General features: G+C 45.1%; 12 protein-coding genes across 12 annotated transcripts; 5 read left to right on the forward strand and 7 right to left on the reverse strand.

Moving 5' to 3' along the window:
* Positions 1-2211: 2211 nt before the first annotated feature.
* On the reverse strand, positions 2212-4063 carry LOC128728380 (xaa-Pro aminopeptidase 3). The gene is made up of 4 exons (XM_053822002.1): positions 4051-4063; positions 3583-3827; positions 2460-3510; positions 2212-2387 (listed from the first exon to the last, which is right to left on the reverse strand). The coding sequence occupies exons 1-4, from the start codon at positions 4061-4063 to the stop codon at positions 2212-2214; spliced, it is 1485 nt and encodes a 494-aa protein (XP_053677977.1).
* A 442-nt stretch (positions 4064-4505) lies between these two features.
* On the reverse strand, positions 4506-9366 carry LOC128728381 (uncharacterized). The gene is made up of 2 exons (XM_053822003.1): positions 8353-9366; positions 4506-8250 (listed from the first exon to the last, which is right to left on the reverse strand). Exons 1-2 carry the CDS (start codon positions 9364-9366, stop codon positions 4606-4608), a joined length of 4659 nt encoding a protein of 1552 aa, XP_053677978.1. The 3' UTR covers positions 4506-4605.
* An 18111-nt stretch (positions 9367-27477) lies between these two features.
* On the forward strand, positions 27478-48623 carry LOC128728382 (pituitary homeobox homolog Ptx1). Its single transcript, XM_053822004.1, has 5 exons — positions 27478-27521; positions 29484-30076; positions 38952-39086; positions 39149-39435; positions 48021-48623. The coding sequence occupies exons 1-5, from the start codon at positions 27478-27480 to the stop codon at positions 48621-48623; spliced, it is 1662 nt and encodes a 553-aa protein (XP_053677979.1).
* Positions 48624-55441: 6818 nt separating this feature from the next.
* LOC128728383 (uncharacterized) lies at positions 55442-56848 on the reverse strand. Its single transcript, XM_053822005.1, has 4 exons — positions 56693-56848; positions 56494-56627; positions 56300-56426; positions 55442-56227 (listed from the first exon to the last, which is right to left on the reverse strand). The coding sequence occupies exons 1-4, from the start codon at positions 56846-56848 to the stop codon at positions 55442-55444; spliced, it is 1203 nt and encodes a 400-aa protein (XP_053677980.1).
* A 2267-nt stretch (positions 56849-59115) lies between these two features.
* LOC128728384 (cytochrome P450 4c3-like) lies at positions 59116-62731 on the forward strand. Its single transcript, XM_053822006.1, has 5 exons — positions 59116-59341; positions 60325-60440; positions 61282-61561; positions 61642-61711; positions 61816-62731. Exons 1-5 carry the CDS (start codon positions 59116-59118, stop codon positions 62729-62731), a joined length of 1608 nt encoding a protein of 535 aa, XP_053677981.1.
* Positions 62732-64263: 1532 nt separating this feature from the next.
* Positions 64264-66949, forward strand: LOC128729248 (cytochrome P450 4c3-like). The gene is made up of 5 exons (XM_053822914.1): positions 64264-64516; positions 65305-65420; positions 65508-65787; positions 65858-65927; positions 66007-66949. The coding sequence occupies exons 1-5, from the start codon at positions 64264-64266 to the stop codon at positions 66947-66949; spliced, it is 1662 nt and encodes a 553-aa protein (XP_053678889.1).
* A 3398-nt stretch (positions 66950-70347) lies between these two features.
* Positions 70348-77252, forward strand: LOC128728696 (cytochrome P450 4c3-like). Its single transcript, XM_053822331.1, has 5 exons — positions 70348-70567; positions 73251-73366; positions 75793-76072; positions 76139-76208; positions 76295-77252. The coding sequence occupies exons 1-5, from the start codon at positions 70348-70350 to the stop codon at positions 77250-77252; spliced, it is 1644 nt and encodes a 547-aa protein (XP_053678306.1).
* Positions 77253-77773: 521 nt separating this feature from the next.
* LOC128728626 (cytoplasmic FMR1-interacting protein) lies at positions 77774-83139 on the reverse strand. The gene is made up of 7 exons (XM_053822254.1): positions 82930-83139; positions 82642-82821; positions 80974-82482; positions 79472-80851; positions 79157-79395; positions 78926-79073; positions 77774-78594 (listed from the first exon to the last, which is right to left on the reverse strand). Exons 1-7 carry the CDS (start codon positions 83137-83139, stop codon positions 78397-78399), a joined length of 3864 nt encoding a protein of 1287 aa, XP_053678229.1. The 3' UTR covers positions 77774-78396.
* Positions 83140-90448: 7309 nt separating this feature from the next.
* Positions 90449-103616, forward strand: LOC128729256 (mucin-5AC-like). Its single transcript, XM_053822922.1, has 7 exons — positions 90449-90457; positions 94102-94357; positions 94433-94947; positions 95052-95503; positions 95586-95857; positions 95927-97034; positions 97109-103616. Exons 1-7 carry the CDS (start codon positions 90449-90451, stop codon positions 103614-103616), a joined length of 9120 nt encoding a protein of 3039 aa, XP_053678897.1.
* Positions 103617-112767: 9151 nt separating this feature from the next.
* On the reverse strand, positions 112768-114462 carry LOC128729060 (5'-3' exonuclease PLD3-like). Its single transcript, XM_053822709.1, has 3 exons — positions 113479-114462; positions 113256-113395; positions 112768-113185 (listed from the first exon to the last, which is right to left on the reverse strand). Exons 1-3 carry the CDS (start codon positions 114460-114462, stop codon positions 112768-112770), a joined length of 1542 nt encoding a protein of 513 aa, XP_053678684.1.
* Positions 114463-116386: 1924 nt separating this feature from the next.
* LOC128728386 (DDB1- and CUL4-associated factor 10 homolog) lies at positions 116387-119109 on the reverse strand. The gene is made up of 7 exons (XM_053822007.1): positions 118916-119109; positions 117727-117840; positions 117280-117649; positions 117056-117211; positions 116797-116856; positions 116515-116727; positions 116387-116401 (listed from the first exon to the last, which is right to left on the reverse strand). Exons 1-7 carry the CDS (start codon positions 119107-119109, stop codon positions 116387-116389), a joined length of 1122 nt encoding a protein of 373 aa, XP_053677982.1.
* Positions 119110-120281: 1172 nt separating this feature from the next.
* Positions 120282-121395, reverse strand: LOC128728823 (26S proteasome non-ATPase regulatory subunit 9). The gene is made up of 3 exons (XM_053822471.1): positions 121244-121395; positions 120846-121178; positions 120282-120773 (listed from the first exon to the last, which is right to left on the reverse strand). The coding sequence occupies exons 1-3, from the start codon at positions 121355-121357 to the stop codon at positions 120561-120563; spliced, it is 660 nt and encodes a 219-aa protein (XP_053678446.1). The 5' UTR covers positions 121358-121395; the 3' UTR covers positions 120282-120560.
* Between the last annotated feature and the right edge of the window lie 501 nt (positions 121396-121896).

Here is a 121896-nt window from a genome sequence, read left to right on the forward strand (position 1 = left end):
GACATAATAATGAAAAAATACAATTTAATGAAGAGCTTTACAGTAAAGCGTCAATTAAACATCCAACATACACTGAAACGAAAATAAAAGCATGCACCACACTTGTTTTAGATTTCTTTGAAATTAAAGGACTGCAAAGAAAGTGAAATTAGATGTGTACTTTAATGTGAGAATTATACTTTAAAAACGAGAATACACGTTGTATAACACACGCCGCATGCAAATTCAATCGTTTTTCTTTTAACAGTTTATTAGACTAATAGACACGTTGTACACAACCAACTATATGTTTGATGTATTAAAGTGAGTTTTATATGCTTACTACAGATTATTACATCGAAATTTAAACATTATCCGTATCCAACTATACTTACGTTTATTGATGTAAATATCAAAAAAGTAAATGTTTAAATTTAAAAGAAACTGTTCGAAATTAAATCTGTTCAACTGGTTGATTGTGATATAGTCAATAGTTGATAATTTATTGGTTCTGCAATTAACACTTATGAACGAAAACACTATATTTGAGTCTATTTCACAATAAATACTACTGTAGCAAAGAACTAGCATTTGGTTCAATCATTCTTGATTATTTTATTATTATTATCGAAGTGAAATGAACTAGAAGTTTGAAAAACACGTCCAAGAAAGTCTAAGTAAGGTAATATCCTAAATGTTAACCTAATCAAAACTAGATGTTGTTATCAAAATTTTGATTGATAACGAAATCAGCACTTTTCCTTAAAACACAATATCGGTTACTGATGCCCATGGCAGAACTATGGTGCAACCCAAGCGTAACCTCAACAGTTGTTTGCGCAATGAATTTCCAATGCCAACTACAACGGACAACTAAGGCTCGTAGAGAAAAGGTTCTTGTTTCTTACGCATATGCTTCACGCGCAGCGTTCTTTATGAAAACATTACAAGAGTTTACTAACACATGTTCCACTTTGAATCATGCCGCTGGAACAAGGAAAACCCTTGCCAGTGGTATGTGCATTAGACTTTTTATTATTTTTCTCATTTTGAAAAAAGTTAATGCTTGAGAAACTTACTGATTTAGTTATTTCAAATTCATGGACCATTCAATCCATTGTACAGTTATGTTTTTTTGTTTCTAGGGGCATTCCTTAACTCTGAACCATTTTTAGTTTTTAATGTTACACGTTAAAAGGAATCAAATACTAGAATTAAAATTAAAAATATCTCTTAAGCATGGGAGCGGACAGAGGCTGTGTAATATTTTCCCTAAAAGTTGACGACTAACGTACATAGTGATAGAGCGACAAAAAAGGGAGAATGTTGGATAAAGGTACTCTTTTTTACTTTAGATCGATAAAAAATTATCATGACCCTAATTTTTGCATGGATTTTTTTAGACATACCACTGCGATCTCGTAACAACCTTGAAAGAGGTACGAATTAATGGTCAATAAGATTTTTGTCGAGTAATTGATGTGTTTTTGCTTCACTCTATTTTGTACAACAATGTAGAAGCAATATTTGAAGTTTCATATTGTTTAGGAAATATGAGCTGAAAGAAATAGCAGCTGTTGACGATTGCTGAATATAAAAATAGATGGTAAAACTATCATTTAATATCAATATCATCTAATTGTGTTTCAAAGGTGACGTGGGATTCATATACAAATAGAAAATGTTCAACAGTTCTATTTGAACCAGATTTGTTTCACTTTCACCCCACAACTTCTATTTTAGACGATTTTATAATTTTATAGGAAATTTTATAGATAAGGAATTTCACCAATATGTTAATTAAATTATTGCTTTTATGATGATACCTCTAGTAATGTTCTAACTATTTTAACCCATTGCTTTCCAGCATAGAAGTTACGCAGTCAACAGTTTAAATGGTTTAAAACGTTTTGGATACGATACGGGCAAGCTCTTGAACCGTTGAGTTCCTAGTACTTTTCCTATAATAATTTAAAGAGCTAATCGTATGGAAAGTCTATGTTGCTAAAAGGGAAAGTCTTGTGCGAGACAATTCTGTTTTAGAAGAATGGCGTTTTTAAACTCTTGCGTTTCGATTATTAAGTGGATATAGATAGGTGAGTTCAGTTTGTCGAGTATTTCCTATTGGACCGACAAGCTACAATGTTCGGCATTCTTAATTTATATAGCCAATCAAACTCAAGAAGATTTAAAAACGACAAATATATATTTATTATCAACATCACATAATTATCACCCTTTGGATTTGTTACCAATGGTTTGTGCAAATACAAACGGATCTTTGATGCAGTTCTTAGATAATATTTCAATTTCCTTTCCAGGTTTTATCAGCACATCATCCTCTATTCGTATCCCTAATCCTCTAAATTCTGCCGGAACATCCAGCTTGTCTTTTGCGATATAGATACCTAAAAGAAATAATTACATTACGGTTAAAGCATCGTTCAGAGCATTAGGCTGCTGCACAAATAAAGCATTACCTGGCTCTACCGTGCAAACCATTCCGGACTGCAGTTTTACATTTCTAGCTATTAGAGGGGTGTCATGAACATCCATACCAAGATAGTGAGACACATGGTGTGGACAAAATTTGTAGGCTGCTCTAGAAAGATCGTTACCCGAAAGTGAAGGAGGGATCAGTTTGATTTCTTGTAAATATTTTCCTAGTTTTGAGCACATAGTGTCAAATAGTTGATCTAAAGTTTCTCCACCAGCAAACAATAAGCAGTCTAGCAGCTCCCGCTGCACCTGGTGAATAATTTCATATAACACCAGTTGCGGTTCTCTGAATTTGCCATCCACAGGCCACGTTCTTGTAATATCACTTGTATATCCATGGTACTCGCATCCTGCATCCAGTAGTATCATTTCACCATCATTAACAATCTGATTGTTATTCACATAATGAATTATAGTAGCATTCGAGCCTCCTGCTACCACTGGTGGATAGGCAAGAAAATTTGCTCCATGGACACGTGCGTAATAGTCAACGGTGGCAAATACTTGATGCTCACTAATACCTGAGTGGCTTTCCTCTATTGTCTTATTAATAGCATGTGAGGCGATTTCACAAGTTTTCCTCATTAATGCAGATTCTGTGTCAGATTTAATCACGCGAAGAGCATGAATAAGTTCAAGGGGCGATTTCGTGTGATGTGATACATCTTGTACAATTTTCGAAACATTCCTCAGGTCCGACAAATGTTCATCGTACCATATGACGGCATTTGGTTGTGCAAAACTATACTTCGTGAGATATTCCTTTAACGAGTTGACATCCAGCGCTTCATCCACACCATATATATCTCGAGCGAACTGAACGCCGGTGCGTGGTCCATCCCATAGTTCTGCATTTTTATCTTTCGGGCGAACAAATAGCGTAGTTTTGGTATTATGGCTAGAGTCAATTTCCAAAACAAGTACGCTTTCTGGCTCTTGACATCCGCTCAGGTAAAGGAAATCGGTATTCTGTCGAAACACGTATGGAATTTTGCTGCTCATATATTTTTTGTTGGCTGAAGGGACGATTACCTGTTGGAGGAAATATACTACAAATCCTAACGATTCAACTGTTGAGCGCGTCTAGTATGGATATATACTTACAATATGATTGCTATTTTTATCTGTAAAACTAGCGGAATACTCCTTTAACGAATGAAGAAGATTGATTCGCCTGTTTTGCACTTCCTGTAGCTGGATTCCTTTTAAGACTTCTCCGGGATTAATTAAATGAGGGTGAGTGTGATGAACAGGTTGACCAAATGTGGCTGTTTGATAGGAATGATTGTTGTTGTTGGCCGTGCTGAACAAGGCAGTATTATTATTGTGCAGTTTTTTCCACAAAGTAGCTATAAATTTTAGAAAACATCATTATGCTTTGAGATCTTCATTGAATAGCTAATTCAATGGAATATAACCGGATCTATTACATTTATGAAACAGAACACTACATCGTTTAATTCGGCAAATCTGTACTGTTTTTTGTAACACCAACATGATGAGCACTTGCTTAGGCTTCTAATGGCAATTTTCAATACTCAACGAGTTTGGAGCAAAGGTTATGTCATGTACAATGTTTTGACATTATGCCAGTTTTTTTCATGACATTATGACTTAACTATTCTTTTCCGTTCAATGTGATTGAGAATTTTTTTTCTACAGGCCAACATAGACTAATTTCGCTGTTCAAGCGTTTCGACTAGTCGAAGAAACCCAAATAATTTCATTTCGAATATTATCAGCTACCAATTCTGAAGTAAATGTATCTGTATCAAAATTCTTTTTACACTTTCATCTTATAACCACCAGCCTCTGTTCCGATGTTAGCCATATTTTTATGTTAAACAACGTTCCATGGCCTTATTCATGTTATCTTGAATTACTATTTCTAATAAATTGAACATCAAACTAGTTTTAAAAGATCATTTATTTATTTACAATTTATCATGAGTAACAATTAATTATCCACAATGAATAAATAATCGTATACTAGTATTCATGTATAGACTAAGCTAACACTAGAGCAAGGATCATAAAAGGTCAACATAATCAACCAATGCATAAAAGAATCATAAAAATCTAAATGCTTACAATTTTACGTTAGCTTCAAACGTATTTTTTCCAGGGCTAATCTTTCGACGTTTTTTTATCTTTCTTTTTACGTTTACGTTGCTTCTCATCTGCTTGTGAATTCTGCTTTTTACCTATGCAAACACGACAATACCAGTCTTCGTTATCATCTGGTGGTACTTGAATTCCTACACATACCCAATGGTACCATGCATCACACCCGTCACATCCAATCATTGGCGTACCATCATCTACCCTACCACACGCTGGACAGATCCAAACCGTGTTGCCATCGGCATCAGTCATATGAACCGGCGTGCTGAACGAGTCCGTCGAAGCATGATGATGGTGATGCTCTGATTTAGAAGTTTTCGATTCCTTGCCCGCTTTTTTCGATGTTTCCCCACTTCCAAACGATTTGGAGCTTGCTGCTTCCGCGCTGTCCGTGCTTCGGGGTATCTTATAACCGCGACCAGCAGAGCTTGTTCCCGCTCCGGTACCGGCATCGTCCGTTGCTGCAATGGCGTGAGTGCTGCTTGTAGCACTATTAAACCCATGTGATTTAACCGATTGCTTTACGGTTGGTAAAGATTCATCTGTCTCAAAGGGCTGCCCTTTAGTGTATTCGTTGTTCATAGCTGCCAATGCACTGGTCGTACCATCTTCTTTGTTTAGTTTGCTGCCCGTACCAGAACTGGTCTTCAATTTTGGAGGGCGTGTAACGAGCGCTGAAATACGTGCAAGTTCCGGCGAACCATCTCGTTTAGAGGCATGGGACGGCAAAGTCACATATTGATCAGAATGCGGCTTTTCGGGTGTTTCAGAGCGTGGTGATTGAGTCGCATTCGAACCGCTTAGTTTAAGCATCAGCTTTGGAACAGTGTCACCCATCATCTGACCATCCCTTGGCCCTGATTGTTCAATACTCGGTACATTACCACCACCCGCAGTCGCAACGAATCGGTCGCGATCTTTACGTTTCTCCTTTTTAATTTTATCCTTCCGTTTTTCCTTCTTCTCCTTACGCTCCTTGCGCAGCTGCTCCATCAGTGCTTCTTCGGCGCCTATCATACCCATCGTCATCACACCGGGCGAAGTGGCTGTACCTGCGGTCAATTCCTTCAGCTGTTCGCGGTCACGATCCTTGCTCTTGTTCTTTTCTTTTTTGTCTTTCTTCTTTTTTATTTTGCCATCTTTCAGCTTCCGGTCCTTCTTGTGTTCCTTCAACTTACGCTTGCCATCTTTGCTCTTTCCACCGGTCGTTGCCGTCGATTGACTGCCATCAGATTCATCAATGTCGATGAACGTCATGTTGTTACGCTGCGGTGGACTGGCTCCCGGTAAAACACTAGCTGCCGGTAGAATGACCACCTGATCTTCTTTGAAGGGTTCACGCAGATTTTCTGTTTTTCCATCTTTCATACTACTGGACACACTTGTCGATGATTGCAAATTAGCGCCACTGCTGGCTGTCGTATCCTTTTTCGTTGTCGGACTTTGGATTGTTGTAGAGATATCCTTGTTGGTGTCGGGTGGAGTAGTTTTAACGGATAAATTAAGCAGTTCATTCGTGCTGGACAGTGCTAAATTGTCGGAAACATTTTGAAACAGTGAAGGTGGCACTAACGGTGCAACGTTACAGGTAGATTTTTGTAAATCTAGCGGTGTTTGAGCAAGTTTAGTTTCCGGATCTAGTGGCTCATCAAGATAATCTGCTTGGTTAAAAGAGGATCCTGCCATGGGATGACGGTTCAGAAGGGGGCGGGGCATGCGCAATAGGTTGTTAATCTGATTGATTCCGGCTAAGCTGAATGGGTTAGAGCCAAGTGGAAATCCTGGACGTACTGGCTGACCAGGGTACGTTGGCGGTAATCGGGGAAAAAGTGGATTGTCAGGAATCAAACCAGGCCCAGATGGCAACGGAAATAATCCGAATGGTATAGGATTACGAAGACCGGTGACGGCTTGTAGTGACTGATTGAGGTATTTGGCGTATGCCGAATTGGTGTCAAATGTTCCTATCATTCGTGGGCTCATCGGGTTTGGAAAAAGTGCAAACGGATTCTTTCCAACTACATCTGGTTCCTCTGTGCTTTGCGTTACGTCTGACTGTTTTTTACGTTTTGCTTCCCCTTTTGGCTTCTGTTTAGGACGTTTCTGCTTTTTATTAGCTGCGACGAAAGGACCTGCATCAATATGTTCAGTTTCTGGAATTTTACTTTGCATTGCACTATCGCTAAACGTAGCCATAGGAGATTCGGGAAACAAATTTTCATTGCCATTTCCTTTATTTGGCATGGCTAAACGTCCCGATTCGCCCATCCATGCTGAGGATGTAGTAGTATTCGAGGGGACATTAACGTGAGACTGCGATGGGAATTCCCTTAATGAAGGTTCTCCAGATCTGCCTTCGTTTCCGAAAGTACCGCCAGCTATAGAGTGATCTAGCAATCCCATTACTTTTGTACCAGTCGACAAACCTGGATTGTTCATGGCTTGTTTACGTTGCTTTTTAGTCATAGGTATCCCAGAGTTTATTCCAGTCGTGCCCATATGAGGCGAGGACATATGCGGAGGCGACTTATCATCGTCAATGACTATAACGTCCCGATCATGTGCTGTTTGCGAAAATAACGTATCGGACTTCGTACCTTTAGGGTCAAACGACTTCTTTCCCGAAGTTGCCTTTTGATGGAATTCTGGTGATTTCATAACGGGAGAAGCAGTTATTTCTAAACTTGGATGCATCATTTGCAATAAATTTAATTGAGCAGCTTGTTCCGCCATCTGGCTATTGCACGGATTCGGCGCAGCACTATCCGAATGTTTTTGTACAGAAGCAATTGGTGATTTTTTAAGCGGCAACGATAATGTTGTGGTTGATGAAACACCAGTATTTGTTGCCATTCCAAACACATTTTCCATATTTGAGCCTCCAGGTGCCGAATGCATTAAGCTTGAGCTGTCGGCTAGTGTCGAGCCAACGGCCGATGTTCCAAGCCCAAGAGGTCCAATTAAAGGCGGTGGTATCCCCGATGTGTTGGGAAATTGCGGAGGCTGATTGATAGATTTTTTTGATGATTTTTGGCTACGTTTTGATTTGGGAGCCAGTGCAGTTGGAGTAGCCTGTTTATCACCCAGCATCGCTTCTTCCTCTGGTTTAATTAGCTGCTGAATCAATGACTTACGTTTTTTCAATGCCTTTTCCTTGATAACCTTTATCTTAGCAGGCTTTACAACCTTCCCAGAACTGCCACCAGCAGGAACACCTAGAATAGAGCTGGTAGTAGCAAATTTCGCTGCTTCGTTTAATTCTATTTTTGAACCTGTGTCTTTGCCGAATGTATTAGTTTGCTCAGGATGGTGTGGAGTCCCCAAACTTCCCTGGAAAGCGACCTTAGTGGGCGCTGTTGGTTCTTTTGTATCCTTCGTATCGAGTTTTAGGTCACTGTCCATAGTTGATTTTGGCCCGATCAGTTTGCCAATTGCAGCATTCTTTTCAGACTTGCGTGAGGTTGTCGATGTCGTGTTCTTTTCGGACTTCTTCTTTTCACGGTTGATTGGTTTCTTTTTGATTTTTTTCGTCGATTTCTCACCACCAGCTTTTCCGATGCCACCTGCTACTAGATCGTGCGTAGCATTCCCCATTCCAGCGCCAGAAAAGCCGGATAATGCATTGGAGCATTCGATTGCACTTGTTTTCTGGGAAAAATAGGTATTAGCAGAAGATATCAATATAGCGAATAACAATCTGGTAGAATTGGTAGTGACAGATGCTGTATTCAGCAGCGAAGCCGTAGTCACCTGCGTAGTAGCCGCGTGTAGTGGAGTTTGCATGGAAGGTAAACTTGAAACGTGCGGTGATGATTGTTGCGTTGGACGATCTTCCGGGATGATAGGTATACGTGATTCAGGTAACTTTCCTTCGCGAGCTGGTGAAATAAAACCGGATGTAGTCATTATAACGCTGCTTATTTCACGCGTCGGTCGACCCTCTTCAGCTGATATCGCCACAACTTTGTTGGACATTGATGATGTGTCGCTGGTCCCATCAACATCTGGCGGAGGTTTGTCCTTGGTGACAGATTCGGGTCGCTGCTTACTGCTCGTTCGATTTACTTGGTCCTTAACTTCGATAGTTTGCATCGGAATTTCAACTTCATCATTGACCACTGTGTCCACCACAATAGAACTGTCGTCAACTATCGTTGCTGCTCCTATATCATCGACAGCCATTATCATCGTAGTACATTCTGGTTTTTGTTTCCCATCAGAAGTTACGTTACTGATGGCCGCTCCAGTTACACTCAGTATACTCTTCGCGTGTGTAGCTAACCCTCGCGCCTCGGAGTACAGTACTATCTTGTCTTCATCATTACTGGTGCCGTTTCGTTCCTCGCCATCTTCCTCATTTTCAAAGAATATTGGTGGCATGTGTTCCGGTATATGAACGGGACGCATCAACACTTCTCTGCTGCCTGGCTTTAGAAAGTTAAGGTTGGATTCTTTTGGCAGTGGAAATCGAGGAACTTCCAATGGTAATTGAATTGGATCAACAAACTGTATATATTCCATTAGCTCCTGCAAGTTTATACCAATGTCTTTGTAAGCCAAAGCCAAATCATCAAGGTTGGCCTCGGTGCGATTATATAGTTCACTATATCGATGCATACTGCGAGTTATTTCTCGCAAGAAGTGTTGTGTAACGTCAACTAGCAAATCCATGGTTGATGTATGAGCCGAATGCCAACCGATTGTTTGGCAAATTTGTGCCACCGCCACTTTCAGCACGCTTTGTGCATACACTTGAGACGACATTGTCTGTAAGAGAAGAATACAACTGGATTAATTTAAGCTTCATCTATTATATACTTCCCTTTTGTACTATTTGTATATACTTTCTTTGTATGCAGATGTACACCTGGCTATTAAACACGATATAAAATACTTCGCATGTCACATACGGTCACCACTAATTATGTTTGACTTGCCACTCAACAAAATGAATGTTTGAGACATTCATTTCTGCGATATATTTGAATCATAAGCCACTATTGTCAATGATTGCAACTTGATATTTCGGATATATCACGAGTTGTACCGTTTTATTTCAGTTAACCTGATACTAAGTGTTCATTTGTTGGGTGATGCTTTCAATTTTTTTCCATTTCTACGCAAAGCGTTTAAAGCTCCGCATTGTAGATTTTGTGTTTGACAGGTATAATGTCGAGTTATAACGAAAAATATATCTTCGCTATGCATTTAATCAGTCGTAATGATTTCAAATACAAATTGTACACTACAGTAATGTACATTGGGACAAGGGTAGTAATGAGACTTTTAAGTGGAGCGATGAATTTGATCAGTATGAAAAAATTTGCATAAATGTACCTTTTGCTTTAAAATATACCAAATAATATATTTTTATATATTGTTATATGCATGTAGTAATATGAATTACATATTATATATGTTCATCATATTCAACTGACAAAAAGGATTATTTCAGGCTTTTTTATATTTTGTATGTTTCTTATTTGTATATGGGATATTTAAGCAAACGTATTTTATGTGTGTCTAATTAACAGGACGTTATTCTTTCTTTATAGATGCATTCCCATAGTGCGAATAGCTAGCCGCCATGTTTCAGAAGAATTTGACAGTTGGAATAGCATAACGCTCTAAGCATTTGAAGGCAAAAAGGATGCATATATCACTACATGATTGATCTTTGCCAATTTTACAAACTCATCCAATATGAGTCATCCATTCGACTCTATTTAAATCGTGTCCATTCAATTCGAACAGCCTGAATTAAAACTTTCTCGTTGACGTTAAGATAAAATGTGAAGCATATTTTTCGTGATGAAATATTTCATAGGACGCTACATGTTTTGTAACGGGTCCCACTTTGATCTCACAATTGCTTCCGTTGAATATCACTATAGTAGCAACAATCACACCGTGGGATTTAATTCGTTGCTTGGGAGTCGTTAGTTAATGCTTTGTTGGCATTTAACCATATCAACCAAGGACTTCATCACAGCAAATAAGAATCGAATGCGTTTTTTGTAATGAAAACAAATATGATGGATTATAATCATTGCCGGTGGTAGGGGGTGGGCTGGGGGGGGAAGAGAAGGGCTCGATGACCGAAGCGTTAACGCGCGCCACAAGCACACGATAGTATCGGGTTCGAATCTCAACTGAGCCTTCATCGTACGCATCACTGACTTTCAGCTACGTGAAATTCGAAGTCGTAGAAAAACCTTAGCTTAGCTAAGTAAGATAGGCCTTTACCGTACACCGGTTGTCTCGAGACATTTAAAAAGAAGAAGATTATCATCAACATTGAGTTTGGATGCGAATATTTATTAGTTCGTACATCGATTACTGATTGCCGAAACAACTAACAAGTAGATATGATATAACATCTGTTAAGAAGACTGTATACCAAGAATTGTTAATTTTATCTGCAGAGTATTTCGGTACAACATGAAAAACAGAAAGCTTGACTGAAATAGAGAAAACATGTTTATTTGCAATTTATTTTGCCAGAAAAATATGAAAAATCATAAAAAAAATAAAAATCCCAACAAAACACAGTACACACCTATATTCAGTTATTGAAAAATAAAAAGGTTATTTATGCCATTGCCTGAGCAATATCTGATTGTTGTAAAAAAGATTATTTTTTATTGCTTCTTAACATTTACTGTTCCTTTCTATAAGCATCTGCTTTATATCTACATAAGATAGTATTATGGTATTTTTACACTATTGGGTTATTAAACACACGATGGCATAAGTTTCCAATCTCGACTGAGCGTAGGCAGGACTGATTAACCAGCCACGTAATAATTTCAAGTCGTAAAAAATCTTAACAAAGCAGACCGAACATCGATTGTTGAGTCATTTAAGAAGAAGAAAAGGAATAAGAATATTTTCATTATTTGTTTGAACATGTGTAAAAGCTCTGTAGCCTTCTATAGCATGATGGAAAATGGGAAACCCGTTCATTTTGATATCATTTTCTTGTTGCCTACTTATAACAATTGGTTATATCGTACACAGTTCACTTCAAATTAGTCACCATAATGTAAACGTATTGTATTTATTATTATGCGTTCTATAGTCTCTATGCTAAGAACTGCAAGTTGCACTTGTAATTTTCAACAGTAATTATTTTAATTGAATATTCGCATTGGCTAAAAGCATGATTGTTAGAATGATGAGTGGGTCTGTTTATCTGGTGTTGATATCTTTCAGGATATATGAGGTAATTATTGCATGGGATCTTTAAAAACATTGTATTGATGCCACGTGAATACTAAAAACAAACACTTAATTGTAATTGAAATTAATTTGCAGTTTAATTAGGCTATACTAGCTGAGTATATTTGATTTAAGCTTTAAATGAAATCACTATATCTTCTATTGTATGAAACTGTTTCACAGTTCGTGTATTAAGATCCAGATGCTTACAGATTTAAGTTATGAGGCAAGTTTTGCAATATGATTACAATCAATTTCACTTTACTCACATGACTTTGCACTCACCTAGACATCATGTCTATGAAGAGCATACCAGGCACAAAAATCGAACGAATATACACCGACGGGAGGAGATAAAATAGCGAAAAAAAAATGAAACAAATGGAATGAGAAGCATATATTTATAACGGTCGTTTATGCTGCAACCGTGGCCAGTATTAATGTCACGACACGCAGCTTCGCTGATGGTCGTAATGTTTGCAGCTCGATTGACCCTAGCGCGCTCAAACAAAAGGTTGAACTGCGCCCGCCTGGGCCTGTGTGTGTACCTGTTGTATGTGCGCCGGGCAGTCGTTAGCCTGCGGCATTTTTCCGCTATGTTCAACATTAATTTATTTGCAGTCGATGACAATTATTTAAATTGTTTTGGTTTCGTATGCGGCCCGCATCTGGGTGCATCGGGGTGGGAAAACCCTTTTTTTGTTTGCTGCTCCCACCAAAATTAATGGGCAAGCTTGGAAATGTTTATCCGTTCATCCGAAGTTATACACCAGGTGGCAACATAACCTAGCCGGAGTTGGACAGGATGGAAGAGAAAAATAAAATCACACACACACACACACCCACACACACACACACACACACTACCAGTGCCAACCACATAACGCAGCCGATGCTGAATCAGATGGGAAATCAGCCAACAGCATTTTTCATTCACCCACCCATCTCTTCGGGCCCTTTTATTTTAACTCGACGACCTGGTCAAAATATTGCTGCAGAAGTAAACAGATATCAAACCCTTTTGCGCAACGATTGCAGCTCTTTGGGCAATATGATATCCCATATTGACAGCCGGGCACATATGTTTAAGGTAAATAATATGCTTCCGCGATTAAAACGCCGAATGCTGAAGCCCTTGATCCGTTTGATTGCCTCCTGTTTGGTGTATGACACCAGCTCAAAGCCAAAATAGCATTACAGCGTTGCTTCGAATTGCTTCCGACCGCTACGGACATCCTGGAGGTCCTTAAAAAAGATCGCCCTGTTGCGGAGGCAATTATATGTTACCTTCCGAGAGTAAAAGCTCTACCACCACCCTCCCTCCTTCTTCTCCTCCTCCTCCTGCTCCTCCTCCTCCTCTTACTCCATCTGCAAGTGTCCACACCCACACACCGGCGGGGATTGAAATCAAGCCGTTTGGGTCCAGGACTGGTCCGTAACGCGATTTGTACCGGCATCAAGATTCCATTAGGAACCAGACGTGTCGCACGGTGCAAATTAGAGTTTCCCTCTGCACCGTGCACCGAGCAGCCCTCGGGAAAGGAGAAAGGACCGGACAGAGGCACCGTAGGATCTTATTGTCTCACGATTTGATCACGTACTGTTTGCGCGAGTCACGTGTTCATCATCCGACGGCACCCCATCATTGCACGAGGAGTACTTCTAGCAGCCGCAGGACGACGCTGGTGTTGTAGCGTCAACACTCGCTGCTGCCATCGCCGTTACAAAACGAAGGGCGGTGGGTGGGTGGCCAGGACACGGACCCGACGAGGCACGGCCCACGCGGAAGCTGGCGGTTCGACGTTCGTGCTGCAACACGTGCGGGCCATGCGCGCTGCAACCGGCTGCGGCTTGCGATACGTTAACCATTTTTAAATTGATTTTCCACATTTCGCCTCCCGGAAGGTGCTGAAGGTGGCGTGATCGTTTGATGTGGCGGAAAATGACATACATATTGCATTGGCGTTGTGCGAAGGGAAAATTAGCTGCGAGGTCCTTCCAGCGTGCGGCCCTTTTTTGCACCCCTCGTAGTAGCCGCTCGTAAGTTATCCCATTTCACGCCGTTTTTCCCTTTATTTGGCGCGTTTAATCGGCACCCGTGCTGGGCAGTCAAGGTAAGGGGGGGGTTGCGGAGCTTTTCTGTTGGATATCCTGTTGCTATTTTCGTCAACAATTTGACTATCGGTGTGGGAAAGACTGACCTTACCTTTCTGGGGGCCAGCTTACAAAAGCTCGGATTCCTCTGCAGCTCGATTTTCTGAGGCATCCTGCGTAGATAATAACACTATCGCAATGAAACGCTCGCGCTGGTTAATCGATAGTACAAACAAAAATGCATGCCATTTAGCGGAAATAGCAGGAAAGGAAACAATGCGCCATTGCCCAATTGCATCCGGCTGCGAGGGGAAAACTCGCCGAGAAAAGTGTCGGGCGCGGGCCCAAAATTGGGGTGGCCTCGGCCGGAGGAGGGGGGGGGGAGACGGGAGAGCAACAATATTTTCATAATATTTAGCAATTCCCTCGAGCAGGCTTTCAAAGGCCCGAATGCGCCATCCCTCGCGCACGTTCCACCCAATATGCCAACTGTCAAATTTAGCAACCCGGGACCAGAAGTGAAAGATAAACACCTTTGACAGCGATGCCTTTGCCCGAGCACGCACACGCACCCGCATCCGCATCCTCATCGCGATTGATTCGTCCCTTCGCCGCGAAGGGTCACGTGCATGTCTATAATGTTATTCGAAATAATTTTTCACACGAACGCCTCCGATCCGGCATCCGGAGCACCGGGTTTGATAATTGCCTTTTCCGCGGTCCTGCGTAGAGCTGGAAAAAGGGCGCCGCGCGGGTGGCACGCGGCACGCGGCAGGATTTTCACCGCCACCGTCTTCAGGCGTACGGTGTTTGCTAGGAGCCGCGTGGAGGGCAGAAACAAAGGGGCGCCTGCTGCTGGAAACGCGTTGGTGCGTTATTTATTTTGCTGAATTATGGAACCATTTTGCCCGCCTGTCTGTTGGGCATTTTCCCGGCGGCTCGATACGTGCTTTTGGATGGAAAACTCCTCACGCGCGTCTAAAACGGACCGGCCGGGAGCGATATTAATTTTTCAATTTAAGCAACTCCGGTAACTGATTTAAATGAGAACAACGAACAATCGGCCCAAAAAGGATGCGGCTTCTTCATTAGCGAGGTCAAATACAGCAGGGGCAAATAAAGCGACGGCTTACCACGCGGCACGTCCCTCTCTCGCTCTCGAGCACATGTTCCGCATACTTCAATCCGTGTAAACATTCGGAAGTAATCTTGTGTCCATTTCCCCCCGCCTATCCTGCCACCCTGCACACCCTGTAAGCATAATACCTGCATGCAGCAGGCGGCACGTGCAGCACTATCGGAGTGGAAGATTCAAATTAGCTGAAATTGAAAAAGTAAACATCGCACCGATTGCCGCCGCTGGGGAAGGGTGGAAGGAACGGGGCCGGGGGCTGGGCTGGGGGCTGGGCCGGTACATTTTCATCGATGACCAGCTCGGGATGACAGAAGATACCGGCGAAGTTGATGGATGAGCTCGCAAGGGCTGGGTCATGTTAAACGGGCGCTGGCGGTGTGTGTGTGTGTGAGAGTGGGTGGATGGTTGGGCCGATTTTCCTGGCTGATTGAAGCTCGTGGTGTTGGAAGGGCAGGTAGAACGGGTGCCATCAGATTGGACGACACGTGCCCTTAAATGATGAGCGAAAAAAAAGCAGCAATTCCACATGCAATTTTTTTGCAAACAAAACATACGCAAGGTCGATGTTGGTTTGTTGGAATTTTCTTCGCAGGATTCATCCTATTGTTTTAACGCATACGAAAGTAATCATCAGCAATTGGGCATATGAAAGTGTGTGTTTTCTCGGGATGAAGATTTGCCGTTGCATGTGAATTGAATAATTGTGAAAAGATGTGAAATAGCGTCCAAGCTACCGGTTGAAAAGGCACATTCGTTTGAAACCCTACGACTCCCAGGATGCATTAATTAGGTTTCTCAAAACAATCGGAAATCGGAAAGAACGCTTATGTTTGCTTCAGCAACTACTGGATTTTTCCTTCAAATTACTTTAAGTGAAATAATAGACACCCAATAGACACCAATAATAGGTCCAGGCTGGAGGTATCGCATTTCAAGCGAGACATCCGCTTCCTCTTTGTTACATTCCGCACACCCATCCAGGACTCGGTGGCTTGGATGCATTAAATCTTGCGGACATTAAACGGCCGAGGACCGGGACGCGATGAGACGGCAAACGGAACACGCACTGGTAAGTTGGCAATATTTATGAGGACGTATCATAGGCGTGACTGACAGAGCGTCTCCTTTTTTTTGTCTCTCTGTTTGTTCGCGCTTCGAACCGATCGCCGGGCAAAGGGCTCACCCAAATACAACAAACATTTGGGCTGGGCAAACACCAGTGCCAACGGCACGCAAAAGATTTATGGAAAGCCCGCGTCTCGTGCTGCGGCGGCTGTCGATGGGCCCTTCGTCCTTGCGATGCGTGGTCGGTTTAGCCCGCGGTAGGCAATTGCGCACGTCCGGTAGGGCTGCGGCACCGCAACAACAATGGATCGGGACAATGGAGGGACAGAGTGTGGCCCTTCGGAGGCTCGGCCCCTCGGCGTCATCCGGCGGGCCACACGACAAAAGGTCGGATTTTGGAGGGCGACAAAAACCCACCGCACGGCTAAAGTTGATCGGATGAACAAATGGTGCACGGTTTCCGCTTTTTCGCTGCGCGAGGTGACAGGCATGTGGAGGGGTGGGAGAGGGACGGAAAAATAATTTATCATGAACTATGATAAACAAACAAATAGACTGGTGTACGGACAAAGGGATGCCCGCGCGTAAGTGTGGTGAGAAATGCGAGAAGAATGGCAAGGAGATAAAGAAGGAAAAAAAACTGCACTGTCATTGCTAAATTACTGTCAAATCAAAATCGAAATCACATATGCGAGCAATGTGACCGCCCGAAACAGAGGGCCGGTGGAAACCGTCAATGATTGCTACTAAAGTGCAAATGGGGTGTGTATGAATCGCTCCATAAAATATCACAATGCCATGCACAGCTATATGTAGCAATAATACGCCCAGCCAAACGTACGCCTGAAGGACCATCTGAACCGCTGAATCTAGGAATTTAATCCGAAAATGGTTGGGACCGTTACGAAAATTCATCCATTTAAAACACGTCCATTACCTGCAGGTTGATTTACGTGTACACCAAATATGAATAAAATTGCGGTCTTATCGCAACCACTGCCAACTGCGAGCAAACCGTTCATGTTTTATTCGTAAATCATCCTAATCCCGCAAAGTATTTAAACAGCCAAAGGACATTCGCAGTTGCAGTAACATGGATGCTTACTAGCATGCTGAAAGCCTCTGAGCAGCACGATTTCCCGAGCAATATCAATTGCAACCGTCCTTATCGCGCCTACTACGCCAAGATTTACCTTTATGCTCCATGTCACTGTATTATTCTTTCCCGCTGGTCGCTTTCCACGGCCACCGTTCGTTTTGCGCCACTGTCGACGGTAGGTCAAGTTGCTTTATCGAGCTGATGCGACCAGCTAATGCTCATCCTGAGTCGGCCCTACTTTTCTCCTGCAGGGTGGCTGCCTTCTCTTCCTGCACCGTTACGTTCGATCAAGCAGGCGAATCATTTCACAGGAAGAGGACATTGGGCCCGCTGTTTCAACGGGACGCGCTTGGGTGCGATTTGAAAGTAAATTAATACAAATTTCTACCGGCGAGCTGAGAGCTTATGCCGACGGAGGAGGCAAATTAAAACAACATTTGGTACATAAAACAACCGAGAAGTCACCGGAAACATGCCGTGAAAAGCGCGCAAACTTAGCACGCCACTGCAGTTAAATTACTTGACTAAAGAAGGTCCAACGAAATCTTGCCAAATCGGAGAGTTTTCCCTTTTTCCCTCGGTTCGGTATTTTCAAGATCCATCGCCAGCATTTCGGCCGATCAAAATTGTGTTCCATTCTTACAGCTCCGTTACTCTGTTACTGTATCAAGTTAAGGTAGTCTGAGTTCATGGAAGAGCTATAATTTGATATGCACCCCTACACGCCGAGCATGGCTCCACTCGGCAATACATATGCAGTTACTGTGAATTGAAGGAAGATCTATATATATCATGGTAGCGCCGATTATGCTCAGTCGAGTTATCAGAGCTCGAAGAAGCGTCGGGCGGAGCTACGTTCGTAAATACGGCCGGATCGAAACGGGGAAAACCGTTTAGCTCCGCCTTTTTCGCCGTTTTCCCGATTCCTGGCCAGTGCGGCCAGACTCACTGCCGTTTGTTTTTCCTCCAGTTCTCCATTTCTGTGCTTTATTTGTTATTTTCATTTAATTTTCCCTTTTCATTGCTGCCGCTTTCATCGCCAAATTATCCTGCAAGCTGGCCGGCGTCCTTTTGGCCCGTTTTTCTCGAATTCGGGCGCAGGTTTCGGCCGTAGTTTGAAGTTATCCCGAACCTGCCGTCAAAGTAGCGCTGCTTATTTACGGTCTGTTTGATGGGGAGACACGTGACGGCGCTCTGGCGGGAAGCAGTAATGCGTTGAAAATCATAAAAATTCAACTAAGTGTACATATTCTCGCAAGATGGATAGAAAACACTTCGATGGTTCATTTTATTAGATCTCCATGGCCCAGCCCGGGCCTTGTGGCTTTCTCTTCCACACTCACGGCACGTGGGCCACCCAAGGCAGAGGGTTTCCTCGTTCGAAGAAAATGTGCGCCTCCTCGTCATGGCCCAAGAACCTCCCAGAAACGCTGCCGGTGGGTTTAGTGGAACGACTTACTCCACTGCTCGCACCGAAATCGCGGAGGATGAACAAGTCAAAAATCTCACCCAGTACATTATTTATCACTCTTGCTCGCCGCCAAAGCCACATGTGCCGGGAAAAGGTGTCCTAATTTACTACGGTGACGCGGAAGGCGATTGAGGGTTTGACAATTTCAATATTTAGCCTTTCCGGGAAAGTTTTACGAGGGCTCCGATACAGGCCACCGAAGGTAATCAATTTGTCATACGTCAGCACGCTTCGTTGGGACCATATCTCGACTCGAGAGGATTTTTAAAGATCTCCGAGCGCCGCATTATTTCAATAACGCTTTTAAAGGTCAATATCAAAGGAACGATCAATTTGGTTGGATTTGATTAGATTCCTTGCAAGGAATAATGGCTGGATTACTTGGAGGTATACCAATCTATTCGGCCAGTTGAACACAAATAATTTTTAAAGTAGTGAAAGTTATTAACTGAGGTTCCTAAAACATGATACACGATCATTTATTATAGGTAGTGTTAATTTGATGTTTAATTTGATATACTAGCATTTGTTTGTAATATTTCTAACCTAACATTCCGAAATAAATATATATCGAGGAATTTTGTTGAGAGAAAGTAATAAACTTTGTTGATAGTTTTGATACATGCTTTAACCTTAGTTTTACTAAAATGTCATGAAATTATACTTATTCCTTCTCAAAGCTGTTGCCATTTATAATGCAAAACAAAGCTAGCATAATTTATAATTATATAAAGCCCTATACCCACAGTTGCACCAATTGATGGATATCAAAACCGAAGACATTGAGCAGGACACGAGATCCTTTCATAAAATTCGCACCGTCAACCAGTAAATTACGAGAAACAGATAGTATACATGTATGTTTATATTGCTAAGTGGAACGCGTCATCCGCGAGCATTGTTTGACCTGCCAATTTCGCGATGGCTTTAGAATCACAGGTAGTGTTCGCTCGCCATGGGAGGAGACCCCCGGATTCAGGAGCATACCTCGACCGCTGGGTGGCATCACGGATTCCGCCGTAAACCGTGTCCTGGAAGGTAGTGCGTGAGACCGACTCTATAAGGCATACGCCCTACCAGCGGCTAACGTAACAAATGTATCGAACACCGCAGCAAAGGAGACTGCATCTCGTGCGGACACACAAGGACGACGAAAAAAAAAAGAACACACATCCGCACGCACCCGCACACACACACACCTACATATATTAAAAATAACTAACCTGCGCGATGGGGTGTTTCGTTAGCTGGCAAAATCCACTGCAAGCGTCGCTACCACGTGGGCTTAGAAGTTTACTCCGGTGCCACGTGCGGCGCGCTGCGACATATCGCACACGCTAATGTTCTAAGCAGCGCACTTCTTTTTCCCGTCTGGCGGGAAATCCGTGCTCCACCTTCCCTCCTTGGTTTCTACGCGCCCGAGCGCCAAAACAACCGGTCCCGATAAAGGGCCAGCCAACCCACCATGGCCCACCGAGGCAGTCCTCGCGCCAGTGAGTCCTCGTGAAAAGGAAATGCACACCCTTCGCGCGGTAGGGGCGTTATTGTTCAGCGTACTAACGGACCAATTGGAGCCTTTGGTTAGCTTGCTAGGTACCCGCGTTTGATAGCACACACGTGCTCGCACGCGTACTGGCGCATGGCGGCTACTCCGGCTGGGTCGTGCGTGAAAGAGTGAGCGAGTCGGCATAAACACCGCACGGATCGGTACGCTCGTTTCCGTCACAAAAGCGGTACAACGGAACAATCGGTCGCGTCATTGTTTCGCTCCCGCTTGCACCGTAGCAGCGTGGCTACCAGAGCGAGAGTACACACGCCCCGAGTGAGCGAAAGCGAGCACGCTGTCGCACGCCGTTGGTCCGCCTGAGCGAGCTCGCCTGTTCCCAGCAGAGGGAGCCACTGTTATCGGTTTCGGCACTGACAGTGCGGCTGTGCTCGGTGGCCTATGGCCCGTACATGCACTGCATAATTCGTCGTGTTCGGTTTGGTCTCGTCGCTCCCTGATCGATCGTTACGCTTCATACGTGTTGACGTTCGCTTGCTAGTCGCTGCCAGCCGTGGATAGTAAACGTGAATCTGCCTGCGTCAAGTCAGCGCCTGTGCTAAGCCGTTTCGCTGCCTGTGCTTTGACGTGCGTGCGTGCGTGCGTGTGAGTGCGTTTGTGGTGCAGAATAGTATTAGCGGGAATTAGTGGTCCCGTGCGATGCCGTGCGCGTGCGACTGAGGACGGCTTAGGCTCGAATTAAGCGCTAAGCTCGGGGCTAACGCGCCTGAGTAAACAAACAAAGCGGTCCCGGCCTGGTTAGACAGTTCGGTTCTTTCGAATCCTTCGGTCCTGTTCTGTGTGGCCACGCGGCATCACAACCAAAACCCTGCGAGCCTCAACGCGACGCGAACAACGATCAATGTGTACCCGTGGAGGCTGCACTTGACTGCAATCGTAAGGATTACAACGCGATCGGTAAATCTCCTTCATGGTGCCGACTCATCCTTGCTCGCATCACACTCAAACTATCTCCTTTTCTCTCTCTCTCCCTCTCTCTCTCTCACACACACACGTAAGGACGCAAATCCGTGCCAGAAGCAGCCGATCTCCAGCTAGTCCGAGAGCCTGAGTGCAGAAACAGTACATTGCGCGAACAGTACATTGCCGGCTAGTTTGTGAACAGTTCCACGTGGTGTTGGCACGTGCAGTGTGCGGTATTGGCGTGGTGTAGTGTGAAGCCGTGTGCCGAACGCAGTGAGCCCTTTGAGCCTGTGTGACCTTCTTGTGCGAAGCCCTGGAATACTACGGAAAGCTAGCGAGTCAGGCGGTAGATCGGTACCGAAGCGAAGTCAGAAGCCACCGGTTGGTTGGTTTGTGAGAGGTTTAGGCTAAGCACCAGGCTCGCTACCCCCGCAAAAACACGCTCTAGCGCGAAGGGTCTCAGTTTTTGGGCAGCAAAACGCGCGGTACATAAAAGGTGAGCTCATACTTTCTACCAATCAATCCAATATCCGAATCAACTCCGGCGGTTTTTCCATCCGGCAAGCCGCATGTAGATGAGTGCTTATTGGCAGACCTCTTCAATCAACTGGCGTTCAGCGGCAAGCACTGAAATCGTCCAGGTAACAGCGGGATTATGGATTACTTACCATTTTACACCCATCCGTGGCAAGGGGGATGGCAGGGCCTGAGAGGGTTTGGGGTGGGAGAGGAGGAGGGGGGGGAGAGGATGGGGTGCACTGGAGTGGAGGAATAGCTGATAAAGTGCGCTTAGAAGCCATCACGTGAGAAGGATGCGCGTGATGGCAGTACAAGCTTGGCGATTTTCTTCGTCGTGGAAAATAAGGACACGACTGCTCGCGTACGTCCTTCGAAAGCTTGCCATGCATTTTTGCGGAAAAAGATACTAGTCGGTGAGGCAAATGTACTCCAAAAGCCAAGTTCAAAGGCAAATGTACTCAAACGAGATTATGCAAACAACAATGTATAGCATTCGAATTCGATCCTTCGAATTGAATCCTTGAAGGTCGTTTAAACGAGAAGAATTTGATTTTATATTTGTCTCGTCCACGTACTATCTTTACTATGTGTCGTAGAAAACACTAACCTGCTGGAAATTGAGACCTTTGCCTCATAGACACCTTCCGCCATTTATGTCTTTGACTTACATCCAGATCCTTACCCATTTAGCAAGGATCAATGGTTTAATCACACAAACAGTGATTTGCACCACTTCGCATATCAAATCAAATCCTCTAAAAAACTCACATCAAAAGTAGAGTAGGCTTCACAAAAAGATGATGGCTCATCCCACAACGATATCAAAACGTTGTGCATTGACCGCGATGGATAGCAAATTAGCGGACTTGCGGGTGCAAAACACCTCCCCCAAAAGGGTGATGCAGGTCAAACGCACTCTACGCGCTAATCTGAGCAGCCAGATATCGTTATCTCCCAGGCCGTTGGACCGCCACACTGTGTGCAGACTGGCGCCTGCCCGGTCAGTGTACCCAGGCACAACTCCCCAGAGTGCATCCTCCCAGCCGGTGGCCCGAACTGCATGTTCGAACATGCGGGCATGCGAGAAAACACAAATAGTGTACAGATCTCAGGGGTAATGTTTGATAACACAACGTGAATCAATATTTGCCCGGTCCTCTCCCACCGGGGAATGATGGAGCGACGAACCGGCGGTGGCGACGAGCCTTAGGGCTGGGGCTGACAAATAAATTAACGGGTAAAATGTGTCCCTCCACCTAGTGCGCTTCGGGAATCGAGTTGTAAAGATAACAACAACAAAAAAAACCCTCTCAGCCAGCTACCGGTTTTGTGACATCGCTAGTTTTTGGGGTCTGTCAAACTCAACGAGCCGCGAGTTCCGCGTTTGATTTGTTTGTTGATGGTAACAAACCCCCTATTATGGGGTGTTTGGAGTCAGCTTCTGGAATACGCCTTTTTAAATGTCAAACGTGTCTCAATATCGATCGCTGGATGTTCTGGACGCTCTAGAGCGATTGGTTGGAGTTGGAATAGAGACGAGCGCAAAAAGGGATGACGTTGATGTACGGAATGCATTTTTAACACGTAATTCCTTACTCCATCTAACTCACCGGGCGCATTTTCCAACCCTCTGGCGCACCAAATCTGGCGCACGGCTCCGTATCATGCCCGTTTAGCCTCCCGTCGGCGGTCGGTTGACTTTGTCTAGCTAAGCACGCTACACAAACGAATCTTGGGCCTCCGATAGCGGGAAGCGCCCGATAAGATAAGCCCTTCCGAGCGCTGCCTTGGCGGAGTTGCGTTTGTTATTTTACCTGATGTCGTGCCTTTTTTATTTTATTTTACTTTATTTTATTTTATTTTATTTCGCTACCGATCCGATCGATGGTGCCAGCTGCTGGAAGGGAAGATGGGCGTGTGAAAAAGGGACAGTTACCATCGGCTGTGTCATGATCCGTTACAACGCTGTAATGCAACCCGCTTTTTGGCTCGCTTTGTAACGTTGATCGTTGCATCGAGTGAGTTTGAGAGATCTGTTGAGGCTCGTTTGGCTGCATACAGCTCCCCAAAAGTCGTTCTTGGGTGTCTCGAAGGGCTCCACTTCAGTGACTCCACTATCAGGGCCGGATGGCTCAAGTTCCATATTATCACTAGCTCAAGTGGCGGCCTGGTCGGTGATGACATCGGTCGAACAACTTGTTCGATCACTTCCGAACAACGGCGGTGTTGTCTGGTGGCAACGGGCGCGTTTTGTCGCGATGCAACTGATGGTGGGCCCTTCGTGGCCCTTCGTGACCACCTTGATCCCGTGGTTCTGCCGTGCAAGGTGAACACTTCATCGATAGGTGGATCGAACCATCGTAACAACAGTTTATCTGGTGTCAGTTTGTTTCGATGATATTTCGATTCCGTAACGTTCGAACAGCTTCACGGTGTTTTGAGAGTGGATGCTTAAGAATTCATGAAAATTTAATTTGTGCCAAAGTCTCAGTGCGGTGTGTTGTGACCGACGGAAGAAGACGTTTTTTCTGTGCTGAGATCTGTAAAATTGTTTTATCGAGTGCACCCTTTTGAAGATGATACCGCGAAGCTGTGGTTGACATCCTTTAAGGTGAATGATGTGAATTTGATGACGATTAGTTTTGAAAGCACTGCCACGATACGAAGATACTGGATCATGTTTCATATCTACAACATCACTCTTGGGTTTCATGTTTCTACTGAATTATCTTACAATTGTTGCTAACGTTGTGTACACTCTCCGTCTTGAACAGATATTTGAGGTCGTAGGTCTCATTGAATTACGATGAAATGTTATTCTGATACTGATAAATAATTTCAAATACTTTCGTGAGTTTTCAGCGATTGATTGTTTCGTGAATTCAGCGATTGATTGCCCTTATGTCGCTTATTAATACGATTGTTTTACGTTTAAAAATAATGTTTTCAAACGTGCTTAAAGGTTCAAGAAGCCGTCGATCTGATAGGAACAAAGCTGAACATAACAACAAATATAAATTCACAAAAAGCAACTATTACTGTAAGTTGATATATTTTTAGGCGTCTTTATGAAGCATGCGTTGGGTATTTTTTCAAAAATATTTTCAAGCATTGCAGGTATATGAATAATTTCGTGTGACAATGCCAAGCACACACAGCGGCATTTCTTTACTGCAACAGGAATTGTGGCAAGAATATTAATTCAGCTTGAAAAGACATAAAATTCCACGGACTCACTTCATTATACGCCATGAGCGCCACATTGACGAAACCATAAGATTGAGACCCTTGTGCGGCTCCACTTCAATTCTGTCATTCAATTAGCGTAAAAAAAAGCGAGACGAAAAAAGACGAATTTCAAATTACGCAGCTCGTCGGTTTGCGTGGACTAAAAACTACGCCTCCGTAACCTCGCCACGTAATGATGGTATGCCACAAAATTTCAACAAGATTTACACTTTTCTGTAGCAATAATCCATCCTATAACTTGGAGCGACTTGGAGCGACTTGGAGCCTACAACGCCATGGGCGCACGGATTCCTACGCCCAAGCCGACAAGAAGGTTGATTTAGTATATTTTATTTCATTACCATGGCGATGCCCTTGTAAAAAAAGAAGCGTAATTGCCCGAAATGGCCCAACAAACTTTTCCACTACTGCCAAGGCTCGAACCGGCCGAAATGGGCCGCTCGGATGATGGAACAGCGTCCTTGGAACTGTCGACATACATCTAACGGCGTGGAGCACTGGCCTATAACTCAGGAGATGCAGGAGAAGAAAAAGAGTACATCACACCAACCGGCAGTAGGCTCGTTCAACATTTTATCGTTTTTACCGCTTCTTTCCATACTAAATGAGCCATTCGTGATGGTACGACCCGGCACTCCTTGGGGCCTGGGACTCGAGTGCAGACCTCGCATGGCCGCGACGGGCCGGAAAGTGGGGAGAAAACTGAGCGGGAAATATATACGTATACGTTCACGTATATATATGGGCTTCCCTGCTGGAAGATGGCGGGTCTGGTCGGCCAAAACCGATGCCAAAATTTGCTGGCAGGACTAGCAGCTCAACTTTACTCCTCCATATGTCATCCATAAATACCCCTCCGTAACACATGCACATCCTTTAAGACAGTGTACGGTGGGAAGGAGGAAAATAAAAACAGATCATAACCATAAACTATATCCTATCAACTTTATAAGCCATATTTTTGACTCGTTTTCCCTGCTACGTGAGGCCGCACGGCCACAGTGGGGTTGAACGCCGCTCGAAGGAAGAATGCTTCGACCCCTTGCTGGTCATTGGCTGCTTCTGGAAGGCGCGTGTGTTGCTGCCTTTTTTTTTGTTCTTCTTCTCCTGGTTATCTTTCTTCTTTTGTTCAGCGCAAGACGGCGGCTTATGGCCGCTCGGGACGCAAGCCAGGACACCTTCTGGATGGGGGTGTTGCAATAACTTTCTCCCTCGAGCGCCGCCGGCTAGTACACGGCCATATTGTTGTGATTGTACTACCCTTCGGTACTTCTGCGCGCGTGGGCTTCCGTATTTCTATTTCTGGGCAATTTCGAGCTCGAGAAGATGATCTAATGCTCGACATTTATGCTTCCCTTTATGGGTGAGTTTTGAAAGCATGAATTGGGGTTGAAGCGGCAGTGAAGCTCGAAATGGCTACCGCTGGGGGCAGAAATGGTTGATGGTTGAGCTGAGACGTTGTTGCCATTGGTTGTGTAGTTTTTGAAAACTCCACTCGCTCAAGGAAGCATCTGCATCGCATGTTTATCGTGTAATGCGTTCCAGAAGCCTATTTTTCTCGCCGCAATGTGTTGGATCGATGGCGTAGAGTTAACCGAAACGTTAAGAAGCAAGATCCGGATGAGTTGATGAGCCAGTACTATCGTGAGACGAGTGTCTAGCAGTTGTTCGCTCCCCAAAACGCATGATTCGGTATCTACAAACGCTCCAACGAATGTCAAAAACACGCTAGTGGATAAATCTCCTCCGGGTGCTCTCGGCGAATGGCGAACGGTCGAGAGACAAACAAAAAAGCAACCGACAAAGAACCGGAAAAAAAGAAAGGAAACTAAACCGATCAATGGTAATAGAATTTATGTACTGAAGCAAGCCGCCCCAAGTGCTGCAGATGAAGGCGCAGATGAACCCGCCGGTTGGACGGGGCATGATTATCTGCCCCAATCATCAAAAGCGAGCATCTCCACCGTCCCAGCGCTTCGGGAACTATTATTTTTCCAGTGAATTTTCAAATGTATATTGTTAAATCACCTTCCGTTTCCGCCGGTTCCGGCGTACTCCTGCGACTGCTAGGCTCACCCGGGCGTAGTAATCCATTTCATGTCCCACTCCTGCCATCTCAGGGCTCGCTCGTTACACTCCTCGGTCGTGTCCTTGCTGGCGTTGTTCGACCGCAAGAAAAAAAAAAAGAAAAGAAATAAGAAAAGCGAAGGCGATTGCGATAAAACCCGCCCGCTGTACGAGAGCCGGGGAGGGTGGCAGTTTTTCCACCCTTGCTCGGGGGCACCCGGCACGAAAGCATAATGCACATCCAATTATCTTTTTGTTCAATCAACTGGGCTCAGTGCGGGAGTCCTCCAAAACCGTCTTTGCGGGGGCGAACGACGAACGACGAACGGCAAACGGAAGATATCGTGTCGTGATTGTGCCGACCCTTCCGTCCGTGTTTTCGTCCTGAATCGGGCGCGATGCGCACGCACACGCAAACGTGCAGTGTTTAGATAAATAAGATAAAGGCAGGCAGTTCTCCTTCAGTTGCAGTTGCTTTTATTGCGCCCATGCTCGAACGGCTCGAACGGCTAGAACGGCTCGAATGGTTCAGGTAAGGACGGAGAGCCGCAGCTGCCCGTGGGCAGGTTGATATATTTGTTTAGAAAATAGTTCGCCACTAACTGCGCTTCTATGCAGCGTGATGGCGGGCTGCGACCGGCAGCGAGACGACGAACCCCCGGGAAGGGCTGCCCTTCGCTGCCCTTATCGTCAGCGGCCAGGGCCCCATTCGTCCGCTATTTATAGCTCCTATATACAACGAGCAAGATCATTTACTCGCCCTCCAACGGGCGGACCACTCGGCGGGCCCTTCTCGGGCGCAATGTTCTGGAAGATTTCCCAACGCCCTGTTTTCCCTCTGGGCGTGCTTTTTGCAATGAAAATTTAACATCCCCCCCCACACTCGGGGTGGCGTTCCCGCAAGCGCAATAGGGGAAACGGAACCGCACTCGGGGCGGCAGAGAAGGCACGGGGAGGGGAGAGGAGGGGGGGATGGAGCGGGGAACGACGTGTGACTGGCATTTGACATTTCGGGGGAAAATCCTCATTCACTTCAAACAGAATCCAGACCGAACTGAACGCCGACGCCCCAGCAGACGGCCGCCATTTCTTGCCGTTTCGTTTCCGGGGTGAGACAGAGGGAGGTAGGTGGAAGGATGGAAGGGAGCCGTCGCACTTCTCGCGATAGCTCCTGCCGGGCATTCAGCCCTTCAGGTTTTCGTACCGACCGAAGGGCCGATGCCGAGGGATGCGCTGTCAATGGAATTAAGATTGTTGGTTGATATTTTTCGAATTCCATCCAAAAGACGCAGCGCGCCCGACCGTGCGCCCTTCCCCACAGCACACTCCCCCCGTCCCAAACGCCCTTTAAGGGCTGGGACGGGCTCATTGGGTATGCCCACCGCGGACGCGCCCTAACCCATTGGTTTGATTACATTCACCCGGAGCGGCCCTTTTGCTGCGGCGCGATAACGTCGAGCGCATGGAAAGCGCCCCGAAGGGCCTACGAAAGGGGCTGCCGAAGGGTGGTTGGGGTTTGCAAATTAATGCCGTCCGTGCGCCACACCGTGAGCCACTTGCCGCTAGCGGCTTCCATCACCCGGATGGTTAAACTTTTGGCCGAATTGAGTTATTTTTTAATTAAGTTTAATCCTGCCCGCTTGGGATGGGATCCTGCCCGGCCGGGGAGCCGGGAACAGGGGCTTGCCGGGAAGAAGTTTTAAAACGTCCCCGATCGCAACAGCTGGGGGTACGAAGGAGACGGGGGAGAGGCACTGGAGGCCGGACGAAGTACGCAAACGCGAATCCGGGGAGCTGCTGGCGTCGCTGTCAAGGACATCGTTCGGTTGACAAAATGGTGATTTTTGGCGCTCGGTCGAGATAAAGCGTGGGCCCCGGGCTGGGGCGCATGCGCACCGTGGGTGGGGAGGTTCGGGAGGAAGGACACGCGAGAGAAAGTGAAAGTGCACGCCATTTTTATTCCCTTTTTTTCACCTCTTCGCTCGCGACCAAGACGTGTACAGTTGGAGCGATTTTGAGGAGTGATTTTGTTGGAGCTGGTGTTTGAGGAGTTTGCTACGTCATTAGATGACGTCTTCTTGCCGATTCACTTATCGCTATGCTTGATACACTTCCGAGCTGAAGTTGAAGTGATCACGATCTCTAAGGGAGGCTTTTGAAGTCATCGTTCGGCCCTAGCTCCTAGGATCCTTTGAGGTTCTGCAATCAATTTCTGCTGCATCTCGAACACCCATCGGATGCCCTCCTTTTTTGTGGAACCTTCCAAATGTCAACCCCAACTCACGGGAAGCTCTGCACGCACCGTTTACTAATCCTAATCGGGTTCTTCCGTTTGTTTTCTCATCCTTCTCACAGGTGACAGCTGCGTCCGGCCCGGAACCAAACGAGCGCGGAACCGAACGCGGAAAACTCGGCCGCGGCCACCCGCAGGCACCACCCACCGGCGCTCACGCCACGCGAGCCCGCTTTGCGGCCCTTCCCTTTGTGACCCCAGTACCCAGAAATCCGTCAAGACGATTTATCTCCGGCCGTACAAGGACATCTTCCCGGGCGGTGGCCATAACCAGCTGTCCTCGCTCTACCCGCAACCCTTGATGGAGCGCAGTGGCGGCGGGGGTGGTGGGTCGGGCGGGGGAGGTGGCGGTGGTGGCGGGGGTGGTGGGGGAGGTGGGTCCGGTGGGCCCACACCCGCCAGTCTGGACGCGATGAACGACTCGTCCGGGCTCTGCTTGCAGGACCTCGTGGGCGTGAATGGTTCAAGTTCAGCCAGTGGAGGCGGTGGCGGTAGTGGTGGTAGCGGGGCAGGAGAGCCAGGATCGAACAGTTCGCTGGCGGATCACCTGCATGGGGCCACCGCCCACCACGGGACCCACTCGCACCACAGCCTCCATGATGGGCTGGTCAGTGGCGGTGTTAGCGTTTCGTCTGCCATCACCAGCCTGATGTCCCCGGGTGGGATCAATACTGGAGGGCTTGGACACCTGCATCATGGCGCTCCTGACCTGTCCGCGCATCACCATCACCATCACCACCACCACCAGCACCATCACTCGTCGGCGCTGCATGAACCGCTGGAGAAGCTGAAGCGTAAGTACCGAACGGGCTCTAAAAGGGCTATAGAAGGGCTGTTTTTTTTTCTTTCGGTGGTTTCCGAGGTACCACAGAGGGTGACGAAATCAACGGCATGTCCGATGACAAGTGTTGGCCATTGTTCGTCCCGCGACCCCGATAACGTCGCTATCGCACCCTACACCCCGACGACGAGAACGACGACGAGGACGGGGACGAGCAGCATGATTGTGATGTAATCGTTATCGTGCTATCGGTACAATTAAACAAATTAGATCCGAACGAAAACATAATAGCATAATAGCGCACCATTAGCGGGACGCAACCCTCGCGCGTAAGGGTCGCCCTGTTCGGGAGGGTGCCGTGGAAAAGGGTCCGTCGGGAAAGCGCGCATCCTTTCGTGAAATGCGAGACCGGGTTTGAAATGGAAACCGAGCTGCTGGATGCGAGCAGAAATGCAAAACTCATGGGAAGCGAGCCACTGGATCGAGTGGTATAAACACACCGATCGATGTACTACACCACGTGATGATGTAAAAAAGCCCGCTATTTTTTAAACACGCAACGTGACACGATTTACATCAGACACGAGTAGATGGGTGTAAGTTTAGATGCGCTGCGTGTTGCGTGTGTGTGTGTGTGTGTGTGTGTGTTTGGAGCACACATACCTTCTCGAAGCGCTCGTGCCCAAATCGAAGTGACGCGCCTTTCCGGCCGTGGTTTTGGCTGCCTTGTCGTGGCCGCTTTTCCTGCGCTTCCCATTCATCTTTTTTTAATCTTTCCCCATTTGTTCCTTCGCTAGTTTATCCTCAACCTCAAATAAAACCTCTCGATTATTCTCTGGCTCAAAATAATAACAGCGCGGGCCCCGGGGTTCGGGCTCTCGGCGGAGGGTGATCAATTAGCCGTGAAGAGTTTCCACGCTTTTCCCGCCTCCCGCACGCTTCCGCCCCACAAAGGGAAGGTGGATACGCGCCACCGGAATGTCACGGTGGAAGCGACACCGACACCTCGGAGGACCTCGAGCGTTTATCGCTCGCCTCGGGAAGGAACGCATCATAATGACAAATTACCACCGCAGATTGAGCGTGACGGGACGGCAAAGGGACGGCGAAGGGACGCACGATGAGCACGGGGTTTTCCCCGTAGACAAATGACGCTCGTGCGAGGGCCACGCAGCAGCTGGGCCATGCAAATTCGCTCTCCCATGGCAGCATCCCCCAGAACGGCCCTCTCAGCCCTTCACGGCGGCATGTAAAGCGTTTACACATTTTGCCAATAATGATAAGCGTGAATAATGCACCCGATGGAGGCCCTTGTGTGCGGTTGTGGCCGAGGACGGGGGATGAGGGGGGGGGGGACGGGAGGGGCGGCAGATGATAAGCGAAATACGACGAATGGTGAAGAGCGGAAAGGAGTGGGAGGGGGAACAGGGAAGCTCGAGGTTCGAGCCATTAATTTATTTCAATTATCCCAGTCGCTGTTTATTTGCTCAGTTGATTCGCCCGGAGCGTCGGTTGGCGTACTTGCTTTAAATTTTCACTGGAGGAAAATTCGATTCCCATTTTCGTGGAAATCCGGGCTCCCATCACGAGCTGTGGAGCCATTATCGCCAACCTTAAGGCCGACTTGAAACACGGATCGAGCGAACCTTCGGACAAACGTTCGAGAGAGAGAGAGAGCCGGAAAGAAATGCGGAAAATCCCTCGACCTACGCGCTAAAGGGAACGATAGAGCGCGCAGAAGATGAGGAAAAACAAAGAAAAAAAAACGCGCGCCCGGAATGGCGGTGAAAGAAGCATAAAATACGACGCCGTACGAGCCCAGAACGAGCCGGCTGCAGCTAGTAAAACACAGCACCGAATTGACTGGTTGGGAAAATAATCTACGCTATAAAATTTCCCCCAATGACCCTCAGTTTGGGCCGATGCCGCGGGAGGAATGTTCCGGTTTTCCACACGTTCGACGCCACGCTCGGTTGAGGGCCGGAAAAACGCACCGCGTGAGTGAGTGAGACAAGTGAGAAAAATGCTACCGAAGGTACAAAAGCAGTGCGAGGTGGAGAAAAATCTGGCCGAGAAAAGCGCGCCCGGTCGGTGAGGCGAAAAACCACGCACAATAAAAACACAACACAACAAGAAAAGACAACACCGGCTAATCCCCAGCCCTATCGGTACCGGTGCGGTGCATTTTTGAGGGTAGCAAGCAAATGTGCCTCGTCAACGCACATCGGTTGCAGTTGCCGATGGCTGCGGACTGCAGACCCCGCAGTGCCAGCTGGTGAAGTTATAATTCTTCGAACTGTCAGCCTCCACGACGGTTGGGAAGGCGATAAAAAAAAGGGCGAGAAGAAAACGCACCGCTTCCAGGACGACGCACCGTAGCGTCAGATAACGTGAGGCTGTTCGGTTCGAAAGCGTTGGAAAGAGTGGTCCAATTTTCCCAATATTGCGTTCGATTTTTCAAACTCAAACCGTTTTGCCAGAAAGCCAAAAGACGACGATGCTCACGCTGGTGTTGGTGTATCAAGCGCTGAAGCAGCATCACCGTACCTTGGCACACACTCGAGGCTGAGGTTAATCCCTCGGTTAGCTAATTGTTTCGTGGCACACCAAAGCCGCGGGGATGCAAAATGGGTGCAAAAACGAAAGCAAAAAAAGCCAAACAAAATGGGAAGCCAAGCCCGTGGTCGGGAAAATCCCTGCCAGCGTGTGCAACTCGTGGGCAACTCGAGGTTCGTTCGAAGCTCAGGAAGCAAATTGGGACCATCGATGGTGATGTTCCTGTTTTTGCAAATTGCGTAGAAACCGGTGCCGTCATCTTTCCCGCCGAGTAGTTGCGCCTCTGACAGACACGGATCTCTCGCGCACTTTGGGGATTCCTTTTTTTTTTTCGCCCCATCACACCCCAAAAATGGTGGAAACCCCGTTGACACGGGATTGCGAGACATTGCGACAAGTCGTTCAGTGCGCAGCTTGGCGTCCCATCAACATCGTGTTTTTGATGGCGCGCTTGTTGCGTTGTAGACAAACATGTTAAACGCTTCACGAACGCGAACACCACGTCCTTCCCGGGGCTTGTGGCTAATTCCCTGGGGGTCAGAATGGGTCGTTGGAGGGCCTCGTTTTGACTTCTGCCCTTTGGCTGCGTTTGTGGTAGCAGTTTTTCAGCTCACAGAAGCTACGTTTCGCCACGGCCGGGTAAGGATCGATCGGTGATAACTAGCTGTCCTGCTGGCTGTTTGTCTCGAGTAACGCCTGGAATGGGAACATCTGTGAACAAGCGAAAAACGACACGCTATCGGAGATCGCTTGTTGAATTTAAAGACAGCATCCCCCAATGGGGCTCATTTTTGAGATGAAGTCGAAATTCTGAAACAAGTCCATTGGCTCATCAGTGTGATGGGATGGTCATTTCCAGTTCGGGTCACTTCACACCAATCTAGGGCGGAAAACGTGACGAATACCTCCCAAATGACCCAAGTGAAGCTCTTCGCCGTAAGAGAAGTCAGTCCCTTTGGGAAGGAAACGTACGTGTGGAGCACATTTTCATAACTACAGCATAAACATACGTCTTATGGGGTGTCGTAGCTGCCTCCAAAACGGTGCGACGCGGAAAATCAATACGCCTTCGAACGCCGATGATCAAGGTCATCAACGGCATCATGGCGAAATCATGAACCCTTATCATCTCCGTCATCTCCGTTATCCAGTGGTTTCCGTTGGTCGGTGGTTGGTTCTTTTTTGTGTGGGTGTGTGGGTGAGTGTGTCCCTTTGCTCGAGCAGCTCGCTTTATCGATCCTGGGCTCCATTCGTCCCTGCACGTACCGTAAGGATCTCGCCCCATCCATTCAGCTGCCCTGCTGTTTTATTATCTCCTCCGTCTGGTCCTTCGGACCCAACCGATCGGCACCGATTCTGGAATCCGGCTCGCAACCCCGACCGATGACGAACGTGTCGTTCGCTGGGACGTGTCAAGGGCCACGGGGAGTGAATGTAATGAAAGGAGCTTTAGATGATGTTAAAATTGAGATTTATGAAGACACATTACGCCGCTCGGAGGGAGAGACCCGAGGCTTGCTGCATCCTTAATATCGGCGATGGAGCAACCCCACGCTCCGGGAACGTGAACCCTTGCCGTCGGTCCTTCGACCGGAAACGTTCAAAAGAACGTCCGGATGCTGGCCCAAAATGGCCACGCTTCGATGGTAGTGACGGAAAATAAAATACAAAAAAAACCACGCAACAACACACCCGGGGTGTGATTTGAATACACACTTTTCCGAGGGCGCGTGGTTTTTTCGGGGGTGTTTTTCTTGCTTGCTTTTTTTGTCTCCTTCCTTCTGTTGTTTTTGCTGCACTCTTGCCTCCCACGCTTTCCCGGGGGTTTATCGGGCGTATCGGACGTCTTTTGCCGTTGTGCCGTTTTCTCCGGACGCGCGTGCTTTTCCGCCGTTCTTGCCACAGGAAGCTGGGATTTCATGGGAGACTGCACATCCAAACGGTGCTCCGGATGACGGTTTGGTGAGGATGCAACTACGGGGCCAGCCGGGGCCAGCCAGGGCCAACGGAAAAGCGAACCGTCAGGTGGAAGCCGCTCTGTCTCGGGGTCCTATTTCAGGCCAACCTCTAGAACATCAGCAGCCTAGGTCCTGGTCCCGCTATTAACGGTATGATTTGTCGTTCGCCAACGAAGCCACTCGACTCTCGGTGTGGTTTTGCAGCTCGCGGAGAAGGTCCTTGGTGATTTACAGGCGGCTCGAACGCTTCGTAGCCCTTTATCCGGGCTGGTTAGTACACCCAACCAAAAAGGGATAAAGCCCTTCTCGCGAAGCTAACGCAAAAACACGCTCTAAACGCGATGGTTTTGATTACCATTACCTTCTGGTGTGCGGCCACACACGCACACACACACACACGCTCGCCCGCAAGTCAAACAAACAATGCGCCCTTTTTCCCTTTTTCCCTTAAGTCGGGCTGCTGTGGAGGATGCGCGCGAGGCAACCACATAAATTCATTTGACCATTAAATTGGTCCCATATGGCTTATTGTTTTCTATTTTTCCGATAGCACCGGCGTGTGCGCGCGAAGGGACGAAAAACCCCCGCCCGGAAAAACCCGGCCGGTGACAAAATCGCATAATCATTATCTGGCGATTTTCTTGCCACCGGGCGCCCCCTGTTTTTGTGGGTTTCCTCACCCGACTCGGTTCATCCCTTATTTGCGCTTTTCTCCCTCCACCCCCCTCCCCCACCCCCCTTGGGAAGGGGTGCGCCACCCCTAGGCGCGACGGGAGAAAAACCTCAGCTTCGTTTTGCTATAAAATTATCATTTTCCCGACCGGCTGGCCCGTTTCAGCCCCTTACGAGGCCACACAAAACAACCTGTCCCTGCTGTCCCAGGGATGCCGCGCAAAACAAACGAGAAACAAAATCGAAATCAAGCCACCGAAGGTGATGGAGGAAAAGAAGCAACAACAACAAAAAAAAGCGCAACTGTGCAAGTTAATAAATGCGCACCGGCACACACACAAACACACACACACACACACACACACACACACACACCGGTTTCGCTAACGGCGAACGAATGCGGCCCTTTCGGGGCCCTTTTTTCGCGTCCCTGCCGAGTGATTGATCGTTAATCGGGCACATCCTGTCCGAAACGCGGCATTCCCCGGGAAATCTCCGGCCCCCAGCAAAGACAAATGTTTTCGGGCACTCGAGTGTGAAATCAAAGTGAGATAACTTAGGATGCATTACGCACATGTTCCGGTCGGGCCCGGGTCGCATATTTAAAATTAAAAGGGGGAAAAATGTGCCCCGATCGGGGAGAGATAAGATTGAAACAGATGAGCCAGATTAGTTCTCGTCTGGCTGCTCTTTTTTTCTTCTCTCTCTCTCTCTCTCTCTCTCTCTCTCTCTCTCTCCTGTTTTGCTTTCTTTTGTTTCACCCCTGCCTTGGTGCTGGGCGCGGGCTTAGGGCGCACGTTTTATTGCCCGATTCCGGCAATTTGTCTGCGGGTGCATATTTATTAGGTCATCATTGCGGACCTTATCAAGCGGGCAAAGGAAACAACAACCGCGAAGGGTGATCCCGCTGGTGTCCTTTTTTCCTCCGTCTTTTTTGTCCGTCTCGCCATCCGCAGATCGCCAACCGGAGACGTGATTATCGGAATCCAAACAGACCTCGTCCCGCGGGCTGTCGCCAACGCGCGTCCGTAATGCTCGCCCCTTGTTTGCGCGGTGTAATGCAATTTAGATCACTCGAGGGCGTCAACGTCGTAAGTGCACGGCCGAGGGCCATAAATTCCGGCCAGCCCTTCGCGGTGAAGTCGCAACTATTGTGCGAAACTAGCGCAGTCTGGCGTTGTGCTAATCGCGCAGGTTTCCACGTGACGCGGCCCGGTAACAGGGCCGATCTCGGATAGCGCGCTGACGGAGCGCACCACCGGAGCCAGGGAGCCATAAACGGCGTGCATCGACGCAAATATTGTGCCCCGAGGTGGTGCCCTTTTTCTCCTTTTTTTTTCTTTTTTCTTTTTTATTTTTCGCTAGCACCCGATGGCCAACCGAAGGGCACACTGTACACTGTTGCCACGGCAGGTCGGAAAACGCGAGATAAGTGAGGCCCTGTTTGATGTTTGATTAACTATGCGCTCTGGTGTTTGCGGCGTGGGATGGTGCGATGTTCTAAAACAGGGCCCATTCTTCCCTTCTGACGGGTTTTGCTTCGAGCGGGCGAAAATCCGGCCCTCGGCCTGTGGCGGCTTTTCCGCGCGGCTATTTTTAAACCTTTCCATGCCTCCCATCAGCGCGGCGAACGCAAGTCAGACGCAGGCACTGGTTAATCCTGGTTAATCCTGCTCTTCCTAAGCGCGGCATTAGTGCGCGCTGTTTCGACTGTCGAAACGGGACGTGGTTTTATGTTTTCCCGCGCGGTTTCCTTCTTTTGCCGGCCCTGTTCGGTTCGCGGGCAGGCGGAGGCGCTCCGCAGGCCGGATTCATAAATCCCCGGGAGCTATTTCCTGAACAATAAATTTGTCTCGAATCGGTGTCATGCATGCATCGCATTAACCTCCGGGAAAAAGGTCGAAACCTGCATGCAGCCCGAGCGATATTGATAAATGGCGCGGGGAAAACGGTTGGGGGGGCCAAACGGGGGTGGGCAGTGGTAGCGGGTAGCGGGGCCGTTGTACATATTTGAGCAACTTATTTATTTATACATCTATATCGGGGTGGGGAGCTGCACACGTGTGTGCGGTTTATTTTCGCCTCGGGAAAATCTGCATGCACCCGTTCCTTACGTTCCTTGGGAAAAACTGGCGCACTCTGGTGGGGCGGGCTTTTTATTATTTTTTTTTTCGCGTTTGAGAACGCGAAAGCGCGATTCCTTCAACCACACGCGGCCAGGAAAATGGGCCTGGCCTAAGGCGCGTGTGTGTGCGTGTGTGTGTGTGTGTGTGAGGCTTCGGGTTTGCTGGTGCTGTTCCTGTCTCCCACGCGGCGCCATTTTTGGTCGTTCTCGTTCCGGCCCAGCAGAAGGGGATGCGCGCGCGCACGAACTCGACGTGAATCATCCCCCCGGGGCGGGGATGCACCGACACACACGCACGCACACGACCAAGGATTGTTTCGTATCCATACCTGCGCTGATGCACATCTATACGTATATTGTTGGGCCGTTTCGGGTCGGAAAATGAAGGAAAACTCACTCTCAAAGGATCTTATAGGTACGGGAAAAGCTCGCCCTCGTGCCGTCGGATGTTGATGCGTGCGTGATTTTGTTTTTTTTTTTCGATTTTCCTGCACTTTTCCCCCTTCGAAAGACGGCACGTTTTACAAATTACATCCACTAACCAGCGCACCGGTGCATTCCACCATTCCGAGAACAAGCATTCCGAGCAAGTGTTAAATGACGGCTAATTTTCCTCCGATCCGTCACGCCGGCGGCCAACCAGACCCAAAGTAGCGTGCGAGCCCTTCAGGGCCGTATCATGTTTCGAAACCCGCCGGTCTCCGGTCCGTTCCGGCGTATCGTCTTCGGGTAGCGCGTCCGGAGGCACTTTTCCGAGTTGAACGTCAAGTTGCTGCGTCTGGCTTTCGTTTCCCTGTGGCTCGGATGCTTCGTCCAACCGGCCAGGAACTGGGAGTAATCCGAGCGGAACCGGGCATCTTCACGGCAGCGTGCGCTTTCCGGCGTTTGGTTTTTCGCCTTGGTTTCAGACTCGGACGCAACCAACGCCACTTGCTGTGAGCCGTTCGCGTGTGAGTCGTCCGATACTTCTGCCAAGCGGATCCTCAAAACCGTGCCGGTGAAGTTCTTCCACGCCAAACGGCAAGCCAATCACTGGCAGCAGCTCGGTAAAGGAAATGGGGAAAAAAATGCACACATTTCTCGGCAATTAATCTCCCGTCTGTCGTCCTCACAGACGACTCGTGTATGTGTGTGAGGGCTCATAAATAGGTGCTAACAAAAACCAACTGGCTCGAGGAAACTCGCGTCCATATGCGCAGCAGCGCACTGCGGAGCACATAAGTTATGTGCGACCTCGGAACCCGATACAACTATCGATAAATTATATTGATATTTTAACACCCCTTTTCCTGTTGCTCGGTAGACGACCCCGTCGAGGACTTGATCGGGGTTGCTATGGAATTGGTCGTGAGGGTGAACTCTGATTATCTCTTGCCATTGCATGGAATTGCAGTGGTTGGTTTCTGATGAGTTTTTGGGTTTTTTGTTGCGCTCAATCTGAGGTTGTTTTCCACACGAACATGACCGAATTTAGCGGGTAACAATAAATACAATGAAGACCTCCAAATTCTGGAGATGTACACTAGATGATGCTACAAGTCCACGTCATCTCATTCCACATTTCTTTCTCTCCTTAGTGTGGGCCGAGACAGGCGACTTCCGGGAAAACAGTCACGGTGTAATGACGTCCGTTAGCAGTATTGACCACACGCAGATGGGCTTCCAGGCGTCCTCGCCTCGCAACCGGAGCTCTCGGGATCGAAAAAATGACGGTAAGTAAAGAGAACCGCACTCGGGTAACGGTCTTCACCACTAACACCTGCCACTCCAACAGTGTCCCGATGCATCAACGAAACTTCGGTAAAGACCGAGAACCTCAGCAGTGGTATGTCGCATGAGGACGGTACCGGTACGGGAGCGCCTGGCACCACAATCCAGCAGGATGGCACCGACGGTACCAAGAACGATAAGAAAAACAAACGCCAGCGACGCCAGCGGACGCACTTCACCTCACAACAGCTGCACGAGCTCGAGCAGACGTTCAGCCGCAACCGCTATCCGGACATGTCCACGCGGGAGGAGATCGCGATGTGGACGAACCTGACCGAGGCGCGCGTGCGGGTGAGTAAGGGGGCGTGGGATCTCCTGCATGCACGCGTGAAGGTGTTACAGGGCCGATGTCACCGACGGCAGGAGATGTCGGAGAACGTCAACCAACCGAAACATATGCCCCGTTTGGGTGGCCTTACAACTGACCGAGTCAGGAAGAGAGGGGGGGGGGGGAGGAGGAGGGAGAGAGGGAAGAAGCGGGAGGAAGCAACCGGGAAAATACAACCCTGCGAGGGTTCTCGTTTTTCCGACACTCGCTTTCCCGGCAACGCCTTTTCCACGCTGCCGCTTTTCCGAGCCCTAGCACCGCGGTAATGTGACAAACGTTTTGTGTAATAGTTTTATTATTATTACCATAATGAAACCAAACGCACCCTTCTGTTTCAACCCCTCGCTGGTTGGGGTGGGCTTTTTGTTCTCTTGTTTTTTTTTTCGTCCTTTCTCCCGCATCACCGTGGTTTCCGCCCCCGTTCGGCGGGAAAACCTTTGCGCGGCAGGTCAATGCATTTGTTAATTTTGCTGTTTGCCAACTGGAAACCCCTGGGCGCGCGGTAGCATCCTGATAGCCCTCTCTCCTCCAACCACCACCTCGCCGGCCCTTCCCACTCTTTTGGGCGGTTCAGTGTTTTAAAATCGGCCAGGTTTTTCCCCCTTTTTTCCCGCAAAAAGGCCGGCCGGGGATTTTCGGTCCCTTTCTTTTTTGCTGCCCTGTTGTTTGCCGCCCTGGAAGGCAATAAAACTGCGTAATTTTATGCGACACTTCGCGATCGCGTCCCGATGGTTTATTTTGTGCGTCATTCCGCACCAGCGGGAAGCCCAACCCCACCCACGGTGCGGCCCACGACGCCCAAAAACAAGGGGGGATTTTTCATAACTATCTTATCCCATTAGCCGCAGCGGGGAGGCGACAGATAATCTGGCCCCTTTTTTTTCTTTTCTTTCGGCCCCCGGAAAGGACACCGAGGGTTCGCCGAGGTTTCATCCCTTACCGGTTCGGTATGCAGATGGTCGCGCGACGCCGGAAAAACTTATGCTTTTCCATGCCAGGGTTCCGACCAGGGTTCGGGTGTTTTTGTCGCGCCGGGTGGTGGCGCATTTTATTGGCCGATCGATTTTCCCGACCCCCAACCCCGCCCGTACGGGGGAGGGTACGTCTTAATTTTCGTTTTAGCGTGATTAAAAAGAAACAATCCCTCGCGCCCGGAAGGGCTTCGAAACTTTTCGCACTCACACCGACGCACGCACACGGGTGGTGAAATCTCGGTTTTTCCACCTGCACCACCGTGGGTGGCTGGGCGCACTCTTTTCTTTCTTCCCTTGTCGCATGCCACCACCCACCCCAGACACCGGAAGTAGCACGTGGCGGGTACATAAATGTATTAATTATCTCGGCAAGTAAACTTGAATTCGACTCAACCACGGCTCGGGCAAATAAATCATTGCCCTGCCCTTGCGTTTCGTCATCAGCACGCCCTACCGGCAAGCGGCAAGATGGCAGCCGTTTACCGTTGTCAAAGTGTGGCCCTCTCGCAGGCTCCTCGGCGGGCTGCCGCCGCCATTACGACACCTTAAACCTGCCACCCTGTGTCGCCCTGTGCCACCCTATGCCTCCCTTATCGATCCACCCCACCGAGCCGCCACCGTGATGTGTTTAATAATAAGAGGTTTATGGCCATTATTCATCCGGTGTTCCGCATGATATATGCGGGGTGTGAAATTTATGGCAGTTTATTCAATGTATCTTTTTCTGCAGGATTGCGCTGCCTTTATCGTTTTTGATCATCTACCGGGACACTTTAAGAATGCCTGCTCGAGGGCGGACTGTGGGGGTGGGTGGGGATGGTGGGGTTGTGCGTGGTGGGAGAGGGATGCCCACGGGCAGAAGCCGCACGAACAGATCGAGATCGAGAATGACACGAGAATGATTTTAATTACTTTCTACCGACTGCACCTGTATCTCATGAATTATGGTATTGTTGTGCCGTTTATCGAGCCAAGCGCTGCCGAGGACGACGGCCGGAGGACATTGGCTTTCTTTTTTCCACCCCTCACATCCTGCCCGAGCGTTTCGGAATGCTTCGTTCTGGTTTTTTTTTGTTTATTTCCTCCCGAGCGCCAACGTTCGGTGCACAAGAAACAGTAATTGTAATAGTTTCTTCAGATTCCGTCGCTAAATCTCCGAAATGCCAGCAAACGATGCGTTCCACGCGCGTATGTGTGTGTATGTGTGTGTGTGGCACGGAGCAATGATTTATCGCCCCAAACCGTAGACGTTGCTCGAGCAAGAAGCGAACGGAAAGAAACCAACTCCCGCTGCTAAACGGGCAACTTGTAGGCTTGGGTTTCTGCGAGCTCGCAGCTTTATGTGCAAAATCGTGGAGTATGCCAGCCTTGTGTACCTATTTACAGGACTACTTTCTATTCCATGTGTGTCCGAACGTGCCGCAAACCGTACATACTGCCCACTCGGGTGTATGTACGTGGTACGTGGTCCTGTTTCCTGCCTGCCAAGGATCAAGGATATAGCACACCAGCTCCGGGGGCCAGTGCTTTGCGGATTGTCTTAATTGTTGCAAAATTTACCGTCGGCCCTTTGTTCGCTTGAAGCACACACTCGACCCAATCGGGCGGTGGCCATCTCGGGGGCGGCTCATTATTATTTTATCTCCACCCCACGAGTGCACGGGTGGGTCGCTTTTTCTCTCGCTACCGGTGGCTGGCTGATTTACAGCGAGCTGGTCCGGCTCGGTGGAGTGTTACAGGCGAGCATCGTGCGCCCTGCGGGTAGCATGTAATGCTTCAAAATAGATATTTTACTCTCCTGCCCCACGGGCCGACGCCGGAGACTACTTATCGGCGATGTTATTTAGACTCATAACGAGGAAACATATAAATAAACATCATATAAAGCGAAGATGTACATGCAAAACATACCGAGTCCTTAGAGATGGGTTTTAGCCGGTAATCCTGGCTTAATCACACAATAAATCTACGAGGGATTACCACCAGCTCACGTCGCCGCTCCATTCCATATGCATTGCAGTTTTGCGAACCGCACACGTACGCACACACGTACGCGCACACACACACACACACACTTGGGTCGTTATTTGATTTGGTATTCCGGTTTTCTTACCACTGACAAAGTACCATCTTTGATTCATCTCGGGCCTGGGAGGCGAAAAAAAAGGGGCCCAACATCGGATCGTGCCCGATCCGGTGGAAATGGAAAAGCCGCCCAACAAACGTGTAACCTCGCACAACCAGTAGTCATTCGTTAAAGCGGCCTTTAGTGCACCGGTGGTCCTGCTGCACCGTTCGAGCACCCTTTTTGTGCGCAAAAAAAAAACGGGATACGTGAACGATAAACACGCAACTCCCGCGTAGGTGGAAACAAAGAAACTGACCCGGGCGGTCGAAGATTATCGTCCTTATAAATCGTCGACCGGAACCGGAAAAGCGATGCAGCGTGTGCAGCGGGAAAACACTCCACCGAGCCATTAACACACCTGACAGGGTTGAATGGGAAATGGAAATGTCTTGTGGCCAGCAGAAAACCACCAGCATTGGCATTCACATCGACGGTCCATTCAGCTGTAGTGCCACCGTCGTTAATCTTGGTTCGATTTCCCAACAATCATCGGAATGGCGGTGGTTTTTCCACTCTATCCGGCCGTCGGTGTCGGTGTCTCTAGCTGCAACTGCTGGTGGTGCAGGCAGTAGTTGGTACGGTCGTTAGACGAGAATTCCACGACCGGGTGCAAACCGACGGTAGCATACGAGTTGGGAACATAGTTATGAAGACTATCAGTCAGTGTTGCACAAAACAAAAAACCCTCCGTGGCCAGGACCCACCGATGGACCTTCGAAAGGGCAGTTGCATGGCACGGCAAGCGCAATATTTAATTTATCGTGCTGCTTTTATGGCTTTCGCTCCATCGGATTCGCTCTGGACGGGGTTTCAGCAGTGGTTCACAATTTCGCAACATCGCCCGGTGGCAAATGTGCACTCGAGTACCCGCTGGCCGGGGGAAAATCCGGGGAAAACTTGTTGATGTGTTGGCCCGGTAGTTTATTGTTCACACAATTGTGCAGAGCTCTTGTGTGAGTGTGTTTGAGTGGACATTCGACATTGTGCTGGGAAAGGAGTGAAAGCCCCATTATTTATTGTCGTTTGACGTCGAGATGTACCGATTATGATTGTAAGGCCAATCCGCTGTGTGAAGAAAGTCCTTTTTCAGCCCTTTCTGGTGGTTTTGCAACGGGAACTTTCCGCCTCTCAGGATGCGCTTCGATGCTGTGTCATCGGAACGATTCGAGTGGTCGAAAATAAATCTTCAATATCAACACCAACTTCCTTTCGAGCGATGCCGTGGCAAACGGACAACACCTTTGCTGTTTTATTTTTTTTAGCTCACCCCTCCAACCCTCAACCCACAACCTACCCCGCTGCCGTAACTCACCCCTTGGCGGGAAGTTTATTTCTCGGCGATTATTAGTATTTGCGCGTGATAACATATCGAATATGAGGCGGCTTTACTTTTTTGATGATAACGCCAAACCCGCGCACATCGAATATCGGCGAGTGATTGAAATGTGCGTGTGTGTGTGTGTGTGTGTGGACAGAGTGACTGCGTGTGTTCGGGTGGGGATCGAATTATGAGCACGGATTTATGAGCTGGGACTTTGGTCGAAAGATGACGCCCGCAGGAGGCGTCAAACAGATAATTACCCCGTCGGGTTCCGGACGCCGGTGGCACCAACTCGCGCCCTGTGAGTGCATACACACACAAACCCACACACACGGAGCCTTCTGGTTGGAGCGTTATCGGAGCGCACCTTCGGTGGCCAAAAAGATAGGCCCCATTTTTTGGGGCCCTTTCCACGCTTCCTGAAACTGGCAGCGGTGGCGTTATCAATTCGGTAGCCGCTGCAATGTCGAAATGTTGTTTGCCCACCAAAGGGTCCGTGTTGCCGCCGCTTCAGATTGTCGGTTCGCAGTTCCTGAAAACCGATCGGGTGTAATCTGAACCGCGTGCTATCAACTGTCTGCCGGGTGGATCTCGCGGGTTTGTTGGTGGCCAGATACAAGCGCTGGAAAACGAGCGTGCGAGAAAGGAAAGAGAAGTGAGGAAAAATGGACACAAACACACACACACGCACACACACACACGTACACATGGGAAGCCGACGGGTGGTAGATTGATGGGGCATTGCGGCAACCCCCGGACAAATTAATTATGGGTCATCAACTTATGGGATGATCATAACGGCTTGGGAAGATTAGCCGCAGGTCATCCATTTGCCTTTTCGAGTTCGGAGGTTCGATTTGCGATAATGTGGTGACGGTGGTGAAGGTGGGTCTCGAATTTCCCCACGGAAACTGCATCTCGAATGGGAAGCCCTTGTAGCAAGTACCGCCACTTAGCGCTCACCCCTAGCAGGCTCAGCTTTGTCTGCTGATCTTCGCCCAGAACTCGAAGACGCTCCACCTGAAGCCGTTAAGCCGATCGAATGGGCCATCACACTGCGGACGTGTCCCGTTTGGCTTTGCTTTATTGATTGAGACCACCGAAACAGGCCCGATAAATCGGTCAAGTGCACCCACTCGTTAGCGAGACGATGCATTCCACGCCCGTAAAAGCCCACCAGCGCGCACTGCCAGGCAACAACCATCAACAGCACTGTCACGTACGCGAAAAAACATAAAATTCGCGACAACACTCGAGCCGGTGCCGGCCGAAAGGCGCAAGGATGCAAAGTTCAAGTGCATCGGTCCCACTCGAGAGCCCCCTGGGCACGGCGATGTACGACAATTACTCCCGCACAACAATGTGATTATCTCAACAACGCGCCCGACGCGATAACGGTTGACAATGTTTTTTTTTCTGTTCTCGCCTCTGTTCTGGCCCCGCGGATGGGCTGTCGTTTCGGCAGCCAAAGGTGCATCGTAAATTATCCGTTTTTCACGCACGGCCACGAACCAGCCAGGACTGTGACTTTGACGTTTCCCAAACCCAAACGTATGTGAGCAACATCTCAAATATAGCAACCGCTACCGTCGACGTGCGACTTAATTTTATATCTTCCCACCGCTTCATGTCGACTGTCGAGCGTCTCGTCAACGTCAGTCGATTGACGCCGTCAAAATGAGGCAGATTAAGAGCACCAGAGACACCGCGCTGGATGGTTTTCTTGGGTTTCGCGAGCGCTGCTATCTGCGTTTTCTCTCGTGCCGTCGCGAGACGGAACGATTAATCATATGCAAACCGGGAAAATCATTTTCCACCCGAGCGAAACCAGCAACAATCAACTAATGCCACATTAAACGGCCCCTGTGGGTTTTGGGAGCCCTCGGTGAATGTTGCTCCACTTGGTGGTGCCGTTTGATATATGGTTCTATTCTTTTTTTCCCTTTTTTGCCGCTGTTTGCTTTTGCCAAAGGGCGTTCTAGGGTGATGGGGGCGTTTTGCAAATGGCGCCATCCGCTTTTGCGCGGTTCGGGTGGGAAGAAAATGGGAAAGAAAGAAGAAAAAAACTTGGCAATTTTTCGTTCCTAAATTAAGACATTAGCGATGGTTGATTCCTTCCAGCCTCGATGCTCACTCGCATCCAATTGGCACGCGCAGCCCTGCACACCGACGGTCGCCGTGTGGCCCTACCAGCGGTTCCGAAACGAATTTCAATTGCCGCCCGGCGGCAAATGTGCGCCCGCTTGGTTCACCCTGTGGCCGCCTCTATTGATTCTACGCCTCATTATACGCCTCATCAACGATACATTTCCGCACGAGCGGGGGAAAAACCAGCCCGCACCACCCGGGTGTATAAATAAATCGCGCGCGAGAGGTTTTCCCATGTCCGCGTGCACGCGCAGCACGCCGTCGGTTGGAAAATGGAAAATTCCGACCATCCCGTCGGTAGGCCCGAACGAAACGAATGATAGAGAGACCGAAGAAGGAGACAGAGAGAGAGAGAGAGAGAGAGAGAGAGAGAGAGAAAAGAAACGTCACATAATGCTACGCGTAAGGAAATGAAACGCATCCAATTTTCCACCATTTCCTGACCCTCGCCTGGGGTTGGTTATTTTCTTTTCCGGCTCGTCGAGGTCCCCTTCGGGACACCAACAAAAAAAAACCGAACCCCGCCGGCGTGCACGCTCCCGGCCGGGCCCCGCTCATAGGTAACGAAATCGTTAATCATGACCAAGGATTACGCGCATAATCCGTTCGGCAAACAAAAGCTCGCCGAGGAAGCCCTGACACGTGCGGTTAAATAGGCGCAACTAAAAGCGCATCCTTCGGCCCGAAGTTGATTTACTTTGGCGGTGCATGAAAGTCGATTAAAGTTAACGAGAGTTTAATCTCGGGGCATACCGACGGAGCGTTAGCTCGTCCGTTAGGAACCGCGGCCACTCCCTCGGCCGGACCTGTTGTGTGATTTGTGAGCTCGTCCTGGGGAGCGGAGTTTTGCGCGGGAAAAGTCACAATTTTTATTTTCCGCCCGAGTGTGCTCGATCGAGCTTCCTCGCTTCGATGCTTAGTTTGGCTTCTTCGCCAGCGTGATGTCACACTTCCGGTGTTGTGCCATCTTGAACAAGCCACCCTCCGGATGCGGCCATTGCAGTCCCCGTATAACGTCCTTGGACCGTGGAAAACACCGCTCGGCGCCGAATCGAACGGGCACCGCCAAATTTTCAGCCACCCACACGCACGCAAACACCCACGCACGCGCGCGCGCGCACGCATATCAATAATGTAAAGAAACAAAAGGCTGCGTTGCGAGTTATTTTCCATAATAATACATAAATCCACTAATAGAAACAAATCCCCTAATTTTTATCTATCCGTGCGGAGACGCCCACGAACCAGCAAAGGCACAGGCACAGGCACAGGCACAGGCACGGTGGGGATCACCGGCGGAATAGTTGGCATCGGGCGGGCAGCAGTAAAATAGGTATTTCCAAGGGATTATGTTAACCGAACGTAGAGGATTTCACTGCAGATGGCTTTCGCACACATACGAACCGGTGTGCGGTGACAGGCCGGCCGATACTCGCCGGCTTTTATGCCGCTAAAACCTTGCCGAACGGCGGGATAAACGTGTAGCGGGCCTCCCCGGGGTGGGTAGGCTTTTCACATATGCTCTTGCATGATGCATAAATTTCCGGCCCGGCGAAACGGCCGACGAGGATGAAAACACAGCGCTTCCTAATCATACGCCTCGTCGGTCGTGGGGCCGTGGATTGGGAAGCGAGGCAGCCGGATGATTGCACTGTCGTCAGAAATCGCATTTCCATATTGGGGTTGGGTTCGTTGTGCGAAGGGATGAAACGGAAAGGACATGCATGCCTTGGTGTGGCTGGGGAGTTCGTTTTGAACGGCTGCAGTACGAGGGAACCACGCTAAACGGGGTATGGTTCACTTTGGGTCGACGTGGCTACCGAGCTCGACCCTATTTCGACCCTGTTTCGACGCTAGCTCGACCAAACGTCAAATTACCGTCGCATTAACCCGACACCGTCCATCCGTGCGCCTGTTATGCGACTAATCAATTAATCTCCCGTCTCGGGCCTTCTCGCTATCTCGCTTCTCCTTCAGGTATGGTTCAAAAACCGACGAGCCAAGTGGCGCAAGCGAGAACGAAACCAGATGAACGCGATCGCGGCGGCTGACTTCAAGAACGGATTCGGACCACAATTCGTGCAGCCATTCGCAGACACCGACTCACTCTACTCGTCCTACACGTACAACAACTGGGCGAAGGTGCCATCCCCACTCGGTGCCAAAACCTTCCCGTGGACAGTGAACCCACTCGGAACGTCGATCGTGTCGTCAAACCACCATCAGAACTCGATCAACTGCTTCAACACGTCGGCATCATCGGTGGCGGCTGGAATGGCCGGAACCGGTACGATGCTGCCCGCCAGCATGGGCACCGGTCTGACGGGCACTTCCGGTGCTACCGGCGTCTCACCCACACCATGCCCCTACACAACCCCTACCAATCCGTACATGTATCACCACCGAGCTGCGGCCGAACCCTGCACGGCCATGAGCTCGAGCATCGCGACGCTGCGGCTGAAGGCGAAACAGCACACTTCCGGCTTTTCCAGCCCGTACTCTGCCTCCTCGCCCGTCTCCCGCTCCAACTCGGCCGGCCTGTCCGCGTGCCAGTACGCCGGTGTTACGGATACGGTCTGAAACGCGGCCAGTGCGACCAACAACCCGTTCGGAACGTTGCTCCTGTTTGTGTCCCAGCCGTCTGCGATGCCACCGCCATCCCCGCCCTTATCGTTGGCGGCTCCAGTTGGTGGTGGTGATGGTGGTGGGGGTGGGGGTGGGGGTGGGGCTGGTGGTGGTGAGGGTGGCTCCTCGTCTGCCCTCACTTCCCATCAAGAGCAGAGTTCTTCTTCCAGGCCGGAGTCGCCCCGATTTGCGCACCCAAGATCGGCGCGACACTCGAGCTTCAACTCTCCTCAACAACAGCAACAACAACAGCAGCAACAACAGCAGCAACAACACCTCCAACAGTCACAACAACAGCAACACCATCAGTCGCTCTACCAACACCATCAGTACCAGCAACATCCTGGCGGTCATTCGCCACAGCTCCACCACAACAACAACCACCACCACCACCACCACCAGCACCAGCACCAGCACCACCAGCAGCAGCAGCAGCCGCCGCCGCCACCATCAACGCAGCAGATGGCCTTCTCATCCTCCTTCACGTCGGTGACACCACCAGACTCGGACCTGACCGAGGACGTCGTGCTGCGCAGCTCCAGCGCTACCTCACCGCCGTCCCCGGCCATGACGGCCGTGTTCGTCGTCAAAGGGCAGCTGCCGCCGCACGATTACGGCGTCGTCGGACGAGGATGATAATCGGGAGCCATCAGGATGTCAGGACGTCGTCAGGAGTGAAGTTGCGTGCAATTCCGAGCTAGCGAGCCCCACCAATAAGGTGAGATATAACTAAACTAAAGGTCCAGCCTGTCAGAAGCGAAAAGTGAGGGGAGGGAAGGGATGTGGGAGACCGAATGCAACATACACATACACCACACACCAGCACACACACACACACACATGCGTACACGAACAAGGATGAAATGACGATCATGAAGTCCTGCCGGGTGTCAGTCGGTCGAGCAGAGAGAGAGAGAGAGAGAGTACGAAGAGAGTTTTGTATAAATTATGTTGAATGCCACCCTTTCGCTTCCTTCCTCTCTTCGCCCGTGGCCAAGTACTCGAGGTCGGAAAATTGTGCTTCAATAAATTGCATCATTTTAATGGCAGCTTCTCTGCATAGTGCGAGTGCTGCCTTAAGACGCCCAAACACTTGAAATCGGAGGCTCCTCGGTGGGGTGATTAACAGGAGCGCTTGCGTGCTATTGCGAGCGTAAAATGGGGTGTGTGTGTGTTTGCGAGGATGCTCCAATAAGAAGTTCTTGTTCGAGCGAGTGTTGGAAAATTCATGGAAAATAGCAGAAGCACAGCATGCCGCGAGTTTTCTTAGACGCGAGTTTTTCTTCGCCACTCCAGCGAATCCATGCTCGGGCCGAACCTTTCGACTTTTTTCTTCCCTCACGGGGTGTTGGTAATATTCCGCGCAAAAAGGGCACAACAACAACAACCACAACAACAACAAAACAAAAAAAAAGCAGAAACTCACCGCGAGCGGTTTTTCTTCAAAGCGATCAAAGCGAGCGTTGCTGGGTCTGTTGATTTTGATATTTCCAGTGCTCGTTTCATGATTCTTGTTTTTCTTCTTCCCGCTTGTTTTCCCTGTCCCCGGGCACCCCCCCCCCCCCCCCCGTCTCCTACCATCCAAGCGGCATGGTCAAACGCATTCACGAAGCGCAAAAGGAAGCAGAACGTGAAAAAGAAGGCGACATCAAAGATTGCAACATAACGCACGTGAGTGGCAACCAAACCACGGCGCGTTATCGGTGCGGTGTGTTATCGGGCTGGATTAGTAATTTTGGTATCGAGGGAAAATTGAGGGACGACAGAAACCACGTACACACACACACACACATACACAAAATGGTTACAAACCGGTGCGGCTAGCCGCATGGCTCCGTGGACGTCAAATCCCTTGGAAACCGTCACAGAAGCGGCGCCGCCGTCGGGTGGCGGCTTATTTCAAAAAAGGGGGCCCCCAAAAAAAAAAGGGCCATCCGGTGGGTGGTGGGGGAAATCTATTCGATCATTTCACATCAAGCTGCGCCACATCGGGCCGCGGGCCGGTATCTAGGTGCAGATAAAACGCTTTTAATTAATTATCCCCGCACCACCCATTGTAGCCCATATGGGGCTGGGTGGAGGTGAGGAAGTGCACCACAACTTTTCCACCTTAATCGCGGTGTGTTTTCCATTTTTTCGCACCCTTTCCAGAGCTGGTCTCAATGGTGCGTTCCCATGAAAAGCTCGCTTTGATGGTTTATCCGTCATTCGTCATTTTTCCATACCCTCTTTCTCTCTCTCTCTCTCTCTCTCTCCCTCCCTCTCTCTCTCTCTCTCTCTCTCTCTTTGAGACACGCACAGACACACAAATACACGTACAATGCATTCGGTCTCGCGTGTAGGCCGGCACTAGGCGAGGAAAAGCACGTGGTAGGAAAATGAATCGCAAGAAAAATCACGCTGGCACATTAGGGCGGCGGGAGTGATGGCGCCGAGAAGCGGAGGAATGAAAACAATAAATTAAATAATTAACAAAATATGATCTTTAACACAACCAAACTGCAATGCTAACGATTATAATTATTGCAGTTCATTTAATGGTAAACAAATAATAATAATATAAATGCTTTTAATCATATCCAGAATGAATGAAAATACAAGAATACGACTTGATCACGCAAATTACTTCACCACCGGGCAGTGAACAGGTGGCGGCGGCTCGCAAAATGGCCTCCGTGCGTTTCCTTTTCCATCTCCCTTCTTCCCTCTCCTTTCCTCGGAGTTCCCTTCCTTCCGTGCCAGTTTTCCTTCTCGAAGGTCCAATCACTTGTACATAAGCAACCAAATTTTCCGAGCTTTCCACAACGCTGTTCGAGCCTCTGCCCTCCTGCCGGAACACCGGACATCCGACAATGATTGGTGACACGCACGGGAGCCGAAACCGAACAGGGACCGATGTTTGCTGGGGCCTCCTTCTTTGTGATACACCTGCGTTGGCACTTGGTGGCTGCATTTATTTGCAATTCGAGCGTTTTCCCAGTATTAAAATGGTTCCCGTTTGACACGTGCAATACACACACACGCACACGCATCAAACGATCCCAAAGGTGTTGCTAGAACGTACGCCTCCTGTGGTTCGCAAACAAGAATACTCTCCGTCAGACGAAGGCTCAAATTGCCGTCGGTAGTGACGACCCTGTGAATAGTCCTCGGTTGGTTGTTCCGCAATTTTGCGGCATGTCGATGCCAGCTCAATGTGAGTTTTCCCGACGGCATTTCCGCCACGTTGGTGTTTCTATGCGTCAGGTTATGCTGGGCATTATATATGCGCACCTTGTACCGTTGGGGCGGAGACGAGAGACGACCCAAAACGTAATCGCGAGGACTTTCAGTGAATGGGGTGAAATGGGGCATTTTCGCGCGGTGATGGCGTAAATATGAAGAGGGCGACAAATTTCCAAAGTTTCTAAAAAGAGGACGCCCACGATGGGTGTTGTTGCCGCGGAACATCTGCTTTCGCTAGCCTGTGAGCCCTTCGCGGTTCGCTGATACGAGCTAGACGAGCTATACGAGCTGGCAGCGCCGCTGTTGCCAGGTGCAATCGGTAAACAAAAACCTATTCTAAACTTGATCGGTTCCCTTCCTGATATACTGTCTCTTTTGTCTTTCGGATGCCAGGGAAGCCCACAGGAGTAGACTGACGCGGCAACCTTGGCGTGCTGTAATTGTACCGCGAAGTTCGGCGCGGTTCCTTTTTGAACAACTTTGCCTTAACAATAAACTCTCGATTCGAATTTGAGCTCCATCCTGCTCCTGGCAGGTCTGTGAGTCGAAGGCACGGCAAAAAACATCCCTTGTATTGTGCATAATTTAGAAAACTGCTCTAGTATTTTGGTGTGTCGGTCAGATAATCAAGGTTTATTTGAGCAGCGTTGTTTTACGCTTAGATTAACGCGTGCAATACTTAAGAATACACGAAATCTTCCCTAAATTGCATCGTTTTCATGGGACAAGGCTAGCTAAAACCAAAGACCTGCCCGCAATGAGCGGCTCCCTGACACCACATCCGACGATGATGATGATGATTAGCCATGAGCCAAATTGTCAATGAAATCTGCCATCCGGAAACCAACGGATTCACCTTTGCCGTGCGCAATACATTAACCCTTAACGCGGGCCGGGGTTGACGGGATTTCCCTCATGGACGGCAGATTCTTCGCCATTTGGCGTTTTCAAGATAGGCGATTCCGCTGGTTCTGGTTGGTGCCCTTCCACACTGCTAAACGACCTTGGCAACGTGTTAACGACAATAAAATCTCAATCTGTTCGATTCACCTGGCTGCACGGTTCGGTCCCCAAATCAGGGCAAACAAGACTTTGTTGGTACGCGCTCTGGCGATCTTCTGTATTTCTTCTCTTTACCAACGGTGACTATGTATGCACGAATGAACTACTAAGATATAGCTAGCGTAGGGCGATCTAGATCTAACGGGCCACACCAAACGGAGCCACCATCGGGTTGCGAAGATCATCAACTTTGTGTTAAGCTTATTAAATTATAAAGGAAAAAAAACAGAGCTCGCGAATGTAGACGTTTAGTGAATGAAGATTGATTACCAGTGCGTTTTTTATGTACAGCTTATGAACAACAAGCAACCAGTCAAAGTGGCATCTTGTAATACACAGAATGACCCACCATATGCATACATACGGAATATATTTAACAAAAAAAAAATCGAGACGATAAATTATAAGAAACAAATGTCTAGTTTTCCAATACATTAACGGATGTGAATTTGAAGCAGTTGTGTTAAGCATATACTAAGCACCATGGAAGGAACAACTGATTTTGGGTTTGACATCAATTGGGCTAGTAATTCAAATAAACTATATAACTAGACGATTTGAAAGATTTAAAGAATCCTTAAATAAATAATGAACATGCTCAAATACACAAAATGAGAAATATTTCAAACAAACGGAAAAGGTGTAAAAAGAATAAGGTTAATAAAAAACAACTTCAGGTGATCGAAAAAAAACATCTACGAATTTCCTTTCCTTATAAATGTCTTTTTTCCAATAGTTCACTGAGAAAATACTTGAGGTACATAAAAGAACAAAAAAAAACTAACGAAAATAGACGTTACCATACAAACGGCAACTTCTGTCCAACACTTCCTATTGAAACACGCACAAATACACCATTATTCTTCTAGATAAAAGAATAAGAGATTTTAAGAAATGTGCAAAAATAAAACCTAAGATTAAGAATGATGGTTTACTAGTTTGTAAATTGCTGAGAATTAGTAACGAATGCCTAAACCGAGAACAAAGGAAAGAAGATTGGACACATACACACAGATACATGCACACATATCTATCACATTATACTACAAATGGCGCATAAGAAAAGGTATTAGTGTAGAAGTGTAGTGGGAAGTGACAAGGCAAACCAGTATAGACATAAAAAACAACAAATAAAAATAGTATTTCACATTCACGTAAGAAAATTTACCATTTTCTACAGATGAGACAAAAAAAAACAATGTTGCAAAGGGGTTTTGCGATGAATATTCAAGGAAGTCTATTGATAATAAAGTCAAACAAAACAAAACTACAAACTAAACTACCTCAAGGATTGTTCATTTAATTGTACATAATATCCGAGATCTATTTCGTTGACTATTCAAATTAAATTGGAACGCTTCACGCGTTGTTAGTTTTGTACTGGTGCTTACATTAGTTGTTGTAGAACAATCTGGAGTTATATCAATTCTGTTATACTAGCTCACTAAGTTAGTGCAAACATTAGTTAGCGCCTACCGATATGCAAACAGCATAGCAATTGCAATAAAATGCAGATATGCAACGCTCGCTGGTGCAACGTCCATATCTCACAAACGAGCCATTGATTTTATGTCTGGCTCTTGATTTCACTCGTAACAACGAAAACATAGGTTGAGATTTCACGCTTTACTTCGTTGTGTTTTACATCACCATTGATTGTTTCGTTCAAACCAAACAGTAAAGGCTTTCTCTGTTGGCTCTTGCCGCTTTCCATCGGATTTGACGCCGGCGAAGTGGTGTGTGATTTCGTGCATTAACGAGATGCCCTTTAACGAATGGATAGAACACAATCAATCCCCGGTGGTCGATCTATTGCTTTATTTTCTGGCATACTTATATTTTTACCCGATTGGCAAGAGCCATTTTGATAAAATGCTAACCATTCTTTGGTGGTGTAATAAAAAGCCCAAAGGATGCAGGTTACACTCCAATTTTCCGTCCCTCGGAATCCGCCATCTCAAAGTAATGCTAACTTTTTTCTCCAAACTATCCGCTACAGATTGGAAGCAACGAATTGCAGCTACAGCAGCACGGCGTCGTGGTTTTATTGACGAGCCATCTGGTTTTATTTGTTCGGTAATATCACCATACTTGAATTTATGAAAATCATAAAACTGCCATCAAAATGCGACCGTCGCTATACGCCCTTATTTTCTGTCGGCTGTAAAAATCTGCCTCGTGAGCTCCCATTACCGCCAGCCTCATTCGGTTGCTCGACCGACAAGCCGTTAGAAATGCATGTTTCGTGGGTGACTTTTTCTACGCCATTTATATTTCCGTCGATTGCGCTAAATCTCTCGACTCGTTTGGAGGATGCTGCGACGGCAGGTCGTCCAATTCAAGCAGAACGGTAATGTGCACGACGCATGTGCTGGAGAACATACACACTAATGCATATCACCTGCAAAGTCGCTGTTTGTAAAGCCGCCATTACGCGCGTGTAGTCATCAGTGTCGATTGTAGGGGAGTTGAGTAGATTGTTGAAGTCACTGTGATGGACAGTCCAGCAGGATGCGGGCGTAATTGTAGGCCAGCGTATCCGAGCGACCCCAGGTGCCATTTGCCATCAGCTTGTGCCAGTAGCGATTGATATGGTACGGGTAAACGATGCGCAAGTGGCACAGCATACCGAGACTGGCCGTATACAGCAGCATCCCGACTGGCACCTCTCTGTCAAACCAGCGTAAGAAGTCGGGTTTGGAGACTCCATCGAAGCGCATGTACGCCAACCAGCACAGCTCGATTAACTCCGTCATGGAGAAGGTAAACAGCAGGTAGTTGGGGAAGCAGCAGTACGCAAGTCCGGCTAAGAATCCACCGATGCCGCTGCGGACAATTGGCGTAAGCTGACGCTTCGCCAACCAACAGTTGGCTACCTCATACACCGTTTTGTAACACGTGATGAAACCAAACAGACCTACATCGAACCGGGTGATTAGAAGCTTCACCAATCCGACCGGATCTCGCAGCAGCATTGTCACGTGTGGGAGGAAATTCTTGATAAGACTAACGGCCAGGCCTATATAGACCGCTTTCTTCACTTCTACTAGAACGTGCTGTCGGTGTGACGACCCCGGTAGGTTTCCGTGACCTTCATTGCAGTGACCATCAGGATAGGGCCGTGCGAACCAAAATCGCTCCAACTGTAGATACTGGCGTGTTGCCATGATGCCTGCACTCAGAATCGCGAACAAGACGGTGGCAGAATTCCTAGATGATCTGAGAAATCCAACCAGTGGATGACGAGCACGTCTTATGAGAAACTCTATGTACTACAGAAAGAGAGAGAGAGAGTAGACGGCAATAAGTAGAACAAAGCAACTACTCAACCAGACACTACATACCATGTTGAAAAGACCGATGCCCTGTGCTCGTACGATGTGCTTTGGAAGATAGGAAACTGTAAGACCTCCTGCAAGGGAAGGAACGAGCACAAACCAGGCAGCAGGGAAGCGTCGTCCTGTGAGTTTGCTGTTCAAGATCAAACAAGCCCGAGTTAGTTGAGAGGTAAGGTCTCTAAAGGACTGTTAGAACCTACTGGAACAAGCAAAAGGCCACAAAACTGCCACCCGTCATGGGTAAACCAGCCAAAATGCACCGGATGTACTGTCGAATGAAGTTTCTCCACACTTCCGGATCATTCCACTGACCGATACGAAACAGCAGAGGAGTCTGCAACAGAGGACGCATGCAGCGACATGCACCGATGTTCCAGCAACCTGGACGTATATACGTACCACAACAGCTGGCATATAATGGCGCATCCCACCCAGCACGCCTTCCACGAAGAAAGTCCACCAGGCGGAGACACAATCCTGGTTCGGATGCAGTATATCCCGGCAGTCCTTCCCGACCGTCATCTGACGGAAATGTTTGCTCAGCTGACCCACCATGTTGCCTCGCGGAGACTCTGAATACCTTCGACGTCTCGACGTCTACACTACATCCGAGAACGAACCAACTCCACGAGCAGTCTTCTAACCGAACCGGTCACCAAATGCAGTCTGCACTAGGAGAAGTACTGCGTTCCTTCAACAGAACAAACGGCACCACGACACACTTGGAGTTGAAGCACGAAAACACACAAACCTTGTCCCCGGTGAGGGCTCTTTCGGGGGCACGCAAAGTGAATATGAAAACCCTTGCAAATGAGGCTGACGAACGCAGGAAAAGCACGGTTCTGAGCTCCTGGAGCCGTCTGGAGAATTTTGGGCAAATTTTTTAGCTTGGGCCACCATTGCATAATATTTGTAACATGGTGTCGGAAGCCTACGAAACTACTATCGGCAAACGGCGTTCTTCCTATCGCCTTCTCTGTCGATGTCGGGCACAATTTCACCGCTCATTATAAATGTAAATGGTGTGCTCGTTTAGCAAGCTCCAAGTAAACCTTCCGCTTCCAGGCCGATCGGCCCAATTTCTGCCCGTATTGATCTTTGCAACATCGAACCGAAGAGAAGTGTATGCATATTGTTTCATCGTACCGTTCTGTTTGCGTGGTGTTTGGTTTTTACGGGGAATGAAAAACGAGCGGAAATTGTGCAGCAAGCAAATTACTGTTTTAAATAAATTTGTTCCATAAAGGAAAATCACATCCCGCCACGAAGCGGAGACGGTTCCGACGCATCTTGAGGGTTGAATGAGCAAATCTACACACTTCTGCGAACGTTCGGCCCTGCAGATACGCACCCCCCTTTCGTGTTGGTGTCTCATTAGAGAGAGCCGGGGTTAAAAAAATATCGAATAGTGATGATACATTTAATTGTACACCGTCAACGGGTAGCCTTGTGATTACTGGGCCCCAGTGAAATCTAGCCGACGATGGCTCGCTGTACTGACCTCTGCTATAATTTGAATTGATTTGTTTTGCTGCCGAAACCCCGTGTCGACTTAGACCGACGCACTTTTCCGCACCCCAGCCTCACCGAGACGCACCGGCGGTGGTTGGCTCGCACGGGAGCAGAATTAATTGAAAATCAATCAATCGAAAGGCTGGCGTGTCGCTGCTCGGAGTTGATATGGGGAGAAAATGCGAAAAGCCGACCCAAGCGGTCGGGTCTGGCGAGGAAATATGCGGTCGACCGTGCGAGATCTAGTCATCGTTAGTCGATTAACTCGCCCAAACGTGTAGAAGCTGTGTGGTGCTGCACTCCGGTGGCTAGCTAAACTTTGCCCCTAGCCTTGTGCGGAATCGAATGGGATTGATAGTTTCCTATGACTGGCAGAACGAAGCCCCGGGGTGGATGGTTTCAATAATAAGCCATTATTTCTCGATCCGCGTCAAGCGACGTGCTAAATTTGGGAGCTCCCTCCCCGTTTGGGTGGGGATGCTATGTCAAGCGAAAACTTTGAACACATCCTCAGTCCGGCTATTAAAGGTCCGCCTAAGGAGGAGCCATTTAAAAGTGCATTAAGGTGAAACAATTCAACCAAAGCGGGGCACGGGCAAAAAGGTTCGAGCGTGGAAATGACATTGAGGTTCGATCAGGACGATGCGAGGAATCTGCCCAAGTTCAGCTGTCACATTCGCCCATCCAAACAACCGACCCGCGAGCAAGCCAAATTATGTTTCATTAGTCGACTAGCACCCCTTCGCAACGATGCGCCCCTTCGAACGGCGAGCGACAATTATGCCGACGATCGACGTTCCATAGGACGCACAAAGCACGCGTGGGGCGGGAAATGGGCGCCCGAGTGGGGAGGAAGGCAGAAAGAAAAGCGGCCCCATCTGGGTGCCGTTTACGGCGCCGTTTTCATCGCTAGAGGTCACCGATCGGACCGACCGGATCGGACCCAAATTTATAAATGTAGGTCCACGGTGTTCGTCGCGCTTAGATCGTCAAAATACTCCGCGCCGTGAGCGCGTTCGGCACCTGGATCGCTGTTGGAAGCCGATCGAAGCTTTGGAAGTCCACCTCTGAAACCTGGTGGACGTGTTGTCGCCTAGCTCAGCACACGCTCGATAACCGCACCTTTAAAGCGCCATCTAGCGGGCTCATCAACAACGCGGAAGCAACACAAACGCCCACCACAGTTCGTTCAATTGCACAGTGATAGTGGTACGAGCCCGAGTGGGCCGAGTGGGTGAGTGAAAGCAACCATCCTTAGCTCGGGTGGCACATGCGCTGATAGAAACTGTGGGAAAACTCCCCTCGCAACGATGGAAAACTCGTTCACTTCGGACCGATGGACGATGCGCCGGCTGACAGCGTTGTTGGCTGTGTTCTCACCGATGACTCTCGCAATGTTGCTGATCGCCACGCTTGTACTGCTGGTGTACAAGGCTCGCCGGGCGAAGATGGTTCGATTGATCGACCAAATCCCAGGACCCGTCTGCATGCCACTCGTTGGTAACGGACTGCAGATCAACGTCGGCTGTAAAGACGGTAAGCAAACACTTCACAGCAACAATCAACATCCCAACTGCATCAATCAAGCAACCGAGACGCGGCTGGTCGCGTTATCAGTGCACCCAGGTTTGAGTTGCAATAGGTATCGTGCCACCAACACAGATTGGCCAACATTGAAGGGGATTTAGACACCCCAAACGGGCGGATGAAAGTCAACGAACGACGTTGACGAAAAAAAGTATTATGTCATCGCGAATCCGGAAACGTCGCTCACGAGGGAAAACCGTTTCAAGGTGAACGCTGGCACAGGTATTTTGGGTGAAAATGCGTGCCTATGTTGATTGGCCGTCTCCCCATCGTGGCTGCCTTATATCAACCATTCCTACTCGGAACAGCAACCGGCCACGCAATAGGTTACGAGCGGTGGAGCCGTCCCTTGCCGTCACATGCAGTTTCGTCGTCTCATATTAATTTGATTTCGACACCACGTCCGCGGACCTGGCTCGTTGGTGTGATAGCCGGTCGGTGTTGGGCCACTCACGCGTTTAGGCCACCTGCGGCAGAAGGGTGATGAGCCGATTAAAACGTTTTCTGTTTTCGGAACGCGCAGGCTGGGATTATATGTGGGTCGAAATATTACGCATAGAAATTCAAACTGCACCCACCGAGGGCCGGTGATGGCCTCGAGTGTGAGATAACGTGCAAGGTAGGCTGGTGAGCATGAATAAAACACGATACGGCAAGCTTTCCGGCGATCGATGGCTGGGGCTCCAATTGGCCGCATAATGATTTGCCGAAAAACACACACACGCACACATGCTCAAACAGGTTCACGGGGTGGAAAATGTGGCCATAGACGAGAGGGTGCACGCAGTTCGCGAATGCGCGCCGTTTTCTACGATGATAATTTTAATTTCATGCGTCCTTAAACCTTAACCGGACCTTACGCAAACCGTCCTTCAAAAGCGTCTCTGTTTCCTTCCATTCCATGACCCCAACGCAACGCCAACGTTCGGCAGAGCTGTTCGATCGCATTATCGCTTCGAGAAAGATGTTTGGCCGTCGGCAGGGTATAAGCCGCGTCTGGAACGGTCCCATTCCTTACGTGCTGATTTCGAAGGCGTCCGCCGTCGAGGTAAGTGACCCAACGTTTCTTCCACATCCTAGCATCCGGTGCGGTCGGCATCGATTAGCTTCCCGGGTGCTTAATTAACTTCCTGCTCACGAGCCCCGAATACTGGCAGCATGCCGCAGCAAGGTCATCAAAATATTTCGCTTGTTTTGCTGGCCCAAAAGCAATCATTCGGCTTCGGGTGAGAAAGCAAAACGACACGGTGGCATAGGCGTGTGTGATGCATGAAAAACAACGCTAGCTTTTCACAACAAATAAAATTGAAAAGCTGAGCGTTGTTTGCCCTCCAACGAATCAGCTGCGATAGGCAATTTTTTGTGGCATGCACGTGAATTGTGTCAGCAATGTGGTCGGTTCGATTTAGGGCAATGAAGATGCCCGGTAAGTCTCAGCAGTGCACTCGCGATTTTCGCACTAGAACTGCTTGACCCCTAGAACAAAATGGAGCATACCAGGTGGCATGCAAAACGGCCGGTCGGTCAGGAAAACCTTGGCCAGCGGATCACCAATCGGAGAGCTTAATCGTGAAAATGTCGGGTAAGCCTAACACGCTGTGAAGGCAAAACCTCTCAAATGTGGATTTTCTCTGCCGGCGGCTGAAGGTGACTGCGGCTGGATTCGCTCCGAGAGTACGGATCTCGTCGACTCTTACCGTAAAAGCTAATAATCGGTGACATTGAATTCTCTGGCCGTGAATTTGTTTAGGATTGGAAGGAAAAATTATAATAAGTGTAACAATGTTTGCCTTCGACCACCGACCACCGACCACCGACCAAGCGAACAACTCCATCCGATATGTAACGGCACGTACTGATGCTCTCGCTCGCCTAATTGCATCCCGCAGCCAATACTGAGCAACCCGAAGCTGGTGGAGAAGAGCAACGACTACGAGTACATGAAAGCATGGCTGGGCAATGGTTTGCTCACCTCACCCGGCTACATCTGGCATCCCCGCCGCAAGTCGCTGACACCCGCGTTCCACTTCAAGATACTGTCGGACTTTGTGACGATTTTCCAGAACCAGGCGGACGTTTTGATAGAGAAGCTGTCGGAGCACACGCAACACGCTTCGGAGCTCAACATCGTGCCGTACGTGACGCTGTGCGCGCTGGACATCTTCTGCGGTAAGTCTCGACGCATGGTGGACCATACTGCCACAGTAAATGATGTTCGCTTTCTATTTCATGTTCCTATCCCTCACCAGAAACTGCCATGGGATGTCCGGTGTATGCGCAGAAAAACTCCAACTCCGAGTACGTCCGTGCGCACAAACAGTTGAGTATCGGAGAAGAGGGCTCGTAAAAAACTGGGGTGCATTGTTTGGTTAGGGTGCTCTAATGCAGTGTTGCTTTCGCGTTGTTTTTTGCTCCTTTGGCAGGATTGGAAAGGTGATTCGAAACCGCCTCCAGAAGATATGGTTGCATCCCGACTTCGTATTCAAGCGCACGAAGGAGTTCCAAAAGCACCAGGAATGCTTGAAAGTGCTGCACAGTTTCTCTGACCGGGTGGTTCGCGAACGTAAAGAGGAACTTCGCAAGCGCAAGGAGATGTTGGACCAGAACAATAACAGCACTGCCGATGGAGAGTTTGACTCGTTCCAGGATGGTGCCTATCGCAAGAAGCAGCTTGCCTTTCTTGATCTGTTGCTCGAAGGTTCCGGATTGTCTGACTTGGCGATTCGAGAGGAGGTAGATACGTTCATCATCGGAGGCCACGACACGACGGCTGCAGCAATGGCCTGGATATTGTACCTACTTGGGGCGGCTCCAGAGATTCAGGATCGCGTGATACAGGAGATTGATGAAGTGATGGGCAAGGATCGTGAGCGTCGTCCCACGATGGCGGAACTCAACGAGATGCGATATCTGGAGTGTTGCATCAAAGAAGGCTTGCGGTTATATCCCAGCATCCCCGTCATTGGACGACGCCTCACAGAGGACGTGCGAGTCGACAACTACACGATTCCGTCTGGCACCACTGCCATGATCGTGGTATACGAACTACACCGAGATGCATCCGTGTTCTCCAACCCGGACAAGTTCAACCCCGATAACTTCCTGCCAGAGAACTGCAACGGGCGGCATCCGTACGCGTACATACCATTCAGTGCCGGACCGCGGAACTGCATTGGCCAGAAGTTTGCAATTCTCGAGGAGAAGTCGGTCATATCCGCGGTGTTGCGTAAATTTCGCATCGAAGCTGTGAATCGACGAGAGGACGTCCAGCTGCTCTGCGATCTGGTGCTGAGACCGAAAGATGGACTGATAGTGCGACTTCACAAACGAGATGAGTAGCGTTGAACCAGCACAAGAGCACAGAACTCATAGCATGTTCGAGTGATCCACGTAATTGTTAAGCATGCCTTTTAATTTCAATGTCGATTCGTTCAGTATTACATGCCTTTACCACCTACGACGCGATGTTGCTTAGTCCATTTGTCAATTAGAGAAGCAGCAGAGGAATACAAATATAAGACTATGACTTTTCTATAAGCTTCTAGCTTCGGGACGCGTGGCCCGGCATCCAAAAGACAAGCGATCGAATGTTGTCTCGTTAACGTTATCCATCTTCTTGCACGATGTAAGAAACAATGGCATACGCTGCTTTGCGTGCTACTTACACATTAGCGACTACTTGTGCATATAAACCGTAGCTGCATCGTCGAAATGTTCTGTTTTGCTCTAGCTCTAGAGCCAGAGCGAGAGCGCATTAGATATAATAAATGATACACGCTGACCTATGTGTAGAGAAGATTCAAATTATAAACTATTATCATATCCAACACTACATGAGTTTAGCTTTGTTCTTACGGATAAATGTAGGAGAAACAATCAATCTTGGAAAGAACCCTTTTACCCTTTTTCAATCCATTTGGAAGTGTGCCTGCTAATGATCGAGGGAAACATATTTAAATTTAGCTAATTGTTGCCAACAATAGTACAATGATGAACAATACTACTACAAATGATTTGAATGAAGTGGTAACAAACTATCTCTCTATTTTACTGATTTTCAAAAGAGTGTTTAAGTATTTTTTTACCATTTTTGATCCGTTAATTTTCGAAAGCAATGACCCAACATTGTTATTCTGGATGCTACGATTTATTACAATTTCTGCTCCAGTGGCACACTAATGAAGCGTATGTTAAGTAGCTGAATAGATATGTAGATCTTCGTTCGCTGAAGAAAACGAATGGCAGCTCCACCTCATTGTGTTACATCATTGTCGCAGCTTCATGCATGCATTTTGCATCGCTGCAACAAGCACACCAACGCTTGAACTTGACGAAAGAAAGATTCATCACTTTTAAGCAGTTGGGCGTAATCTTCACCACTGGTGACATAATGGCACCCCAAATTGATTTGCCTGTGCAGTCACTTGGGCAATGGTGGGAGAGTGGAATAACACATAAAGATAGCCTGCATCCGTGAGGATCGCCTAATTGATGCGACTTTAATTAATGAAGTGAAAATGATCCAACTGTGCATGTCATAAGTGACACAAAACTGCAGGGAATTATACCGTTCAGGTGAGCCAATGCCCTCTTTGGCACGTTGCTTGGTAGCTAAGCTCTCTTCACGTGTTCAGATGTTAATGACCATTATAATTTTTCACTCGGCTGATTCTGGCGAGCTGCGGCGCAGAGTAGGAGAGTCTTCTTTCTCAAACATGGGATCCACGAGCTCGTACATACATATATATAACCGAAGCACAGCATCTTCCAGTTTTAGTTGCCAGTTAGTGACCAAGTGTGATACTGCCTCTGCCCTCTGTAGAGCTTACTGCAGCAGTACATAGTGTTCTTGGGATCGGACTGCTTGCAAGATGAGTTACAGTGTTTCTTCAGCACTTACTTACTCCATCGGATTGGGATCAAACAGTTGGGCTAGACAGCAATTGATAGAAAATGCTCCCAAAACCAGTGTATTGTTACTCTTGACTTTCATCTTCATAATGTGTTGTTTAGCAGCATACCTTGAGAGATACCGGCGGTTAGTGCGACACATCGATTGCATTCCTGGTCCAGCTACTTTACCAATCGTTGGTAATGCCCTACTTATCAATGCTGACAGAGAAGGTAACATCAATTCTTCATTCATCATTCAACAATCAAACATAAGAAATTACCTGAAGTAATGCACCTATCCTTCAGTAAATAGTTAAAAATGTAGCTGTAAGATTCTTCATGTACTACACTTTTCGTACATTGTTTTTCTTTATAAAAACAATCTATATTCATGTGAACTCTACACACCAAATGATGTATAGTAAGAATAGTTTAGTTTTGTTTGAAAAACGAGTTTTACAAAAAGATCGCTTTGGATGATACAAACGTGAAATATAATATATTTTGAACTGATATAACCGTCATTTACGGCTGCGTACGTTAACCAGAAATGGCTGCGTTATGCAATTGTAGTACAATAGCCTTTGTGTTGTACATATTGCATACTTTTAGGCGGTTTATATTCAAACAAAAACCGTTTGAAATGGAAATGTGTTAAAATAAACTAGAAGTATTTGGACATATAGCTCAAACTTGCGATAGGTCAATCTACTCGTTACTATTTATTTAATCACAACTGAAATATATTCGTATAGATTATGTACGATATTGATACATCCGAACAATATGTGACTCATAAAAGGTTATTACATATAATGGTAATGTTTCATTGATTACCATATGCGATTGTGCCATGCTGAACAGGAATTTCGTCTGTAAAGGTAAATATTTCATTCGAATAAAGTCCGAAACAACTTATTTAACTACCATACTATGATGTTTCTCTAATTATAATTATATTTTATACAAGCTTGATGCAATATAACTAAAAAAGTTTGCTTGATTTGTTTATCCCACAGAGCTGTTCAATCGTATCATTGCTTCTCGAAAGCTTTACGGACGTCGTCAAGGAATCACACGCATTTGGAACGGTTTAACACCGTATGTTTTGATATCTAAGGCGCAAGCAGTCGAGGTAAGTTTGCAATCTTGTTTAGCAACTGAGATCACAGCAAGAACAAGCTGAACAAACATACCACTGAGAATACCGGTGACATTTCAGAAAATTCTTAACAGCACCAAAAATATAGAAAAAGGTCGCGACTATGAATTTCTTCAACCTTGGCTCGGAACCGGTCTTCTCACGAGTCCCGCTAGCAAGTGGCAGCATAGACGCAAAATCCTGACTCCCACCTTCCATTTTCGCATACTGTCGGACTTCGTGGAAGTCTTTAACAAGCAGGCAGCTGTGTTGGTGCAAAATCTAGCGAATGAGGTAGATAACGCAGATGGGTTCGACTGCGTGCGATACATCACCCTGTGCTCGCTGGACATAATTTGTGGTACGGGAAAATGTAGCTGATAATTAGCGGATAATGGCACGCTAATGATTTATTACTCATCTGTTTACAGAAACTGCTATGGGGTGTCCAGTGTATGCACAGCAGCAATCCGATTCGAAGTACGTTCGAGCACATGAGAAGTAAGTTATGGCTTAGAGGCTCAGCGAGCTATTTTCGGGCCAGCTTCGGAGGAATGTAACATGTTCTGTACTTTGCAAGAATTGGCGAAATCATGCTTAATCGACTTCAGAAGCTCTGGCTGCATCCTGACATCGTCTTTCGATGCACAAAGCAGTACCGCGAGCAGCGAAAGTGCCTCGAAATCCTGCATGACTTTTCCTACCGGATGATCACGGAAAGGCGAGCGATTATCCAGGCCTCCCAGATGAAGCCAGACGAGCAGATAGATGCCAACAATAACACACCAATGGACGACTCGCACGCGACTACCGCCAGCTCCGGACGGAAGCAGCTCGCTTTCCTGGACCTACTCATCGAAGCATCGGATGGCGGAAGGATTCTGTCAGACACGGACATACGCGAGGAGGTTGACACGTTCATTCTAGGCGGACATGACACGACAGCGACAGCTATTTCTTGGACCTTGTTCCTCCTCGGCACCGAGCCGTCAATCCAGGAGAAGGTCTTGAAAGAGATCGATCACGTCATGGGGTGTGATCGCGAACGTTGGCCCTCAATGCGCGAGCTGAACGAAATGCGGTACCTTGAGGCGTGCATCAAGGAGGGCCTTCGGTTGTACCCTAGCATACCGATCATCGGTCGCCGCCTGACAGAGGACGTACAGATCGACAACCATTTGCTGCCGGCTGGCACGAACGCCGTTATTATCGTCTACCAGCTGCACCGTGATCCGTCCGTGTTCCCGAATCCGGATCGCTTCAATCCCGATCGCTTCATGGTCGATCAAGCGGGCTCTGGTAATGTTCCGCGTCATCCTTTTGCGTACATCCCCTTTAGCGCGGGCCCTCGGAACTGCATTGGGCAAAAGTTCGGTGCACTTGAATCCAAAGCGGTCTTGGTGTCCGTATTGCGAAAGTACCGCATCGAAGCAGTTGATCGGCGAGAGAACCTAACGCTGTTCGGGGAACTAGTGCTCCGCTCGAAAGACGGCTTAAAAATACGCATAACGAAACGAAAATAAAACCACCCGCTATTCTACAAAGGAGTAGGTTACTTACGACATGATTGACACAACGAACGAGAAGGTCCTTGTCATAAAAGAAACACATCTCTTGACAGGAAGTGGGAAACACGTTGCTGCACCCAGTCTCCCAGAAAGAAATCAAAGTCGTGTTGCTCAACCAACTCACTGCCCATGCCCACTACGTTTTAAGAGCAGTTTCGTTCCAGTAACGATGGAAATGTTCCGACAGTTCTTCGAGGGAGTAGCTCGAGAGCTCATGATTAAAAGAATCGCCTCTGGTTCCCGTTGATTTCCAGCCTCGACTACTTATTAAATCATCGACCACTAATGACCGCCAATCGGAAGCCAACCCGACATTAGCAGGAGTAAAAGTTTAAGCCTTTAAGAAAAGCGAAATGTACACCCTGCACGAGCAAAAGAGAGACCCCACCCGACGCAAGGAAACGACGGAGCCTTGATCGGCTGTCAAGGCGTAAATTGTGAATTGTAAACACTCGAATGGGTCGCGGCCGCACTCCACGATCGGTCGACGGTCAAATGGACCGAGGTAATTGTCCCGGGCGCTCTAATTGATCTACCTGCGCAACGTCATCCTACAAAGTACCGATCGGCTCGGTTTGTTACCAGAATTAACAGAAAAGAGCACCTTAATCAGTGCGTGCCCTTCTTGGCTGACCTGCCTGCCTGAGTTAACTGTTATCGGCTTCGGGCTCATTAATGCTCCCAGCAGGGGCGACCTGCGGTTTTGGGGCTATTCACCTTGCCAAGCGGACGTGGAAGAAGGAAAACCCTTTCGCCCACCCACCTCCCTTGGCCGTTGGAGAGAGCTGAGGGTTGCGTATCGAGAAGGAAACCAGCGCAAGTTGATGTGAGCGAAAAAGGATGTGGCGTTCAGCTGCCGATCACTGACATTGGCGGTCTGGGGTGTTCGAGGATGTGCCTACATAATCTTATGTTGTTCCCTGCTTACCGCCTGCGGTGATTGATTCTGACAGGTTCAAGGCCACCGGAACACCTTTACCGGCCTGCCAAGGGCTGTCCTGCCGGGGCTATGAAAGAGATTGGGTTGGGTTGGGCACAGTCTGGGGTCGCATCAGCCTAGCCGATAGGGTCATTTTTATTTGGCTTCTTAAACTCCCTCCATCGCTAACGAAAACCCATCGCAACGAGGCACGGTAGAAGAGGCACGTCAAATAAACTGCAGTTCACGAACTTCCCACCATCGGGACGAATCTCTCAACAAGTGCACGCCTGATTAAACAACCTGCGCAGAGGGTTTCTCCGACGAGGGAAGCTCTTGCCGGTGGTCTCGGAGGTGCGAAATACACTCATTATTAATGATCATATTAGCACGCCGATGCGAACGGGTACCGGAACATAAAGGACACATATTGTGCGTGATGACAGAATAATAATCTTTTAAAAGCTTGTTGAGAAAAATGTGCCCTGGGTAATGACGGGCGTTCGATGAGGACGTACGAGTCCGCGATCGTGAGGTGTAGCTTTCCGATGTACTTGAAGCACGGCAACACCATGTCGATCTGTCGCCCATTCAGCTTGAAGGATGCGTTTTATTCATTTATTTGTTACCTAAACGCTCACCGCCCATTCCGCGTGGCGTATGTAGCCGGATTTATTAGCCATTTTTATTTAATGCCGACATACGCACATTCACTCCAACTTCCGCCGGTACCGATGACATTCTCTAGAAAGGCTTTGATTCCAACATCACTTTGATTTCTTTCCACATCACTTATTTTCAGAAGCGGAATGCTTCTACTGCCACCGCCGAGGACACGTACCGCCGTTCAGTGTAAAAAAAAACGAAAAAAATCATTTCTCGCGACATGTCGATCGACTCACCTGCCCAAAAGGAAAAGAAGCGAACTACTGCGCTACCCGGCACGGTCCGGCTCCAACCTTCGCCGTGGCAGTAAAAGACCGATGGTCAAAGGTAACGAAAGCAGTTTGCTTATATTTTAAATCACCCCACCACGGGTGAGGTCTTAATTCCAGACATTTTATTGTGAGTAATGAGTTTATGCAATTAGCGTTAATAATAACAATATTGATGATAATGATAACGCTGATAATAGCTTCCCCATTGCTCGTCCATCTTCCCATCGGTGCGGTGTGCACGCCCTTCACGTTCTCTCTCTTGAGCGATCTGATGTTAAACCACGCCAGGCCGTTGTTTGTGGACCTCACTTACTATGCAGCATCTGCTCTCAGACCTCCGACATTTGCAGTATAACAAAAACAAAAAAAAACTCCGATACTTAATTTAAAACCGTACTCTTTTATCGTAATTAAATTAAATAAACAGTGTAATGACTTCCCGAAGGGCCTGTACTACGACGGTTTAGGTTAAGGCTGGAATGCCCGGAATGGCACACCGGAAATATTCCCGCAGGTGATTGCAGAGCATAATTTTCGAATGTTTTCAAAACAGAAAAGAAAAACTCCAAATAACACCTGAAGCAGATCGTCGTCAAACGTCCGGCTTGTCGAACGGATAGTGATACCGCAGAGCCTTTACGCACAATAAACCCATAAACCAGACGCCTATACCGTAGATACATAGAGCGAACGATCCAAACCAGTTAGATGCACCCAAGCGGCAAGGTCTCGTCATACCTTCCTTAAGCATCCTAAGCGTCAATGGAGCACGGAGTTGATGTGACAGAAGCGAACCGAAAAACCGCGCCTCAAACGATCACCTCACGATCGGCACCCTTGCGTTTGCTGATTCACTGCAGCATCTCTTCCACACCCGAGATCGCGGGCTCGATCACTCTCTCACTCTCTGTCTCTCTCTCTCTTTCCCTCTCAGTATATCGCTAATCCGAAGCCGTTCGCTCGAAATCCCAACGATCGCCGGTGTTGGAAACGTCGCGGAAACGCGCTCTGTTTGACGTTCGTTTTGCGGTTTGTTCGTTCGCGATCGGGAGCCTTCGTCATCTCTGTCCAGTCCGGTCTGCTCTGATCGTGGCACGCGCACCAGAAGAGCTTATAAATATTGGACCATCAGAAATGGCCAGGTTTAGTGTTGTGGCGACTAGCAGATGTCGAATGTGTGGGCTCTGCGTGACAGGTAGAACCGAAGCACATCAGGTGAATGCAGCACATTGGCACGAAGTGAGATATAACGTTCTGCGGTTCTCCAGTGACTGTAGTGATTGATTATGGGCGCGTGCTAGTGATAGGTAGTAACATTACTTCGACCGGGTGACGCGACTTTTGGCGCCCACCAACGCATTCCCGCGGAACATAACCGTTTAAGAACGAAGTATCCTGACGCCCAGCAAGCAAACAGCTATCAAATTTACGCGCCATCTGACAACTCCCAGAAAGCACCGTATCCTGCTCCACACGAACCCGAGTTCCCACGCAGCATGGAGAGCCTGATCGGTGGAAGTTTGGTTCTGACGAAGTTGGCCAAACTCTTCACTCTGTTCTCCCCAGTGACGCTGCTGCTCCTGACAACGGTAGGCTGCGCGATCTACGTGTATAACCGACGACGCGCCCATATCGTGCGGCACATCGAGAAGATTCCTGGTCCAGCGGGTTTGCCCATCCTTGGCAACACGCTGCACATCAATGTCGACCACGATGGTGAGTGGATGCAACCGATCTAACCGATCGAGCGTCCTTCGAACATTTGCGTCTTAACGCGTGATAAATACTGAATCAGATTAGTCACTTCGAATCAAAAGCACCTTCGACGGTCACTTCCTTGTTACCATCTTGATCTCGATCGCTTCCTGCTTGTCGAGGGCGACGTCTAGTTCACGGCTCTAATCAACAACTCAAACAACCGCGGCCTATGGAATCGGTTAAACATCATTTGATCGCTTATGCCTATCTCGCCAGAAGGTTGTATGTCTGTAGCCCAGTTCCAGCCTCTTGTTGTCCGTCTGTAACCTTCTGCCAAAGAATCTCACCGAGTTGGGCGAAACCATCAAGCAGGCGATACACCGGACTTTGTTCAAACATGAAGCAGCACAGTGTTGGAATACTGCGGCGTGTTTTAAATCGCCATCAACTGCCATGACGCCTTGTCGTCGCTCGGGCAACTGGATTGGGTTTTCTTTGGTTCCGCGTGTGCGACCACTCAGTGACGCGTTTAAAAAAGCACCATCAAAGCATGTACAATTTAAATTATTACATATTAGGGCAAAACACCTTCAGAGCGAACGGAGACCGCGAATCTGCGTTGCTTGCTTTGTTTTTGAATCGAAAACAACCAGCTGCAACCAGCTCAATATGGGCTTTCTGCATTCAGCTGGTGTAACGGAGCCGCTCAGCTCTGTGACATATCTAAAACATCTCGTCGGTGAATGACCCCACATCTCTGACACTGTAGCTCTTATGCGCAGCATGCAATTAATCAGCAAACCCAAAACAGATCCATCGTTGATATGTTCGTTCTCTCAGTGATTCATTTTCTTTGTCCCTCTCTCAATATCTGAATCCTACTCGCGTGTACGCTCCCTCGTTACGTCCAATGCTTTTCTGTCTCGCGATCGTGTACTGGGCAAGGCACATTGGCGGTCAAGGTGAGCACAATTACCTGCACTGTCTTCGAGCAGTTGAACCGTGCACTTGCTGCGGTTTCGAAACCAATGATGTTCACTTCATTTTCACTGTCAGGGTAATTCGTCGCCTCGCGGGGTGGCACATTGGAAGGGTCATTTCGAAACCCCTGCGCTCCCTGGCCCACGCAAGAGCGGGTAAGAGGCCGGCTTTTTATTCGGCTTTTTATACTGGTTTATACGATGCTGCAGGAACCGATCGCAGCATAACATATCTGTGTCGTGCCTCTTTTTTTTCTCCAACCGAAGCTTTTGTTTCGTTCAATACCAAGCCGTGTTCGTTGCATAATCGCTAGAGCTACTAAAAATAATCGTGCTTTTTCCTACTTCCACTGGACGGTCATTCATTCAAATCCCACCGCGCAACTTCTGCTTTCGTAAGCCTCGGCCTTGCGACCGGACCCGTTCCAAGATGTAGACCCCCAAAACGCTAGCTGCCTAGAAATGCTGCCCCTTTGTGGGTCGTTGCCGCACACCCCATCGAATGGGACTTGGGCCATTGGGCCGTTGGGCCGTTTAAAAACGTTCCACGAAACGAACCCCAACCCCCGAGTTAACTATTTTCTTTGTAGCAGTGTGTAGTTTTTTCTTTCTTTTTTTTTGCACCACAAACATGCGTTGGTGAAGGGAAGAGTTTCTTCTTTTTTGTACACTCTGAACGATAGTTTGCCAGTGTATGACAAATCGAAAGGATCGGGCGTTTTGTTGCTGGCTTGATTTCACCGGCTTATTAGCCGTTCCATCGAACACGGCATTTGCAACATCACTGCAGCCGTGGATCACTGGAGATCCGTGAGGTGGATCTCTCACGTGCAAAAGCTTCAAATGACTTGTGTCGCTTTAGCATCTGCCAATAGTGAGCAGATAAATAAATTTTTAAACCATTTCTAAACCGTATGGAATAATCGAAACAATGGCTCTGCGCGATTTTCACTTTTTTCCGAAAAGCTTCGAGAAACGCATAATCTATTCTTACTTTTGTTTGCTTGTGAAGACGTTTGTACAACTCGCAGCGATGTGTACTAAATGTAGCTCCATGAACTAAGTCGAGAGCGCTGCCTAAACTATTGCGTTTTGTGTGACCCAAACTCCTTTCCCAAGTTTTCTTTCTCAATCCAGCATACGATGTTTTGCTAGTCAGTCGTTACACAACCTACCCGTAACTTTCGGCTATCCGAAACAACATTGATACATGGTACAAATATCAAATGGATTTTCGAAACGGTTGGCTTCAGCCACGTTGTATAACGGTTACGACAAACGCGCATAATCTCTAACGTATTCTACGTATAACGACAACACCCGCTGTGTTTAAGATAATCTCTATAGAAAGAAAAGTTAGAAATTTAGCTTCCCGGTTCAACACAACCAGCAAAACGATCTAAACATGACCAGCTATTCGCGTCTGGTGTGAGGAACCGCCTAAATATGACTAGTAATAAAATATATCGATGCGAATGACTTGGGAAAACAGGCATGGATAATCATCGAAATGCGATTCAAGCTGGAACACCAATCAGCGGAATCAAATTAAACGCTAGCGAATCTGCGTCCCAAAATCGAATTTACTACAACTTCGATCGACTCCAAATGACGCACTAGCACAGGAGTTCGTCAACCTTTCCGGGCAGGATGGTACAGCTCAATGGAAACTAAATTTGTATCTTTTCTCTCCTTACTCTCTACATGACTTGTTCTGTTAGAAATCTTCAATCGAATCATCGCCATTCGGAAGCTGTATGGAAGAATTCAAGGGTTTAGCAGAGCCTGGAATGGCCCTTTGCCTTATGTCATGATCTCTAAAGCCAGCGCAGTCGAGGTAAGTCAAACCGAAGCCGGACAGGGGAAACACAGCTCAAATCAAATTTATCGCTCAAGGACAGCACTTTCATTGCTTATATTGTTCACTTACTAACAGTTTTAGTTCAATTTTACTCCATTTGATTGTTTTTGAAAGTTATTCGAAGAGCGGAAGGTCTATTTTTAATATAGTCGTATGTGACCTTGTCATTGATAACCGTGATGGTGCTAACAACTATCCACTTCCCAGCATGCTGCTGTAACGAAGTACTGAGCACCATCGAAGTCTATATATCGTATCTCAATCAAACGAAAATCAGGTAGCAGTATAAAAAAAACTAAACGCGTACTTCAAAAAAGGAAAATAGCTATATAATTCTACAATAAAACCATTATCTTTGAACTAAGAGTAAACTTTATCACCATCATCAAATGCAGCTTCGCTAACCTTCAAACGCTTTTTCCGGTTGTATCGCTAAGTAAGCTTCAAACAGAGCGAAGCCACGATTGGGGGAATGTGATGTCATGCAGTGAAAAACCTTCAATGAAACATTGCGAGCGCCTTTAAGCCAAACAGCGTTAATTTTGTGTATATATTTGGCTTCCACGTGAGCTTTTTTCCAGGGTCGAAGGGACAGATGAATCGAAACTAAACACAGCAAAATTGTCGTTAGTTGAAATGAAGTTAATATTTGAAGGAATTAGAAATTATTCCTTACAAGGAAAACTTCTGATCAAGCGAAATCCAGTTAAAATTGGGCGAAGCAACCATTGAAATTCAAGGCTAACATTTTTGAATATTCTCGACGTTTGGCAATCGCTTCGAATGGCATCCAAAAAACTAACACTCATATATTCGAATGAGTCTTGGATGAACAACCGGATTTCTTGAAAACTATATTTAACCAGCCAACTCGCCGATGAAGTTTGTTTTAGTAATGCCTTTGAAATTAAATGAAATTTAAATTAATTAACCTAAGAGATGAATCGTAGCAGCAAGGAATCAAAGAGAGGAACTCCGTGAGCACTGCTTTATTATTTGTATGCAATAAAATGTAGGATGTGGAATCTATGCTTTCACTGAATTTTAAAACCGGTTTAGCAGCCAGTTATTCTTCTACCGCTGTATTTACTTCTAACCGGAGGAAGCTACTGCTCGAATGTGGTTTTTCAAATTAATGTATTAGTGCCAAAGTCGTATTAGCAAAAAATTTGCCACTTTTTGCCTTTTTAATTTTTTTTTATAATCTTCTTCAAGTTACCACCATGATGGCGCTCAAAACCATACCCAAACCAAATCCATTCGCCTATTTAATAGGTCAGACACCGTATTGTAAAGCATGGATAAAAGTAGCTGAATATCAATCAATCGATAACACAGATCGGTACAAGTTTGAGCATGATTAAAAAACACCATTTTGAAATGGCTCTACATATGCACATATAGATACTATAATTATATAACCGTGAAACGAAACCACGAGCCACTTGCAGTCAAACGCTGACTACATTAGATACCGTTGACTGGCGACATTATATATTTATTTATTTATCTATTTAAGTTAGATTTTATTTCTGTGATCCACTGTGAGAAGCTGGTTGCACTGGTTATGAAAAGCAATCCACTGCTTTTTGCACTGCTTGACGATTTACCATTGAATAGAGATAATGTGAAACAACAGCCATGATTAAATACGCAATTTGTTAACTTGTGAGAAACAAACTCGAAACCTATTGCGAAACCAAATGCCATAGCATTCAGAAGTGCATCTTTAAAAGTAGAAATTCATCTGACCATGAACAACCTGAAGCAGTATACACCAAAGCAGGTTACAGTGCCCAATTATCATACGTTGCAGTTACACGTGGTACCAGCACAGTACGGATTCTTTATCGTGATCTGCATTGTTCAAAGCATGCCTCAACATAACGGATCTCTTGCACCCATTCCGTATCGTAAAATGGACGAAAACGCGACAGTTCCCAGGCCCTGTTCGGACAAAATCACAACGCTCGCCACGCAATTATCTCGACGACCTTGTGCGCTTCAAGCTTCAAGTTCAAGCTCTTTGTGCTCCCACAACACCCTAATGACGGCGTCCTACAATCTTGAATACGACATCGAAACTAACAAATGGATACCTCGAAACCTGGATTGCTCCTTCAGGGTCCAATTGTCATTTGAGTTGTTGATGAGTTCATTAATAAACATAAGACTTGTGCAAATGCCCGAAATGCATAAAGCATGCAGCTGCAGTTTTCTAGCACAGTGCTTAGTTTATTAATTTCAAACTTACGGACTTACTCTTGAAAATATTTTCCTACTTATACGAAGAGGTCCTTTGTATAAGAAGTGGCACATGTGAATTACTTTTTTTAAACACTAATGTTAAACACCTTTGAACTCTGTTTAGTTAAAATTATTACTTTTCTCTCCTTTTACAGCGTATCCTCGGCAGCCAAAAGCATATAGAAAAAAGCCATGATTATGAGTTTCTGAAGCCATGGTTAGGAACGGGTTTGCTTACGAGCCCTGGGAAGAAGTGGCATCCACGGCGCAAGATTCTGACTCCTGCCTTTCACTTCAAGATTCTGGACGACTTTGTAGACATCTTTCAGGAACAAAGCGCTGTGCTAGTAAAGCGGCTTGCTGCCGAGCTGGGTAACGAGGAAGGATTCAACTGTTTCCCGTATGTGACTCTGTGTGCTCTCGACGTTGTGTGTGGTAAGCAGAGCAACAATTCTAGCTTAACTGTTACAAAATAAAATTTCACTATTTTTTCGACAATAGAAACAGCCATGGGACGGCAAGTTAATGCACAATGCAACTCAGATTCCGAATATGTGAAAGCTGTGTACCAGTAAGTACTCGAAACCCCACTTTTTATAAAAACTATCGACACTTTATTTAGCCGGATTGTTTTATCAAATCTATTATACTCTGCAGAATTGGAAGCATCGTACAGAATCGACAGCAAAAAATTTGGCTACAACCAGATTTCATCTTTAAACTAACGCAAGATTATAAGGATCATCAAAAGTGCCTCGGAATTTTACACGAGTTTTCTAATCGAGTCATCCATGAACGGAAGGAGGAAATTAGACTCCAGAAGCTTATTGACGACAAGAATAATAACAAACAAAACGGCAACGGTCAAGACAATCAGGATGGGAACAATAACAAAGACGAATATCTGTCGCATGAAGAATTTGGACGTAAGAAACGACTCGCCTTCCTGGATCTGCTTATCGAGGCTTCACAGGACGGTACGGTTCTTACCCACGAGGACATTCGTGAAGAGGTTGACACGTTTATGTTCGAGGGTCATGACACAACATCGGCAGCCATCTCTTGGATTTTGCTATTGCTCGGAACCAACCCGGCCATCCAGGATCGTATCGTAGAAGAAATCGATCAGATCATGGGAGGAGATCGTGAACGTTTCCCCACAATGCAGGAGTTGAACGAGATGAAATATCTGGAGGCTTGCATCAAAGAAGGTTTGCGCCTGTATCCGAGTGTACCACTCATAGCTCGGCGATTAACCGAAGATGTTGACATCGATGGATATGTGTTACCAGCTGGAACAACAGCTATGATCGTCGTATACCAATTGCATCGCAATCCAGAAGTGTTTCCCAATCCTGATAAATTTAATCCGGATCACTTCCTACCTGAAAATTGTCGAGGCCGTCATCCATACGCGTATATCCCATTTAGTGCTGGGCCACGGAATTGCATAGGTCAGAAGTTTGCAGTATTAGAAGAGAAGTCAATCATTTCTGCCGTACTGCGTAAGTACCGAATCGAAGCGGTCGATCGAAGAGAGAATCTTACGTTGCTAGGTGAATTAATTCTACGACCTAAAAACGGATTACGCATTCGAATCTTTCAACGAAACTGAGCATGATAATTCTTGTAGTATGGCAAGGCTTGAAAATCGAAAAACATAAAATTACGCCAGTGAGCATTATGACAAGAAAATACATATCGTAAGAAACGTAGCTATTATTGTTCCGGGTTATGGTGCATACACAAGCAAATTGTTACGATCAGGCGCTTCTGTGTGATAAATACTTGCTCAGAGCGATATATATATATATATATATATATATATATATATATATATATATATATATATATATATATATATATATATATATATATATATATATATATATAATTTAAAATAATCGATGAGCCTCAGGACTGGTATCCGGCTAAGTGAAAAATTCCAAGTCATAGATATCCTCAATAAACATACATTCTTTTAAAAAAAGGCATCTATAAACCGACACCGATAAAACGCATGATGAATAAAACAATCAAACACAAATGTTGAATTACGAAACACATATAACCTGCATTTGCAAATTCATATAGCTTTATTCTGAATAATAACCCAATATAGATAATGTTGTGATATTCCAATAAGTAATAAAGTTGGTAAAATTCATAAACGAAGCACCTAGTACGTGAAGTGATACCGAATTTTTAATTTTTATTATTATTATTATCTCAGTATTCCGATTCCTGAATAATTGGAGATATGCGAAGAGCTATACTAATCTACTAATTTTTCACATTTTACTGCCTATAAATATTGCTATATTCAATGTTATGTTTTCATAACTAGAAAATAATTTCAATACACGAATAAGCTGTAATTTACTTTTCATGATCTAGACATAATTATTTCCTCGCAGTTTTCAATCATTTACTGCTGGATTTGTTACTTTTCAAAAATGTTTACTAGCAGACTGTGCATACACACATCCGAATACAATGCTCATAAATATGGATTCATTCATATAAAAATAAACAACTTATTAATAAATGATGAGCAACATTTTTTAATTGATTACAATATTTGCCTAACATTTGGACACAACATGTATTATACCAAATTTTTTAATGGCGCATAATATAGCAATCAATTAAAATGTGCAATATAAACTGTTACTTCTTATTTAGTTCCTTAATTATGTTTATAAATCAAACTTTTCCAAGTGTGTATCAACTGAGAACGACTGACTCATTGCACTAATTTATTGCGTGCGAAGTTTATTCGGATCATGGTAGTGCGAAGGGGCTACGCTCGGATGTGGTGGAGGTGGAAAACATCGGACATGTTCAACATTAGATCCTTCGATATCGTTGCTCTTCAGGTACTTATTTAAAATAGCAAATATTTGTGAATTCAGTACCTGGAAACGGCGGATGCGATCAACCATTCGTTTAAGATTCTGCGAATTGAAAAAAATACAATACGTTTTTGAAGCCAAAGTTATCTTAGAAGGCATGCAAGAAAGTAAATGGAGATTTTTGAAAACGAGATATATTAAGCTTAATTTAGAAATATTCATTAGGTGTTTTCTATCAATAGAGTTATTTGTTTGTTGATGTTGCCAAAATTAATCATATATTTGTAAGGCTTCTGAATATCATTATGTATGCAATATAAAATCATTCAAATATCTGCTGTATGATGTGCATATCTGAGATCCTATTTTTCATTACTTTGGCGTACAAATCAGATTGATAGCTTTTAACATGATAAACTAATCAAATACTTACGATTCCTTTCACCGTGTCGTCTTTGCCATCTACTCGCTGCACACGAAGAATATGATAGCAAAAATCAAGAGCTTCAAACTTTCGCTGTTGATTAAGGAGCACAATTATTGTGCAACCAGCCCAATGCAATCCCTCTCCAAATAATTCCCTGTGAACGATAATATTTTTATCAATTATTCCGTGTATCCATGTCGTCAGCGCTGTCAGTTTATAATTGGGTTTCCTACTTACTCGACCATGTATTCAGTACCAGCTACAGGAATGCAATAAACAAATTGTAAAGCTGACCAGAGTCTATGGAACTCAGAGCATTCGTCGATGTTCATGACACCATTAATCGGAGCGGGACCCATCCAAATAGAATCGTCAAGAAATGATTTCACACGGCCAAGAATTACTTCAAAGATACTCAGGCCACAGCACAAACGTTCACGTGTTAACAAATCTCCTTCACGTGCAATCATTGCTTGCTAAAAAAGAAAGACAAATCACAATCATTTTCAAAACTCGTTTTCAACGCCTACTAGTAACTAGTAGCTAACTTACTTTAGCAGTTCCAAGTTTTTCCACATTAGGTACTATCTGCAGTGACGCATACTTAGCTTCTAATCGCTTCTGCTTGCTCTCCGGCTTTTCACCATCTTTACAGAAAGGACGCGGCAAAATATTCTGGAAAGGTGCCGCATGCAGAAGGTCGCATACCTCCTCTTGAGATAATGCTTGTTCAATGAGTAAACAGAACAACAGCGAATTGCCCATCTCACGGAAAGATTGAAACAACTCAGTTTTCGCGTCAGGATACTGCACGATATCTACCAGATGTGCCTGATAGTAGCTCAGAACACCTGGTGATCCATAATCGCACAACGGTAATTTGCAGCACTTGGGCATAGCGGACATGAGCGTCTTGGTAAATTGCAGAAGATTGCCCTGTACTAAGGGTTTTACAATGTCCTTCAAAATAATTTCCATTACTACGGCAATACCTTGGTAGCCGAGCAATCGACAAATAGCATGGAAATGTGGCGCTCCGACAAAACCATTGTACTGACTGTATTGCGTAGAATAAGCTGCATTCAACGGTTTTGACCCCCACAGATAATAATGAGACATAACTGGAGCTTTCTCACGAGTGATGGCACCAGAAAAAGATATTTGTAGTTTATTACGAACAAACCGATTAGTAGCAGCATTATAGCAATAGTTTGCAAGGAAGTCGTAGTTCAGCTCAACGAACACATGAAGTGTTATACGCCCATACGGTGCCAGTACGTTATGGTTTGCTTCCTTCAGCATGGCATCGAAATCATCTAATGCCAGCCATTTTGAAAGAAGCTTGTGGCATAGCTTGTTCACCGATAGCAGCGCCTCCAGCTCGACAACCCCAGTTATGTCGCTCGCCTCAAATCTACAAATCGCCAACTCAAGGCTCTTCTGCATATCAGCATTAATGCGCTGGGTAATAAGCTTGTTCAGATCAATAGAGCGTCCAAGCAACTGTACGTGTCGTTGTTTTAAAAGAGTTTCATAGCGATTATTTCGAGGATACGACTGAAAGTTGAATCCTAAAACCTCACACTCCACACGAAATCGCTTATCAAGATAGATGCTACCAGCCAGTTGTTTGTAGTGGGCAAACACTTGTTCGCTCAATTTGTATACAAATTGATCGAAGCACAAATTCACCTCGGCTTCTACCTCGTCGTACAGAAATTGTTTACGGAAGATGGTGAGTGCATACAACGCAGAGTCATTGTACAGATCCAATGGATAGAGTACATACTCCATCATCGATGGTTCTTTGGTGCGCAAGATGTGATCAGTCAGAATCCAAGGCATCGACATCTCAATCGGAAATTGAATACGCTTTTCCATTGTAACCAAGTCACTACATTCTTCATTATGTTGATGTCGAACCGTACATTTCTGAAAAACATGTAAATGTAACTCAGAATTCAGTAAATGAATGCGCAAAAACCGAATGTGTTGCGCATGTAAGTAATAAACGACAATGTATATGAATTTTTAAACAAAATTATAATACTTACGTTTACTTTCCTACCCATAGTCATTTCCAGATAGAACTCTCGGTACCAGAGCTGCGAAAGATCGCAACATTTCTGAAGAGTTTCGCTAAAGCTTAACAGATACGTCCAGTAAAAGGAAGCTTTATGGAATGAATCTATCTGTAACAGACACGATCCATCGATATCTTTGCGAAGCGTACGCTTTCCACCGGATTTATCCGCAATCAACGATTCCAACATCGTACGCACCATATAGAGTTGTGTTGATGAGGGGCCAACATTCAACCTGGGCACATTTATCGAAAATCCGCTGTCTGGGTCCTTCTTGCCCTTTAGTGCAGGATCCTGAGAAGGTTCTGTACCTTTTTGCCAATCAGCACAAGTTTCCCGAACGGACATTACGATCGATCTGATCAGATCCTTTTTATTTTTCACTGCTTTACGCAAGGGCTCTCGCAGGACTAGCTGCACGAAATCCTGTAACTCGGCGTAGATGCTACGCCGGATCGCTTCACAAAGTACTGTTTCAATCCGTGCCATAAGCACCTGTAGACCTTTGATCATAGCTATTACTTCGATCAAAGCAAATTTTTCGTCTTCAGAATAATTATATCGCGTTGCGCGCTCGTACTCTTCCGCTTCTGCTGGACACTCCTTATTCTGATGGTGATCGGTTGGATGAAGCAATTTCCATGAGTAAAGCTCGGTTACCACGGACGTCCATTCGGCTAGTAACTGAAGCCCTCGCAATGCTAGATCTGCCGTTGCTTTATTTTCCGCGTCCGTCGCATTATCCTTATAAGTAGTAGTTACTTCGTTACTGTACCGAGAAAGTTCAGAAATATATTTTACGTGATCATCCCTGATAGTTGGGAGATGAACCATCAAATCAGCTTGAGGACTAATTGCTGTCGAGCTTGATAAAGGCCATTTGCTAGGATCGAAATGTTTGCTGCGCTTAATGTAATTGAAAGGAGCAATCTGCATATCTCCAAAAAGAGGAACTACTTCCAAATTTTTAAATATGCGGTCAATTCTGTCCAGGCGTAACTTTTTTTTCTGATCCAGCTTGTTAATGTTACAGATTTCTGAATCCATCAAAAACAAGCCAAATCCCATTACCTTCACCAACATGTGCTTTTCTTCGGGAGTCATGTACATTTTAGAATCATACATATGTACGCAAATATTCACAACATCTGACAGTAACTCTTCGTAGCCCATTATCTTTTCAAGCGTATCTTTCACTGTGTCTCGTATTTTATTCTGTGTTGCGAGAAACATAGATAGGTTTTGCGATTCTTGCAAACTGTGAGAATCGGTCATAACTTTCAGAAATTGAGCTGCTCGCCGGTACGTACTGTAATCATTTTTGACGCTTGATTTCATATTTTTCAACTCGTCCAATACAGCAAACATATTGATAAACTTTCCCAAAGTAAGAAGGTATGCTTCGGATACAAAGTCCTTACGTTTTTCAGCATGACATAATCGTTTTACCTCACCAGAAAATGCCTCTATAGCCTTACGCTGTACAATCGCAAACAATAAGATAAACAAAACAAAAAAAATATTAATATTACCTCATGACGAGAATGCTAGGTTGATTTTTATGCTTGATTGTTGTTTTGATTGTTGAAGTATTGAATAATCCCGTCGATAGATGCACCGCGTTGAATTTTTACTTACTTGAAAATACATGAAGTTGAGCAATTTGTTCACTTCAGGACTAAGCACTTCTACGGTTTTCTCGTAAATCTCCACTCTATTCGGTTGCTCATTAGATTTCGGCTGCGGTATTGCTCGCGAACAACAGCGCCAGGTATACAACATGACAGCATGCTTTTGCCCTTCGTCCAGAAGTTGATTCTACATCGATTTTAACATGTAAAAAATTCAAAATTTATTATTATCAATCTAATAGTGCAGCGCGAAGCGAACGGCAGGAAACGATGTTTGTGAATATTTGATACATACCAGATTCGCGTGTGTAGTAGCTTCCTCGATGTATTTCGCTATGCCCGTCACAAAACCATTACGATCCTCAAAATTTGTATCGAAATTGGCTTGATATACCACTGAGCAGGGTTGAGCCTCTATGCATGGCTGCTCGTCTGGTAACGGCAATTCGTCTAGCACTTCTACATTGGATAACGCATCCGCTAGGGTAATTTTTTCTTGTGCCATTATGATACTGTAAAATACGGAAGCAATTTGTTTATTCCTTAACGCGTTTTGATTAAATTACATTATGACCAGTTATATCTCACACTATCATTACTGTCATTACTTTGTAAGCTAATACGATGATTGTAATCATCCGGAATGTTACAGTAAGCTTTTAGTTTGTATTAAACATACTGGTAAATCGAGTGATGATTCATCCATCAACTCAACATTCATTCAACATATTAAAAACAGAATCAAAATGCATGTCTATAATGCATTGACTATAATCACGTCAAGACATTATTAGTTTAGCTGATAAAACATATATGAGCAAGTATTTGATTGCGTGTTAATTGCCATACAAAAGTAATACTTACTTTATTCAATTTTTATATGCTTTCTCCAATGTTATTCGGCACAATTGTTTTCTTATCAATGTCCTCTTATTCACTATATCTTGTATACACTTTTTTCTTACTATTAAACAAAAGCCTACACCCAACGCCAACACTTCATTTTTTTACGTGTTTGCACCAAATGAGTATAGGAAAAGGTGAGCTCTCACCGCTTACTTTTGACAGCCATTTTTGAGAGCTAAATGACAGTATTGACATTGTCATAGCGTGTTGAGTAAATGATAATGGAACATAATACTATATAAATACTTGTATTGAAAGCTACCTGGCCAAAAAATTGTTTCGAGAGAATAATCAAAAGATTATATATATCTATCTTGAAATCACGCGCGCTTTGCATTAACACTTGCCTGTAAGAGATTTGTTTCTGCTGTTTTTCAACAGGCCGTTTCCCATCAAACCAAGCGTTTAACCAAGGTGGTTCTGGTGTTTAATTCGCTTTTCTAGGGAAGCTATTTCTACTACAACCAATTTAGTTACTATGCATAATTTTTTAAATCATTATATGCAAACAATTTTAGTAGTTACTAACAAGTTTATATAAAATTTCATCATATTAGTTTTCTTCGTTCATCTGTTGCGCGGCACTAAATGTGTTCATCATCAAAAATGCTCCCATAAGACGCATGGCCAAAACCCTGTTTTTTTTTCAAAACACACATAAAGACGTCTTTACAGTCAGACGGCGGTAAGTACGATAGCCGTTACTTCCGCTGTCGTAGATACTATACGCAGATAAATACTTTATTGCTATACAATATTGTGATTGCTTAATTAGTTTTTTCTATTAAACTATCTTTGAAAGTATTGTAATGGAGTCGTTTCCTGATGATCCAGCAATTCACATCGCTACATTGCTCTATCCCTGTGCATAGTGTTCTCGGACATTTCTGGATACTTTTAGTTCGAACATCTACAAAGACTGAAGAAATTCATCCCGACGAATGTACAATTCATTTTAACATATTTTTTTTAGAACCTTAGAAATTAATTTTGAATGTCATTACTATAACTATATATTCACCCAAAGAAACCTAACCCACCAACATTCAATTGAAAGAAAACCCGGATGCGTATAATACGCATGTTAGCTCATCAATGCAAATGCATAAGTATTAAGTTCATTCATTTGTGATAAATTTATTAGCTACTTATTCTTGAATATATTTGAAAAAAAATCTGAATGGTTATTATTATGTTGGTTCATCAATCCAAGTTCTTTAATATAAAGCAGTTCCACCATTTGTGCTAAGTTTATTTGCTACATATACATCCATATATTTGAGAAAATAATCCGGATGGGTATTATCTTGTTCAATCATCAATCCAAATACTTAACTATGGAGAACTTAATCCAAATGTGATAAATTTTCTTGCAGAAAAAATTTTAAAAACAATGCTACGAGTGTAGGTCAAATCGTCGCCATCATTGCATAGTATGAATAAGTAAATCAAATGTATGATGCAGAAACAAAGAAGGAAGCATGGTAAACGATGAAAACGAATTTATATACAAAAGCTCTCATGAAAGAATCGTAATGAGATCAGACTAATGGCAAGAAGATGTTACGATGATTAGAGTAGACAAAACAGAGAAAATACTGCAAAACTATGTTCCTATGCAATGGACCACGGTAAGGAGAAAGATAAAAAAGTATGACGATACAGTAAATTCGACCGATTATGTTAAAAAAGAGCTTGATCAAATAATGTAAAGTAACGACAGGTGGGGATTGGAAAAAGTGTATTGCGGAGATAAAAAAGTGCGAACGGGTGGAACATTGCACATCGACTTGAAGTATGAGACAGTGGAAGCTGAGCCATAGTGTGAGGGAGTAGGCGATACATAGCCTACAATGGGATGAGTGCGAGACATCAGTAACGGAGCTGCATCTTGAGTAACTCTTCGGCGCAACTCCACGCCGAATCCGGACGCTTCAACGAGTATGAAAGTGAAACGCTAATGGTACCTAGTCACCATCAACATCGCCACTTCGCCACCACCAGCACCGTGTCGTTTTCTCCCGCATCGACCCCCCCATTGCAGCCACCGTCTTCGCCTTTAGTTTTTTTCGCCGCCTTCGCTGTACCGGTTTTTGGAATGTGTTCTCCACCTCCACCAAGTAGAGTGAAGGAATCTCCTGCGCTACCTAGTCTCTCGAGCCGTGGCTGGCTACCATACGGTCGACGCAACCAACGTTCAGTAAGCTCCCGACAGTGCTGAAGAGTAGCCGTCGTGGCTTTGATCATTCGACTTCTGCAAGAAAACACTCTAAGCTCTCCCTCAGCTGCATACGGTAAGCACCGTGGTGTATAAAAAAAGCTAGCAAACGGATAGTGTGTGCATATATTCGAATATTGAGCAATCAGAGTCTTAAACCAGATCATGAGCGACGCCGTGTAGTAGCTTAGGATGTGAATGTCATATGTGTGTCGGCCATTTGTGTGTGATGGAATGCTAGTTCGCAGGAAGGGGCAACAACTCAGCACGTCGCAAGACAAATCACAATCAACAACCAGAAGCTTCAATGGAGCTGGATGCTGCGTTAGAGCAGGGCTGAACTGCTTGCTAGCTACTGTTACCGTAGGCATTCATCTCCGCTGAGAGTATTGCTGAACTGGTGGGTAATTGTCTTGGGTTTGTCCTAGTTAGGTTCGCCTTTTAAAAAAAGCAAAAGTCGTGAGAAAAGGCGTGGACGTAGTAAAGTGCGACAGCAAACATTTAGGCCGTATCAACGATTCAAAATCCCAAATTTTCACAGTACAATTACGCAAGGTGGCAAGATTGCCACCGACACCTAAATAACCAGTATTCTAGGACTTCAACTGGTCTAACGATGCAACGCGTGTGAGCTCTCTAAATATTACTTGCATTTCATTTTGTTCACAAACATTGATTCATCACAGTGCAAGAATAAGTGTTTAAATTAATTATTTCATTTTATTATGTTTTATCAAAATACGCCAATCGACGGAAAAGTAAACTGAAGCAAGGTAAGCCATTCAGGTCCGCAATACGTGTTACGGGCTACGGATTATTAATAGACGTTGAATTAATTTGAGGCTTAGCTTTTGCTTCACTGCAATCAACCTTTAAAGCTGCAGAGCTGAATGCATTGCAAATCATTGACAATTTCAAATTCCCAAATGTGGATCCAAATTTCCTAGCATCTTGATCATCCGTTTTCTACGGTTGCAATGTTTTAGGCAAGGCAGTGATAGTTCAAATAACCTTCACTTTGTCAAACCTCTGCAACACCAGCTATTACACTAGTGATCGACGAGCATTCGTGCTTATATATCGATGTCCTTCACATTTTATGTCTGTGTGTTTCTTGAGCTTGCGAGTATATAAAGAGTAGTTTTCCCTTTCTTTTGTATAGCGTTAGCATCTGGTAACTAGTCTCCGCGGGTTTAGCTCGAAAGTCGCGGAAAAAACTGGTCTAGAGGGAGAAAGGAACGTATCGTAGGAACGCGTCGCGAAGAGGCTGGCGACTTGTTACGTTCGTAGCCGTATCCATCAGTATACTCCGTTTTCTACCCAGTTTCATCGTGTATTTCGTTTTGTATTTCATTTTGTAACCAAAGGTAGCGTTACTAATGAAGAAGAATCATTTTCAAAACCTGTTGTTTTATTTTTTAAACTTTATCGCTGATGCCATTTTCTCGTCAAATATTGTTCTATTCATATCTATAATTCTTGTCATACATTCATATGATTCTTGCCATACATATATAAATCAACTGATGGGTCGCATGTGCCACTAAAGATCGATTTTTAAAGACATTTGCGTATATTTGGACATATAGCTTGTCAACTATTGTATAACATAGATTATATATATATATATATATATATATATATATATATATATATATATATATATATATATATATATATATATATATATATATATATATATATATATATATATATATTTCATCACTTAAGAAAGGCCTGCTAGTGTCTGATTCAGCTCCAAGTATGGCCTGTCGCATGTCCAGCTGTATAGCTACTCTTGTACGGTAGTCGATTTAAGTCAAAGCTGAAAATTTTGTTTTCATGCTCGCAAGATTTAAGCAGTTTCACTGCATAGCTGAGTATAAATATTTTATCAAACAGAACTTCCCGAATATGGCATTTTATTCCCGGTGTTGTGTAACTTATTTTTTTATTATGTCATCATCATGTAACAGACTTACAATGGTAATTAAAACATTGGCATGGATTTCGTCCTTTACTTTCTTATTTATTTTCTTATTACTAAACTACAAAAAAATCATGTTAAAGAAAATGAATTATGCTCATATTATGGCATATTTGACTTAAATATGGTCAAGCAATTCCTATTGTATTGATACCATACAAAAAACTGGCGTGTATGTCTTCTTTTAGGAAAGATCAATTTCCCTCTCCTAAATGTGTCAATGAAATACAGAACATACTGTGAGAACCTTTTCTATTGTTTTTTTTTCCTTGCGCCAGTGGTCGTTGATGATGGCCGAACAAAACCGGCATAAAGACGGCAAGAATATAAAAATGAAACAATCCGCTTATTTCAAAACATGCATTGTCCGTTATGTACAAGAGAAATTGGTTATTTATTTATTCGCGATGCAAAGTAGGCGAGTAGAAGATAACTAACAGTCATTTTGTAAATTTGACAACTAAAATTATAAATTGAGACTCAATGCACCCATTTTTTTTTTCGTTAATGAATTAATGCTTCGTTAATGAACTACACCATAAGTTTGGATAATCGCACTACAAACAGCCAAAGCGATCAATTTTGGGCAATTATTGAACTGATGAAGTTGAACTGCTCGTGAATTAAATTGCGTCAAACAGGCAGATAGAGAGCGCCACGCTGCGGTCGTGACTTGGTCTGTCCTACTCACTATGTTCGACTTTTTTTTGGCTTGTGCAGCCTCCTGCCATGGGATGGGCATTATCGTGACTGTGGGACTACCCGACATTGCTCGCATGTAAGACCCTCCCTGCGGTATGTAAGAAAATCAGTGCATTTTCCATTGTTCCACGATTCTTCCGGCAGCAAGCTGCAACCTGCACCTGTGCCACAAAAGTTGTATTCATTTAGGCCCCGAGCCTGACATGGTTTTCCTAATCCATTTTTTGCTCTCACTATATGTCGAGCAACCAGCAGAGCTAGACGCAGTAACCCAGTAGTTCCGGGTGATTGCAACCGGTGTGCTTGCATTTCACACGTTGCTGCGTTCCGCGACAGCCATTGCCTGCCGCTAATACCTTCTGCGAATTCGCGAGCAGGAAACCATTGGTGCTCAAGCAAACAAACGCCCCCTGATCAATTGAATGCGTAGATAGTTCACTGTTTGCTTCCCTCTATTCCCAAATGGCGCTACTTTCTCAGACTGTTGCAGAATCGCAATGCCTTGGTGGCGCGTAACATGCGCTACGCGGACACGCGCAAACGCAGTCAGTCGCTTCCTGCGCGTGTATTTTTTTGGACAATCGATCCACATGGTATGGGATCGCGTGCGCGCCTGCTGCATTTTGAAATGTCTATGTTAATTGCATCATTTCGCGCTTTCTTCCACCGTGTTTGGCGCATTTTCCCTTACCTCTCTCGCGCTGGGGCTGTATTTAGCGGCTCGATTGGTGCGGTAAATCCGGTTTAAACTACTTACCGTCGATGCGGCTTTCTTTGTGCCCGACGCATCCTAGCCGAGTGGCTAAGGCAGGAGAAAAGGGCTAGTGATGATGGATGCCAAAGCCAAAGCTGTCCATCGCCAAACAACTCTACATGTTCTATGGAGCGTAATAAGTAGCCCACTGGCACCAAAGTGGAACAAACAATCTTGTATACATGCTCATCCTGCTGGTAATGGGCAAAACTGGAATGTTTTTCCTACCGCTAGCATTCTCTGCGATTGTGCCCATTATTGAACTTTTTCTCATAATACTATTTATACAATAATCTTCTCTTAACACTTCTGTCACATTCTGTACAGTAGTTCAATTGTCCAAAATAGTACACGTTCTCTTTTGCGCAAAATATGCATGAAGTGAACGTTTAAGCATCTAAATGAAAGCTTGATCAGAGTGGCTCGATATGAAAGTTGCCGTAATTTCGGTGGTTTGGCCTCCAAACCACGGCCGTTGTTCTCTGACTGGTTGATATCCAATCAGACAATTTTCTCAATCACTTTCCTACACTTTCGCAGTGGAAAACATGGCGAAAAAAATGGCTTCAGGTGGATTATTATGCACAGCAAAGGCTGGCCAACGCGTTACTGGAATATGCAACAGAATTAAGGAATGCTGTACTATGGGTTCACGTTCATGTGCAATGGCACTTGGACTAGGCAGAAATGGACGATTGGAAGTAGTATTATTAATTGTCAATTTAAAACTCACACACACTGTTCATGGTTTTGCAGTTCATTTTCTTGCAATACATTTGCAAGCATTTTATCCTTTTCACTCTTTCTCGATGTGTAATATTGAAGTATTTTTCTCTCAACCCAATCCAACACAATTTTCAGCTTTTTTGATTGCCTTGGAACCTGTCCCGGTTGTGAAGACAGCCCCAGTCTGATGTAAAAGAACATTCCACCAAGCTAGTAGCACCCGGATGTACTAGAGGCAAAGATACGGTAGCAAACGAAAACCATATCCAAGTCCGTGTCTTGAACCATCAAAAAATCAGCCGACACCGAAAAAAAATCGACAACCACCCGGAGGGAAGCACGTTGCCGTTTGGTGGTGCATAAAACATAAGCAAGCCTCCCCACGACGAAGGAGCGAAAGGAAAGGCACAGCCGATTGGAGCGAAAAGTCGTCGCGAGCCCGTGTGGGGTGCAGGTGAAGTGCGTGGATTCGAGACCCCAGAAGTGAAAATCGAAACGATCGAAGGCGAGCGGGCACAACAATGTTTCCGGTAAGTCCACACTTTTCTCCATCAGCGTATGTAATACGTGCATTCCCTGGTGTTGCATTTCGATCCCGTTAGCGCTAGCATTTGGAAGGAGTAAGAAGCATAAGCTACAGCTGCGGTTGAAGTTTCTGATACACGTAGCTGTTTGAGCATTCTCATCATGTAGCTCATAAACCTCGAGTGCCAGCATCGTGGGCCGGACGTTCTATTCGTCTATTACATGTTGCCTGTGGCGACGCTGTCGTTATGGTCGCGACGTGGTTGGGTTACGTGTCCGTTAAGATTTTTTCTACAGCTTTTGGCGTGGCACTGAGTCATTCGAGGCAAGAGGCTTAGAATGAATAACTTTGTTGTTCCTCATTAAGCGTTACCTGGGTGCAGTTACAGCACTTACAACGACACATCAGGATGCATGCTATTGAAATTTTGCATCATTCATACGCCATCGAAAAGGTGCAATGTTTTGAAATTAAATACCAACTAATTAGATTTTGATTTAAAAAAATGGTGGATCCTTTATAACTCGTGATTGCAGTAACACAAACCAAGTTTCAAAGAACCACGAAACACTTGAAAATCATTTTATAGAAGCTATTACATTGCAATCTTTCTGGGTTTGAATAATAAAAAAACAAAAAAGTGTTGCAATTAGTGAGATTGGCAGCTTTTTGATTCGTTTGATTTCGATCATGCTTTTTGCACAAAACACTATTGGTGTGTAACGCTATTTATGTCACAATTATGCTTCAAGAGGAAGCACGGTCCCAAACAACAATTACACTGCACCCTTTAATGTAACGCGTGTGGCACCGGGGAAGGGAATTGTAAAAAGCTGGAAGCAGTGTGAATTAAAATACCGTCATGTATTCCAACACTAGGCAGTGCGAAGATAATAGAGCTTCTTAGGTACACCACTGCATGCAAGTGGCCTCGTAACCCGATCAATCGAGTCGAGAGTTTCTCATGGAGATTGCAGCCTGCCGTATGCCACGTTTCCTCTTCGTCATAACATTACGTATGCGACCGCATTGTGGAGTACAAAAGAGCGAATATGATCAGCTTTCGTGATGTATCGGTTCACCGTATGAGCGGACTGCACAACAGATGTTGTCCATTTTCGCCAATAATGCCGTCCGAGAACATGTAACCAGCGCGGGCATGTGGCAGCTCAAAGGAGCTCGCAGAATGTGCGGTGTTGCTCAACGATTTGTTTGAATAAATCGAACAAAGCATTTAATGCGTGGTTTGTTTCTTGCTTACGTATGTATGAATGGAAACGACAAACGAAAATCATAGACATTTTGGAACGGGTATGCGTTGGCAATTGACAGAAACCGGTGAATTATTTGGTAGTAATTATAGTGCCAATGGCGCGAGCTATTTCAAACAGCTCAACAGGAAGTACCGCCCGGTGGTTCGGCTACGCTTCCATGGTTTGGTTCACTCTTGGAGCAGTGCCATGAAGGCTACCCGTTTTATTTGACCTTTACATAATGAAGGGGAAAAACGGCAATTTTTTATTGTTTTATACGAATTGTCAATAGTACAGGGTGTAGGATGGCACATTTGAAACGAAAAGTTAGCATTGAGCTAAATTCAACGAGATCGAGCTGCACAATAAGGATAGATTATATTTATCAACTTCTTCCACCACAATGCTACCGTGTGTCACACACAAACTATCCAAATACTCACAGCAAGTGCGTGTAAATTTCACTTTTTGTGTACATTGTTCATTTACATAATGTCGTAACAAGTGACACTTTCGCCATCACCTCGCTTAAATCAATAAGTCTTGTGATAATTAGCTATTCAACCACAACGTTACACTATGATTCAGAAGCTCTTTCGCAATAGCTGATCATTGGAAAAACTGTCGGGATGAAAATGCGAGGAATTCGAAGTTGATCATCATACATACCAAAGTGAGTGCATCACAAGGTCATGAGACCTCATGGCGCGAAACACGGTCTAAATTTGCAACCATGATTATACACCATAATGAAAAACGATTGAATTCCTTTCTTCTTGGGGGCCCAATTTCACTGGCTCGAACCCACTGCAAGGCGACATAATGATGTGTATAAGGAAGCACACAATGTAAAGACTAACGTGCCCCAGTTTGACTTCAGCTAACGAGCTCGTGGGGTGCGTTCGAAATTTGGTTCCCAAATCAATGGCCTCGAGATTTTGGAGCGCCATTGAAAGGAAAAACGGCATACCGTGAGCAGTATCATCAGCGCCCAATCGATTTCTTGTTTGGGTCGATGTGGTATTATGCGTAGCGTCCGCATTTTTTGGAAACATTACGTTGTTAGCCAACACCCGAAACATCCTGCTAGCGATGGAACAGGTTTTGTTTTCTTCTTTCGTAGCACAATACTTAAAAACAGGGAGATTACGCAACGCTTTTGAGTAATATCACCTTTAGCTCTCTTGAGGTACCGGTTTGGAGTGCCGGGGCTACAACATTAAGCAACCTGATCGTGGACCTGGTGATGATCGACTCAATGCTCGGTGAAAAAGAAATAAAAAATGATAAAGCGAAGAAAATTTTAGACCGTGCAAAAAACAGGTTGTCATTTTGGGACCCATGTTGGCGCGCTCAGGTGTAATTACCTTTCATGCGGCCATCCTGCTGAATTCTACTTTCTTTATCAACGTTTTCCATGGTCAGTACTTTCAAAAAACGAACAGCGACCTCATATAGCCACGTCAACAATCCGATGTACGAGCACTTTAGCAAGCAGTGTCTGCAAGCAAAGGTGGCTACGCACGATTTTCTAGGTCAATCAAGACAATTCTACTATGTATAAACATTGCGAGACTCAGAACCTTGCAAATTATACTTTAATATGAGTACAAACGCGTGCTAGGGGATGCCTGTTGTGACGTCATTTTCCGGAATACTCCAAAGCCCAGGAAATAATAAATTTAACAATACGAGAATGTTATGTGGTCCCGCTACGTTCAACTGCGTCGTCGAACGAAAAGGAAAGTTATAACAGTTCAGCCTCCAACCTTTAAACCCCCGCAGCCTCCGAGCCTTTGCTTTGGAATTTCCGGATGGCACACCTTAACGCTGATGGGCTTCGCCCGATCAGTTTCACTGTCAGCCTCCCCGAATCACTCAAATTGTGTGACTCGATTTCCGTCCAGCGATCTTCCTTCTTCCCGTCGTGCATTCCCGGGCTCGGTCGCTGTAATGCGCTCACCATCGCCATATCAATAGCAGCGGGTTACGGCGTAACGAAGATTCGACAACAACTTTCACTTAGCGCTGCCAGTGTTGTTGCTTTCGTAATGGCAATCAAAACAACACACAAACACTCATACTATAGCATAAAGTATTTAGTTTCCCACATACGTTGGGAGTCACTTAAGCAATTTGAATCCGGGAGAGGATATTGGAATAAAGTTTTATTTCTGAGTGTCACAACACTTGTACAGCAACAAGGCTATTTCTGTAATCGTAAAGAATATGGTTAAATGAGTGGCACATATTTGGAGATCTATTTTACATGTTTAACTATTTTTCCTTTAGCTACGGAACCATTCGTGAGTGTCTAGAATCTGGAAACTAATTTAGTTAATGTTAATCATCGCGCATTTTCGCAATTTTCAAAACGTGCACTGATATTTTACAGCTTCACAGAGGAGCGGAGCTATTCTTGGCAATAGCGATTCTTACTCTATGTCGGAGTAATGAATCTCTGGCAGCCGAAAACAATCAACGAGTCGTTTGTTACTACACAAATTGGTCGGTTTACCGACCGGGAACGGCGAAGTTCACACCGCAAAACATAAACCCCTACTTGTGTACTCATCTCATCTATTCATTTGGCGGTTTTACTAAAGAAAACACCTTGAAGCCGTACGACAAATATCAGGACATCGAACAAGGTACGAGTAGGCGACATGCGCTCATCTTTCATGACACTAATTTATGCGGTATTGTTAAATATTTGTTTTTATAAGGTGGATTTGCCAAGTTCACTGGTCTGAAGACGTACAACAAAAACCTTAAAACGCTGCTTGCAATTGGAGGATGGAATGAAGGTTCCTCTCGGTTTTCGCCTCTGGTGGCGGACGCAGAACGACGCAGTCAGTTTGTAAAGAATAGCATTAAATTTTTACGTCAGAACCATTTCGATGGGCTTGACCTCGACTGGGAGTATCCTGCATTCCGCGATGGATCGAAGCCGAAAGATCGCGAAAACTATGCCCAACTGGTGCAGGAGTTGCGGGAGGAGTTCGAGCGTGAATCGTCGAAAACAGGACGCCCACGGCTGCTGCTAACGATGGCTGTTCCCGCAGGCATCGAATATGTGGAGAAGGGATATGATGTGCCCAAACTCAACAAATACCTCGATTGGTTCAATCTGCTATCATACGATTACCACAGTGCGTACGAACCTGCAGTTAATCATCACTCTCCACTGTTCTCACTTGAAGAAGCGTCAGAATACAACTTCGATTCGGAACTTAATATTGTAAGTGCCTACATGTTCTAAACCGTTCCAGATACATTCTATCATTTACATCTACTAGTAAAACAACAATGGTTTTTACCTAACATGGTTTTTTTCACTTGCAGGATTATAGTGTAAAATTTTACTTAAAATCCGGAGCAGATCGTGATAAGCTAGTACTTGGTATTCCAACGTACGGTCGATCTTACACGTTGTACAACCCAGATGCTACTGACATCGGTGCTCCTGCCGACGGTCCTGGAGAGCAGGGAGATGCAACACGTGAAAAGGGCTACCTTGCGTATTATGAAATTTGCTCCAATCTTAAGGAAAGCTCAGATTGGACAGTGGTTCAGCCCAATTCGAAAGCAATGGGCCCGTATGCATACAAAGGCAACCAGTGGGTTGGATATGATGATGAAGCAATTGCACGGCGAAAGGCAAAATACGTTGCAGAGAATGGCTTGGGTGGAATTATGTTCTGGTCCATAGATAACGATGATTTCAGAGGCACGTGCCACGGTAAACCGTACCCAATCATCGAAGCAGCCAAGGAAGCACTTTTAGCTAGTACAGAGTAAGTTTCATAAGCAAACCAAAGCAAGCTTCAGCTTCAAGTAATTTTTGCTTTTTGTTTTTTGTTGTTGTAATTGTTACAGAGTGGGCATAAATGATGTTGCTTCATCAAGCAGGCCGCGGAAGCCAAATCGTTCCAGAAGTCGCCCGGGCTCAGCAACGCGTAATCGTGTGAACACTGACAACAACAATGAAATCAAAGCATCGTTCAAAACCTCACAAGGCCGTAAAGTAGCACGACCTGTCCGTGTCACAACCACAAGTACCACTACGACGACCACGACTGAGGGATCATTGTACATTGGTGGAAGAACAACTACCCCTCAGCCGCCTACTACTCCTGATCCGGGATCAGGTATGAAGTGCATTTGGTGATGCTAATATGAAACGATTAGCAATCATTTTTCTCTGTTTGTTTTTTCAGACTTCAAGTGTGAGGATGAAGGGTTTTTCCCACATCCAAGAGATTGCAAAAAATATTTCTGGTGTTTGGATAGCCCCAGCCTTGGTCTAGTTGCTCATCAATTCACGTGTCCATCTGGCCTAGTGTTCAACAAATTGGCAGATTCTTGTGACTATGCACGGAACGTGATATGTTCCAAAACAGTTTCAACAACTTCAACCACAAGCACAACTACAACCGTTGCTACTCCAACAACATCAACAACGCAACGAGCTCGCATTACAGCTGCAACAAGCCGTAATACCTTTTTCAATCGTGGCACCACCACAACAACGACTACTACAGAACCTACAGTTGAAGCGGACTACTCCGATGAAGACAACACTGAGACACAACCGGAGGAAGACCCGAAAGTAATCAAAGAACTTATTGCACTTATCAAAAAGGTTGGTGGAATAGAAGAGCTTGAAAAACAACTACAGGCACAAGAGGATGGCTCGGTATCACTGAAAGATGCCGAATCCGATCAAATTTCAACAACAGCGCCGACTATTAGCAAATCTTTGTACGAACGTGTTCTGAGCCGCACGGGTAATGTAGGGCAGAAATTCCGCCCGGCAATTACCTTCACACAGCAAGATAAATCGGGCTCCTTACCAGAAAATAAATACTCATCAGTCGTGCGTAACTCATACACCAATAGCAGGATTGGACCACAGAACGAAGGTTTAGATCAGCTTCCTGAATTTGAAGGAGTGTTTCGAGAAAAGCCAAAGTATGTTACACTTCAGCGTGTACGACCTACGAAAGCAACTTCAATAGAGGATCGATATGACGATGATGATGAAATCGAAGAAGAGGAAAATCAGCCATCCACCTTCGCAGCTAGCAAACCAACCTCTAGCCCGAAGTATGTGAGCATTAGACGTCAGCGACCGGCAGTAATCTCTGAGCAGGAAAATCAAAACGAGAATCTCAAACAAGATGATGATGAGGTTGATGATGATGAACCAGAACAAATTTCAACCGGCGGGGTTCCGTATAACACGGTGAACCGAAATTGGTTCCGTAAGACAACCGAAGCATCATCTAACACTGAAAGTGACAACGATCGATTGACTCCAAATCGGTATGTGGAAACAAAAGAAATGTTAACATGTTACTATCCGTTCATCTCTCGAATGTTTCACGTATGTCTTACAGTTACAATACCATCGATCGCAGACGCACGACTAGTTCGCCATATTCGACCAGTAGGTTGCAGGATGCCGAACGAGACGATGTAGGCACAGATTCTTCTCTTTTGGTACCATCTACAGACTTCCAAACTATTTACACTACAGCTTCCACCATCACCACGATCGACTCATCACAACCTTCAGAACCAAACTTGATACCTTACAGCACACGACAGTATAGTAGTGTTGAACGCGTAAACAGCAACAATATTAGCAGCAACAGCGGCATCGGCAACGACAATAGTAGAAGTAGTAGTAGTAATAGTAGTAACGATAGCGATATTAGTACTAGCAATGGCGGAGGTATTGCTACCGAGCCAACATTATTCCCATTTTCCTATAAAACCACCACTATAAGCGCATCAAACGCGCTAAATAGCGACGATATCGAGAATCGGCAAGAGGTGTCGAAATCCGATTATCAGTCCAATACTGTGGTAACTGACATTATTCAACCAAACGTTCAGCATTTGCACAAAATGAACCATGGTGTTGATATGGAAGGTACCAAACCATCCCAGAGTGAATCAACCCTAGAAGTAACCACAATGTTTAACATAGGTGAAAGCGTTACTGGTGTTAGCAGCCTGGATGCTGGTTTGCAGGGTAGTGATACTTTGTCTAATAACGATAAGAGCTTCGAGCCACAAGACAATGATTCAGAGAAATCTTTCACCGACCCCGATTACGCATTTACAACTCCATCGACAAATCTTCCAATAGCTTCGTCGACTACGTTGCCAACTACGACTGGGTCCCCCACTAACGATGCTACTTCTAACTCAGTTTTCAAATTCACAAGAACTAGGAAACCATCGACTACTACCGCTACCCTAGAACCTGTCACTAACAATAGTCGGAAAGTTGCTTCGGGAGGTGGTGCTTCGGTAAAAGCAACCCCACGTCCGTTTGCAACAGGTGTTCGTCGTACACGTCCGACACGCCTGACAGAATCTCCCAACAACTTAGCCACTACTTCAGCGTCTGTTGTAACCGCACCTGATAATGAGTCGACGACACTTCGATCTGTAAAGGTGAGTTTTTCCAATGCACAGAGATTTGATCTTTCAGCGAGCCGACAGCGAAGGGTCGGAACTGCTACCCCCGAAAGCAGTGAAACCGTAGATGGCAGAACGGATGAGCAACCGGCCACGCGTGCACCTGTCCGTGGCAATCGTGGCCGGGTACGCTTCCGTACCTCGTCCGAATCTACTGCATCAACTTCTACTCCTTTGTCTTTCAATGATCGTGCCAGTTCCCGATCATCGAATACTATAGATACCACTACTCAGACTCCGCGTCGCCGCTCACGACCATCTTCCGGAGAACTTCCAGTTAATCGTTTTGCAATTGGTAGAACGGTAACTGCTGCCGTTACGACAAACACACCTACGGTAACACCTTTGACCACCCTCTCCGACAGAGGATCTCTGCGAAGAGTTAACTTTAGTCTTTATAATGGTCGGCGAACCTCCGATGATGCATCAACAACATCAACTGAGGAACCACGCATAGAGACGGAAACTCTCGCCAATGTGACGCCATTTGATCAAACAGAAGTTAAATCTTACACGCGCATAAGCGAAGATCCGTTCATGACCCAAGAACGTATTCTGCTTACTCTTGGCACTGCCTTGCGTTACGGATTCAGCAGTCGTAATGAGCTTACAAGTGGCACACCAAGTTCCGCATTTACAACACAAATATTACAGGAGACTTCAAGCACTCTTACGCCAGAACGATCCACTTTCAGAGGACGACCGTTTAACGTAGGACGTGAAAACTTGGATAATATGGTGGATAATGCTTTTATTGAAAATCTAAATGATATGTCAACCGAGCAGGGATATCTTTCAACCGTCGAAGATTCGGCAATGCACGATAGTAGGCTTTTCAATGAATTTACTACGGTATACAATGTAAATGCAGCCGAAGTTGATACAACCACACCACAACCGAAAAAGTTGGTTTCCTCTAACTTGAGAGGTCGATTTATTGGAAGTAGCACTACTGAAAGCAGTGACACGACATTGAATGTGGTTATTTCAGAAGTCAATACCAACAAAACATTCATTCCAGGGCGAACACGTCCAACCAGGCCCGTACGATTCCGAACAACTCCTGAATCTAGTACGTCTGCAAGCATTTCAGAACAAGATACCAACCGTTTGCCTTCACGACGACCATTTGATTTGACCCAACGCAAGCGAGTAAACCTCAATCAGGGAGTCGCTTCACGTTTTAGCCAAACAGAAGAAGCATTGGTTAATGATGTGACGGACAGAATACCTGGTATATCAACTACAAAGCGTCAGCGTGCTAGTCGCCGTAGAACTACTGTACCAACTACCACCTCAGCTCCTTCTTCAGCTGAAGAAAATCGCGACAGCAATCAACTTTACAAAGCTCGTAAGCCTTTTAACACTGATCAACGACGACAGCGGCTACCGGCGGCAAAGTTTGTTAAAGTAGTATCTACAACTCCATCCACTGAATCCTTTACCGCGGATCCAACGTATCCTGACAGCAATGTAGCTAATTCGGATTTCACTACGGTTATTACGGACACTTCAAACGAAATTGCATCTATGTATGATCTACTGAATAGTGAAAACTTGCTCAATTTACCAAACCTAGATAACAAAGAAGTGTTGGATGAGGATGATGCAACTGAAACACCTTCTACCGTAGCAGTATTATCCACGGAAAGCAATCCCAGCTCAAATTTGGTCTCAAGCGGCCTTTCACAGCAGCAAAAGCCAAACCAAAAACTAGCTAATCCAGAGATTGTGCGTCCTAACGATAGCCAACAGATCGAATCTGAATCAATTCCTAGTCGTAGTTCGACTAGAGTTTTTGGTAACGGTGTAACAAGACGCAAATTCACCGGAAAGTTTGTAACGACAGAAGCTCCGGAACCGACGGAACCGATTAAAAAATTCGTACCAACCCGTCGCAACCGACCATCTTTCTCGCTGGCTCGTAACGGGCGAATTTCAACCACAACCGAGGATTCGTTAACGGCCACAACGGCAGACACGGATAGTTCTGCCCCATCATCAGGTGCTCAATTTGTCCCATCACGGAAGCGAAAGCCATTGCTTCTTGGTAGTCGAACTTCAACAACATCAGCACCATCAAACGATAGTGGAAATGTCGAAGAACCATCCCGTCCAACTCGGCGTCGGCCTGCATATTCTTTGAATAGACCGGCACGTCCGCAAGCATTTGAAAACTCATTTGACAAAGCTACTGTCTCATCCAAACCGATCGAACAGAAATCAATCAATCGGACGTCAGTCCTACTACCTAAGAGGCCAAACCTGTTTGCTAGAACTACTACTACTACTACTACTACCACAACCGCGGTACCTTATGCACTAGGTGATGATACCGATAGAACTACCTTAGATGATAGATATTCCTCTTCAGAAGAACAACGGTTTAGCGGTGAAGAAAACGAAGGAGAAAATGAAATTCAACGTCAAGGTAAGAAACTTTTCGGGCAGCTAGGTAATGATGCGAGCAATAGCCTGGTGCAGCCCGAGGTTGATGCAGATAAAGTTCGAACAGCAGCAGAAGTAAATTACGGTGGCATTCGTCGTCCAGGACCTCGCGTTGGATCAACGCCTGCACGAGTTGCACCTAGTTCGGGTAGCAACAGATTCATATTTAAAAATAATCAACCCACAAACACGGGTAACGCTGAAGGTTCTCCGGGGTTGACTACACCGCGCACAATCACTACACGCACCAGACGGCCATTTGGAAATGTCGGTGGATATAAGCCCACAGCTCACAATGGCACTGGGCAAAGCAATGAGTCCGGTAGTCCAGTTGCAGGTAGTGTGACAACACCGCGACCTAGATTCACACCAACTACTCGAACGCGTCCTACCTTTGGACGACTTCGATCAACTACATCACTGAGTAAAACCGAAACTGGTCCGGATGGGGAGCGTATTCAGGTTGCTTCAACCGTGAGTGATCTGGAACAGCCTGCAGGTTTTGCAACACGTCGATATCAACCGCGCAAACCAACCAATCGTCGCAATATCACTAGTAGTATACCGGTGACGGCTGTTGGTAGTGGCTTAAACGATTATTCTCGTCCTTATAATGTCACGCTGTTGAACAATGGTACACGTGTTGGACAGAATGCAACACTTCCAATAGTGTACTTACTAACTACGAAGGATACGGAAGAAGGAATTTCACAGACAACACAACGAACAAACAAGGAGACTACCCAACCTGCAGCCGAGTCTCCGATCGACGAGACAAGACAGCCGCATGTTTCAACTACCGCTTTCACAATCTTGTCTGTTGCTAATACCAACGGCACGGATGAGTTAACACCAACAACCACCACGTCACCATGGCTTTCAGAGACAGAAAATGAGGTTGAAAACACTACCTCGTACGAGGAAACATTCAACACATTCAGAACCACTACTGAATACTACACCGCATCTGATGAGACTCACTACACGACACTGAATACGGCTGACACGATCTACACGATTAATGATAATATCGATATTGATGATGTCAATGTATTGCAGGACCGTAGTAGAACGTCAACAACCACCGTCAAGCCGACCACACTGTATCATGTATTCTCGATTGATAAGGAAAACGAATCAGTGCCATCTTCGACTGAGATTTACCGCACCGAAGAGCAAGAAATTGAGTTACCTGCAGCTAATCGAACAGACAAGCTAGTAAAGATACACCGAGTGGTTGAGATTTACACAAAGAACACTAGCAATCCAGATGAGTTACCAGTCATGCAGAAGCTTGGGGAAATTAATCGAAAGATTATCATACGACTTGTAGAGCCAAACCGTTCCAATAATCGTACTGGTGGCAATGTAAGCAATTATACAACCACCACGGTTGGTAGCGGAACATCGGTTACAGAAAGGTCCAACGATGAAGACATGGATGATAAACGCGGCCGAACCATGGTCCTTTCGTCTAACAGTGTGTTTACTGTAGAGACTTCCACCATACCCCTAGAAGGTTTGTTCGATTCAGAGAAGGGCGCTGGTTTTCCTACAACCGAACTACCACCGATGGATATGGAGCTAGAACCGCAGACTGTAGCCCCTCAGCAGGAGATCGAACGAATTTCAAGTCTTGATTTTAGCTCGGTGACAGGTGCAGTCCCTGTAGAACAGGACGAAGAAATAGTCACGGTAACGCAACATGCTGCTGAAACAGATCGCTACGTGCAGGTAACTAGCCTGAGCCCCCTTGCATCGGATGATACAAATTCAGACAATACTGATAGGCTCAGAAACAACAATTTCAAACAACAAACAACTGACTACATGGGTACAGCAGAGGAGCAAACCACCACAACGAGTTTGGCTACGGAAAATTTGATAAGCAGTACCACCAAAACGACACCCGTCGTGTCGTCTTCTACACAACGTGAAATTGTGCACAAGTACACACTGCCGGCAGAATTTTCTTTCCAGGAGCCCTCTAGCGAAACAACTTCGACAACGACAACAATGACAACCACAACCGTAAGCTCCTCTTCGACTCCAGAGTTACTCATGACGACTTCAACGGACATTTATGATACCACAGTGCCAGATCGTGTTCGTTTACTGGTGTTACCAAATAAGGAAGGCAAGAAAAAGTACACCAAACGACCGGAATCAGTTCTTACAGCTTCGCGAGTGTCAGATTTTGCCTATAACAAAGATACCTCCGCTGAGACAGAAAACGAGCTGGTTGTACTAACTACAGAAGGGCTCACAACCGAACCCGCACCAGTTACAACTACCAGGGGCACAAATACACGGCACTACACAAATAATCGCAAGTACGTGTCCTCGCTGTCATTGAGGCCAAACTTTGGTAACCCGGAAAGCACCAGCAACAACGGTGGCACATCGTACCGAAAATCGAAAGATATTCCAGTCATCCCACTATCTAAGGCGAATGCTTCCCCAAAACCGCTGTCCATCTCTACGTCACGTTTCACTACGACCACGGAGGCAGCTACAACTACTACCTCCACTACTACCACTACTACACCTGCACCGATTACTAAAATCGACTTCAATATCAAATACGTTCTGCCGGTGAATTTACCCGATGCAAATATTCATGAGCTCAAAATCGAAAGTAAAAATGACAAGTACAGCATTCCACTCTCTCCTATCCTTCGGCCGGACTTCATCACACGTGAGATATCGGGGGAGCGACAAGACCGCCAGTTCTCACCGGTCTATCGACCAGAGCTAGACAATGACGAACTGACGCGTCAGCTGACCAGCGACGCTGATCCCGTCGCGCTTGAGGCGGAAAATTTAGACCGGGAAATCCTCGGTAGTGATAGTAGGTCTGGCGCCGAAAGCACTCCTCTCGAGAGCGGCACTGCAGAACGGTTGGTGAACCATAGTGCATCGCCGTCTGCGGCATACTTCTTGCGCCACACGGCTGAGGTTAGTTAAGGACGCGCAGTGTAGTGTGTCAACATTTCACATCGAAAATAGTAGTTCTCAAGATGGTCGTAACGGATGCGCGCAACGTTTGTCGTAATGATGGTGCACAAGAAACTGGGAATCTCACATTTCATATTGTGTAGGCCTTCTGTGTGTCATTGGCGATGAACCAGATGAATAATCACTAAACGAGAAGGGTACAGCGATGGATGGCCTAAATTGATTTTTCATAACGTCGCGTTTCCACCATTTTCTAATCAAACCAGCACTTCTTTCCCTGAACACCGTTTTAACTAAATAATACTCATCCTTTCCTGAAAAACTACAAAGTGACTAATCAACGATGCCATAGGACCGCAAAGGTATAGAAATTTATGTACAGAAAGGAACCCTTGGTGTTTTACGTGAATTATATTCCAATTTTTAAAATATCTAAAAATCAATGCTAAATTTTGTTTTGAATCCTTTACAGTTTAGTGCATATTAGTGGCAATGTTTCGTTCGGTATTATTTACTAACAAAGTGTGTGTGTTCTTTTTTACTTCTTATACCATAGTTCAAATTTGTTTATTGTGTGTTTTGCGTAGGAGTTTATGTTTAAGCATCGTGTAGTATTTTCCTGATCTGCGCTCAACCCTACGCGATCAGCGGTACGCAATGAACCACTGTAGAGCATGTTGTACAAACTTTGTTGATATGCTTAGTTGCTCGAATCAATCGTCACCCCTCTATAGCATAACTGACGGCACGAACGATACGCATGCAAGTGCGATTGTTTCTCATCGGATATCTTTGCTTGAAGGAACTCTTCGTTATGATGGCATGGGCATGTAAATGCATCTATTTCTGCTATTTGGTAAAGCAATTGTGTTATTGACTTTGCTATTCATGTTGTATAAAAAACTATTGTACATCTTTTGAGTAATTTTGTAAAAATATTACAAACCGGCAAATACACCGTTTTAGTGCTCAAGTACATTTTATTTCTTCATGGCATTATATGGCAGAAAGTACAATCTTAGCAAACCATATACACTCTCTTCGTTCTTCTTGAAGGTAATTTTTACATGCAAGGCCCATTTCACAACGCCAAATATGATCCCTGCTGTCTTGCACTAGTCGTTTTATGTTAACTTTTGGGCATCTCAGTCAAAATATACTATATTGGACTGATAATATTGATCAAATAGTACACACAATTCTCATCATAAAGCATAAAAGATTATTCCGTATACAAAGGAGATTGGTCTGACAAAACAAACAGCTTCAATTTTTTAAATTAAAACTTCTTGCATTTATTCTATTCAGTTAAGAGACTTTTCAACACGATTTTTTTTAGAAAATTAATGTGCTATCGAAGTTTTTTCTTGTTTCATTAAAAAAAGTGTACTGTTTCTTGCTTAGTTTTCGTGAGGAATGGATAAATTTTAAAGCTTTAATGCTACTGAAATATTCAATGTGCAGAGAACGTTGAGTTTTTCATGTTTTGAAATTATTAGTCTAGTTGAAAATTTGCAACAGCTTAGATAGTGTTAGCCCTTGCAATTAAACAAACTAGTTGGATTGGTTATAGCAGTTGCTAAGTTCGAATGTGGTGAATGTGGTGAATGAAAACCCATGAGAATACTAGAGAGTTTATTTGACTAGGTTTCATTTTTATGAGGACCAATAGGCCTGGAGCTAAACGTGCAGTTAGATATCAAAATTAACTTGTGTCTCTGAGTTTCCTCGGACGAAAATAATAGTTAAACACAAATTACCTTCTGCTGTTGGCAGCAGTTTACATACTATACGGAATAATTGATAAGTTGAGTTAAGTTTTAAAATAACGATACTACAAACAGCCCCCAAAACTAGAATATCTAAACTAGCGCCAAACTAGAGGATCATTTCACATACAGAAATTATCTGATTTCGACCCAATTTCTCAAGAGTAGCAATCCGAAATTAAGTAATATCTTTTGAGTATTCAGTGTAAACTATCATGTAGAGTTCGACACTACCCACCTGACAAAAATAATTAACCAGCTACATTTATTCGCTAACGCACTACAAAACGTACATGTATCACACAAACCACTTTAGTATCAACAATGCGTCGACCAAGCTGTTACAAAGTTAGACGAAGTCATTCGAAATCCGTATTAATTATAAGTGGATTTAAGAGAGGTACATGGGCAGCTAATTTTAATCACTGTTGGCTCTGCAGGCAATAGTAAATGGCATACCATAGATCAGTGCATTCAGCACGTCGTAATGTTACATAATTCATATACACGAAAGTTTTAACGGATATGTCCAACTTATACATAAAATAGTTCATATATGGCTAAACCAATAGTCAAACAGAGCTTTTTTTATGAGGCTGCTATTAACTTCGCCATGAGCATGTGTTAGAGGTTAGAAAATATATTACAAATCAATGGTAGATACTTCGCTCCAGACGTAGTTATTTTCATGAAACAGATTAACAAAGAAAAGGAAACAACTCGTTGACAAACATTTTTGCTTAGCAGCATCATTTTTATTTCAACTCATAACCTTTCGGAAGGCATAATTAAACGACATATGTTCAGCAAGCGTAGGGGAAAATGCAGCCAACATTTTATTCCATTCGATTTCTTTCTGGATGAGCAATTTGTCCTTTACCCATTGTTTGCATACCCAACGTCTTGATTGGTCACTAGTTTTACTGTGTTGCATGTGCCCAGTTACATTCAAATGCATTCAAAAAGCAATCAAACAAATCACTTAATATGTCCATAACAAGCTCAACGGTGCATGTAAGAAGCTGATCTCGCTCTCTTGACGCTGGGGCCTTCATTCAATCGACTATTGAATTGCGCGAGCTCTTAGCAGTAACAAAGGCAATCAACCGCTCAGAAAAGCATTCTGGTGTAACCGGTAATTAATCACTAGCGAAGCGTGTTCAATCGTTCTAAAATCAACTTGTAATGACGAAAAACCTTTTATACGGTAGATCAGCGGGGCTATTATGCCGTTCGAAGTTGATCGAAGTTGGCGGCTGCTGCATCGAATGTTGATGTTTGCAATGTTTAAAATTGGTAAATTTTGAAAGTACATACTAACGATGTATCAGAGACCAGCATCAGGCACGGGATTTCTTAGAATTATATAAATGAAAGCTATTTTATGCATAAAAAAGCTTTTCCCTACCAACATGTGCAAGCTTAGACAGAACGAGCTCGGATTAGAAAGTAAAAAAAAAAACAGAAAATTACGATATTAACGTTTTTTCTATCTCTCTCTGACTATAATCATCATGGCTATACAATCAATAAGTGCCGTAAGCTTAGTCGTTTTAAACTGATGAATACCTTTAGCACACCTGTAGTAGTAGGGAACTTTAGTAACGAGAAAATGCATCATGTAACTGAATGAAAACACATTTAGCATTTTTGATTTTTTTTCGCATCCAGCATGCGGCTCCCTTTCACCTTAGTTGACCAATCCTGGGAAGGTACATTGTTACATAAAAAGCTGACAGTAATCTGCGTGGAATCATATGGCGAAAGTAGGGAGCCGGTCAGACTCCGTAGGTCTATTGGGGACACAGCTTCACTGACGCAACATGCAAAGCCTAAAAACTATTAATTTGACTCCAGTGCGGTCGTCCCCTTTCATTTTGTCAAACAATCGCGACCTAAGGAAAGCTAGGAACGATCGGTAAAGGGAAATACTTTCAGTTTCCCACCGACCAAAGCGATGGATAGTGATCAGCGACCCGCAGGAGATTGAAAATGTTTACGTGAGCACATCTACTATACATATAACTTTCTCTCGTGCTGCGTGCTTATTCGTGCTGCTTGCCCTTTCCTGGACAAAGGCGAAATTGGAAATGACACCCATTACTAACTTTCACTTGAATGATTATAGGGCAGGAATGCCAACCGGTTTGATGAAATTTCAATCAATTCCAGGTGACAACATCGCCGAGGAAGGTTACGCAACGTTTTGTTTATTTAAGGAAATTTTGTACACCGCGGTGATGTAGTAGGTAGTTGAATACGTTTACCCACTGTTTGAAGCAACGTGCTAATGGAACTCTTTTGCGGATAAGTAGAAGAAAAAAACAGCATAGCATAATGTTGACCAGGGTTTCGTAACAGATGGCCGTCAGCAAACATGGTTGACCAGCGAAACCAGCTAATGCTGACTCTAGAAAGCGAACTCTCGAGAGAAGGTCACCCATTCGAACATAATTACACCATTAGAGCGGCACATACTCTGAGATTCGAGATCATTCTTTGATGCAGGCCTGAGTGTGTTTCACGATTTTCAATTGTAAATATAGCCATTAAACCGTACATAAATTCCTACTAAACACTTCTATATACGGCTTCGCCTGGAATAGGAATTGTATCTTTTGTGAATATCCAAGCTGCACGCACCGTTGCATGAAACTTTGCCATGTGGTGTAGAATCGAAAACCTACTAAAGGGTTGATTGAGTCATCATGAAAAATCGTTTCGCAATCGGTTCTTGCACGCTCTGTTTTCGCATGATCATCTTCGCATGAGCAAATGTGGTTACAAGTTCTTTAAAGATGTAAAAACTCTTCTTACTTCAAACCTTGACTACTCTGTACATCCCGGAAAACTATGACTCTGTCCCTTAGCGGAAAGAAATCGAGGCTGATCACTTACTCGAGGCTACACGGAATAAAAAATACTAGAATACAATAAATCAAACCAAAGCTTATTGAACCACAAGTCGTAAAACAACCGTTCCTCTGTGATCACCGATAGTTAACGAACGTCCAGCAGATTGCTGCCCCGAGAGCCCGGCATTGCGTTCATCTCAAGAAAAACAGTCATGACACTAACCAGAAACACTTTTCAAACAAAAACAGCTACCAAATCGGTCCTATAGCTACAGCCGGAAAACCACCCACTGATGCAATGTGCCCTTTTTTTCCCGTTCTCCGTATCCTTCCAGGTGCGGCCACAGTTCCGTCCAAACCTTCGTCGTCCGTCCACGAGTGGCAGTGCCAAACCGACAGCCAACGCACAACTGCAAGCGGCCAGAGATCAGCCCAACGTAACGACCGAACGGACTAAAAGCACGCGGCGCTCTGAGGCTAGTGCTGAGCAGGCGACCTCGGATCTGCTGCAGGCGACGACCACGACACCAGCCTCCCTGTTGTTGGCTCGACGTCGTCGCCCCACTACCGCCTCGAGTTACCTGGCTAAAATTGCCAGCGCCAACCGACAGCGCCCCAGCGCTGTGATGTCATCATCAGAGGAGAATACTACCACATCCAGCCGGGCCGAGCCGTCGCACAGCAATGGCCGTCCAAACCTGGGCAGCAATAATGGCTTGCGGCGCAAATACGGTGCCCCCAACAGAACCGGTTACAGCAGCACAACGGCTGCTGGAAGCGAGAGTGTCACGATCCCCAACGCCAGCAGCGAGCCGAATCCAGCAGGTAAGTAGCTCGCAGGGGGCGCATGGTCAGCAGACGGCCATCCGAAAGATGCACGCGAAAACGAAAGATGTCACCGCATCTCTCACTCTCTTCGTCTCTCGTCGTCCACGGTCCGGGTCTCGATCTGATGGACGAAGGTCGACGACGATTGTACTCCTCTTATACAACCAGCCCGGCGGCTGCAGGGCCGTTGTTTTCTCTCCCAGCGTTAGTGACGGATTCCACTTTTGCGCAGTTGCCGGTGTAAAATATGAAACGGATATCATGCTCGGTATCATGGGCGGCTCGTTTGGTGGGTTTTCTTCCATCAAGAGAAAGTTGGGCGCACCCAACGATCTATCGATAAAATTTCAAAATTTCGTGCAGGCTTACGAAGTCCCAAAATCCGGTGGCCTTAATTCACTGATTATTTGTAGTTTTACTGTAACTCCGACTCCAGCTGCAATATGTGCAGCAAATATTTACTCCTACCTAATGTTTGTGCCTCATTTAAAGAATTTCAAGGTGATCAGGTCGATCAATTAGGATTTAGCGAAGGCAGCTGAGCGGGGCGGGCTGCGACTTCGCGTATCGACTCCACATTCTTGAGTCAATCGCCCATTACGCCTAACAGCGATACCTTCCATTTGTTCCACAGGTCATGCTCAGCTAAATTGGTAGATATTTTGGAATATTTGAATAATATTTGCATTTTAAAACATGTAGCTAGCCAGCTCAAGCTGTGGTTTGGTTTACATAACATTGCCGTGGGCTTTAAATGATTCGACTCATTTGCATTTTGCATGACCCGCTTGACGACCTGCTTGATCACTTTACGGCTGGGCCGTTTGTTCATCCTAACGTCTCATGTTTGTTCAATCAAGATTTTTGAATATGATAACATCGCGGGAAATAAAATAACTTTGCAGTTTTTGCTTCGTCTGCTCTTTATGTTGACTAGACATAAAAAAAATTGCATATCACGATTGATCGAAATTAATTTCATGCCTTCAAACCTTTTACCAAAACGACATTTTGTCCCGGCTAAATAGTAAAACGTGTTTGGTATTGCAGTGAGTGAAGCAACCAATAGAAGTTGATTTAACGATCGCAAGAAACGATAGTTGGTCACATTGGCTAAAGTTTTCTCAACTATCTCTGTTTGAAATCATTATTGCAGAAACATCCACTAGAACAACAAGCTCATTGTTCAAACGGCGAAACAATAGCTCACCGTTGACGCGTACCACAACACCAACGCCATTAGAAACGATTCCCTCCTCGACAGGAGCGTCGGTATCCGCTAGCAGCAAGTTCTTTAAGAAAAACAAGTACCGTGCTGGTGCATTGAGTACTGCTCCAGCTCAAGAACGCCTGCTAAACGAACAACGAGCGGCAGATCATGTTTCCGATGGTGATCAAAACATCGAACCCAGCATTCGACAGAACAGCAAGCTTTATAATACGAAAAATCGCTATCAAAAAATTGGAGAAAATATTGACACCGATCCCATCGAGCAGGAGCTGATTGATGCCCTCACAACGCTGTCACGCGCTCCTCTGCCGGTTATCAGTACCACTACGGTTCGAAACAACTACAAGGACCTCAAGGATACAATTGAACGGGTAAGTGAACAACAGAAGCAATTGTTTGAGATACAGCAGCAATACCCGACCGAGCTGGGTGGAAGGGCTACCACCCATAAGTACAATGTCACACATGACTACCCCAACTCAGTCGGATACACCCTTCCGAACCGAGCGCCATCGACTCAAAAGATGCGTAAGTATAATAGGGCGTGTGCGAACCTGAACAACGCTGATTCATCTACTGTTAACATGTAATGCGCTGTTATTGACTGTTTATAGAAAAACTAGTACAGCGACCACGCATCGCTACTCAATCAGAGTACTACTACCAACAGACAACGCCCGGACTTTATTATACGGAGCCAATCGCTACAGCTACAATAAGTCCTCGGCAAGACACGACTGTAGTGTCGCAACAAAATCATAATCATAAAATTGGTTCCTACAACAAGCTGCAAAGCGCTAATGGGGGACGTAAACAGAAGGACGATTTTACGGGACGCACCTACAGGCCTATCCCACTGGATTACGATTACTACGATGAAGGAGATACTCCCAAAATTGGAAAGTCACGTTCACAGGTATTTATCATTTATTGAACCCGGATGCTGCAAATTTGTCGAGTGTGCGTCATGTTTAAGCAATTTTTTATATATAATTTTCGCTATACATTATAGGTAAAGGTCATCATGCATGGTCCGGGAATTATAGAGTGTCTCGATCAGGGAAATTTTCCACATCCGTTGTCCTGCAAAAAATTCATATCCTGTGCCAAAATGGAGATTGGAGGCGTCATAGGGTGGGAGTACACGTGCCCCAAGGGTCTGAGCTACGATCCAGTGGGAGGCATTTGCAACTGGTCCGCTGGATTGGGGTGTAATGAGTAAAAGTAAAACGTCCAATCGTATTTTTATAACAAAAGAACAAGACTCATATCTGCTCTCTAGTTTTTGAACACTAACGTTATAAGCAACGTTTCATTTGTAATTTTGATCACTTGAATCTCGGCAATCTCAATTTCCCTTAGTAATATATACGTAGTGATGATAGATTTCTGAACAATATGAAGTAGGCGCAGAAAAGTCGATCGCCATTTAGCCTGCAATATAGATCGTTACAACACATTACGAACAGACAAGAGGTTGAAAATTCGCTCCTATCTCCTAATGTTCCATTTTCGAATGTAAAGTAGAAATGGAAATGTGCACATATATTTTGTCGAACTTTATTTCTTTAAATTCAACTCCAAATATTGACTCATCAGTGTATGTTTTGCTTGTGCCTGCTATAATTGTCGATGTATACTAGAGAACTTAAGCAGTGTCACGGTAACATTATTTTTTTCACGAGCTTATGGAGCTCATTGGACGATCGAATCATTAATCTAGACTAGCCGTATCAAATGCAATAACAAGATGTAGAAAAATCTGAAATGTTTGTAGTTCATTGAAATATTTACATTACTTTGTTTTTGTATCTAATTAATGCGTTGTTCCATACGCTTAATGTCCTAAAAGAACTGATGAAATTATGAAGTATGATTAGTTTAAGGGCCAAATAGATAGGAAGCTGCGAACTTAGATTAAGAATAGAATACAATTACAACTCATATATTGATGGATTCGGATAAAATCTAAATTTGCAGTGTGTCTTTTGGTTGGCTTTTTAAGAAATTCTCATCTATGTCGAAGTCTACTTAATCATTTTACAATAAAATAAACCAATCACCATTACTCTTTCGCTAGTATCAATTTTACCTGCAAAGTATTATACTACATATTGATTGCAATAAAATCATATTCCTTAAATTCCGCAATATATCATTGTTTATCAATCGTTAGAGATTGACCAGTCTTTCAGTGAATAATATAGCTAACATAACATAAACACTTATAGAATCGATTCACCAATCACAAGTTTACCATTTCAAGTAAATGTTATCCAACATCGACAAACGTGATATGTTTGAAAGAAAATCTACATCCGGAAACATATCGTTCGTGGATATAGATATAGATCAATAAGGCACGTACAATCTGTGTATAAGGCAACAGTAGCCACCTAGAAATGGTAGATTGTGCAATGACAATTTATGCTCCTGACTATACGTTCAAATATGAAGCAGCTACAAATCGATTTCACCTAACTTAAATGCATTGAGTATTTGCTATTCCAGTCACGCTCAAACAATGACTGCAGCTCTTCAATTATTGTACCATTTGTGTCAAAAGATGAAATAACCATGCCAATTCCGGCGGTATCAATAAAATAGTCTCCAGACCAGTTAGAAGTTCCAATATAAGCGGTGTTATCTGTAACCATATACTTGTTGTGGTTCACCCGACCGAAAGGAATTTTCTTTTGATCTTCAGATGCTGGCACAACGAATCTGCGTATTTGAATATCGACACCATTAAGCGCATTGGATAATGCTTCAAGTGAATGGAGAAAATATTCTTCAGAAGGTCGCGAATGATCCCATAAGGATATGAGAAGACGCAGTGACACTTTCCTTTCAATTGCCGCTTTCCGTAGTGCATCATCAATAAATGGCCAATATCTGTAAAGTGTATAATAAATATAAACGACCATTCGAACTGAAAGTATCGCTACTTTTACAAGGCACTTACTGTGTTACACGGGTATACAACGTAAGTGGGAAATAGTCCATTACTGAAATGTGTATGAAGCGGTTTGCTTTAGCGATAACATCCATAATCGCGAATAGATCGTCAGTTCGTCCTTCTGGTAACATCATTGGAGGAGAACTCTAAAAGATAAAAAAAAATACTACAATGGTTAGCCGAAAAAGGTAATCATAAATATAACATAGAATCAAAGATCAAATCTTACCGAGAAAAAGGTATCCATCCTATACTTTCCGTCGAACAAAATGTGTGCTGGAGAAGAATTATTGAAACTAGCAGTATACTCCTTAGGCCATTTTGAAGGTATGCGAGCATTGGGTGCTCCCATGTCCCAGTATACATCAAAAATCTTCGCTAGATCGTTCACCAAACAGGAGCAGTTTGTTCCAAGCACACCTAACTCTTTCACCTGTGTCAAGGATCGCCAATCCATGTTTGCACTGCCCAGATAGAAATGACGTCGGTCAATGATCCACACTTTAGTGTGGAGAACTCCTCCACCGACGAGCCGAGGGAAGTCGACAGATCGAACGATTGCAGCTCCTTGTTTAGCAAGCAAATCCGTATCCCAGTTAGGAGACGCTGAAGTTGGTGCACTTTGAGCAATTTTAACCTTAAGCTTGCGCTCAGTGCCGGCGATAAAAAGTTGACGAAATATCGTTTCTCCTTCCCGAGCCGATGAGTGATTATACACATCGGCACCCTTCAGTGTCCAGTAGAATGAGCCGATTTCGATGGTATCTTTAGCTATCGATATCAAAGTCTGCCATGCGTTAAAAGTCGATTTAAACATGGGGCTTCCATTTGGATACGGCATGCCTTCGGGAATACTTTCAACAAGCTCAATGGAGCATGTGTCTGCGCAACCCGAATGCCCAAAACCAAGGCCCACAATGCCTGTCTTGATCGATTCACCAGTACCACGCTCCGTGTGGTCCATCAAGGGAAGCAGGACGACGAGCACAATCAACACTAAAATTATCGTTATTGGAATGCACGACGACCATCCATTGTGACTCCAGCGGCTGTCCCGGCTATATTCCGATCTTAGGGCTTTACTTTGGTCCCACAGTTCAAAGTCGTCATCTGGGCCGTTCACAGACGTCGCTTCATATGCACCCTTTGGTGTGTCCGAATTTTTGTCCATTACCGGACTTTGACTACGGCCCATGGTAAGCTGTAATTTCATGTTGTATCTATTGCACTAGTACCTGACGAATAAATGAACCAGATGAGTTGTGTACGAGAAAGTATGATGTCCCCGCGGTGCAGAACAAAAAAAGAACAGTGCAGTATAACTCACGGCGCCAAAACACGCAATGTTTATATGTGTGTACAGCTGGCTCACCTTCAGCTTTGTAGATACAGCGATAAGAAAGTGTAGCATAAACCTTAAAACGTTAGGTTAAGTTAGGGCACAGACGTTACAATTTTTCTAACACGATATAAATAGCTTATGCTTCACATGGTTTTTGTTCTCCCTTTGCCAGATCATCCTTTTACGTGCAGAATCGTCAATAACACGCACCATACATCGCTTCGCTTCACTTATAGTAAAAAGACAAACAGAAATGACGCTAGCGACGAAAGGCTATTAAAAGCACCGGTGCACGTAAGGATAAAGACGGTCATAAGTCCTATTTTTTTGTCTTCCAGTCAAAACAGCATGCTAAAATGCTCAAATTTCAGCGGTTCAATACTCACAATTTAACTGACTGTTTTAATATTATTTTTTGGTGTAACATGGGTATAATATATATTTTTAGAAACATAAATTAGTTTTCTTTTTAATAAAAATAAAACAAAAATTTGAAATTTTTTAAAAGTACATAGTTTTGGCAATAACCAAATAAAATCCCAAAAAATTACGTTTATCAAGTTTGGTAATGAATTAAAATAATTTTTAAAATTGTTTATGTCCCTAAAATCGTTGCCAACAACATGATCACCAATAGGAATTGATGCAAAATGCACCTGAAACAATGAAAAACTATGCACAGTTGCGCCCTCTGGATGTTCAAAACATCCAATCATATTTATTTTTCATTACAAAAACTCTTTTGAACCTATTTCGTTGTAAATTGTTGCATAGTAATTTTAAAAAAATATTTATGACAGCGGTGGGTTCCGGGCTGCCCCACAGTGCGGTGGTGGTTTGAAGTGATTTGACGTAAAGGTGCTGCATAGAAAAAGAGTCTATCTGTCCAATAAAATTTTAACATTTTATAGGTAATGTTAAATAAATTTAAGAATTTCACATGTTTGTAACAGCACATGTATGTACCAGTTAATTAGTAATCATGAAATGTAGCATAAAATCTCCTAATCACCAGATGCTCCCCATAACAACCACGATCACGATGTACGAACAATTTGATTTGATTTCAATGCATGTTTTATTAAACCTTTGCTTTTGTCTGCTCGATACGATCGTATGCGTTTTTAATAAAATAAGGCTAAATTCGGTTAAGGTTAAAAAAAGTTCAAAAATTATTTTTGTTTCTTTTTATGCCATTTTTTACTTTATTTTAGTTTAATTAAAGATACTCATGCGCATTATGCATGTGTAAAAATAAATAAATTATTAAATTCAACTTAAAACCGGTAAATTCCATATTATATTTCCTAGCAAACAACCTGTGACAAGCAGTGGGAAACGAGGGCTGAACTGGCTACTGATAACAACGTGCTTGTGACATGCTTTGAACTCCAGTTCCCGCAATATCTGCGGTTCATTATTCTCCATGATATTTGTAGCATACTGTATTTCATTACATTGCTCATTGAACGCCAACAACCTAATGCCACAGTCATCATGTGGGGAGCAAATCACTCTTCCATCGGGCGAGAAACACGCTTCTCGCATATATCCCTCAACATTGTTGGATTCCTGGATGAAATAGAGTAATCGAGGAGCATTTTCTGACTTTCTTTTTGATATGCGTTTGATGTCCGGAGACCAAGGCTGATTTATGACGAGGGTGGTAGATTCTTTTGCATGATTATCTTGCTTGTGTTTTCCTGGATACGATTTAGAGTGAGACCCATCGTTAAGATTTGAGCATAGAGGTTCAGAATTACAGTTACACATGCTACAGATGTCGCTATTGCTTCTATTGCATTTGGTACTGTTCATCGGAAAAACGTCCAATATAGCATCAGAATACTCAATATTGTCGACATGCTGACTAGTTTCATCCCGATGCGCAATTGTATCACGCCAAGATTCACTAGATTCTACTGTTGTAAAATTTTTCGGTAGCATTTTTCCTCCATTAGTAGGCTGTGCGTTTGGATCACTAGAGCCAACGTTGACCAATGCCTCATGATTGCTTTGATCGTGTTGAAAGTGCTGCCGTTCTTCTGGGTCTTCCAATTGCTCCGGTGGAGAAACTTTTTCTTCATCACATTCGATATCATTATTCCAGCTTTGAATATCGTGTATGACGGACCACTAAAGATAACACATATAGATATTAAATTATTCAATTTATCAAAAATCTGAAGTTAACAAAGCACCTACCTCTGTTTGCTCATCAAAAGATACATTTCTACTAAGTGCACACCAACCTTGGGGATGAATCTATTTAAAAAAATTAATGTATTTTAATTTGATTAATTACAATACTATAGATGTATTTAAATTTGAATAAATGGGCTTTTAATTATATTTGGGCAAAAAGTTAGTATTGGAATATTAGATAAATTCAAAATTAAAAGCAGCAATCAGGATGCATTATGTTTTGCGAATATGATTTCCGTGTTAATTTAGCCACACGTACCGTAAGTCCACTTATAATTTCTGCATTGTTTCCAGGTGGAAAGTCACTGACAAATTCGACGCGATTTTGCCTGCTTTTGTGAACCATTGGGTGAGCCACACGTGTCGTTGATGGAATTCGTTGTTTGCGCATCAAATTTAGACGATGTATGCTTGGCTAACGTAATTATTTATTTGTTTATTTTACAAACATACCTTGGAGCATATGCTGCTGTTTATACTTACACGGAAATTTATGAGATCCCCGGCTAGAGTGGCTAGATTGAGATCGTGAACAATCATCAAGTAACCGCTACTCGTGCAGAGTATTAGTCGATTTTCGTCTGGAGCCAACCGACATCGCATCAACCCCGGCATGTAAAGCAATCGTTGATAAACACAACCCTGTTCTGTGCTGTTTTTTAGCTCCCAAGAGTAAATCACTCCATCTAACCCGGAAGAAATTATGGTTCCCTCTTTTTTTGAATATTCTATATTTTTCACCCATCCCCTGTGACCATTCAGGGTGCGAAGTTTGGTGGAAAGATTACGAGAATCCCATATCGCCACTGTAGTATCGTCGGAACACGAAGCAAAAATACGATTATCAATGAATCTGAAAGAAAACATTCAAAACTCTCATTCGAGCTCGTAATGTTTGATGATATTTTTGTAATTATCGATAGTACTTACTTGATACAATTCACACTTGCATCATGGGCATTATTAATAGCGCATATTTGTTTCTCTGTCAGTGGATCGAACAGCACCACTGATTTGTATTCGCAAGCAGCAGATAACATAGTTCTAAAATCATTACGAAATGTTCAATTTTCTATTCTAGTGATTGCAATAATTAGGGATAGTATTATCATGATCGCATTTGAGCAGTTTCTAAAGCATTTCAATTAAGCCAAAAAATCCCTCTCGAACTCGGAAATGAATGATCGTATCCAAATTACATAGGCATATTGCTGCATGGCTATGACTTTGTTTGAGACCCTTGAGGTCTAGCCGATTGTGCGGGTTATGGTCATGGTTAATGTTATGCTTGAAGAAGCATGCCTTGAAAAAAGTAGCCGTGCACAAACCGGTCTGCATCATACCGTGATGGCCAGACTAGGCATAGACGGACTGATTTAATAACTGTTCATTTATTTATGCTCCTAGTTTGGAACAATACTTGTTAATGTGGATTGATTTAAGAAATAACATAAATAACATTCTTTAATCATAATTCTCTCTCTCTCTCACACACACACACTACATTACTCATAATTATTAACGCAAGGTAAACGGAAGAGCTATTAAACCAACTAGTTTTTCGCTACATGGATCAATTATTATACGGATATACGAACAGCCACAAATGTCGCCACTTCCCATTCGATCACCGGTGGCGACGAGCACCGGTGGTTTAACGCGGAAGCAGGATATTGTGGTAGATCTGCCAGCGGAACGGAACAACGGTCGGGTAACCTCGCTCACCAAAGAATGACCATAAACTTCTCCGCCTTCGCAAAAAAGCAAAAAAAGAATGTGCATGACACCACGTTGCACTATAATCGAATCGATCAATCAATTACGACAGGAAATACGACCGCAGCGAATCTTTGTCTCTAAGCGTCCAATTGCTTGCTGGCTAAAGAAACTAAAGCCAACAACCTAAGCCCTAGGGGTGAAACAAATCGTGTATTTATTTCGAATACACCAAAAAAGGCTGTCGTGTTGCCAGTTTCGGTTGAAACCAGAAGTATTCTTGCGAGGTCATTAAGACATACTTCCGATTTCCGAGCTTTATCTTCTCAAGGCGGAAGTTGTAGTAGTTACCAACGTGGTGTGGCAATTCAATGTTCGCATTCTCGTTGAATAATTCACTTACCCATCGGGAGAAAACTCCAAGTTGCAAATAGCTCCACATTCGCGTCCATAAGGGTAAGGATGTGGTAGGCCAAGGGCCGAAATGTCCGCCTTTGGCTGTAGAGATCGAAAGATGGTGCGATAGATGAGGTCTGCATCGCCGATACGTGATGGAAGTCCTCGCTCCCGTCGCCTGTACCATTCGTGGAGAGACATTGTGTGATCGGACTTGACCGGAAACCGGAACACTATTGGTACACGATCCTCATTGATGAAGACCGGAATAAGACTATGGTTGCTGCAGCTGCTGGTGAAAATGTTTACAAATGTTGTTTTATGTGTACCAATGTTTGTTGAAGGTCAAACGCTTATTCATCAGGTTAGTCGCCTTTCGCGCTGCTACGTTGATAGTTGTTTCGGGATCGTTTGTGTTTTACTGGTATCTCTAAGAGCCCCAAGGAGGCATCTAGTTGATTGAAGAATGCTCACATAAGGATGGCATAACATGCATTTTTAACATTTCCACATTTTGTGATTCATTTGAGAGATGACTGTTCTATACTGTTGGTTATTATAAAATACCATGTCAGATATATCAGATCATAGTAGGAAACACTGGAAACAATATGCACTTGAAATTGGTTTCAACAATCTTTACGAACTCAAACCTTCTGTGAACTTTTAAACACCACGTCGATATAACTATTCACTTGCGCCAAAATTCATCTAGCTTATGTACACAATAGCATTAGTTACTTAAAGCCACCCTAAACCGGACCGGAAAGCAGGAAATACGGAAAACGAAAAACCACAACCGCGCGACACAGCACCAACCACGAAACTACATGCCTAACGATCGCTACCATTTCGAGCTTAGCATGTTATGCACAGATGGACAAGTTCCCGCTTAGATTCTTCAGCCACTGGCCTAGCAAAAGCTCTTAAGCTCTACTCACGGCGTAGCATTACCAACACTCTTAACAAAGACGGGTTTTAAAATCGTGTTAGTACGAACATGATCGACGATCGTTTCGATCGATAGTTGTGTATGTTTATAGCATCAACTTTGGTACACTGTACATTGGTGGGGGTCTTGCCTTTAGCTTTTCGCCAGAACCTGTATCATTACGTTTGAATATTATTTTCGAACAGTTTAGCCGTATTTTACTTTTTATATTGTTGCATTTGATAATTTCTTTCAATAAATAAGCATAGTTTTGATTATTTCTTACATATTCGTTCTTCCAATCAAAAATATTCGGATATCTTAATTTAATGTTTATTAACATCAATTTATAGCGCTTTTTTATTGGTGATAATACGATACTTATAGGAAAGATTTTTTATTAAATGAATAAAAATTTAAGAAAACTTCCCTGTATGTACCGTTTGATTGCGGATTAAAAAACCCTATAACAAATGATGTTGAAAAAAATTAAATTGAGATTTTCACTCGAAAGAACGAAAAGATGAAAAACGGTCAAAACTATTCCTCATATTAAAAATCTCACTGATTAAGCTACGTGAATTATAGATTAAAAAGAGAGCCTTTCTCGTGAACGGGTTTTATTACAGGGTTTTATTGAACAGCCAACCCAAAGCAAAGTAAATGAGAATCGATACAATATGAAAAAAAGTTTATGGCAAGCAAGAGCTGTGCTTGCGCATTATACAACCAAATATAAAACTCCCATACGATCATGTGCATTTGTCACATGAAGATCAATTGTTCTGGGATTATTGTTACCGGGTGAACGAATAACCATTGGAATTATTTTCCCAACAGAATTCTTGATCAAACTGTTAATTTGCTTCACCGATTTGAAATTACGACGACATATTGTACCCATTTGGATAATCCGGTCACCAGGCTTTAATCCCTGAAAGCACATAAGCATTCATGATGTATTAGCAATACGTTCGACGTTCGAAATTATAGAATAGCCACTTACAATTTTATGACCCAGATGGCCTGGCTGGACCTTCTCCACAATGGCAAATCCCTTAGTAGCATCCGGTCCAAAAATACATTCGTCATTCAAAGCCATTGATTGTATCCCGTCCGATATATCTTGGGAAGGATCAAAAGTGGGCGCACTCAGTACGGCTTGACGCTCATTTTCATGAAGCTTATTCATCTCTTTTTGGATTTCCTTCATGAGCACAACTCGATCATTTTGCAGGCATATGATAGTATGGCGGGCTTTTCGCACAGCTGGAATGTCCAAATCATCGCGGGGGTAGCCTTCAGTATCGATGAGGACGTCAAAAATGGATGTATTATTCTTAAAAGATCAAGGACAAGTATTAAGTGTAATTCGTTGGACCCTGCTGTTGGAGAAATATCTACCTCTAAAAGAATAGCTCCTTTTTCGAAGATGACTGCATCAATCTTTTTTATCTCTTCACTAAGCTCAAATAACTTTTTACGAGCCGATTCAAATCTTGAATTTGCGGGTTGCATTTTGATTTACGTTCATCCACGTTGGAACACGCTCTTTCTTAATGTCTGTCCGGATAATGTGAAATGACGCTGCTACAGTTCGAGCGTTCCGACTATAAAATTAAAACAATATACACTCATGTATAACATGTACAGGTTGGGATACACACAACACATGAATTCTATAACACAAATTGACGTTACGGTACCTTGTTCATTCGAACTCATTTAGCACCATGAATTTCGTGTCATCCAAAAGTGAGTGATGAAAAATTTTCCAGTAAGCCATGTCACCCAACATGGCTCAAACGGTAAAAACGTTTGATTTTAATTTATAATATTTTAATTTATTTAATTTATAAGATATTTATAATATTTAGAACAGTTATTAAGCACAAGTATAATATTTTCAACTGAACGCTTAGCTGTTAGCTCATTCAAAATATAAACTCCCCATAATTAGGCCATATATTGCTTACATATTATTGTATATATGATATCTCAATCTCTTCGTTCAAGTGAGGAAGAGGCGAATGCAGCTATAAAAGTTCAAAGTTTCT

This window comes from Anopheles nili, chromosome X (genome assembly GCF_943737925.1).
Source record: "Anopheles nili chromosome X, idAnoNiliSN_F5_01, whole genome shotgun sequence".
NCBI lineage: Eukaryota > Metazoa > Arthropoda > Insecta > Diptera > Culicidae > Anopheles > Anopheles nili.

Excerpts from the sequence above, each read along its gene's own strand:
- LOC128728696 (XM_053822331.1), top strand. The coding sequence starts at position 70,348 with ATGGAGAGCCTGATCGGTGGAAGTTTGGTTCTGACGAAGTTGGCCAAA. Across the intron at positions 70,568-73,250 it reads CATCAATGTCGACCACGATG|AAATCTTCAATCGAATCATC; the intron begins GTGAGTGGATGC and ends TTGTTCTGTTAG. Across the intron at positions 76,209-76,294 it reads TATGTGAAAGCTGTGTACCA|AATTGGAAGCATCGTACAGA; the intron begins GTAAGTACTCGA and ends TATACTCTGCAG.
- LOC128729256 (XM_053822922.1), top strand. Across the intron at positions 94,948-95,051 it reads TCGATTCGGAACTTAATATT|GATTATAGTGTAAAATTTTA; the intron begins GTAAGTGCCTAC and ends TTTCACTTGCAG. Across the intron at positions 97,035-97,108 it reads GATCGATTGACTCCAAATCG|TTACAATACCATCGATCGCA; the intron begins GTATGTGGAAAC and ends TATGTCTTACAG.
- LOC128728384 (XM_053822006.1), top strand. The coding sequence starts at position 59,116 with ATGGAAAACTCGTTCACTTCGGACCGATGGACGATGCGCCGGCTGACA. Across the intron at positions 59,342-60,324 it reads CAACGTCGGCTGTAAAGACG|AGCTGTTCGATCGCATTATC; the intron begins GTAAGCAAACAC and ends AACGTTCGGCAG. Across the intron at positions 60,441-61,281 it reads CGAAGGCGTCCGCCGTCGAG|CCAATACTGAGCAACCCGAA; the intron begins GTAAGTGACCCA and ends TGCATCCCGCAG.
- LOC128728823 (XM_053822471.1), bottom strand. The coding sequence starts at position 121,357 with ATGCAACCCGCAAATTCAAGATTTGAATCGGCTCGTAAAAAGTTATTT. Across the intron at positions 121,179-121,243 it reads AAGGAGCTATTCTTTTAGAG|AATAATACATCCATTTTTGA; the intron begins GTAGATATTTCT and ends TGATCTTTTAAG. Across the intron at positions 120,774-120,845 it reads GCCATCTGGGTCATAAAATT|GGATTAAAGCCTGGTGACCG; the intron begins GTAAGTGGCTAT and ends ATGTGCTTTCAG.
- LOC128728382 (XM_053822004.1), top strand. The coding sequence starts at position 27,478 with ATGCTCGAACGGCTCGAACGGCTAGAACGGCTCGAATGGTTCAG. Across the intron at positions 39,087-39,148 it reads TCGGGATCGAAAAAATGACG|TGTCCCGATGCATCAACGAA; the intron begins GTAAGTAAAGAG and ends CCACTCCAACAG. Across the intron at positions 39,436-48,020 it reads TGACCGAGGCGCGCGTGCGG|GTATGGTTCAAAAACCGACG; the intron begins GTGAGTAAGGGG and ends CTTCTCCTTCAG.
- LOC128729248 (XM_053822914.1), top strand. The coding sequence starts at position 64,264 with ATGAGTTACAGTGTTTCTTCAGCACTTACTTACTCCATCGGATTGGGA. Across the intron at positions 64,517-65,304 it reads TATCAATGCTGACAGAGAAG|AGCTGTTCAATCGTATCATT; the intron begins GTAACATCAATT and ends TTTATCCCACAG. Across the intron at positions 65,421-65,507 it reads CTAAGGCGCAAGCAGTCGAG|AAAATTCTTAACAGCACCAA; the intron begins GTAAGTTTGCAA and ends GTGACATTTCAG.
- LOC128728381 (XM_053822003.1), bottom strand. The coding sequence starts at position 9,366 with ATGTCGTCTCAAGTGTATGCACAAAGCGTGCTGAAAGTGGCGGTGGCA. Across the intron at positions 8,251-8,352 it reads TACACGCGGCTACTACGCAG|AAAACAAGTGCAATCGAATG; the intron begins GTGACTACGGCT and ends TATTTTTCCCAG.
- LOC128728383 (XM_053822005.1), bottom strand. The coding sequence starts at position 56,848 with ATGGTGGGTCAGCTGAGCAAACATTTCCGTCAGATGACGGTCGGGAAG. Across the intron at positions 56,628-56,692 it reads ATTATATGCCAGCTGTTGTG|ACTCCTCTGCTGTTTCGTAT; the intron begins GTACGTATATAC and ends CCTCTGTTGCAG. Across the intron at positions 56,228-56,299 it reads GCATCGGTCTTTTCAACATG|TACATAGAGTTTCTCATAAG; the intron begins GTATGTAGTGTC and ends CTCTTTCTGTAG.
- LOC128729060 (XM_053822709.1), bottom strand. The coding sequence starts at position 114,462 with ATGAAATTACAGCTTACCATGGGCCGTAGTCAAAGTCCGGTAATGGAC. Across the intron at positions 113,396-113,478 it reads GGATGGATACCTTTTTCTCG|AGTTCTCCTCCAATGATGTT; the intron begins GTAAGATTTGAT and ends TTTATCTTTTAG. Across the intron at positions 113,186-113,255 it reads TTGTATACCCGTGTAACACA|ATATTGGCCATTTATTGATG; the intron begins GTAAGTGCCTTG and ends TACACTTTACAG.
- LOC128728386 (XM_053822007.1), bottom strand. The coding sequence starts at position 119,109 with ATGTCTCTCCACGAATGGTACAGGCGACGGGAGCGAGGACTTCCATCA. Across the intron at positions 116,857-117,055 it reads AAATTATAAGTGGACTTACG|ATTCATCCCCAAGGTTGGTG; the intron begins GTACGTGTGGCT and ends TTTTTTAAATAG. Across the intron at positions 116,728-116,796 it reads CTTTTGATGAGCAAACAGAG|TGGTCCGTCATACACGATAT; the intron begins GTAGGTGCTTTG and ends TGTTATCTTTAG.
- LOC128728380 (XM_053822002.1), bottom strand. Across the intron at positions 3,511-3,582 it reads ATAAAAATAGCAATCATATT|GTAATCGTCCCTTCAGCCAA; the intron begins GTAAGTATATAT and ends TTCCTCCAACAG. Across the intron at positions 2,388-2,459 it reads GGTTTGCACGGTAGAGCCAG|GTATCTATATCGCAAAAGAC; the intron begins GTAATGCTTTAT and ends TATTTCTTTTAG.
- LOC128728626 (XM_053822254.1), bottom strand. The coding sequence starts at position 83,139 with ATGGCACAAGAAAAAATTACCCTAGCGGATGCGTTATCCAATGTAGAA. Across the intron at positions 79,396-79,471 it reads AAAAACTTGGAACTGCTAAA|CAAGCAATGATTGCACGTGA; the intron begins GTAAGTTAGCTA and ends TTTCTTTTTTAG. Across the intron at positions 78,595-78,925 it reads ACGACACGGTGAAAGGAATC|AATCTTAAACGAATGGTTGA; the intron begins GTAAGTATTTGA and ends TTCAATTCGCAG.